We start from the raw sequence: 124,022 nt of genomic DNA on the forward strand, positions 1-124,022 counted from the left end.
GCTTGTGAAACACTCAGTGGCCCAGCAGCCCTCTGGACACTCCGCAGTCCCCACCCCTTAAATCACTACGAATGCTGTGAAGAGAGAAAATTTATCTCACACATTTGAGATCTAAATATTGAACAACTTCATACTCAATATCTAAATTCTGGCTTAGGCATTGCAGGCAAGCTAATAAATTTAATGCATATTTATTCAAAGTCTTAAAGTATCTAACAAATTTAGCAAGGGGTACCTTTCTGAGGATGCTAACTTTGGCATTTTTGAGAAGAAAATCACATTAGGAAATGAAGGGCTCTTAACTGAATGTGGATAGTTGAAATAAGGTTGAGAATATGAGTATCTAACGTTTGGTTATTTTTTTTCTTCTTTTTCTTTTGTGTTACCAAAAAATAAATCACATTTATTATAATGTGATTCATGTATTTAATATGCAAAGGTCAGTGGGTTTGGGTATATTTGATAAAGTTAACAGCCATTCCAATTACCAATCAATTTTGGAATATTTACATTTTCTAACTCACTCAATTTTGGCCATCTCTCAAATTCCTGCATACTCCCAGCCCCTTGGCCCCCCAGGCTGAACAATCACTCATCTACTTCTCCTTTAATTCTGACATGTTCTACAATTAGAATCTATACTTCCTGTAGCTGGTGTGTGTGTGTGTGTGTGTGTGTGTGTGTGTGTGTGTGTGTGTGTGTAAGAGAGAGGGAGAGACACAAAGAGAAAGACAGAGAGGTTTCTGTGGTTTAGCCTAATGTTATCCTACACGCTTGTCTCTAACAAGGATTCATAACTCCACATTTTATCCACTCCTCAGCTTGTGCACTTGTGAGATGTTTCCATTTTTTTCTGCTTTGGGGAATAACGTTGTCAAGAACATTGGAATATATTTTAATGTTTCCTTATTATCTCATTGCTCTTACATATACAGCCATGAGTAGAGGCTGTGTAGTAACTATTATAACCTTTAACAAACTGCTAGACTGTTTTCCAGCAGCTGTAGACACTATTTCATCTTCCTATCAGCAGAGTACAAGAGCTCTGATATTTCTACATATATTATTGTCCATCTGTATAACTCTAGCTAATTCACTGTGTAGGAAATGACACCTCAGGACTTGGGTTTCCTTTTCCTTGATAAACAGTGACATAGAACATTACTTTACCTGTTTATTATCAATTTGGAAATCTTTGGGGAAATATTGTATCAGATCCTTCCTCATTTTTTTTCGGGGTTGGGACTGGGTTATTTGTATCTTGCTGCTGTAAATGCTTGTGCATTTGCTCTTAAGTCCTTACAGCACCTCCATCTTGTTCTCATCTGCCACTAAAGCTTGGCAACTCAAGGAAATGAACAAGTGCTTACAAAATTACATCAGCAATAGACATATATCCCATGGGGGAATATCTGTTATCAGTTACATGTTAAAATCTATGAGAAATAACCACAAGAGGTCCTGTTAATACTCCCACCCTGTCTCCCACATAGAGGTGTTTCCATGATCTTCCTTCATGGATACACATCTATCTAACCCTCCCCCACTACTAAATGCTTTAACTGCTCACACCACAGATATACACCTATACTTGACATCAGCAGAAGGGAAGTGGGAAGTGACACAAAGTTGCAAAACCCAACCTACTGCATAACCCTGTCGCATCTGCTGTGTGGCCTGTGTCCGAGAACGTGCGGAGGGTGTCGGGGATTGACAACACAGAGACTCGTTCAACGATGCAAAGAAAACTTTAAGCAGGCCCCAAAAAGGCTCAAGAAAACTTCCTAAGAAAGGTTCCCTCCAGAGAAGCTTCTGCTCTCTCCTCTACCCTGGCTGGTTCTGCTCTGACACCAAAAACTGATCTGGGTGTGGCAGAAGAGGCGGCTAGTCTTTGGACAAGGTCGAGGTCAGGGCGGTTTCTGTGGGCAGGCCTTTTCCAGGAACTTATTGCCCCGGGCATTGTACTGTTTTTAGTAAACATGTGTTTAGTAAACATTGTCTTACAGCTGCCTACTCCCAGGCCGAAAGGGAAGTGGGTCTCTGCTCAAGGTCTGGTGTTCCCACATAACCCACAATGTAAAATAGAGATGAATAAAAGTTTAAAAATTACATTTATTAGTATACAAATGTATTTGTGTGTCTGTTTATTATATTTGAGGTATGTGTGAGGGCATGTGGGCACACTTGTGGAAATCAAAGGACAACTTTAATTATAAATGCTTAGCCAATATCTCAGCCTGTTATTAGCTATTCTTACATTTATATTACCCCATATCTCTTATCTATCTATGCTTTGCCATATGGCTCATCATTTGTTACCTCAATTTGTACATAATCCTGCTTCCTCTGCATCGGGCTCCTGACTCCTGACTCTGCCCCTCTTCCTCCCAGCATTCTCAAATGGGGTCTACCACCTAACCTTATCCTGGTTGGCTACTGGCCGCTGAGCTTCTTTATTAACCAATCACAGCAACAAATCTTCACACAGTGTAAAAGAATATTTCGTATTTTCCCTTTTTTTGCCTAATTAAAAAGGAAGGTTTTAACTTTAACATAGTAAAATTATATACAACAGAAATAATTATCAAGTAAGAACTACAGTTACAATCTCTAGTCCATTTGCATTTGGCAAAACTAGAGAAAATATTCTATTATCTATTTTATCTTTGTGACTACAAAGTTTTATACCTAATTTATCTTTTATTATAACTAAGGAAACTTTAACTATGCCATCTAGTCTTTAACTCCATCAAAGACCCCAGAAAGCTGAAATGTTACCTAACAACAAGGAAATCTGGCTACCTGGACAGTCACCTTAAGTTCTTCTGTAATGTAATGTTGGGGCACCCATCTTTGGCCTATAGGTCTAGTGTACCTACTTTTCTGAGAAGCAGGGAATTTTGAAGGACTAACCTACCTTGTGTTTCCAAAATCTGGCAGTCATTTCCTTTTGCATCCTATGGGTCCAGTTTGGAAGGTACACTGTCAGCAATTGAGGCAAGTGTTGTTTTTTGCCCAACTGGCTAGCCTTTACATAAGGAAGCAAACTCCATATGGAGTTTCTCTGATGCCTATTATCTGCTCTGAAGTAAATTGGTGCTATCAGGAGCAGATGTGTCTTTTTGTGATGAAAAGCCTTAGATTATTAAAGTAAATACCGTATTCTGTAGGTCTTTGAAGACCATCTATCTATCTAAACATAGGTGTATGACCTTGACAACCTGACTAATATGACTATCTGTTTGACTACTATAGATAACAAGTAATTTGTATTTCTTAATTATATATTACACACTTTTAAATGAGTTGCATGAACACATTACCTCAAAGAAGAATAGTAATATACATATGCAGCATAACAAGATTAATTTTAAATTTGATCAACATACCAAAATTCATATCAATGTGAAATATTTAGGACCGTTTTTTAATGATTCAAAAGTAGATTCAATAATCTACCCTTTTATCATATCATTTCTATTTCCCCTTTTTTCTTTTCAGAGTGAGATCCCTGAGATCTAATCTTTGTTTTGGTTTTTGACCATTATCAATAGCAACTTGTAACCACTCCCCCTTAAATGATAACAGACATTTATAATCAATATTTTGGGAATGTGGGAATCATTCTCTAGACTAATCCTGTTGTTTGGGGGCACTGGTAATATTTGGACCCTGAGAAAACTCAGGTTAATGGTTAAATAGTGGCTGTAGTATTCTGTGAGGCTGGATCATCTCAGTCGGCATCATTTTTATTGGTGTCTGGTTCCTTGTTCTAAAAATACCTAAACTTTTAAAGGTAATGCACATGCCTGTATTAATACAAGTATAGACTGTGCATTGTACACTTGTCAACCAAAGATGATTTTTTTGGTTTTATGTTTGATCAGGTAAAATATATGTTACATATTTTATAGTTTTTCTAGGTTGATATCTTTATGTCTGTAGTCAGGATTTCAGCAGGTCTTCTTTGATCAAACCTGTTTGTCTTTAATTTGGATATGAATCCATAGCCTCTCATTTACTGTGGAAATAAATAAAACCAGAACATCTTTCCTAAAATGACATATCTTTTGACTTCCTTTTGAAGTCAAGATATTTTTAAAATAGATAGGTTGGTTTAATTCAGCAGCCTTAATCGAGTGTCTATTAACAGTGAAAAATTTAAAGACAACACAATAACACATATGATCCAGACTCTTTGTGTATTTCCCATCTTTATGTGGCTTTTTTCTTTTATATTACTTACTCCCCTTTTCAAGAGCTTACTTTATTATTCTTAAGCTGTATTTTATATCTTTTTTTCTCTTTCCCAAGCCTATGAAAAATTTAAAACACACTGTGACCCATTTAGAGTTTTTTTTTCTGTCTGAATATATCTACTGTGTAACTGTATTGTTTTTAGATCAAATTAAACAGATGTTAAACTTGTATGTCAGATGATGCCAGATGTAGCTTAGCTTAGTGCATGGCAGGAGTATATGATGGCTGGCAGCTGGCTCTCTCTTCCCACAGGTAGCTGCTCGGATACATGTCTTGTTACTTCTGCCAGCATGAGACACATGAGACTAGGAAGCTGAGTTTGACTCTGTTTCTGTGCATTTAGAACTTTTAAAAAAAGTTTTCTCAGGATTTATATAGATATACATGACCCAGAACATTGGGCACCATTTATAGGCAGAAGTTTCTGTCCCTCAAGCTGCTCCCAAGTAACAACACAGAGGCTTAATATTAATTATAAATGCTCAGCCAATAGCTCAAGCTTGTTATTAGCTAACTCTTACATTTAAATTAACCCTATTTTCTATTTTGCAACACTGCTCATGGCTTGTTACCTCATTTTGTACACGTCCTCCTTTCTCGGAATCTCATGACTCCTGACTGTGCCCTTTTCCCTCCCAACTCTCCCACCTAACCTCATCCTGTTCAGCTAACTGGCCAGTAAGCTTCTTTGTTAAACCAATCACAATGATATATATTCACACAGTGTAAAGGGATTTCCACCAATCACATTGACAGGCTTGTCAGTAAGTACCTTTAGCTACTGAGTGATTTCACCAGTCAGGGATAAAGTTGCTAACATCAAAATTTGTATTTATGGTCAGTAATGCAAAAGGATGAGTTTGTAATTAGAATATAAAAGGGATTGCTGTGGAATAATCCCTCTGTATTACTCTCATTGGCTAGTAAAAAGCTGACAGACAGTAGCCAGGAAGTATAGGCAGGACAACCAGAAGCAGAAGGCTCTGGGGAGATTTTTTTCCAGAAACCTTTAACAGAGTTTTCCAAAAGTGAGTTTACTGACAATGACTCAGAGTAGCACTCAAAACTACAGAGATATTAGTAACCTATATTCATATACTGCTTCCAATAATTATGAGCTATTTGGTTTATGGTTTCTTTCAAACTATTGGCTGCTCTCAGTAAACGATCACATACAAACACACACACACACACACACGCACACACACAATTATGGGAAGGAGTGCATAATGGAAGATTAAATATATGTATTTACTTTAGGTTCCAATAGTTGATTACATGGGAAATCAAGGTATAGTAAGGTTGGTTCCATTGTTCTCTTAAAGGCAGGTTAAACTAAAATAAGCTGAGTACACAGGAGGATAACAGCAAAAGTACATAGTTTTAAATAATCTCAAGGCTTATTATTAACTTGGTGGCAAGGTTTGGAAAGAGGTATTTTCACAAAAACATAACACTACAACAATATATTCAATGACCATATTCGCCATAAGACATGCCTTCAATAAATGGAAAAAGCATGCAAGCATAACAGTATGTGCTTTTATGGACTCTTTCAACCCAAAATATCCATGGAGTTTATTGTAAGTTTTCCTCAAAGGGTGAGTGAAGAGTGATTGAGAGAGAGAAAAGGAATATGTTGATAGAGTGAGCACACACATATGACCTTCCACATTGATGGTTTTCCTGGCAGGAATTGGTAGATAGATCTGGAAGATCAAGAAAATTTTACAACCCAATTGCTGAACACAGTCAATGGCTGCAGTGAGCTTTCACTGCCTGAAGGAGTTTGGAGCTATGAGCCTAGAAACTGTTTTCTGCTCTGAGAATCCAGAAGCTAACTCTACAGTGAGAGGGCAAGCTGTGCTGCCTCTTTTCCACCATGGTAGTGCAATATAATGAAAATACCTTTCCCATCATAGAGACTGGACTTTTGCTGGACCTCACAGCAAGAGTTAATAATATACCTTGAGGTCGCTTAAGACTGAAGATTGCCACCCTACTGTGTACTCAGTCTATTTAACCTGCCTTTAAAAGAGCAATGTAACAAGCAACTTTACTTGTTTTGGATTTTTCATGTAGTCAACTTTTACAACCTAAACTAATACATAGTTGTAATTTTAAATTATGTGCTTTTCCCTGACCCTGACCAAAGGGTAATGTGTTGTGGGGTATTCACCAGATATGCCTGCTCAGACATGCATTTAAGCCAATAGGAAGTCTTCGTTAACTGGATGGGGACTACAGTGGGTGCTTGGGATCCCAGTGTAGCACTGAGTCTTTTTTAGGGTGAGCACAACAACTATGTGCTGGGTTTACATCAGTTAACAAGAACAGTTAGCCACAAGTGGAACTACAGAAGCCAAAAGGCAAGGTTAGTACATTAGAGACTTTCCCAGAACTACGCACGTTGATGGATTAGGTCCTTGCTATAGTTTTGGCAGGTGGTGCTGTCTACATGCTCAGTTTTACAGTCTGAATGGCACTTCCATGATGGAGTCAGTTGTGCTAAGGTCTGGAGCCCGATTACATTATGTATGTGTGTTATGATAATCATTTGCTGGCTGAAAGTGGTCTTATAAAATGAATATCTACCAAAAATCTTGAATAAAACACAAGATGTTACTTAATAAACAATGATTTTTTTCCATTCAGTTTGCTATCAGTTCAGTTGGGAAGCAGTTAGTAAAACCAGATAGTAAAATTCTGATAAAGATTTCTACAAAGTATTCCATTCCTTTCCCCCCATGTGATGTTTTCTGTGCTGTTCAATAAAAGAGAGAACAAAGTCCGTAGAAAGAAGACACAGACACAGGGACAGATTCACAAGACAACCTCCATGCAGGCAAGATTCAGACTTAGGCATCATACAGGAAGGACAAAAACCACAGGGAGCATGGCATAGGGAATTACATTCTAGGCTCTCTCTTGGTTAAATGCCACTAAGTGGAAGTACTTTGATTTCTTATTGTGGCACTGATACATTATTGGTGACTCTGAGTTTGTCATAAATGCATTCACATATCATTATTCCTGACTGATTAGACTACTTTTTCAAAGAACAAATATGTCTGTTAAAGTAAGCATGCATACAGCTCTCTGGGATTGCATAAAGACTCTGAACTGAAATATACAGTGTTTAGGGCTTATCAGGAACACACTTTTGCTATAGCTCCACACTCACTGGTATGTTGGTTTCTAGGATCTTGTATAGGTGAGGGATCCTAGAGTTTCCTGATCAACCAACTTTAGCTTACCTGACTCCTCTCCCACACAGAAGGCAAGGAAACTATATAGACTTCACCAGGAAACCAGGTACATCTGCTTGTTTTTTTTGAGACTGCCATGTCCACCCAACATTGATATGGCCCATCAGCAATAAGCTACCTCCTCTCTTGTTCTAGTCCAGGCCTTCCTTGCCTGTCGTTATAGAAATACAAGGGAAGAATTACAGATCTTTTCACCACAACACACCATACTCCAAGAAGTGTGATTGTGAAACACTAAGTAGGGTGGGTACTTTTTGGAGTAGATTCTTTTAGGAATGTCCTCTTAAAGTGTCCATTTCCTTTCTGTTCAGCTAAAACTTCATTCTGCAAGCTGACCATGTTGTGGTAGTTTGAATGAGAACCTCCCACCCCCTCACGCCCCATAGGCTCAGGTATTTGAACACTTGGTTCCCTGTTGATGGGACTATATGGGAAGGTGGCACAGTCTTGTTGGAGGAAGAGTACCATTGGGGGTGGGTTTTGGGAGTTAGCAATCTCAAGCATTTTCTAGTTACCCTGTTGCTTCAAAATTGCAACTGAGGTCATTGTGTGGTGACACAGTGAGAAGGAAGTTGCCTCAAGTCAGTAATTTAGCCCTTGCTGGAACCAGACTGAGTGACCAGAGAAGGGCCAGAGAGTACTCACCTGAGTTAAGAAAAGCACCAAAGAATTACAAATAGGAACAAATACCCTGGTCTCCAAAAGGAAAATTCAGTTCCAAGTTCCAGAAAGAGTTAGGGTGGCTTATCTTAGGTGAGGTGATACATAATTGTAGCTGTAACATGTATCTGGTTCTGACTCTCCATCTCATTAATGGAAACACAAAAGTAACTCACTTTTTCACATTGAATTTCTCATCAGGAAAGAAGTGCCTTTTTCATGTTGAAACATGAATACAATCTATTGGTTAGTGTTTAATTAAATGTCATTCAAGTTCTTATTTCAGGTTCTTGTGATTTTGGTCAGGATGTCACCAGAGTTACTAGGGTCAGAGACTGTGCCCTGGGAGTCCTAATAAGCTAGGCCACCACCCATCCCCAGTAGGGCAAGTAGGGATACTAATAGAAAGCCTCTTTAATCCCAGCACTCAGGAGACAGAGGCTGGTGGATCTCTGAGTTGGAGGCCAGCCTGATCTACAAAGTGAGTTCAGGACAGCCAGGGATACACAGAGAAACCCTGTCCAAAAACAAAAACAAGTATACAAAAAATACAAGTAATAGCAGGAAGAGGAAGGAGGAGAAGAAGGAAAAGAAGATGTAATAATTTAGACCACATTATAAAGAAGTACAGTGACACTCTCACTACATTCTGTGTTTGGGGTACTGACATGAAATTTAGGAATAAACAGAGGGTAAGGCATACGGATAATTAGACTTTCCTTTTCAGGTTGTGGTCCTGCCTGCTGGACTCCGGTCTCTTTGGGAAGGTAGCCTGACAATTTGTTAACTTGTATAAAATCTCATCTAGGGAGCTAAGTTCCTCTTGTGGCTGACACCAGGCTTTAACCTTTTCTGTTTCCCAGCATGAGCCTCTGGGAAATGCCAGTTCCATGAGATCCATTGGCTATAGTGGAGTCTAGTGTCTCTTTTGAAAGTCTTCATCCCTACCATGAATGTCACAAAGGTTTCTTGTGCTTCTAGGTTGATGTCTGCTCTGACAGAATTAGGTCCTCTCTACCACTGGACTATGTGTCAATAAGTCCTAGTGAGGGTCTAATGGATAGAGGCAAGGTTAGAATGCTGGTGTTGGTCCTGATGATTTTTAAATTCAGTGGGTAGCTACTTAATTACACCGAAGCATCTTCCCAGATCCCTAGTACTTTTGAAGACAGCACTTAGTCACCATTGACAAAGGCATGGTGCTGTCCCAAGTCTTCATCTTCTTCAACTGTTTTGGACTTCAGGGATGTTAGCAGCTGTTAAACCCTGGTTAGAATGGGAGTTAGCTCTGGTCCTCATTCCAAAGACTTTGGCAGTTTTCATCCCCTTTGAGGTCACAGCCCTGAACATTTGTAAAATACAAGAGTCTGATGTCTGATATCCCAAAATGTTTTTTATCTGTTCATAGAAACTATATTTGGGGGACCCTGTCAGGACTCCCTCTCACATGGGACTTCCCGATTTTTCTCAGATCTCAGACACAATTCTTCATCCCCTTAAAACACACATTATTTGTCATCTAAACAATTTCTGTACTCCAACCTTGCCCCCCTCACCCATTTAAGTCAAGGAGAGGCCCATTCTCTCTAACCCCATCTACCTCTTCCTCCCATATATATATCTCCTTTGAAGAATCTGGCCCTGACCTGAGTCCGGGCTCAGTCTACAGCTTATTTCGGTCTCGACTTGCAGCAGAGATTCCAAAAACAAATGGTAAAGAGCTCAGGACTTTTGTTTATCATTGCTGTTTATTATATTTATTACTATTTACTATACACTCCATGAGGGAGGGAAGGACCTTGCAGAAATGGAAACAACAACAACATGGAAAACGAGGCTGCATGGAAACCTCAAGCCTCAAGTTCTTTGAAGTGCTTCAGGGATTGTGAACACGCATCACGTACACTCGGTCTTCATTATGTCACTTCCAATGTATACATATTGGCATGGGCTTTTCAAATCTCAAAGACCAACCCCTGTCTTCCTCCAACAAGGCCACGCCTACTCCAGCAAGGCCACACCTCCTAATCCTCTTAATCCTTTCAAATAGTGCCACTTCAGGTGGGTGGCATTCTTATTCAAACCACCACAATGTGGTAAACTATCTCATTTAGAGGGGACAGTCATATCAATGGGTCACTCAGCATCATCATGTGGGGTGTTCTGCTGATGAGGCTCTGCTGTCCTGGCAGCTAAAGTGCCTGAAGGGGTAAATTCTTTAGGTGAAAAAACAAATTTCTCTCAAGGTTTGGCATTGACTAGAGTGGTTTAGAGGCTGTTCCAGTGAGATGAAAGAGGATCTTGTAAGAGCCAACAGTGGACAGTTTAGTGCACAGTATCTCCCTGAAAATCTGCAAAATGTTAAAAAAAAAAGTTTGTGTGTGTGTGTGTGTGTGTGTGTGTGTGTGTGTGTGTGTGCTCGCACACGCACGCATGATTTTCATGCCTCAGGCACTCACACAGAAGTCTGAAGACAACCTTCTGGAGTTGATTCTATCTGTGGAATCTAGAGACCCAACTCAGGTCACCAAGCCTATAAGGCAAGTTTCTCTACCCACTAAGCAATCTCAAGGACACAAGCTTAGTTACTCTTGCCTTAGTGTTTTCAGTTTTTAAAAGAGAAGAAGATTGATAGCTATAAATCAATACTGCTTGGCTAGTTAATGTGTCTACCTGCAGAGTTGAGTGGGAATCTGACCAAAAGTATTAAGTTAATAAGGAGACAGACATAACTAGCTTCATTATGTTTTCGTGTTCCTGTGATATAATACCCTGATATGGCAACTTAAGAAAGAGGTCATTTTGGTTCACTTGAAGGTACAAAACATCCTGGCAGTTAATACAAGAGCAGAAACTGCAGTCACAGTGCACTTCATTCAGGATGAAGGAGCAGTAATATTCATGCTAAACTCCTTTCCGTGTAGTCTAGGACCCAAGTCCTCCTTCTCAGCTGGTCTCCCCGCCTCAACAACCAACATAATCCCTCACAGGTGTACCCAGAGGTCCACCCCTCATAGGTGCCTGAAGAATTGTCTTCTCGGTAATCCCAGGTCTTGTCAAGGTCACAATACAGACCTCCAGACCTCTGTGGTTAGTTAGTGACAAGCTCCATTCTCTGATCTTCAGACAAGCTTTGTTTGTACAAGCAAGATATCACCACACTGTACTAATGTCAGCCTTGTATCCTATTTTCCTAACTCATCGGGCACCTGCAGGCCTAAGAGAAAAGTGGCAGATAGCCTTTCAGCAAAGCAATTGCTAAGTTCTTGTTATATGCCTATGTCTTTCCTACCCCTGCACCCCTCCCCAACTTTCTGAGATCTTGGAATTAAAACCAGTTTGCAAGCAGTTGGTTGTATTGTAAACTGATAAAAAAACTATGAATGTAACTTTGCTCATTTGTAAAACAAAATAAGTTATTTCATAGGATATTTAAAAGTAAACTGGAAATGCTGACAGAGTAGAGGGATTTTGATTGGGTTCATTTTCTCTTTTAGGTATAGAATTAAAAAGCAGGAAAATATCTCCACTGCAACATCTCAAATACTGGAGACTGCAGCAGTAGTTTAAGAAAGGCATTCCTGAGGGCAAGGAGAGACACGCACATGCAGCAGACAGAGAAAAAGATCCTCTACAAAACAGGTTGGACACTCAGGAATCGGAAAACTCCAGTCTCTTCTCAGGGACTGTTCTTAAGTTCCTGATTCCTCCCATAATTTAGAGTTGGTCAGTTTGAAGGAAGATAGTGTGGTCGATTGGCCCATAACTGTTGTGCAATCTGTCCTGGTCAGGCCTCAAATTTCTTGAGCCAACCTATCAACAAGGGCCTACTGAAGAGAGAAAAGCTTCCCAAGCTGTTGTTTTAAGCTACCAGGCTTTGTCTCAGGTTAGGAGGGTGAGGAAGAAGCTGGCCATCTTGGAAATTTGCCACCTTTATTACCTAGCCATTACCTCTCTCATTATCTGTCTGCCTACCAGGGGACCTGTTTAATTCCTAGTCTCTCAGAATTATATTTGAAGCCCTCAGCATGGCGCCTGAAACACAATTCAGGAAAACTATAGCTTGTCCATTCCTTTTTTTTTTTTTTTTTTTTTTTTTGGTTTTATGAGACAGGGTTTCTCTGTATTGTTTTGGAGGCTTTCCGTCCAGCCCGGCCTTGAACTCACAGAGATCCTCCTGCCTCTGCCTCCCGTGTGCTGGGATTAAAGGCGTGTGCCACCACCGCCCGGCCCTAGCTTGTCCATTTCTTAATTTTTAGTTTGATAAGGGTCTTGCTAAGTTGCCCTGGCTGGCTTTACACTTGTTCTGTATCCTAGGCAGGCCTTGAAGTTTCAACTCTCCTGCCTTAGTGTATTGAATAGCAGTGATAACAGGCCTTTATCACTAGACCTGATTCACAGCATTTTTGTCTGAAACTGTCACTATCTATCAGGAAATAGTCCAATATTCCCTTATAAATGGCTTAGACTATGATTATATCAATAAAATAAAGAACAAAAATTAATAAACATATTTAGGTTGAAACAGTGTTTGTGTTCCCAGCTTAATTCTGTACTCACCCTTAAGATATAGTTGAGGTAACTTTCCCTCCAAACAGCCATCACTTTTGGTGTCTGCCATAAAATATTATCAGTCTTGTCCTGAAACCCAAGGTGCTATGAAACAGCAAAATGACTCTTTCCATTGGAGTGAGTTTCTTTTCCATTTGTTAATTTGCTCCTATTAAGACATTTGAACTCACATCTGTATTCCCAACACCGGGAAACTGAAGCAGGGGGACTGTGATGAGTACACAGTTTGAAGCCATCCTGAATTAAATAGTTCTAGGCCAGCTTTAGTTAAAGAGTGAATTTGTCTTAAAAAAAAAAGTTGACAGTTGGCCAGTTTTTATTTCTGATAGACTCAGTTTCAGAAATAAACCAACAGAAAATATTGCTAAGAAACTCTTATGTGGAAGGTCCTGGGAATAGGCCTGACTGGGTGGGGGGTAGTCAGTCTTGTCATCAAACTGTATGTGGAAGGGTTTTTAAATCTGCTGAGTAACAGTGTCCAAGTGAATGATTAGCCAGGGGTGAGATCTTCAGCCACTCCCCAGCCAAAGATCTAACCTGGAGCTCCATGTAGGGTTTATCAGTACAAACATCCACAATTGCACAAGCCCAGTGTGAGGACCTGAGCAGAGCAGAGCCTGTTTCATGCTGTTCCTCTCCAGCAGCTCCCCTCTCCCTGGATAACTGCAGAGTCAAGCAACAAAACCCTTCTTGTTTGACTCCTTGTCTAACATTGTTTGAAATTACTAGTTAGCAATTTGAGCTGGGACTTTTTGCATATGTTTTAAAAATTATTTCCTATTCATTTGCTTCTGCTACGTAGTCCTAGCTGGTCCCCAACCTCAGAGTGCTGAGATTTACTGGCATGTACCATCATGCCTGGCTTGAATGTTTGTTTGTTTTCTTTCCCCTTCCCTAATGTTTTAATTTTATTAATTTATGCTGTTCGTTTTAGAAATGACAAGATTGGCGGGGTGTCTGTTCAGTCAGACTTTCATATAACCACACTTCAGTGCAGCTTACTTCTCTTGGGTTTCTTGAGAGTTTGTCTCAGAGAACATGTGTTGTAGTCAGGTGCTGACTTTGAGCACAGTATACAGTTATGAAGCTTTTGTATCTGCTTGTTGGCATACCATGATCAATCCATTTATTACTGATAGACCTTAATTACGATTTTCACAATTTTCTCTCTATAAGAAAAGAACCACTTCTTGTGCTGTGATTTCCAGCAGGGGTTGAGGGCCAAGGCATAGTTCTGGGTTCTTCTTAGAGACATCTGCTCTGATAGAGCCAAGATGCATGCTGGCACTGCAAAAATGAATTTCAGGAGACGTGATTGTAAGCAGAGTTAGAGTTTAACAAAAAGAGATTTCAACACAGATTTAAGTTCAGTTATAGCAGAGATGGGCAGGAGGATAGTTTACACCAAGTGTCTATATGGGATTACTAATAGGTTAGTGTGTAATTGAATTTATAGCTGTCACATACTTGACTTTGGTGGCTTCACTTCAGAAGTCAGGCTGGTTTCTCAGGGACTTAAGTGAGATGACAGGGCAGCTCCTGATTGTGTATGTAAGGCAGTACATTGGGTGGGATTACAGTTGATACGGTAAAACCATGGGTTATAAAGATTACACAAGTGTTTTTTTTTTTTTAACTGCAGGTGAAGTTTATAATCTTGTTTGTCGGCTTCCCAGAAAGTTGCAGATACATAGACAGGAAAGGATCAAGACCTAATGAAGGGTGTAGGTATTCAGGCCTTAAGCATGGATCATTGCTTATTTGAAACATCTCTATATAAAAGGAATATTGTCTCTACATAGGCCTCCTTCATGGCAAATACTGCTCTTTGAGCTGCAGTTGTTGACTTTTAGTTGTCAGATTTCAACTAGACACCAGGTGAGGGACTCCTTTGCCTTGGGTATCATTTTAACTTCCTATCTTTCTGTTTCTCCCCAGACCGTTTTACACAGCAGTGTCCTGTCAGTCTCTTCACTGTGGTCATTTTACTTTTAAAAACATGAAGAACACATTTAATAAATTATGGCTCTATTATTAAACTCTACCACCTTATAAAATGAACCATTGTTTCCTTTTATTCTCACTGTGAGCTCTTTCTCATCTATTTGGAGATCTCTATTGTGCAGCTCCTACATAAGAACAGACTGTCCCCTTACTTAGTTATTCCCTAAGCTGGGCAGGCAGGTGCTAGGCTTATTGTAGTTGCTGATGAGTTCATTGCAGAGTGCATGAGCCAACACGGTTTTTCTAGACCACTTTGATAATAGTCCAGTTCACTTAATTTCTTCTTCCCATGCTTCCTGCCTATGGGGATGTGAAATTTTGTGGATTTCCAGTTATTCAGAATGATTATCTGACAAATGGTGTTAATAATTTCTGAAAGAGATGGAAAATACGGACATAGCCAAAGATTAATAATCACCTAGGTCAAAGAAATCACCTAGTTAGCATCTAAGGTTGCATTCTTATTTAGGACTGCCATCTAGTGTCTACTAAAGCAAACAGCATGACTTATGCAGGAATATGGATGTTTTTGTTTTGTGTAGTTTATACATAGGAACTTAAAAGTATTATCTTGTTCAAGTTTTGTTCAATTGACATTTTCTCCCTTTGAGAAAGGATCCATCTTATTATGCATTCCAAACTGGTCTGCAGCTTTCAGGAATCTTCTTGCCTTAAACTTCCAGAGTCCTGGGATTACAAGCATGAGCCACCACTTCTCTCTCTCTCTCTCTCTCTCTCTCTCTCTCTCTCTCTCTCTCTCTCTCTCTCTCTCTCTCTCTCTCTCTCTCTCTTCCTCTATCTCTCTCTCTCTCTTCCTCCCTCCCTCCCCCCCCTCTCTGTCTCTCTCTCTCAATCTATGTTTTGATAAAATCTCAATGTATAATCTTGTCTGTCCTGGTAGACCAGGTTGGCCTGTGACTCACAGAGATTCACCTGCCTCAGCATCCCGAGTGCTGGCTTTAAAGGAGTATGCCACCACTCATGGCTTCAGTTGAAAAGTTTATACCTATTTAATGTCTATGCGATGCTTGAGGCATAAAAGTGCTAAGACTGCTGCACTGTCTTAGATAAGACTGAAATCTCACTCTTCTTTTCCTGAAGTGTTAAGGCTGGGACTATATGTGTAGCACTAGTAGGATGCTGTTAGCTGGGATGACCACGGTGCTGGAAATGCCTGTTTTGGGTAGTGTTCAGTTGGCTGTTCACGGGGTCTCATAACACTCACATCAGTTCTGACAGGGCTGGGGACTAGTTAGTATACAGGTGTTTATGTACAATATTTTAAAAATAAATTTTATTCTGTTTCTGTATGTACACATGAAAAATAACAAACATTGTAAATATGCCAGAGCTATGTGCACTGACTCACAAATCCCATAACAACTTATAAAAATGTGGTATTATTATTGCCATTTGTCAGATGATAAACTGAAGCATAGGCAGGTTAATTAACCTGTTCAAGGTTATAGAACCAGAAAACAGCAAAGCTAAATTTAACTCAGATAATTGAGTTATTATCCAGTGTAGATAGGCTTTTGACTAATATACAATGTTGCTTTGTTTTGTGAAATCATAAAGAAAACACAACTGCTGCTATTAACCATGAAAATTATATTTCATGTATTGACTGCTACAAATCTTAGATCAGTTAACTTGATAAGAATTTGGTCACATCAGAAGGTCTGTTTAATATTAGCAGATTGAGATTAATCATCGAATATATGCAGAGAGATGTAACATCATGATTCTTCTGAATTCACCATCCATACCCTCCTGACCTCAAATGTATGATCTTCCTGGAATGAGGAAGCAGGGACAGAGGGATCTTCCCTCTGTCTGAGGATCTTCACAAGCTTGCATGGTGGGCATGAAACAGGGGAACTGTTAAGGCAGACCCTTAAGTGGAGAGTGATAGCCTTGTGATATTTACTTCTCTACTGGTCCCCCACTGCATACCCACATTAGTTTACACCTGTGTAAACACATAGAGGCGCGCGCGCACACACACACACACACACATACACACACACACACACACACACGCACACACACACACACACAGCCCCTTCCTTACCATGTGTGATGGCTCAGCACCATCTCCTTTTATTAGCATAACACCTTTGGAATGCATCTAAGAAAAGAACAAGTAATCAGAAAGAGTGAAACAGCTTGTTGGACTTGATCTATTCTCATCCATCTCTCCAGATTCAGGAGAGGACTACCTTTCTCAGAATCATGCCCACAACAGAGGCTTTTCATATCTTTAGAGTCTAGTGTGAATAACTGTTAAATAGGAGTGGATGAATGAATCTACTACAAAGCTAGAAGAGGAACACTCATTATTTATTCCTTACTAAGTGGAAGTTGTTGCTTAGGAACTGGGCAGGGTCCCTAGCACAGGAATGGAGGAAGTGGAATTAAAACCAACCCTGGTTGCTTCGAAACTGTATCTCTCCAGCCTTGACAGCACCAGCAATGTAATCTCCACCCCCACAAGAAATCTTACACATTTTGGGTCAGCCTAGTATGGACTAAAGCATGAAGAACTTTCCAGCTGATATTGTATGGTTTCTTTACATACTCAATAGAAATCTGTAGTGTAGAATACATAGCATACCTGTGAATAGCATATAATGATAAATAACATTTAATTAAGTTTAAATCCTAAAGGATTATCAAATAAATCACAGCTTTCAACTATCAGATTACAATTTTAATACATCACTTCAATTCCTAAAATGGTACATACCACAGATTTAGTATATTAAGCGATTTTCAGAGGATTTACTAAATTATTGGAGTAGAAAAGGGCTTGAAATTTAAGAGCTTGAGGACCACCAGGTTAAGCTATTCTCCTTGTTTGTTTTCTTTTTGAGACAGGTTTCACATAGTACAGGCTGGCCTTGAACTCTGTCTTGAATTTCTGACCCTTCTGCCTGTCAATCTCCAGTGCTGGGCTGACAGGGTTATCCCCTTTGCTGGGCTTAAGCAGTTCTCCTATGTTGCAGTTTCACAGTTGGATATCTAATTCATTAAGGAAAAGGTTTAGGCAACTTATTAACCTCCTTTCTTATCTTTCTTTTTCTTTTGGACCTTTGCTTTCCTATCAAGAGTTCTTGCTCAGAAATGCTCGTCTGTGACTGTTCCAGCAGGTGCTTGGTCTTGAGAGGAGAAGCACTCAGCACTCCTTGCTTGATCTTTATCTTCATAACAGGTCCTATGCTTAAGTGAATGCCCAGAGACTGTCCAGTGCAGTGTCCACAGCATCCTGGTGGTACAGGATGACAAAATAATGTCTTAGTATACTTAGCACAGTCTGTATATCATATTTCCTACAAAACAAGCATTGTATGAGATAATATTCTGGTCAAGGTGATTATCTAATTTATGTCTGCCTCTTGTGTCTTCATTGTAAGGAGACTTAGAGAGGTATAAAAAAAAGTGTATTCTCGTGATTGACAAATCTGTATCTTTGGAAGGTGGGCTTGAGGTTTTGAAACTGTTTTAAAGTTTTCTGAAAAAAAAATATTGGAAGAAGGAGGAGGAGGTGGCGGTGTATCCCAGGGCTCAGTTGGCAATCCCAAATCCAAAACGTCAGGGGAAAGTTTTGCAGTGTGTCTCTCTTTTTGTAATTCTCTACTTGTATTTAATTCTTCCTTCCTTTATGCTTTACTACCATGGTGTATGTGGGTTTTTCCACTGCATTTGACGGTACATGAGGGAATAAAAGTTCAGTAAGTTAGGTCTTGGCTCTTCCGGTGCTCAGATATCTGGGGAAACCATTGTAGCAAAGGTTTGATCTTGTAACTGCTAGACATCTGCTGGAGAGATTGAGAAAATAGCAGAAACACTGCTTAATGTTAATTGTATAAATTATGAGCTGAAATGAGAAAACATAGTACAAGGCTCTAAATCTTCTGACATCACTTTTGCAGTTTTTCATAAGCTGCCCAAATTACCTCACAGTGCATCAGTTATCATTTTGAAGCAGACATGGCTGTGGCTTTTAGCAACATCCCTTGATAGTTAGGAAAAAGCAGGTTCTAATCATTCAAAGTTGGGATCTATACTAGTATCTGTCAGGGGATACCCAGTGGTTAACTATTAGTGGTTAAGTAGCTACCTCTAACAGCTGCTCCAATACCACTCTGTCATATTGGAGGGAGGAAACGGAAAAGAAAAAAATGTAAGCCTCCATTCCTTATGTCCTAACTACCCTCACCTTCCTATGAGTGTATCTTGCTGTTAAGCTTTTTCTGTTTCCAGCTCCTTACAGATTAGATAGTACATTATCTATATATTTAATTCTGCCCAGCATGGGAATACAGCCTGAACAGTATAACATGACAAAAGTTTAGCTATCTGTAACCTTCATCATACATACAAATATACAAGATTATATGACAATCACCACGATGTTTCATCAGTGTCCTCATTTCATGGGAAGGTCACATCCATAATCTGAACTTTTGTTTTGAGCTCATATTAACAAAAGTTTTCTTGCCTTCAAGCTCATTCAACGTATTTCAAAATCTAAGACTCCAAGAGACACTAAGTCTCAGGTTGCTTTAAAGTTGATGTCCCAGATTTTCCATTTTCCATTTTAGAGGTAGACTTCTGAAGATTCTGATTGGATGACCTTAGGGCATGCTGACTAATCAAGCACTAGCATATCATTTTTGAATAGTTAAAAATCTGACTCATATATAAATACCACATGTCACAGAATGGTTGAACTCATTAGTGAGTAAGCAACCTGGATGACAAATTTAGTTCAAAGAAGGATATAGTAAGATAAAGTGTGATTTACTCAGGCATGGAAAGAGCGTTGCACAGACTGCAAAGTTAGACATAAAACTTAGTATTGTACAATATAAACAATTTTCAGGGTTATCTTTTTTGCATATAACTAATTTTCAGTTATAACAGTTAAAACTTACTAATGAATTGCATTTAAAAAGGTATGATTTGACTGACACAGTTTGAAGGGTCATAATAAGTAAACAAATCACAGATTTAGATTTAAAAATAAGTTGCCAATTTACAGTGAAGAGAAGACAAGTAAGCACTGGGGAGCTAGATGGCACACAGCTATTTTCCCAGGGGAGAAGAACACTTATGAAAAAGGCATTCATTTGTTCATTCTGCACATAATCAGAGCAAGTAACATGTTCTTATTTCTGTTATTAAACCAGATTGGTATTTTGAAGCTACTTCAATAGTTTGTATACTTTTTAGAATGTCTTACAATTCCCATTCCAAAGTCCACACAGGATGGCCATTTTAAAGTGGCTCTACTGGTGGCAATTCATCCATCCCTAATCTCATTAGGCTGTTAATTCCCAAAGGACACAAGCCTAGTATGTGCTGCTTCCAAATGCTAAACAAATGTTACTAAGTGAAACCACAGGATCATTCTCAGTCTCAGAAAATATGCTTTGTTTCCCAAACATCCCTGAATTTAATTTGTATAACCTTGTGACTTTAACACACTTTAATGCTAACAACCTCACCACGTATTTTCTTGTAGACATGTACTTGGATAGATTTCTGATAGAATTAGGGGGACTTCTTTTGCTCCTAAATAAAGAATTGTTATTTTCTCTAACTAAAAATATTATAATTAATTGGTGCTTAAGGATAAAATATGAAGCTAAAGATCTTAAACGAACAAAGCAATTCGAATAGAATACAAATTGTCCTATTCAAAGGAGCTGAGAAGAGGTGACATAGAGCTGTTCACTATTTATCTTGTTTCTTATCTCTCAGTTAAAAATTCGCTAATTTTCTATTTCAAATCTTCACATTGATCAAATATAAGTCAAACGTAGACTTTAGTAAAGTCAGTGCCTTTATTTCGATCTGTACCTTACTGTCTCCAAATATAGAAGGCCCTCCTGTACTAAGACAAACTATTCCTAAATTAGAATTTCCAGGCTCAGAAATTCTGTGTTGCAGAAAAATAAGCAAACATTTTCTCCTTGCTATAAAACAGATCGTTCAGGGTCTAATTGACACTTTTTTGGGGGGAGATGACTCACGCAGGCTTATGGGGTTCTTTTCCCTCCTTATCATCTCTATTCTTCAGAGCTAGACCCCCTACTTTGCAAAACTCAGAGGGGAACCAAGAGCTTTAAAAATACAGCCCAATGTTTCCCCTTCAAAGAAGTGAAAGGGGTGCCCCGCCCCCACAAGTGAAAAGAATTGGACAGTGTCTTTAAATCAGATATTTAAGTCCTAAGACGCCCACCACATGGTATACCCTCAAGGCCTATGAAGCCCCTGTCAACCTGCCCAAACTGCTTTAGACTGGAAATCCCAGTCCTAGTCCACGGTTATGGTGGGTACGTCCTCAGAAGTCACCAAGGACTTGTGTTACTTCCCTCGCGAAGAAAGAGAATAATCGTGAAAATTTAGGCGGAAATCATTTCATTTTTGTTCCTAAATTAAGGGAAGCATGTGCCCTATAATCCCTGAGAAAGAGAACTTTCAGGGGCAAAGGAGCGACCAGGTAATTTAGAAGAAAAACAGAAAGTGGTCTCTATTTGCCTGGGACTTCCTTTGGAGTTGGGGGAGTTAGGGACTTCTATGTGCATTGTCTTTGGGAATGAGGAAAAAATAAACAGATATTCCGAAGCCTGAGGCTTCTCGGATCCTTTACTGACCAAACTCGAGATATTTGGAGCAAGACATTTTAATATTTTCTCCTTTTTGTGAAGTGTAACAAACACAAGTTGGGCGCAGCGCGGCTGCTCTGAGCTTGCCAGCCAGGCAGGCCGCCGGAGCACCAATCAGCGCGCGCCTGCGCTCTATATATACCGCAGACGGGCCCGCGCTACCCCATCTGAGTATTGCCACTAGTTCCTGAGTTGCAGATCCTCATCATGTCGGAGACTGCTCCTGCCGCCCCCGCTGCCGCTCCCCCTGCGGAGAAGGCGCCTGCTAAGAAGAAGGCTGCCAAGAAACCCGCAGGGGCTCGCCGCAAGGCGACCGGGCCCCCGGTGTCCGAGCTCATCACCAAGGCTGTGGCCGCCTCCAAGGAGCGCAGCGGCGTGTCCCTGGCCGCGCTCAAGAAGGCGCTGGCGGCCGCCGGCTACGATGTGGAGAAGAACAACAGCCGCATCAAGCTGGGGCTCAAGAGCCTGGTGAGCAAGGGCACCCTGGTGCAGACCAAGGGCACCGGCGCCTCCGGCTCCTTCAAGCTCAACAAGAAGGCGGCTTCCGGCGAGGCCAAGCCTAAAGCCAAGAAGGCAGGCGCGGCCAAGGCTAAGAAGCCCGCTGGAGCAAAGAAGCCCAAGAAGGCGACTGGTGCTGCCACACCCAAGAAAGCCGCCAAGAAAACCCCGAAAAAGGCTAAGAAGCCCGCGGCGGCTGCCGTCACCAAGAAAGTGGCTAAGAGTCCAAAGAAGGCTAAGGTTGCCAAGCCCAAGAAAGCCAAGACCGCTTCCAAGGCCGTGAAACCGAAGGCTGCCAAGCCCAAGGTTGCTAAGCCCAAGAAGGTTGCAGCCAAGAAGAAGTAGGCTGTCTCCCTTAAACCCAAAAGGCTCTTTTCAGAGCCACCACTTCCACTTAAAAGAGCTGTGACAATTGCTCTCTGCAGTGGCAGTTTTCCTGGGATGCAGTTCAGTCAGCGCTCTGCGGGGTGGGGTTCCCTATCACACTGGGTTGTGCTTGAGCTGGGCGGCCGAGGAGCTGCTAAGTGCTGTTACACCCTTCCACCGCTGTCAACAGCCAAGAGTAACCCTAGGTGCTAGTTAGTGCTGGACTTGCTAAGTGGTTTGAATGTTCCGCCCTGCTTGCGGGTTGGCTCACTCCCGCCCCACACCTCAGACCTCAATTTGATTGGGCTCCAGTCGGTGTTGCCTTCTCCCGAAGCTTTCATTTATTACGTAGAGAAACGCATCTTTCCTACCGTGTTGCGAAGCTTGGGAGGAAGTCGGGTGCTAGCGCCGACGAGTTGACTTCCTTAACTTAGAGACATTTAGCTGATTTTGAGGGAAGGAGCCACCCGCCCCGTTGTGTCGGACCTGGGACTGGTATTTCTCGTACTTTCGGTTCGGAATGTTCGGTCAAACTGCGTCACAACTTTGGTCAGCCATTTTGTGAGCGCGTGTGCGTGAGTGCGTACGTGTGTGTGTGTGTGTGTGTGTGTGTGTGTGTGTGTGTGTGTGTGTGTGTGTGGCCTTATTTTCACACAGGCTCTGATTTTAGATAGTCCTAGGGCTGATATTGCTTCAGCTTCCTGAAGTACATAAGTTCTAACGATCGGCCTTGCATAAATACTGAGGTTTCTTGCTATGCTTTGTGCAGTCCAAAATACTTAAGCAATGAGTAAATTACTATCTGTTGAAAACGCGTTGGTTGCTTCAAATAAAAGTCTTTAATTTTCATTCACTGTTGGGGACTCTTTTATACTCATAGCGTTTCTCCTAGGTAAGGTGATTGAGATTACGGTTTTTCATAAAGTCGGAACAGGTTTTGTTGAAGTCTGGGTCATTGCTGCTATTTTCCATAGTGGTGGGAAGCATGCCTTTTAGAAACCAGCAAGCATTTCCACAACAATGGATCCAGTGTTTATTTCAGTATCCCAAACGTTTATCACCCGGGAAAGCCAGGAGATCAAGAAAGGAAAATCTAGTTTTCTTCGTGTTTTTGAGTCCTAAGTTTAAATGAACAAACAGGTTTTTTAGTGCAAAGCATACCAAACAGACCCATACCCTCTACCCCACGCCCTCGGGATTATCTGTGAACTCTCGCAATTCTTCCCAGCTTTAGTTTCTCGTTTTCCATAAGCTAAATTCCTTGGCTAGACTTAATCTCAAATTTCTGTTTGGGTCTTTCTGGTAGTTTCTAAAGTAGGCAATCAGTCTTTATTCAGTGTGGAAGGTACTTAACACGTAGCAAGAATTCAAATATTGAATCGTAAACTGTTACCTTATAAATGACTTCAATAAGGGATAAGAAATAATTCCTTTCCACACCCCCTTAATAGTTAGTTATCCAGGGGACTAACTGAACATGCTGTCAGGTGTTCTACTACAGAAATGTGTCCCCTTGTTTTTACTTTTTATTTTGTGAAATAGGTCTCATTCTGTCTGTGGCCCAGACGACTGGCCTGAAACTTGGAATCTTCTTCCTGTCTCAGCCTCCTATAGCTGGGCTAACAGATCTTTGCCACCATGCCCAGTTATTTTCTTTTTCTCTTCCTTCCTTCCTTCCTTCCTTCCTTCCTTCCTTCCTTCCTTCCTTCCTTCCTTCCTTCTTTCTTTCCTTCCCTCCCTCCCTCCTTTTTTTTGGTGTTTAATATGTATTTTAATATGTTCTTTAGTATCCCATCACTCGGAAGAAAGCTTCTTGGCATTTTTATTAAGATTGTATTAAAAAGAATTGTGGAACTAGCAGGGTTTCTTATGGAACAACAAAAATAACAACAAAATGTTTTTCTTTCTGTTCAGGTATTTGTGTTATCTCCCTAGAAATTTACAGGGGAGGGCCTAAATGAAAGATGTGCAGGCTATATTTCCTCATCCCTCAGTGAAGTTTCCTAGTTCCTCCCTGAGCCATGTGAACTCCTGTCATGGGAAATACATCACTGACCTGAAATGAACAAGCTGTAGCAATCAGGGATGTAATTGTGGATGCTAAATATAGCAAAGGGTGAAGTGGCACATTTGTAAAGCCAACACTTAGGGAGGAGCATCTTGAGTTGTAGACCAAAACTAACTCAGCAAAATCTTATCTAGAAAACAAACAACAACTATGCTGGGTATGATGGCGCAAACCTTTAATCCCAGCGCTTGGGAGGCAGAGGCAGGTGGATCTCTGTGAGTTCATGGTCAGCCTGATCTGCATAGCGAATTCCAGAAAGGCCAGGACCATGTAGAGAGAGACTGTCAAAAACAAAGCAAACCAAACCAAACTAATGAAGGCATATACAAACCACCATAACAAAAATCAAAGTAACCTAACACCCAGACAACAAAAATGTTACTTCAACTCAAACCACAAATCGTGTTTAAAGACTGAGGCTGTGTGGAAGCAGCATGCTTTTCTGTAGTGAGGCCTTGAGTTCCATCACCAGTAAATAATTTATTAGTGATAGTATAACAACAGAGCTCAAAATAATGGCACTATTCAAACTATCCACTATAGTGCATCTTTTTCACATATTTTCAATTCTATACATTTACTTGATTTCTACATTCCAAGAGTTATATGGGAATCATCATCCCAAGAAAAGATAATTGCTTTTATAATTTTCACTCAATGCTTCTTTGGGTTTCAGTTTATTGAATTTGGATATGTAAAATTGATCTAAATATAGGAAATGTTGCATAAACATATTTTTGTAGAGTTTTTTCCTATTGTAAATTTCCCTGAGTTTTGGTATTAGGGCTTTGTGTATGCCAGACAAATGATCTTCTATTGAGCTACATATGAAGCCTGTGTCTGTACTTTTATATAGAACAATTTCCTTTGATTATTTGAGAGGTAAAAATTCTCTTACCCGTGGCATCTAACCCCCCATCTTTCTGTTTTTTGTTTTGTTTTTTAATTTTCTTTACTTTTTTTTCCCTTTTCCTCACAGCACAAGTGCTTCAATAGGTGATGGGCTTAGGTCTGACCAGCTGTTTATCTTAAGCCTAAAAGTTGGTCTGCTTAAGAAAAATTCTTTTCTCAGTTTATGTTTATTAAATTTTGAGTTATCTGGTGGCCTATGAACTGATAAAGCTCAGATGAACAGAAGAAAAAAAGTCAAGTTCATTCTTATTTTGTAAGGACAGCATTCACAGAAAATGAATGAAACTCAAAGATAAAGTTAGGCTGCGTAACTTCAAATGAATTATGGTAGCCCAGGAAAGCGGGTTCAAGTTTCAAAAGATGACAATCAAACTCTTTGACAGTCTTGTCCGAGTAAGGCCTCATGTCACTGCCCTCTCCACATCCAGAGTGGTAGGAATTGCTCTACTTGCCAAGTATAAGAATGGAGATTCCTTTACAAGGGAAATTCATTCTGATTTTAGGTTGGCTAGAGGAAAACAGGTTTTTCCTGCATCTGCTGATTTTCAGTTCAATGTAATCCTCATGCCAACAAGGCAAACATTGAGGTAACATTCTTTTTTCTTTCCAAGCTTATATCCATCTATAGCAATTAGATATAGTTTGTATTTGAAATCCCAGCTAGAGATGAACAAAAGCCATGAATGCAGGACTATACCATCAGAGGAGTTTGGAAGGGATCAGGGACTAGTGGCTGGTGGTAGCATCACTTATTAAGAGCTAGCATTTCCTGATCACTTATTTATAGTAACCTAAACACAGAATCTGTTTATTACACATTTATTTCACAACAGTCTTGGCATAGCACATTGGGGTGGGTGTTGTTATTACTCACATTTTAGAGATTAAGAATGGAGTCTTGGGCCGGGCGTTGGTGGCCCACACCTTTAATCCCAGCACCCGGGAGGCAGAGGCGGGCGGATCTCTGTGAGTTCAAGACCAGCCTGGTCTACAGAGCGAATTCCAGGACAGCCTCCAAAGCCACAGAGAAACCCTGTCTGGAAAAACCAAAAAAAAAAAAAAAAAAAAAAAGAATGGAGTCTTGGTAACATTAAGGATCCATGAGTCAATATCATTATTTTCTACATAGTAAAAATTTTCCATAAAACTATATGAAACATTTTATTAAAATTTTCTAATCTTGCGACCAGAACTACAAAGAAATATCTAAACTGTATTTTTATTTTAAGACTGTCAACCTAGGATAAATAAGTAATATAAAGATATTTTGTTAACTTTTTTTCATCTTTGTAATCTTGAATAAACTACATTTAAAGCACAATTTGAACTAGACTAGCTAAATTTCAAATGCTTGTCTGCCATTCAGTTCTGATAGTAAATAGTGTAGGGAAAAACATGTGCTCTGGGGTAGTATCTAACACTTTCTGAGGAAGCCATAATTCTGATGTGGCCCTGAAGTTTAGACAGAATCATTAATATCTTGTGTTTTGCTTCATGTCAGCTCTGACCAAGTTCAGAATTTAATCAAGTCCAGTCTATCACAGCTTCTCCTGTCTATCTGGAGGCAGCCTTATATCTGAAACAGAATCACCTTTGAAGAAAAAGAAGAAATTATATTTGATCATCCATTTTGATACAAACCTATTTAGCAGAAGCTATTAATTGTATTTGTTTGCTGTGAGACAGGCTGGTAATTTTTGTTGGTAGATAACATTAAAATCCCTTAGTCTGAAGTGGGAAAAAATGATTTGAAACCTAGTAATAGTTATAATAATCTAGTCTAACTACCTTTACATTTCTTTGTATGAGACAAGATGTCACTTTGTTGTCAATGCTGATTCATGTAACTTACTATGTAGGACAGCCAGGCCTCAAATTCCTTATCAACTTGCTTCAGCCTCATGATGAGGATAAGGATTCTTCTCAGTTCTTAATTCATACCAATGTCTTCTGGGGGTCTCTCTGATGATCCACTGTTTTAATTTTACTTTATCCCACAAGGACCACTTTCTTTTTAGAAAGATGTTATTCAACACTGAATAAGTCTATAAATTGCTTATAATGGACTTCATTGTTTTCACTATGTGCTTCTCCCCGCTTTTTCTGATAATGGCATCAACTTCCAAAGCATTCTAGAAAGCAGCTACACTCCTGGGCCAGAGTTTCAATGCATATGAGCTTCTGCAAAAATGAATGTAAACAGAACATAGGATGCAGGTGGGGAGGCAGGCCATGTATGATTTGAAAAAGCCAAAGCTTGGAGAGAAATTTTACCTGGAAGGTAATGAAAGCCAAGTGTCTGATCTCCAACTTCTAACGTCCTGGATGGTGTGGATGGTGTTTTAAGATTGTAGTCATTCTATGGTCATTTTGTTATAAAGTTATGAATATAAGTTTATTTTATTATGTATTAGCCATTTAGGCTTGGGTTCTTGTTTCATTTCTTTATATTTTTAATATTTGCATCATATGTAGTGAAGGTGTTCATTTTATGTTCACCTGATCATAATCTCAATTACAATTCAACTCATAACAATGTGGTGGCCCATGCCTTTAGTTCATTCCAGCACTCATCAGAGGCAGGCATATCTCAAGAGATCCAGGCCAGCTAGGTATACAGAGCAGTTCCTGAATAACCAGGGATGCAGAGAAAACCTGTCTCAAAAAACCTAAGAGAAAAGAAAGGAAACAACAAAAACAAACCAATTAACTTTCATGTGATTGTTAAAAGGTGATGAGTATTTTGGGTGACATTTACACTCATTTTGGGTTTAATGAGATGTTGTGTCCACAGATATGATTATATATTAGCAATAATTGTTGCCAGCATTCCTAATATGAGGCTTCAAGGGACACTATGCTGAGGATTCACTTAAACTCTTGGCAAGATCATGTAGTGTCATGAGTTCCAAGAATGAATATAGTGGAGTAATGAGAAACCCTGAACCAGAAGCTAGAATTAAAATACTTCAAAAACACTTCTGAGGGTGAAATTTGCGAAGATTCAGCTCAGTGTTACTAGACCTTAAGAATCCAGCAAAACCCAGAACACTAATGTAATAAAGTTATAGCTTGCACAAACCATACTTACCTTTACATACAAAGGTTAGAACGCATTCATTATGTACAGCACGATTACATGAAATTTTGGGTGGCTCTTAAAAGAGCCTTTTGCTTTTAAGTTTTGAGGTCGATAACACTATGCCCGCTCCCCACGGATGCGTCGGGCAAGCTGGATGTCCTTGGGCATGATGGTGACTCGCTTGGCGTGGATGGCGCACAGGTTGGTGTCCTCAAACAGACCCACCAGGTAGGCTTCGCTGGCCTCCTGCAGCGCCATGACGGCCGAGCTCTGGAAGCGCAGGTCGGTCTTGAAGTCCTGCGCGATCTCGCGCACCAGGCGCTGGAACGGCAGCTTGCGGATCAGCAGCTCGGTGGACTTCTGGTAGCGCCGGATCTCACGCAGGGCCACGGTGCCCGGTCGGTAGCGGTGGGGCTTCTTCACGCCGCCGGTGGCCGGGGCGCTCTTGCGGGCAGCCTTGGTGGCCAGCTGCTTCCGCGGGGCCTTGCCGCCGGTGGACTTGCGAGCGGTCTGCTTGGTACGAGCCATAGCTGTGGTAAACAACCAAGTGTTACACAGCAAGGAAAATCTTGCCCTTAAATAGACTCAGAATTATCCTGATTGGCCTCGTAACTATTCGAAAGTCCCGCGCCACAAATTCATTGGCTGAATAGTACTCTGAGTAATGAGCAACGTAAAGAGACCTGATTGGCCAAATCATTATGACACTCTCCTATTACTTATTTTAGGAATTTTTTTTAATGTAGCATTCGAAGAAGACTGAGCATCTTGCTCATTCTCCATTTTTCTGTGTCTTCTTGATCTTATTGTTTTGCCTCGGTACAATGTGTAACTACTTCGGAGTTAAGGTGAAATTATGATTCTGCAATCCTAACTTGGAGTATTGTTCTTAAAAGGGATAAGTTCCCTAGGGAATAGGGACATTGCTTTAGGAATTCAAATTTTTAGACATAAAACGTAAGAATACGTTAATTTCAAATTGGAGACAATAAGCTCGTGACATTTTACTTATGAATGCCAACATTTGTTTCTGCAACCATGGATTAAAAGGACACTAGATCTTTGTTGTCGGCTTGCTTTGTGAAAATGTGGGTAGCTCTTAAAAGAGGCTTTAGACAAATTGGCGCTACCTCCCCACTTTGGTGTTGGTTCTGGCAGCAGCACCGCCTGGATGTTGGGCAGGACACCGTCCTGTGCGATGGTCACGCGGCCCAGCAGCTTGAACTCCTTGTTGCGGATGGCCAGCTGAAGGTGGCACGGAGAGCACCATCTTGTAGTCGCTGGCGGCTTTGCCAGCCAGCTCAAGGATCTCGGCAGCCAGCTACTCCAGCACGGGCGCCAGTTACACCGGGGCGCCGGCACTCACAGGCTGGGAATACCTGCTATTGCGGAGAAGGCGGTACCACGGCCCACCTGGAACTGCAGGCCAGTCAGGGAGTTGGCCTTGTAACGAGTATTACTGCCTTGCTTGCCATGCTCAAAAGTTATGTAAGTTACATAAACTGAAAACCAACATTCAAATATGTTGTAGATTATGCTTAGTCACAAAAGAAAGCGGTCGCATTGGTCAAAATAAACTTGTTCTTACGTCCAATAGACAATAAGACTTTTAGATACCCTCATTTGCATGAGCTGTCTCGTTTGTTAAAAAATCCTATTGTTGTCCAATCACAAGTGAGTACTTTAACGGCTTCATTTGAATTTCAAGACTATAAATAAAACAACCCAGGTCTTTCCCTCTTCATTTTCCCATTTTAAGAGTGTTGTGTCGTATACCGCTGGTCTGAAAACGATGCCTGAGCCTTCGAAGTCCGCTCCAGCTCCTAAGAAAGGCTCAAAGAAAGCCATTACTAAAGCACAGAAGAAGGACGGCAAGAAGCGCAAGCGCAGCCGCAAGGAGAGCTACTCCGTGTACGTGTACAAGGTGCTGAAGCAGGTACACCCCGACACCGGCATCTCCTCCAAGGCCATGGGCATCATGAACTCGTTCGTCAACGACATCTTCGAGCGCATCGCTGGAGAGGCCTCTCGCCTGGCGCATTACAACAAGCGCTCGACCATCACGTCCCGGGAGATCCAGACGGCTGTGCGCCTGCTGCTGCCCGGGGAACTGGCCAAGCACGCTGTGTCCGAGGGCACCAAGGCCGTCACCAAGTATACTAGTTCCAAGTGAGCGTGCCCATCTCGCTCTTAAAACCCAAAGGCTCTTTTCAGAGCCACCTACTCCATCAAAACAGAGTTGTAATTGGTGTCTTTGCTGTGGGTGTCTCTTTAAGTTAGCCTTAATGTAATGTATCTTTGTCCGAAATTTAAGAGTGCGAGCTTTTATTGAATGGCTGATATAGTTTACAGTTTCCTTTAGGCTCCAGTTTCTGTTGCATTGCGATTTTACTGGGAACAGCAACTATGGACGTTTTGATTCAGTTCATAAACAGCCAGTTCAGCCCTTCGATAGAAAACAACTACAGCTGTTTAAATTAGAAATTTTTCTTGCATCCAGAAATTGTGGGGTTTGTACATCTAGGGTTTGAGCACTGATAGTAGCTGGAACTCACTAGAGCTAAGTATCTTTAGCCAATTTTCTTTGCTGAGAAGGACCTTTATGACAAATGGATTCCCAAAGTAATATCTAAAAGCTGGTTAATAGCTTTGGCTGGAAGAATTGAGCAGTCACCTGAGCAGGAAAAATGGACAATGTCAGATAAGGCAGAACTTATTGAAAAATAAGTCCGTCCCCCCCCACACACTGGCTTTGAGGTAATATGACAGATGAGGAAATAAATTTTCTGAAATGAGCAAATCATCGAAAATATTTCAAGATGTATTTTGGATCCACGATATTGGACTGACCCAAGGGTTTTCTTATTGGTTTAATGATTTCTTAAAAAAGAAAGCCAGACTCTGGAGTATGCTATGCAAATACTTGTCAGAATCTAACACTGGTGGCGCAATCCTTTAAACCCAGTGGTGGTGTGGTTCTTTAAATCCTGGAGACAGAGGCAGGCACATATCAAATTCTCTTGCTTTTTTTAAAAAAGGATTTATGGGTGTGTGTGTGTGTGAGTGTGAGTGCGCTGGAGTTACCTGTGGTTGTGATCTACTTCACATAGGTGCTGGGAACGAAACTCGGGTCCTTTGAAGGAGCAGCAAATGCTATTAGCCATCTCTTTGGCTCCTTCCCCCATCCCCTTTACTCATCCCAAATAGCTAAAAGTATGATTTCTTTTTTCCTTTTTATTGCCAGTGAATACAAAAATCATGTGTGCTTAAAAATTATGAAAGTGTGGAATGCTTGCCACACAAGCCTACTAAACCTGAGATAAAACCCTGGAACCAATAGAAAGGCAAAAGGAAAGAAGACTTTGAGGCCAACCTCGTCTACAGAGCAAGTTCCAGGACTGCCAGGGCTACACAGAGAAGTCCTGTATTGAAAACAGGAAATACACAGAAAGATGGGCAAGAGAAAGACAGAGACAGAGAGGAGACTGTTACTGCACATGGAATACTGTTGTTAAAATCTTTGTCTTAAAAATATTTTCATATCAGAATACACCTCCAACCCCAACACTGAGAAAAGACCTAAAATATAGTATGCAGTTAAAGAAACTAACCTCGAGGTGCCCTTTGGAGTGAGACACGGTTGTATTGTTTACCATTTTCTGAATGATCTCACAATGTAGGGATTATTTTCTAGATTGTTTTCTTGCCTTTTGCTAGCCCACATTTCCTCTTTATTTTTGGTCTTTTTTCACACAGAAAGACGTTATTAGTTGATGTTTTATTTCATATTATGCCATATTGGAAGAAACAATGACAGATTTTGGAAAATAAGGACAACAAAATAATTGGGAGAAATAGGGGGCAAAATGCATAAACAAGAGTCAAAGGATGCCCTCTTCTTCCTTAATTGCAAGTAGGAAGATGAAGGCTTCTCAATTCTGTCTTCAGCATCTTTCAGCAAAATTTTAAATTAAATAAGAAGTTGAAATCACTATGACATTGAAAGACCCCGGCCCAGCGCAAGCAGCTGAGGCTTATGGAAAATTCCTTTCCCCCACAGCTCAGCCGAATAGTCATTTTTTTTTGATCAGAAGGAAGCTCAGCTCAAGGTCTTTACAGCTGCATAGTCACTACTATCTCTGTCCAGATAGGGGCCCAGGTGTCTATGGTCTGCACAGCCAGCCCAGAAAGATTGGGCAGGCACAGAAACCTTTGTTCTTCAGATAGGGCCAAGGCCGAGAATTGAGTTCTGAGAGAAACCTTAATTGCCTCTCTGTCCAGATGAGAGAAACCTTAATTGCCTCTCTGTCCAGATGAGAGAAATCTCGTTCTGAGCCCCAGCCTCATTTAAATTACCCAATCAGGGTCCCGTAACTAGGCTTCTCGCTTCTGTACTGCGCTTTTTGCTATAAAAGAACCCCTGAGTCCCCAGCTCGGGGCTCTCAGTTCCCGAGACTGAGACGCCCCGGGTACCCGTGTATTATCAATAAAGCCTCTTGCTGTTTGCATCCAAGCTCGTGGCCTCGGTGTTCCTTGGGTTCGGGTCTCCCTCCCGTGAAAGTCCCCCCGCCTGGGGTCTTTCAACATGATATTTATGATCTTCTTGCTTCTCCCTGCCAAGTGTTGGGATTAGCTGGGATTGTAGGAATGTGTCATTAATACCTGTTAATATTGTTCTGGCATTCAAACCCGTGACTTCGTGTGTATTATGCAAGCATTCTTTTCACCCAGTTACATCTGGAGCCCACAATGGTGTTTGTTTGATTTTTGCTTGCTCAGTAGTTTTTGATCTTATGACTTAAATTATATGTGTGAATCAGGTGTTTTGTTTTTTTATAATTCCTGAAAATATGCCTCCTGTCCATTACGTAAAATACTCACAACTACCAATAATTTCAAATACAAACATGGCAGGCAAATTGAGACAGTTTTTCAAACAATAAAAGTATGCTTTGATACTTCTCTATGCAGTTATGGAAACCCACTATGGTGTATATTAAAGGTGTGATTTGTGGGTTCAATGATAAACATAACATATTTTCAATACCTATACCCCAGCTGCCTTCCTCCAAAGTACCATTTTGCTCTCCAATATGTGTGCATGATCAATTTCTAAATCTTTTCCAGTTGGCAATTATAAGTGGCAATATAATCTAATTCTAATCACTTTTATTCTAAAACAATACATTCCCCCCCTCTTTTTCTCTCTCTCTTTCTCTCTTTGGTTTTTAGAGATATGATTCCTCTATGGCTTTGGATGCTATCCTGGAACTGACTCTTGTAGAACTGGTAGGTCTCAAACTCACAGATCTGCCTGCCTCTACCTCCCAAGTGCAGGGATTAAAGGTGTATGCCACCACTGCCTAGCACAACAATACATTCCTATAATATTTCTTTTATTGTGATTTCATTATTCAACTTTTTCATTTTCTTCTTATATACTAAAATAATCCATGCTTCTCAAAAATACTCCAGTGTTATAAAATAATTTTGAAAATACCAGCCTAACACATAGATTTCTTGAACCCCCCTCTTAGTCATCTGAAGACAAACCCTACAAAAGAAGTTCAATTTAGATAAATCCCTTCTTTAAACCTGAAGTAGGGCAAGTTTATCAAAGAAATTCTACAAGTTAGCACTAGACATTGTTATCGTTAATTTAATATACTTGAAGAAAATATATGTATTAATCCCTTAAAAAAAAGCCTACCTGTTCTTTATTACATTTCCATGGTCTATAGAGAAAAAAAAAATCACAGAACCACCTAAATTAAACTGAGTTTTGGAGTAGGTATTTTTCTTTCCTGTGATGCTTCAAGACTTCTAATTTATATGTTTCCTGCTGTTCATTCATCTATAACTGTATTTCAGAAGCCTAATTTATCAGATCATGAGCCCTTAACACTCAGCAGCTGTAGATGCATAAGTAATGGTGTTATGCCCAGATCTCTGAACTCCAAAAATCCACCCCCAAGGAAGCACCACACTGAATGTAAAAAAGGTTTCTTTATTAAGAGTTGCCACTCAGACCCTGCCTGTTCGGGAACAAGCAGAGTACTCTTTTTGGCTGAGGAAGTTTTTAAGGGGAAAGTTCAAAGACTGGATGTCTTGAGGCCTATTTTAATTGTGTTTTCAGTAGAAAATTAAAGAAAAACACAACAACAACAACAAAATACAGAGTAGACAGTAAAGAAAGCGCCTTATGCAAATGAGGAACCCAAACTCTTAATTTCTATTGGGTAATATATATTAACCAATGAGAAAACATGGGCAGAATCCCTCCTGTTAGTATAAATATTTCTCGTTCCTTGCTTATCAGTTATTGTGTTTCCCTCTTTTGTTTTACTTCTTTATTCTCACTTAGATTTAGCTATGTCTGGACGCGGCAAACAGGGCGGTAAGGCTCGCGCCAAGGCCAAGACCCGCTCCTCCCGGGCTGGCCTGCAGTTCCCCGTGGGCCGCGTTCACCGCCTCCTTCGCAAGGGCAACTACGCGGAGCGGGTGGGCGCCGGCGCCCCGGTGTACTTGGCGGCCGTGCTGGAGTACCTGACGGCCGAGATCCTGGAACTGGCTGGCAACGCGGCCCGCGACAACAAGAAGACTCGCATCATCCCGCGCCACCTGCAGCTGGCCATCCGCAATGATGAGGAACTCAACAAGCTCTTGGGCCGCGTGACGATCGCTCAGGGCGGCGTCCTGCCCAACATCCAGGCGGTGCTGCTCCCCAAGAAGACCGAGAGCCACCACAAGGCCAAGGGAAAATAAGTTTTTGATCTTTGTCTTGGACTGCCCTGGTGGAAGTTACGCAAAACAAAGGCTCTTTTCAGAGCCACCCACTTTTTCTCGTAAAAGAGCTAATAACTTTCTCAGTTGTCCTACTATCCGTTCTCAACCTTAACTCTTTCTGTGTCGCTTGAGTGAAAGCCATCTTTTGGGCACAGTTTTGGCACTTGTGAGATACGTAACCCATCTTTTTTTGGGCACAGTTGGCACTGTTGTGAGATGTAACCCATCTTTTTTGGGCACAGTTGGCACTGTTGTGAGATGTAACCCATCTTTTTTTGGGCACCGTTTGGCACTGTTGTGAGATACGTTTATTAGTTTTTTCCAAGTGAGTCGACCCCAGGTTAACGACCGGTGTGTATACATGAACTAAAACAATCCCCTAGCACTTGAATATTAAAGTCGTCTTATCAAGCATGTGGAGATAAAACAGGACTAACGGCTACCTAGCGTTAAAGCACACTTCATAGTTTGGTGTTCCCCCTTAGTTTTCACTGACAGGAGTTTGCTCCGTGAGAAGCCTATGGTGCATACAAGATTTGATTTTTGGAACTGATAAACAGTACTTACCCACTTCTTCACAGTATCTGTCAATCCCACAAAAGCTTTTTTAATGTTACTATGCTCAAATGTATGATTACCCTGAGTCTATTTCGGTGCAAAATTTCTTTCCACAGCAGTTACAGTGGTGAAAATATAAAAGCGGAAGCGAAGGGGCGGAGGAGTGTAGTGGGCGGAGGAACCCAGAGGCGGAGAGGAGGCATGTTTATTCAACAACCTGAAAGCATATTTTAATTTTGATTCAGGAGTAGATACTGACCAATCCCGGGAAAGCGCGGGTCTATTTGAATGTTCTCGGGTCCAATAGCGGATAGTCTGATTGTATAAAAGAAGGAGAGCGGCTTGCGAAGTACCATAGTGTGTACTTCTTTCTCTACGTTACACTCATGGCCCGTACCAAGCAGACCGCTCGCAAGTCCACCGGTGGCAAAGCCCCGCGCAAGCAGCTGGCCACCAAGGCTGCCCGCAAGAGCGCCCCGGCCACCGGCGGCGTGAAGAAGCCCCACCGCTACCGACCGGGCACCGTGGCCCTGCGTGAGATCCGGCGCTACCAGAAGTCCACCGAGCTGCTGATCCGCAAGCTGCCGTTCCAGCGCCTGGTGCGCGAGATCGCGCAGGACTTCAAGACCGACCTGCGCTTCCAGAGCTCGGCCGTCATGGCGCTGCAGGAGGCCAGCGAGGCCTACCTGGTGGGTCTGTTTGAAGACACCAACCTGTGCGCCATCCACGCCAAGCGAGTCACCATCATGCCCAAGGACATCCAGCTGGCCCGCCGCATCCGCGGGGAAAGGGCCTAAAGGCTAGTGAGTGCGAACCTGAACACAAAGGCTCTTTTCAGAGCCACCCACGTTTTCGGCAAAAGCAGCTGTAATTAAGAATAGATTAGTGGTCACCAATTTATGGTCTTGCCTATACCGTGTGCTGATTTAAATTTCAAGTCTCTTAACTCCAGCGTTGAAGTGCCTTAACTTTCTAATGTTGTACTTTGGTGTATATCTTGTTGGTTGTGCCACTTTTGTCTCCCAGAACCTTAATCAGTGTTTAGTGGTGTTAACTCGTGCTGGGAAGTGATTAATTGGAAGTAGTGCCTCCAGTAAAATATGATGTAATATATCAAGTAATGGTTGTAAGTAAGTTTTGTACCATGTTTTTGAAACTATTAATACTACGGAGGCTTTTCCTTTAAATCATGAAAGTAAGCATTGTGTGGGTCTGAAGGGACAGGATCTCAAGTTTGAGCTTTGCTTGGGTTATAGGGTGAGTACAAAGATAGCCTTGGTAATCTAGTAGGACCGTGTCTCAATGGTTGAAATAGAGGTCAAAGCGAGACAGTACCTGTGTAGCCAGTGTAAAGCCTTAGATTCAATACCCAGGAAACACAAAAGAGGCAGAAAGTAAATGTGTACTTCCTAGTAGTTGACTTTTCCAGGAGCTATTAAAGACAGCTCTGCCTGGCAACTACTTGTCATCCAAGACAACAGGCTCCCACAAAGGCGCAGCATTTCAATATTTAGGTTTCAGCTGTGCTGACTTGGATGTCTCCTGCTTTACTTTTGTTTTTTGTATATCATCTCCATCTGTAAGAAACTAGCATTTTTGGGCTTGGTATTGACAGGCAATACTTACCTTTTTTTTTTCTGTAATAAGATGGCTCTTTTTTCTGGCTCCATAGTCCTAAAACCAAGGGTTAGAAATGGATTCTGAATTTAGTATTCATTTACGTGAGGCTTTAATAGGATTTCACAAAGATAAATTAATCAATAGATAAACTTGTTTAAAGAGAAGGGTCCTAGCAGCATAATGTAGCCATTTATGTGGGAAGCTTGCTCAGGCTCCAATGCTACCCTTGGTACCTATTGTATCATCTGAAAGGAATCATTTTCTCCATCTGAAAATGGGATCAACACCATCTCTCTTTCATGATTGTCAATGGGGTATATTTGAATGCCTGGTTTCAATTTTTCTGAACTGTATATTTTTATTTTCCTATTTACTTGGCATCACTTAGTTGCATACAGTCTCCTAAATTTATAAATAAAATATTATCATGGACTTAAAAATGAACAACGGAAGAAATTCAAGGTCTTTTAGGTTTGTTTTAGCAAGGGGAAGTATTGTCTAGTATCTCCCTATTCTCTCCCTAAAACAGGAGAAATGAAATATTCTTGTGCAGAAGACTGTAGATGAGATCATTGTGTAACAAACTATCAGTTACTAAATGCTAAGTGAATTTGGAAATTTGCTAAAACAATATTTAGCTTTCTTTAGAGTTTACTCATAACTTACTCTCCCACAATTGCCTCTCTCTACCTTCACTTGGAATAAAAACACTTTTAAGTTTTTATCATTTGTTTTGGTCTTCATTTGTGTATGGATTCTCGTTGCCTTGTCCTGTAAGTTATATAAAACATTTTTTCCCCAAATTCATTCTCAGGCCCAGATGCAGGTCCTCACAGTAAAGTTTTAAATTCCTCTATATATAATTGAACACATAGCATGCATTAGATACATTAGATATTGTTTGTTCCAAGATCTTCAGTAAACATCTGTCATCCAGGTACCCAGAGTGATATTAGGCACAGGATGAAAATTATAGCTAGTGCTCTTGAAGACAACAGTTAGTATGAGCGTTCAAGGCTTTTAAAGAAAAGGAAAGATTCAAGTTCAGGACCCACTCTTTAGATTTAAAAAGTTTAACAGTAAAGTCATATACAGTGGCATAAGCCACTAACCCAGCTCTGGGAGGTTGAGACCAGAAGACTACAAATTCCATCCATGGTTACATGGTGAGACTCTTTCTGGAAAAAATAAGGAAGAGAAGAAGGAGCAGAAGGAAATAGAAAATGGAAAGTGAATAGAAAGACAGAAGGATTTTTTTTTCTTGATCAGTAGAAGCAACTTCCTGAGTAAGAAGTATCTCAGCAAAATTAAGCATGTAGAAAAAAAGCAAATGAACTTCAGAAACTAGAAGCACACTGCATCTTGACTGCGGAAAAGTGGGGTATGATTTCCAATACACCTTGAGGAAAAGGACCAAAAGAACTTTTCAAACAATTTTTAAAATTTCACCCACAAAATACAAAACAGAATCTGCCATTATCATATATATTCACACATGTATATATGTATATGCAGTGATTAAAAGCAATCCTAATATACATGATAGTGATAGTATGTTGGAAGCAATTAGATGACATGAAAATACTTCTGTATTTAAAGTTTTAGGTGTGGTTACTATTGCTATGATAAAACATCATTACCAAAAGCAACTTGGGGAGGAAGGGTTTATTTTAACTTATACTGTCACATCTCTCCTCGTCATTGATAAAAATCAGGACAGGAACTTAGGCAGGAACCTGGAGGCAAAAGTTGGTGCAGAGAATAAGGAGGAGCACTGCTTATTAACTTGATCCTCTGGTTTGCTCAACCTGCTTTCTCGTGGAAGCCAGGACCACCAGCCCAGGGATGGCACCATCCACAATGAGCTGGGTCCTCTCCCATCAGTCACTAATTAAGAAAATGCCCTTCAGGCTTGCCTACAGACCTATCTTAATGAAGGCATTTGCTCAACTGAGGCTTCTTCCTCTATGATGACTCTAGCTTGTGTCAAGTTGCTGTAAAACTAGCCAGCAAATATTAACAAAGAATATGTTTATGTAGTACTTCTTTGGAACAATCTCATCTTAATGTATTATGCAATCCAGATGTCACAAAATACTGGTAGCATTATCAGACAAGTTTTATAGGCAAAAATGGAGAAGGGGAAAACTACCAGTTCACAAATCCATTAATTCATCCCTTTGAATGAGAACATACAAATCCCACCTCCATTCTCTTGGGAGTCCTGCTAGGGACTTCCAAATTAAATTAAGAGAATATAACCATCAAACATTTAGCAGCTTTACTGCTCTAATTAAAAAATCGCTGGGCTGTGGTGGCACACGCCTTTAATCCCAGCACTCAGGAGGCAGAGGAAGGCGAATCTCTGTGAGTTCGAGGCCAGGGTGGACCGACAGCCTCCAAAACAATACAGAGAAACCCTGTCTTATAAAAACCAAAAAAAAAAAAAAAATAGTAGCCAACACTTCGGAGGCAAAGACAGGCAAACCTAAGCCAGCTTGGTCTACAGAGCAAGTTCCAGAAACTCTCTCCAAAAACAAAAACAAGTGAACAAAATGATTAACCCAAAGCAGCTGTGAATCGATTATTATAAAGAATCAGGCAAAGAATAGCCAAGTGCAATGATTTGACAAAGCAAAGGGACTTGAGCTATGTGAACAAAGTATTTTAACAAGGTTTACTTGTACCAACTTTTCTCTGCCTCAGTTACTCCTAGTAACAAAAATGTTTTATTTTGTTCTTCTAGTGTCTTTCACATCGGAATTTTCACTTTTCTGCTCTTTTGACATGAGTTGTTATGATAAAGCTCCAGGGGAACCTCGGAAGATTCCACGGCAATCTAGTGTGACCCAGGTGGAGGGGTGAGCATGCCAGGCAAAGAAGAGCTTAGTTTATTTGTTTGTCTTCAAAAAGGGAAGGGGGTGAGTGCATAGAGAACAGAGTCAAGGAGACAGAGAAGACAGAAGAGAAAACTCCTGTCTGACCCAGGAGAACAGCAGGAAAGAGAGGGAAAGAGAAGAGAGCTAGGAAGAGAGGAGCCAGAGAGAGAATGTGTGTGTCTGTCTGTCTGTGTGTGTGTCTGTGTGTGTGTCTGTGTGTGTGTCTGTGTGTGTAGGGGGATCTTTCTTTTAAAGGGGTCCTTTGCCGGAGAGAGAATGTGTGTATGTGTGTGTGTGTGTGTGTGTGTGTCTGTGTGTGTGTGTCTGTGTGTGTAGGGGGATCTTTCTTTTAAAGGGGCCCTTGGAACGGCCATATTTACAGTGTTGTGTTCTTTGGTCTCCGCCCTACTGTGGGCGGAGCAAAAGGTGCGTTGGCAGTCTTGGTCCCCGCCCATTTGAGGTTCTCAACCAGGTCCGACAGGAGCCATAATAAGCCGCCGTCGACTGGGCTGTTCAGTTTGTTTAGCAGCTTAGGAATCTAATCATGTCTGGTCGTGGTAAGGGCGGAAAAGGCTTGGGAAAAGGCGGCGCCAAGCGCCACCGCAAAGTCCTCCGCGACAACATCCAGGGCATCACCAAGCCCGCCATCCGCCGCCTGGCCCGCCGTGGCGGAGTCAAGCGCATCTCCGGCCTTATCTACGAGGAGACCCGCGGGGTGCTGAAGGTGTTCCTGGAGAACGTGATCCGCGACGCGGTCACCTACACGGAGCACGCCAAGCGCAAGACCGTCACCGCCATGGACGTGGTCTACGCGCTCAAGCGCCAGGGCCGCACGCTCTACGGCTTCGGCGGTTAAGCCATTGTTGCGTATTCTCCATTTTCGCAAAAGGTCCTTTTCAGGACCACCACTTGATCCTCAAAAAGCTGTACATTGCCGTGTCTCTTGGCCATTCTGAACATAATCTGTCCTTGGGCAGCCCCCACTGCTTGGAAATTGAGCCATGTTTAGGGAAGTCAACCAGAAGAGGTTCTCCAGTGTTGGGAAAGTCCGTTAATTCAGAAGCAGCACCCCCCGCGCGCGCCCGTCTGAGGGTGAGTTCCAGGGCTACAGAGAAAGCCTGTCGCTAAATAAAACCAAAAAGCGGGTGGGGGCTGTGTGAAATAAGCACGTCTGACTCTCGAGGAGTTAAAAAGAATTGAATAAAAAGGAGTGATGATTACGTTGAGAAATCTGAGCTCATCTACATGCAGTTTACTGTTTTGTGAGTTCTGACCACCAGAAGATGAAAATAGTGGTACGAATATCACTGACATGTATGCGATATTTTTCTTGACAAATACTGACATTAAATCTATGTTAGTTACTACAGATAATGTATATAGACATGTTTGCAGGTTGTTTGTACAGAGCTTCAACATCTTCATATAGTCTTTGAAACTCCCTCTCCCATGAATTTTGACAGGCTAAATAACAAAACTAAATGAGACTATAACATAAAACATGTAGTGCAACATTATTTGTAAAGTGAATAGGTAGTTTCAGCAGAAGAAACAACCTATGATCTATATCCATTGTGAGATTTTACTACACTCTGACCAACATCTGTCATCCCAGAACTCCAGAAAGATCTCAGATTTGAGGCCAGCCTGTGCTCTGTGGTACATGGTGAGATTCAGAAATGAGATTGTATTGTATGTATTGTGTATTCTGCCTCAGTTCTTAGACCTTTTCATCATCCCTGGAACTACATCTTATCTACTAATGTGTTCTGAAAATACTTTATGCTCAATAGAACTGCATATCCTGGCTGGGAAGCCAGGTTCATCTTTTAGCAGCACCAAAATTTATAATAGAGGCAGCTTGTAGCTATATCTCAGCATAATGGTGGGATTATAATTTTTAAAAAGATTAAATCTACTCTCTGCACAGAATATTCTGCTAAATTACCATACTAGTCACGGTAAATAGTGTTGCCGTAAAAACACAGTTCTCACTTCAGAGTATGAGATAGTTTTCTTGGGACCCAAATATGAGTGTCCAAGAACTTCTTTAGGTTACCCCCAATTCTATGTTCCTGTGTGGAAGCAACTTCATGAAACTTTTATAGTAGCTAAGAAAGCCATTTTATATAAGGAACTTTTCAAATATATTGGTGGGAACATTACATAAGCAGTCACAACCAAAGAGAGAAATCTCAGCTATTGGTCTCAGGTGCTAATGACTCAGCCTTTTGGTTGGTAGAAACTAGACTTTTTAAATACACTTCAAGAAGTTTTTTTATGTTAGTCATAGGGTTAGGTCTAACACAGAGATTGGCAAGCAATAATTATTTTGGGGGCTAAAGATTACCTCTAATAAATTGTAATTGTGTTCTGAATGCAAAACATTCCACCCTCTCCACATTACTGAAGGTCCAGTCACTCAGCCTTTGAAGACTCAGCTTCTTTCCAGGAATTGTAATTCACGATTGTCCTTAATTCATATACCTACCTTATGAAAGAGACCTCTACTTGTTCCTCTGTCTGGTCTATTCCTGAAACCTTCCAGGAAGTGCCTATGAATTCTCTTCATTAGTTTAAAACGAAGCTATGCTGAATACTTCGTGTGCCCCCCCCCCCCATCAGCCCGCTAGAAATCCACGGTTGGAAAACCGGAATACCAAATCAGCGATAAACATTCAGACATAAGCTAACAGTGATAGGCTGAGGTTCGAATGTGTCCCTTATAAAAGTAATGCCTAAAATAAAAAGTTAAAGAAAAATATATAAACAAACACTAAAGAAACAAAACAAAAGGTGCTGCCAAGCTGGGTGTGGTGGTAAACAGTAATCCTGTCTAGGCAAGCCCAGGAGAAAACAGACTAGATAGAAATCAAGTGAGCTCACATCCCCTTTTAGTTGGGTTCTGAAACTTTTACGGTTTGAACCCGAAATTGTAGCAGTTTACTTCCCAAAATTGCATACATCCAAGCACAAATAACCGTAGTACAGGTCATTCAAACACACCTGGCTTTACTAACCGCCGACATGGTGTGGGTGTAAATGGCGACCATGAAATGGGAGCTATATTTACACAACAGTAAACATTTCTCCGACATCAGGACTCCCCAGTTCATTAAAAACTATGCAGTCAAAGCCCATTCCTCCTCAATTCTGGCTCCCCTCAAGGAACCAAGAAGCTGTTTGGCTGCCCAAACTTCTGCAAGACGCTTCTAATCAGTACCTTTGAGATCTCCCTATCCAATCCACCGAATGTACACGAAGAAAACTAAAGCACATTGTATTTCCATTTACAAGTGGCTAATATTTATGCTTCCCCCAACCTTCGTTTTCTGGGATGTAATAAAATACAAAAAGCATGGCTCAGCATTACAACACTTTTCCAAGAGTAGATGGGCGGCCCTGAGAAGGGCCTTTGGTTATGAGAACAAAAGAATGAAAAGCCTTTAGCCGCCGAAGCCGTAGAGCGTGCGGCCCTGGCGCTTGAGCGCGTAGACCACGTCCATGGCGGTGACGGTCTTGCGCTTGGCGTGCTCCGTGTAGGTGACCGCGTCGCGGATCACGTTCTCCAGGAACACCTTCAGCACCCCGCGGGTCTCCTCGTAGATGAGGCCGGAGATGCGCTTGACTCCGCCACGGCGGGCCAGGCGGCGGATGGCGGGCTTGGTGATGCCCTGGATGTTGTCGCGGAGGACTTTGCGGTGGCGCTTGGCGCCGCCCTTGCCAAGACCCTTTCCGCCCTTACCACGGCCAGACATGACTACAGAGACTGAGAGAGCTAAAAGGAAAATGAAGGAAACCTGAGAGTGGGTCCTTATATAGTTGCTTCGCCTTAGTTAGTCCCCACCCAAACAGAACGCAAATACCGAAAACCCGCGAGCGGGAAAGTGACGTCCCAAACCCCGCCCTTAGCTTTCTCCACAGAGCCGAAAGCCCGCCGGCGGGAAAGTGACGACACAAACCCCGCCCTAAGCCCTCTCCACAGAGCCGAAAGCCCGCCGGCGGGAAAGTGACGACACAAACCCCGCCCTAAGCCCTCTCCACAGAGCCGAAAGCCCGCCGGCGGGAAAGTGGCGACACAAACCCCGCCCTAAGCCCTCTCCACAGAGGCAAAGCCCACCGGCGGGAAAGTGACGACACAAACCCCGCCCTAAGCCCTCTTCACAGAGCCAAAGCCCGCCGGCGGGAAAGTGACGACACAAACCCCGCCCTTAGCTTCCACAGAGCCAAAGCCCGCCGGCGGGAAATGACGACACAAACCCCCGCCCTTAGCCCTCACCACGTAGCCAAAGCCCGCCGGCGGGAAAGTGAGGAGGCAGATTTGCCCAAGACAACCGAAAACCCGCCGGCGGGAAAACTGGCACCAGTCGCGCCCCTTGAGTGTTACCCCATTACTTTGAGAATCAGCGTAAAACGTGTATTGAAACTATCTAAGGGGATTTTTCTTTAAAACCGTCAGAATAAAATGGTACAACCGCACTCTCCAATGGGGCTACCGGCATGGGCAATGGAATCAACTATGAAATGTCAAAAAACTATTGTTTTAAATTCGAATCGGAAGCCGAACGTGGGCTTGAGAAGCAGACTAAGTACAGTTCACAGCCTTTTTACGAAGTTGTGGGTGGCTCTGAAAAGAGCCTTTGGTCAACGTTTCAAAATCTAAATTACGCTCTCTCCCCGCGGATGCGGCGGGCCAGCTGGATGTCCTTGGGCATGATGGTGACTCGCTTGGCGTGGATGGCGCACAGGTTGGTGTCCTCAAACAGACCCACCAGGTAGGCCTCACAGGCCTCCTGCAGCGCCATGACGGCCGAGCTCTGGAAGCGCAGGTCGGTCTTGAAGTCCTGGGCGATCTCGCGCACCAGGCGCTGGAACGGCAGCTTGCGGATCAGCAGCTCGGTGGACTTCTGGTAGCGCCGGATCTCGCGCAGCGCCACGGTGCCGGGCCGGTAGCGGTGAGGCTTCTTCACGCCGCCGGTGGCCGGGGCGCTCTTGCGGGCAGCCTTGGTGGCCAGCTGCTTGCGCGGGGCTTTGCCGCCGGTGGACTTGCGAGCGGTCTGCTTTGTACGAGCCATAGTAGACAGCAGTTATACCCAAAGCTTGGTTACTTAAGACACAGCTCAGGAAGGACGCGGTCTTTGCTGCCCACAGAGCCAGTATTTATAGCGTACAAAAAATAGTGATTGGGTGAAACCACGCTTCACCTGTGACGTTTACGATTCTAATTGGCTGAAGAACTGCAATTGCATTTTCCCTGTTATACTGGAGCAGCCTTTTTCACGCGTGTGTTTTAAATAAAATGAAATAAAATTGTGGTGACTGTCAACTGTTCCAGAACATCTGCCGGTCAAGACATAGACACTGCGTTGCTGTCACTGAAGAATCGAGAACAAACTTGATGTGTCGAGTATTGAAATGCTTAATGAAACTCTGTATTGGATGATGGTAGGCCAGATTCTACGTTTTGATTGGTTTACTTGTTTTCCTTAACAGCCACTAAAAAAGCAGATCTTGAATCCCTTATTTGCATGAAGCGTCTCCCTTCCGATTCTTAAGGTACAATTTAAACAATGGACAGAAACATGGCATTAAGATAGTACAAAAATCTGACTCAGGTTATTTTGCACATTTCTCCATTAAATAGCTGAATTTGCTTAAATCCTTTGAGTTGTTGCACTGAAACGTAAATATTTTCAAGCATTCTTGGCCAGAAATCACCCTTCCAACTTTTTCTTATAAGACAATAATATAACTGGTCATAATGATTCTATTGTTTTGTATTTTCTTTGAAAGAAATTAGACAAGTCTTTCCCCCATAGCTATTTCGGACTTGTTGGGATGACAAGTAGTGTCTTGGCTTTGCTTTCCCGACCAACAATGGGTGCTTTGTCAGTATTTTACTGAATAACCATATGTTAATAGCACTATCGGTTCGAAACGTGAAATCAGTATAGCAAAAGCTTTTTAACGCCCTAAAAAGCTTTTTTCCTTAACTAAAACAAAATATAAAGTAACGTTACAAAGCTCTTCAGTACAGAAGCTCGTAAACAAGGTCTACAGCCTGCTTTTCTGATCCTCTAACCATGGAACATTCCGATATCTACAAGCGATCTCTAACACCTCTACAAACTGCTTGGGTTTAGATTGACTAATTTACACACACCCTTCACCAGGTGAGCTACTTTTTGATAGACATCTACCGTCTGTGGTGTCCCTGCTGTGCTTGAAATTCCCACCTCAAGCAGGCAGCGAGAGACTTGGGAGCGCCTCTGTGCACAGAGACGCAGTATGATTATAGGTCCCTGGAGTCCTGGACTCCAGGACTACTTTGGAGCAAAGATCTTGCAAACGCATCGGAGCTCGAGGGGGCGTGGCTTCCAGAGTTCAAGGGGCGGGCTTTAGCGTGCACCAATCACAGCGCGGCCCTGCTCTATAAATACGCCGCGCGGAGCCCTTGTCTCTCTACTTCTATTCTTCGTTTTGGAATTCGCTGTCCTGTCTTCTGCAGCAACCATGTCGGAGACCCCTCCAGTCGCTCAAGCTTCTTCCGCGGCTCCAGAGAAGCCTGCGGCTGCAAAGAAAACTAAGAAGCCCGCGAAGGCAGCGGCACCTCGTAAGAAGCCCGCTGGGCCCTCGGTGTCCGAGCTCATTGTGCAGGCTGTCTCCTCTTCCAAGGAGCGCAGCGGCGTGTCCCTGGCCGCGCTCAAGAAGTCTCTGGCGGCCGCCGGCTACGATGTGGAGAAGAACAACAGCCGCATCAAGCTGGGGCTCAAGAGCCTGGTGAGCAAGGGCACCCTGGTGCAGACCAAGGGCACCGGCGCCTCCGGCTCCTTCAAGCTCAACAAGAAGGCAGAGGCGAAGTCTAGCACCACTAAGGTGTCAGTGAAGGCGAAGGCATCGGGGGCGTCGAAAAAACCCAAGAAGACCGCTGGGGCTGCAGCCAAGAAGACTGTGAAGACACCGAAGAAGCCCAAGAAGCCTGCCGTCTCGAAGAAGCCTTCCAAGAGCCCAAAAAAGCCGAAGGTGGTGAAGCCCAAGAAGGTAGCCAAAAGCCCCGCCAAAGCGAAGGCGGTGAAGCCCAAGGCTGCCAAGGCGAAGGTGACAAAGCCGAAGACCGCAGCTAAGCCCAAGAAGCCGGCGCCCAAGAAGAAGTGAACAGTTCGGTTGGAGGCTTTTTTCCAGTAACCCAACGGCTCTTTTCAGAGCCACCTACATAACTCAAAGAGCTTGGCACTCATCTCACTTTTATTTGGTACAAGCCATGTTTAGTTTCGAGTAGACATTGTATGTGGCAGCTGGGGGCTTTTCCCCACCAAACCTATCAGTGACAGGCTATGGTTGGTCTGTCTAGCTCTGACTACACTTTACTGCATAGTTAAGTAACATTCCCAAGTAACTGAAAATAACCTTAGCTGGGTGGAGTTAAAAGACGAAATGGTAGCCCAGGGAGGAACTGCTCTGTTTCCAGGTGTGGTCGATAAGTTAACCTTCCTGATGGTGTGTTAGTACGGTTGGCACGCACTTCTCCAAGGTAAGTCCCCTGTGCTGCCAACATGAGGCTGGGAACGCAGGTCCTCAAGGTGGGTGATGTGTGCTGTAGCACTGAGGAAATGGGACATGGTCCGGACTAGATTAAGAACAATTGGGTTTTTTTCAAGCCTCAGAAGGTTGGGTTCTTTACAGGAACGCTGAGCGCTTGGAAGTTTGATTTTGTGAGGGAATGCTTGGTTCTTGAGCTCTTAGGGCAGAGTTGTTCCTTCTATGTAGTACTGGAAATGTCACTGGCAGGTCTTTAAGCCTGCCATAGATTTTGCTACCCATTTGTGATCTTGAACTGAGTCAGCTGCCTCCCAGGTACCCTTCTCTCCTCCCCAAGTCTTTGACTGGACTCCCCTACTCAATCCTTTGAGTTCAGTTTTAAAAAAAATAACTATTGATGTGGATTGTTTGTACATTTGTGCCTGGGGATTAGAGAACAACTTGAAATTGGTTCTGTTCCACAAATTTGGGTTCAGGGGATTAGCGCAAATCATCAGGCTTGGTGGCAAGTGCCTTTTACCATCTGAGCCATCTTTCCAACTCTGAACTTAGCTTTTTGGATTTATTTTGTTTTTGTTCTTTTCCTTTTTTTTTTTTTTTGCACTTGGCCCTAAACAATAATTGCTTTGTCTTTCAGTTAGGGTTAATATAGTGAAAAGTGACATATGCACACTTGGGTGTCTTGTTTTTCTTCAACAACATTTTAGAAAATCAATTAGTAAGGTCACAGACCTTTTATCTCAAGCACATGGGAAGCTGAAGATAAAGGATCCTGAATTCAGGGCAGCCTAGGCTACAAAGCCAGAGGCTGCCTTAAAACAAGTTAAGGGAGGATTTGGTTGGGTGTGTTTGTCTTGTTTTTAACCAAAAAAAGTCTTTCACGTGAAGTATTCTGATCTATCCATTTGTTAATATGTTGGTAAACACTAAACTGAACATGATGCAACAAATAGGATTCCATACTTCTAATTATAAAGTATATTTTACATTTTTAGTAAAAGAACATCTCAGCTTCCAGAAGAGTGTCATTTTCCACTTCCCTTCCTCTGTGTGGGCTCATTAATTTCTGCAGAGTCTAAAGGATGTAGAATAATTTCAGTTATCTTAACTCAAACTATCTTGATCACTAGCATCTACTTTGTTGGCTATTTTAATATTCCATCTGGGAATTTCTTGCTTGTATTTCTTGCTCATTTTTTTTCCCAGTGGTCTCTCTTTTTGTTCCATTATGGTTTTGTTTGCTTGCTTGTTTTAGATGTATGCTTATTTTTATGTTAGTGTTTTTCTCACATGTATGTGTGTGTACTGTACATGCCCTGGAAGTAGAGTTAACAGATGATTATGAGCCACCATGTGGGTATGGGGAACAAACCACCAAGAGGTTGTTCTCTACAAGAACAAGTGTTCTTAACCACTGAGCCATCTCTACCCTTGCATCTATTATATTTTTTAGTATAGTAGAAAATTTTTTTTCACCATCAGCATTGCACAGTGTTCTATCTTTGATCTTCTTTATTTTCTGTGGCATTTTTTAAATTTTCATATTAAATTTAATGTTTTGAATATTGTATATAAATGTTTTAGTGTGTTAAATATGCATATGTCTTTAATGGCTTCTGGGTTTCAGGTTTTGATTAAGAAATTACACCTTAGTACCTTTTAGATTTTTAAGAATGTTGCTTTTTAAGACATTTTTAGGCTCATCTGGGTGAGTCTGGTACACACATCTAGTTAAGAGGCTGAGGAAATATGATTCCAAATTTATGTACTGCCTGGACTAGAGAATGGGGTTTTTTGAGACCATCATGAGCAAATTAGCAAGATCCTACCTCAAAATAGGAAGTTGAAAGGATGGAGGGCTGGAAAAAAAAAAAAGGCTTAGCATGTAGCCCAACATTAGAACATTTGCCTAGCATGTGACCCTGGGTTTAATTCCCAGTATTGCCAAAAGAAAAGAAAAATAGTTTCTAATTCATAAATCATATATTTATTGTTGTTTTGGTTAGCTGTTCCAAAACCATTTGTTAAGTAATCCATTCATTCCTTTCACTGGGCTAACATAACTTTTTTATTTCTAAACTTCTTACATAATAGGATCTACGGTCTATTTTTGAATCTACTGTTCTCTCCAATAAACTAGATATTTCTGCTGTGATTGGAACATTTCTCATGGCCTTTTATTTTTTGTTACCTCATTGCTAAGAGGCAAGAAGCATATTGATTTCTTGTATCCAGCTAAATTGCCAATTTTTAAAGTTCCACTATATTTTACTCTTAAAAATAGCATGTGGAGTTTTTCATAGTTGACAGCAAAATAAATAAATCCACCTTTTACAAATTCCAATATGAATCCCATGCATTTTTATGCTGCTTTTGCTACAAAAATACAAGGTATTGATTTTAGCAGGCATTTTAATTCCTGGTTTTAATTTACATTGTATTAGATGCTGGTTAGCATATTTCTTATTAACTTTTTAGTATATGCATTTTAAGTAGTTCCATTTCATTCTCATTTGACTCAAATTGTTTGGATAGTTAATAGATTTTCTTTGTATAGTGATATGATTTTAATTTGTTGAGTACTTTCTTTAAATGTTAGGCCCTCAAACATAGAGTGACAGGAAGACTTAGAAGCAGAAGAAAGAGATGAAGTTGAGAGAGGGCAAATCACAGTTCTGTGAGTCTGCAGCCTGGGAAATTATCAAGTAGAATCCTGGACTCACCAGCTGAGTCAAATGCTGTTGATAGACTAATGTGAGTCAGAGTTCCTTAGTTCTGCTGCTCGGAATCATTCTGTGGCTTTAATAACAGCTTGTGTGAAGATGAAGTTATAAATTTGAATCTTTGATATATGTGTTTTTAAAGCTAGGAGTTTGGGTCAGGCCATCAAGGTAGTGACTGAGGTAGTATGGAGAGAGAAAGAGGAGACACACACACACACAGAGAGAGAGAGAGAGAGAGAGAGAGAGAGAGAGAGAGAGAGAGAGAGAGAGAGAGAGAGAGAGAGATCTGATTCCTTAATCATTCAATGTCAAAAGGTGAGGGAGATCTGGCATTGAACACTTGTCACACGTAATTATGAATATATAAGTCTATATATTTGGAAGCTTCCGTTTGTTTACTTTAAAGTAAAAGTTTAAAGTAATCTGATTTCTTTATTTGTTTTAGTGGGTTGAGACCAGGGTAGCTCAGTATGCAGCTGAGTATGATCTTGAATGCCTCCTGCCTCCACCTCCAAAATACCATGATTGCAAAGACATGTCCTACTGTGCCTGGCTAAAGTAGGGTTTTTCTACTGAAGATCCCAGCCTGGTAGGAAAGTAATAAAACAAAACATGTTGTAGCATGTCCCATCACAGAGGAGAGAATGTCTTCCTGAAATATAGTATATATTTTAGACATTTATGTTGTTAGCTGTGTGATGTATCATTTTCACCAATATTTCATATTGTTGATCGTTGTGAAATATTCTGAAAGTCAGAGGTTGAGATGTGACCATGGTCTTCCACTCTGTGTTGGGCCTAAGAAAGGCAGGGATACGAGGCCCAGTGTAATCTCCTGAGTCTGACTTGAGTTTGGTGACTTGTCTCTGACCTGTAACCTCCATGTGGGGGTGACTCAGGCAGACCTGATGTAAGGTTGCCCCCTGCCTAGCTACCTGCCTGCTTGGTGGAATACTATTGGCCCTTACTCTTCATGTCACCTTACCCTATCCTACGATTCCCATCCCCTACCTCAGTCCTATATAAGTTCCTGAAGCCTCCTGTGAAGGTTAGAGAAGAACTTGTGGGAATCAGTTCTGTGAAGGTTGGAGAAGAACTTGTGGGAATCAGTTCTGGGGGTGGGGTGGGGGCTTGGGGAGAGCATGACTAAAAGCAGGTCAGACATCCTTTCTGGCTGAGCCAATCTTCTTAGGGATCCAAATTCTATCTTTTACTACTTGCTGGATTTTCAGCTTTTTGACAAGGTACAATGTAATATAAATTAGAAGACACTAATCTACACATAACACATGGCTAGAGAGATGGTGAGATACAACAGAAGTAAAGATATTGTTGCAAGCCTAAGATCTGAGTGTGATCCCTGTGACCCACACTGCAGGAGAATTCAGCTCTCACAAGTCCTCTGACTCAACATGTGTGCCATGACATGCTCACATCCACACACATACACCCCACCCTCCCCAACACAAAATAAATGTAATTTATCAATTTTAGAAAGAAAAGTTAGATTAAGACAGAAATATTATCAGTTAACTATGTTTAATAAAATGCAATTCACTATAGCATTCTCTATGTGTATGTTCCGTTGTTTTAACTAGTTAACCAATCACAAACATTTTTAAATTTTAGCAAAAGCTACATGGTCATTGTTAAGTATGACTTATGATAGATCCCCAGAGATAGGATTTCTGTGAAAAAAATTGGTAAAAAATAACAATAAATTACAGGTTTTCATGAAGTCATTATATAATTTTTTTGAAATACAAATATTGAAGGACAAAATGCTGACAGACCTTAACTCCCATTGACATAGCTTTTTAAAATTTAATTATAGTAGGTAACATTATTTAAAAAATCCAAACTATGTGGAAAGGTAGAAATACACTGAGCTTTATACTTCTGTCCTGGCCATAGTTTATATACATACAAATAAAAAATGTGTACAAATGTTTTGTTTTCTTCCCATCCTTTCATAGGGATAATATAATACATTCTGTACTATCTGCCCCTGGACTGAATCTGTAAAAGGAAACAGTTCTTTTGCTGTCAGTGATATGTGGCATACCTTATGCGAAGTAATAAGACTTTATTCTGGCATGTATCTATCTATAGATGAATGTGTATATGTAAGAAATTAGTCCTTCCTTTATACAAAAGATGCAAACTACATTTCTTTTTTCAAGATAGTCACCTGTTTTTCAGAATTGCCTGTAATGAACTTTGCTATGTTGCCTGTGATGAATGGTTTGATGTCCACTTGACACAAGCTATAATCATCTGAGAGGAGACAAACTCAATTGACAAAATGTCTCCATAAAGCTGGCCTTCCTACATTAGTGATTGATGGGTGAAAGTCCAGCTCATTGTAGGTGGTGCCATCCCTGGTCTGGTGGTAATGGGTTCTTTAAGAAAGCAGGCTGAGGTCGGACAGTGGTGGCACACCCTTTAATCCCAACACTTGGAAGGCAGAGACAGATAGATATCTGTGAGTTTGAGACTAGCCTGGTGTACAAGAGCTAGTTCCAGGACAGCCTCCAAAGCCACAGAGAAACCCTGTCTCAGAAGAAAGGAAGGAAGGAAGGAAGGAAGGAAGGAAGGAAGGAAGGAAGGAAGGAAGGAAAGAAAAAAGGAAAGAAAAAAGGAAGGAAAGAAAGCAAGCAGGCTGAGCAAGACAGGGGTAGCAATCACTAACTAAGAAAATGGCTTACAGGGTTACCTGCTTATACCCCCATCTTCTGAAGGCATTTTCTCAACTGAGATTCCCTCATCTACGATGACTGTAGCTTCTGTTGAGCTGACATAAAACTAGTCAGCATCTATAGAATAGAGGACCAAATAAGGCAGAGACTCTGCTTTTCACTGTTCATTCTCAATGCCCACACTGAAGCCGAACTCACAGCCAGTGCTTAATAAGGCAGAGCCCTCGAATGTAAAAGGAGGTATTTGGAAACTCTGTTAGTGTTAATGATAAATTCTTAAGTCTTTGCTATAAGTACTCCTCCTGACATTCATCTTGTGTAAGTTATCAAAGGTGCTGGGAATGAAACCATCTGACTCCCTAACTGGCAGCTGTTGGACTCTTTCTTATTATACTGGCTGCCTTGGGGAAAAAGAATATCAGTAAAACATATACCCAGACTACATTTATGCCAACACCAACTAACTTAGATGTTCCATAGATCCTTAGACAACCATACATACACAAAGCACCCTGGCTCCTGAAGGCACAGCCTCAGCCAGAGTTATTAAAAATGGTCCAACAAGAATCTTTGCCATCTCTAGCTTGTATGACCTCTGAATGACTTTACAACTGTTCCCACCTACCTGCTCATAAACTTGGTCAGGTGGCTATGTAAGCCAAGTAGGGCTGAGGAGGAATCAGCTTTGAGTTCAGAAGTGAGCTGCTAGTTTTATGTCAGTTTGTGTAGTAGCCCCACGTTGAGGGGTCATCTGTAGTTACTGTCTTTGTGGGGCTTCAGTTGGATCCAGCCAACTTGCCCAGTTTATACCTGAGATGGGGAGTGTGGATGGAGAAGCAGCAGGTAAAGATGGGCAGCCCAGTGAATACTGAACACCCCAAGTTTATTCTTCAATATTCTAATATACCCAAACCAAAAAGGGGGAAAGGCAAGAGGCTTCTTTATCAAGATACAAGGGACAAATAGACTTACTTCCTTGATTTTCCAAATATTCAGTAGACTAAATCTCTTGTTATCTGACCTTGTGGGTTAAGCATAACCACACCTTAGACCGAGTCTCTTGTTATTTAAAGACTTCTACACCTAAGAGCAATCATCCTACTGCCACACCTTAGACCTTTAGGTCTTATGACTTTAGCCTTGGATAGTTTTGAACTTGTTGACCTTAAGCCAAGATGAAGAAAAGCCATTTTTATAGAACCTCAACAAATTTGACTCACAAACTAGTTATCTGAAAGGAGAGAACCTCAATTGAGAAACTCCCCCCATAAGATTTGGCTGTAAGGCATTTTTCCTAATTGGTGATTGTTGTGGGAGGGCCTAGCTCGTTGTGAGAGGTACCATCCCTGGGCTGGTGGTCCTGGGTTCTATTAAGAAAGCAGACTGAACAAGCCAGGAGCAGCGAGTCAGTAAACCGCACCCCTCCATGGCCTCTGCATCAGCTCTTGTCTCCAGGTTCTTGCCCCATTTGAGTTCCTGTCCTGACTTCCTTCATATCATGATGAGCAATGATATGAAAGTGTAAGTCAAATAAACCCTTTTTCCCCCAACTTACTTTTTAGTCATAGTGTTTCATTGTAGCAATAGAAACCCTAACTAAGACAAGAAGGAAAAGGAAAGCAGCTGTGCCAAACATACAATGACACCAGAAACAAATATATTTCTGTCAGTTTACCTGGCAAGTGCTGTTAGCTTTTGCTGCCATGATACAAGGTCTAGCATTTATCCCTAGACTGGGGCCTTGGCATATTGAGACTATCATGCCAATATAATGCATTATGGGTCTAGAGAGATGGCTCGGTTGGTGAAATGCTTGGCTTGAAAGGGTGAGGGCCCAAGTTCAATTCTCAACACTTAAGCACAGAAACATCTATGGCGACACTTGTAACTGGTTCCCTCCTTCTGCAGAGGGTATAAGCTTGTAGATCTCACTGGGTTTTATGATATTCTCTTTTCTTTCATGCAATATTCTTTAATATGAACAAATTTTAGATAACTGTCCCCTGTTAATGTACCTGATGTAAGCTTATTTCATAGACAGGTTATAGAATGCTTAGAGGGTAGAGGCATATATCTTCACAACCCTACATGTTTCTCTTACGAACTTGGGTTGTGTCAATGTTCCCAGGCCTTCTTGCTGCCATGCTCTCTGTCATGATGATCATGGACTCTAACTCCTTGAAACTGTAAGTCCCCAACAAACTCTTTCTTGTACAAGTTGCTTGGTCATGGTCTCTTCATATCAATAGAAACATAACTGAGACAGAAGGGTTAAATGGCTAATGATTCAATTTAAGATGGCACAGAAAGCAGTAGCAGGAGGAAGGAAGGGATCATGTTTAATGTACAAATCTATAACATATATCTGGAAGAGTTGAAGGGATATAAAAGCCATTATTTTTCTCTGGTTACATTTTCTTTGGGTTAGCATGATTTCTGGCTCCAAACATCTTAACAAGAAATTAACTCATGATCATATCCTTGCAGAACCTGTTGTTTTAAATTGTGAATTGGCAGCAAAAAAGGTCTTAAATCTCCTTGCAGCTCATTGGTTAGCTCCTGAGTTGAGGGTTCTCTGGATTATTCGATTGGGCTCCCTATGTCTGATCCAGCTAATGGAGAAGACCCTGATTCTGTGTGCCTCACAGGCCCTGGGCCTCTCCCTCTACTAACTGAGGCACTCCCTCCCATCAACCTCCAGGAGGTTGACCATAGGGCCATGGCCACTTCAGAACAAAATCAGAAGAGATACTGTGAGAGGGAGATGCTTAGTGTATCTGACATACCATGGGAAGGCTGGAGGTTCAAATCTTTTCCCTGTTGTTGGGGGCCATGGTGGTATACAACTGTAATTTCAGCACTTGGAAGGTGATGCAGAAGGATCAGAAGTTCAAGGTCATCCTCAGCTATTTAGTTTGGGGGTGGCAAGAGAGAGGGAAAGAAGATATATGTTTTTCAATAACTCAATAATTTGATGCTAAAATTCATTGATTTCATTAAAATGCCTAGCACTTCCTTCCTGCACTTCTTAATGGGAACCCAGGATCACAGTTCCAGCAGAGACTAGAGGAAAAGGTTCCCTAGTCCACTGTCTCCCCGTTGATCAAGAAATCAGCGGAGATCTGGCTGTCCCATAGCAAGATGTGAGGGGCATGTTTAGCTCTCACTGTTTTCAATAGACCCAGAATGTGCAGTGCACTACAGGACGGACCTAGGAGTGGTTCCTACACAGCAGAAGCACCTGGAAAGTGGCTAACATCTATCAATTAGGGAATCAAATAGGAATAACACCTTAACTGATTAAAGAACATAAACATAAAAAATGTTTACAGGAAGATCCTACCACTAATGTTACTAGAATTAAATAGACTGAGGTCTGTGGGATAAGAACTGTGCCAGGGAGAGCAGTCTGACCCAATAACAGACCTTCTGGGTATTATTTTGTTTATGTTTCTCCAATAGTCGCACCTGTTGTCCCTGTCTAACATTCCTGCTGTGCCTTGTCTATATGTCTGGTCTTCTCCATGCCTCACCCATGCCATGCAATTATAGGAGAAGGGATTGTCACAAATAACTAAGGACAGGAGTTCTAAGGAAAGATACTCCTTTTTCTGTTTAACTAAATGTGTACAAAATAATACCCACTAATTCTGCATACTTATGAGGTGTTCCCAGGCTGGATATATGAAAAGCTTAGGTGGGATGGAGTTGGAGAGAGTTCCTATCACAGTCTTCCAATATGTATTTCTTGAATTCTTTTCAGAATTCATAAAGTTGACTTACACAAGTTCATGCCTCCCTTGAGATAGACAAAACATGAACAATAGTACATTTCTAATCTTGTCAGTATTAACAAAAACAATAGTTATCTTAAAATTCTTCCTCTCTGAACACAAAGGCTGTGTAGTATGTTGAGAATTATTCAATATTCCAATGTATTTGAAGGGGTTATTTTAATATATTGAAATCTACTTCTTTGAAATGTGGTAGTCCATTTGGGGTATACCAAAGGGTTTTATAAACAGCTTTGACTCTGGTGTCCTGAAGGAAAAATAAACAAGGGCAATAGCAAGAACAATGGTTGAGTTAATGCTCTTTTGAGTTCTTGTTCTTTTATTCAGTTAAGATACTGTCATTCATTCATTTCTCACACAGGAGGTTGATGGATACCAAGTAAAGAGGAAAGATAAAAACTTTTGACCTTGGGGTCACCTTATCATCACCCTAAAGAGCACTGGAAATCAAAATCCAAAGCCCATAAAAGGGAAGAAGAAAAGATCCAATTGTCACTATTATTTTGCTTTTCTTTCACTGAAGCTGACCATGTATTGTATTTTTAGTCTTTCTATCAATGAAATCAATGCACATTTATTGAAGGTTTATTAAAAGCATTGGAATAACAGTGAAGAAAAGCATTCAAATTTCTTCTTTATGGGATTTATGCATTTTCTGTGCTACTTAAACTGTGTGGACTTTACCTGTTCCCTTGATCATTTCTGGCAGGCAGGAACAAAGGACACTCTTCATAAACCTGGGGAAAGGGGCCTCAAGTATAACAAGTCTTTTTCTGTCCTGCCAGCCAGCTCCCAAATAATGACATGGAGACTTCTTATTAATTGGGAAAACTTAGCCTTTAATTAGGCTTGTCTCAACTAGCTCTTATAACTTAAATTAACTCATTTATCTACATTCTGTTACATAGCATTACCTCTCTTTCATCTTGCACTTCCTGTTTCCTCTGCATCTGGCTGGGCACTCTGATCTTCTTTTTCCCAGAGCCTTCTCTGTTCCTGGAAGTCCCACCTGACCTCTCTCTGCCTAGCTATTGGCCATTCAGCTCTTTATTAAACCAATCACAGAAATACATTTTTACACAGTGCATAAACATACTACAACATCATAGTATCCAAGAAGGAAGCCTTGGGGAGGGTAGAGATGTGTGAGCCAGTGGTTACATTGTAAAAGGACACAACCCCAGCCTCATAGTCTAGGAAAACTCCCACAAGCTGGCCTTCTCACTCAGACAAAGGGGAGTAGGAGTGGAAGTGGGAGCTACAAGGCCATCCTCTTCACATATCTTGATGGTCCAGAATTTCAGCTCAGGCTTCTTCTTGTCAAAGTCCCTCGGCACATCCTCCATATAGACTCCTACATCCCAAGTGCTTGCATTCTCAACAGATACTTTTTAAGTAATATCTTCCTGAAGTAAATTCCTTACTGCCTAGGACACAGGGTAAAGTATAAAACATCTTGGCAGAAGCCTCAAGCTTCTTGTGACATTATCTGTAAATCATTTGTCTTTGATCTTTAGACATAATTGGGTCACAATGGGCTGTGCTGGAGTCCAGAGTCACACTGACTGTAAAACAACCACAACCAGTCTTTTGAGGGATGAAAACACAATACTTTACATAGAAAAAAGTCTGTGTTCAAATCTGGGCATGATCTGAACATTTAAACCCTAGCTATGCAAATTATACCTAAAATAACTATAAAGGGGAAATATTTATGCCTATTGTAGACAACAATGAGGAGAGTTAAATGAGTTAATATTTGTCTGAGATATTGTACATGCCTAATAAGCAGTGATAGCCATACCATCAACCCCAACATCTGTATCACCAGCATCTTGGGTCATTCAGATCTGCCCCAAACCCTCCTGAATTCAGAAATTTTAGGATTGCTGACATTGATCATGGAGTACAAAGAAACCCTTCGCCTCTTTGTTCATATCTTATAAAACACTGTCTCAAAAACCAAAAACCAAACACAAACAGAATGCACACACCCCCACAGTGACACCCTCAGCCCCCTTTTACCAGCTTCCTTGAACCATTGTCCATGTTTATTACTTAAGCATGCAGAAAAGGTATTTGTATGCTTTTGCCATTAACCTGAGTTACAAATGTGGTCAGGCCTTTTTTGAATATGATGATTCATTTCCCTCCTTTCTATAATAATTCTATCTCAGTAAAATCACTTGCTTGGATTTTGGAATAGAGAGACTGAGGCTGAATCATGCTGTATGTGACATCCTCACCTCCAGCCTTTTCTCTATAAAGCAACGGACACACTGGCTTGTAGGTATCTATGACTTGACTGTCTCAACAGTCGTGTCTGTGTTCCCTGTTCTGTATCATTGAGTCTGGTCATTGAAATGTATTTGTATCCTGCAGAGGAGTGGTAAAGAGGAAAGGTAACACCGTAGCAGGGCAGAGAAACAGCTGCCTGGCTTGGGGAAATGTAATGTCAGTGAACTGTGACAACCTCCCCTTTGCACCACTACCACCGGAGCAGTTACAAATCAATAATCTACCTCAAAATGCCAATGATATCACACAGCTTTAGAAGTCTTTCGAGTCCCAAGAGGGTTGGAAGAAAAAGTAACTAGATCTCACATCGGAGCATTTGCTGACCTTCTGCACTCCTCCTGCTGGGTCACAAGAGCGTTTTGAGCTTTGTCACTAATTTGTTCCTTGTGTTAAATACTTTACATTGTGTTCTTTTTGTCCTCTCCTTTCTTTAGGGATAAGAGGAGTCAAAGGACAGGAGACACTCCATTGGCTATCTACCTGCCTCCCACAGTGCTTTCAATTGTGAAGTGATTCCTAGGGTTTCTGGACATGACAACTGCTCAGCAGGGTAGTACTAGATCCATGCCAGTCTTGAGATGCCAGTGTGTGTACTCTGGAGGGAAGGTTGTTACACGTGACTAATATGCAGTGTGGGGCAGTTGCTGAGTGGAGATCTCCAGATTACATACGCCTCTCCCCACAGCTTTGAAAAGGCTCCTCTCACATCTGAATCTGCTTTTACTTCTCACATGACACGAGCAATCTCAGAAAGCACGGGTGGGTGAAGCCTAGGCTGGGCTGCTGAGATCTTTGAAGAAGCATGGAAGCCCATTTGCCAGGAATGTGGTATTTCTCTGCAGAGAAGGCCCAATTGTATCCCAGAAAGCTTCTGAAGAAATCCTTTGTGGCTCTGTGCTCTGTGTCTTGGTTTTAAGAGAAATGCAGCCTTGCACCCTGTTTTTCAGTTCAGTTGAATTTCTGTTTTAATTCCTCTCTCTCTCTCTCTCTCTCTCTCTCTCTCTCTCTCTCTCTCTCTCTCTGTCTCTCTCTGTCTCTCTCTGTCTCTCTCTGTCTCTCTCTCTCTCTCTCTCTCTGTCTCTCTCGTGTGTGTGTGTGTGTGTGTGTGTGTGTGTGTGTGTGTGTGTGTGTGTGTGTGTGTGTGTTTAGAACTGGGATTGGTCTCAGAAGCAGCTGCCACAGGACAGGAAGCAAAAAGTGTTGCTATTAAACACCCTTCCACTCCCTCTGGTCATGTCCTCATGGGGCATATCAGAACTGTGGTTCTCACTGAGGTCTGGCCTCCTTCCCACTTTCTCTATATCCTAGGCTCTGACATGACACTTCCTGAGTTCTTATCACCTAAACTTCTGGCAACAGCTTTCTGACACAGAGAAGAGATATAAACCCCCTAGTTTGCTGCTCCCTGTACCGCTCTCTCCTCTTCAGGCATCTTTCCAGTTCTCTTGGCACAAGAATAAAACCAATCTTTGGTCAGGTTTGGTGGTATGTACATCTAATGCGAGTACCGAGAAGTAAAGACAAACATATTAACTACCTCCCAAATCAGACTGATAAACAGAGTTTGGATTTTTGTTTGTTTGGTTGGTTGGTTTGTTTTGACAGTCAGGGCAAGGTCTCAAACAGACAAAAAGTCTAGTTGCCCTAGTTATATTTGTCATTTTCCTGTTTGTGTCTTCACTGAGATTTTATTATCAAGATGCCTTGTGGTCTTTGGGAGTAGGGATTTAGGAAGATTCAAATTTGATAATCTGACTGGAATCTTCCATTGGCCATCTAAGTATTCCCAACAGTTACAAAGTTTGAAGTCTATTCTGTTAGGTATTACACAGTGACACCTGCTTGCTTCCTGGTCCCATTTGAGTACTTAAGGCAGTGCCTATCTTTAAAGCTATGTTTTCTTGTAGATAAAAGACAAATGAAATTTGTTTCTTGGTCTATTCAACCAGCCTTTGCTTATGTTGTCTAGATCCTCTGCTTTATCTTTGATCTTCCCCTTGATTCCTGCTTGTAAGGCTTTTGTTTGGGTTTTCTAGTAGGGTTATTGGGTTTTTCAGTTCCATCTTCATTTCAGTTTGAGTCTTCTTAAATGTTTCTATCTCTTTATTGAATTCTGTTTTCAAACCCTGGGTTGTCTTTGTCAATTCCATCAGCGATATGTCTGTGTACTCTTGAGCGCCACTCAGGCTTTTATTCTCTCCAAGTCTTGCTCTTTAAGTTCATTGAGCTGTTTCTTCATTTTTCTTTTAACCCCTTTAATTCTATGATAAGGTTCATGATTGTTCTTTTAAATTCTGTGTCTAGAGGTTCAGTTAGGAAAATTTCATTGGCAAACATTTATCCATGAACAGTGAGATTTTGGGGGGTGGGGAGTTACAGCCTTGATGTTCCATGTTATCTGCAATTTTGCAATGTGATCTGGGTATGTGAAATTTTTTTTGTTAGGTCTGTGTATGATACAGGCAGATGAAAGAATGTGTGTGTTGGGTTAGGCCTAGAGGTTGGATATAGTTTAGATGAAATGAAGTCAAATGGACACACGGACTGAGCTGGTATGCAGGATATGTCCTGGTCCAATCCTGGATTTGGGGGATAGATCTGGGTATCGAGGAGTGTATGTGAAGGGACAGCTTAGGCAGACCTACCAGTCTAGACCATGGAGAAGGATGTGCAGGATCTATCTGAGTGGAGAAGCCAGATGTGATGTGGGAGGAGCCTATGGGTCAGGGGCAGACAGGGCCTTTCCTGGTAGAAGCTTAGAGGGTGATTGTGACAAAGGTAGGGCTGGCCAGACTAGGCTAGGACACTGGGTATGGGATGCATGCAGGGCTAGAGCTGGGAGGTCAGTGAAGATACATAGAGGGGACAATCAGGCAACTAATCCATCTCTAATCCAAAATATGGTTGGGTAGAGAGGTTGAATATCCCAACAGTTGTAAATAATGACAGCTATGGCACTATTCCTGAGCTCATTAGAATGGGAAAATTTTTTACACTCTGTAGCTAAGTTCAGCTTCTGAGAAGAAGTAGTCTTGCCTCTGCCTTTCTCAGCACATGGCACAAGAGAACACTGGACAAAAATGGACTATTCTGTGTCTGGGTTATCATGTCATCACCAGCTTCGTGTAACAATTAGGAAAATGGACTGTGTCCAATAAGACTGGACTTTAAAATGATTACACTTTTATTAGGTTGAATGTAAATGGCCAAAGGGGATAGTAGCTATTATGTAAATACCATGGTCATTTTTGCATCCTCTCGATTCCAATCTGTTTCTCTTTTCTAGAGACTTCAAACCTCCAAAAGCAGTAGCTGCCAGTGACTGCACTTGAGTTTAGGTGAGCTATACATCTAGCATTGTGAAAATTATTTCTTCACTTTTATTTGCTTTATTTGGAAACTTCTCAGGAAAAGTCATGGGCTTAAACTTTAGCACACTAAAGATGATAGAAGTCTCTTCTTGCTCCAACTGCAAAGAACTAATGTCTCACCCAGTGAGTATAAACTGTGGACATAGCTATTGCAAATCCTGCATACAGAGCTACTATAACAAAGTCATCCCAAAGACAGAACTGAAGATAATGCTGGACTGTCCTTTGTGTAGGAGTCCATTTAGTTTAGAGAACCTCCAGCCCAACAAGGAGCTGGAAAACATAATTGATGTCATCAAGGAGATGGAAGGGAAAGATGATGATATGCTGTGTGAGGATCATGATGAGAAGCTTGATCTCTTTTGTGAAGATGAGGGTCAGCTCCTCTGCTGACGCTATAATTGGCAGGCTCAGCACAAAGGTCACTCTGTGGCTCTTGTGGAAGATAAGTACCAGGGCTATAAGGTGAGTATAATGGTTGGGGACCCCTAAAAGTGTCCATTCTCTTATGAGAATTGCTGTGTAACAAGGACTCAAGTTCAGATCCCAGGACCCACATAAAAGCCTATCATCGTCATCATCATTACCCACCAAGATTGTAGGAGAGACTCTACCCAAGCAAAGCCATACCATAGGAGCTTCCTGATTATCATGGCCAAGCCAAGCAGTCCTGTGGAGGAAAGGGAGGTGATTACACAGGAAAGAAAGCCAAAGCCCAGACCCTTCCCACCACTTCCAATTCTAAATCCTAGGCCAAGTGGTACGTACTATGGAGGACTGTTCATTTGGAAAGTGAAGGGCCAGAGACACTGAGGAGATCTGGTGCTGTAAAATAAAAACATCAAGGGGACTTTTTAAATAATCTTCATAATAAAGAGTGTGAGAGGGCAGGCTCAAACAAAATTCCTGAAGAATCAAAGATCTGAAAATAAATGCTTGTGGTATTTATGTGGAGGGAGGATGGCCTAGGTCCTCTCTGAGAGCACAGGGCCTTCTCCTCTGACTTGTGGAGAGACAGGGTCAGTCCTTTTGTTTTTTGATTTTTGTTGTTGTTTTGTTTTTCTGAGACAGGATCTCTCTACATAGCCCTTGGCTATCAGGAACTTATTATGTAGACCAGGCTGGCTTTGAGCTCTCCCTGCTTCTGTCTCCCAGTGCTGTGATGATCAAAGGCATATACCACCACACCTGACTGCTGTCTTGATCCTAGTCCATTCTTGTGACTTGCAGGAAGACATACTAGGTGTGGGTTCCTCATGTTCTCTTCCATGAAGCACAGTCTCATAAAAGGCCTCAGGTCTTTCCTAAGGATTAGATCAGTGCCAACTGCCACTCAGCACACAGGGCTCTTCTTTAGCCTCCCATGAACAACTGAAATGCAGAGATGGCTATTTGGAGAATTATTCCACTGAGTAGTAAGAAAAGGAGCAAAACAGGATGACAGTGACCAGTCACAGAGGCAGACTGACAGGGTGGAGCTTTAACCTGGGCACTGAGCAGATAGATAACTGTGCTAATTTGCTTAAAGTTTTCCCATCTTGTTATTTCTATCTGTAAACAGATGTGATAGCATTGAAGTCCTCAGCACAGCACATATGCCGTGGGTTGTATTTTTTAATAGATATTATTACACTATATAAAGTTTAGAACAGCATGTGACTATAGCAAAGGCAATAGTGTGTTTTTTCTAAATCAGCCACAGACTCTTTCTGTGAGATCCCTTGGAAATTAATGCAAACACATCTGTGGAATTTACAGAGGATTGAAGTCAACTATTTTGTCTTTGATCCTTACTGGCAGTTTCTGGTAGCCTCAAATTGCTCTCAGTAAAAATATGAGAAACCACATTGGAAATTAACCTAAGAATGGGAGAGAAGCTTGACAAGGACACTAATTCCTTGAAGTTGGTTTCTTGGTGCCATCCTCCAGACCCCTCTTTTCTCCAAACTCTACTTACTCTTGAAATTCCCAGTTATGGCTCCTGAGGCGAGTTACTTGACCCCTTTCTAAGCCTCATTCCCCATAGCACAGCAACAAAGTTAAGAATCCTACCAACTGTGAGGATTGCTAAGGCACTCAGTAAGTTACCATATATGCAACTTTCAGCATGCCCTCTGAGAGATTTGTTAAAAGTTCAGTAGCTATTCACTGTGATTTTACCATGTTTTAGAGTACTGAGATGCATATTAAGTGTTTAGTGGAAAATCAATTTGAGGATGAGGGAATGTAGCTAGGTTGACAGTGTGCTTTCTCAGCTTGCACAAAGCCCTGAGTTCAATGTTCACCAATGCTGCATAAAGCAGGGTATGGTGGTGCATGTATGTTCCATGTGCTCAGACAGTGAAGGCAGGAAGTTCAAGACCATCTTTGGCTGCTCAGTGAGATCAAGATCTTTTGGGCCATATCAAACCCTGCTTTAAAATGAAAACAAGATTGATATGAATCTATTTTTCCATTAGGAAAAGCTTGACAATACTGTGACAAAACCGAATGAGCTCCAAAAAGATCACAAATTTCAGATATATCTCATGACAGATGAAATAAATACCTGGAAGGTAAGAATCTAAGTTCGTTGATTTTTGTTGTTGTTGTTGTTGTTGTGAGTCGAGGCATAGAGGAAGCCCGGGAGAAACACAGGATGGCTCGTTGTCACTGATACAGAGGAAACCCAAAGAACACAGTACTGTTTTCATAGCCTAGTTGTTCACATCCATGAAATTTTGTCACCAAGTCCTCCCATTTGGATGGGATTTCTGATAATCCAGTCAGAAGCTAAACTGGCTTCTCAGTTTCCTCGGACTTAGCCTCCTTTCTAAGATATGAACTTGTTACCACCATACTTAGGTGTACCATACCAATATCTACCCCTTGTCTCATACCCATTTTACCTAGTATGTGGTCCAGATTTTCATTCTTTAAAATATTTTATTTTATTTAAAAAATTAAGTGTGTGTGTGTGTATGTGTGTGTGAGTTCAGGTACCCAAGGATGTCAGAAGAGGACTTCAGATCTCCTGGAGTTACTGTGACAGGTAACTATGAACCACCTTGGTCCTGGGAACCAAAATCAAGTCCTCTGTAAGAGCAGTGCTCCCTCTTAACTGTAGAGCCATCTCTCCAGCCTCAAGACTTTCATCTTTAATACTCAATAATACTGATTTACTCTGTGGCACACTTTGTTTCACATTTTAAATGCATTAACCTGGTACTCTAGTGTCCGTGTTGTGAGAGAGGTGGAACCTGGAAGAATGGAGCCTAAAAACGAAGTGGACTAAAGTCTCATGCAATAGCCAATTTTATTTAGAGCATCAGACAGTTTATATTTTAATTTATTTATATTAAATTTAATAATTATATAATAGTTTTATATAATTTATATTATATTTTGCCAGTTTATATTTGTGTTTATCCCTACATAATGCAACCTTTTTGGTTGCCTGGATATTTTTGTCCACCCTCTACTCTCTTGACTCTCTTGCTCTCCACAAGATCCATCACATGGATCATGTTCATTCTGGACTCTCCTAGATGTCTCTGCCTCTTGTTATACAGTTTCTCATATCCACATTAAACCTTCTTCTGTACTGTATCTAGGGGCAGACATGCCCTTCCCTTTTTATCTGTTTTTTTTTCATTAAGTAATGGATATTATATATAATTCCAGAAAGAAGGTATTTCAGACATGTAGGCAGTCTCCACAATCAGCCATGGAAATGTCTGAAGCCCTATGATCTGCAGCTGTGGTCTGCCCCAACCCATGGGACATTCAACGTGGGGACTGGGAGACACCTAGGAGAAAGATGGGGGACAGGATATACGAGAAAGGATGACAACACAGGAATCTGATCAAGGTGACAACCTTTATTTCATCCCAAAGGGATTTATATGGGGGAAGGGAGGAGGGAGAGGAATGGGGGGGTGTATTGCAGCTGCAAGGAAGCTGGCAGGGCAAGAGGTCAGTGGGAGGGGCGGGTCCTCCTGTGTCCTCTGGTAACCTGTCTTTCACAATCTACCCTCTATTGTCCAAGCCTACGCCCTAGTGGTTTGGTAATTTACACTAGGCAGATAAGCCATAAGTCTGTTTTCTCGGAACTTGCTTCCTATCTTAAGAGTGGTATTTCTGCAATGTAGCCTGGAGTCACGCCTTCCCTATGAGGGAAGGGTGATGGTGCTATGGCTAAATTATGGTGGAGGCCTCTGACAGTGGTCTGCAGGTTTCACAGCAATAACCCCGTGTCTCAGAAATCACATAGGTTTCCTTTTCTGCCCTCATGTTACTCAACCTGGAGTGCTTGCTGAATTCTCTCAAAGACTGGTTTCTGGCCTGGTGAGGTCAAGAGCTGAATTCTGACAATCATAGCAAGTGAGAAAGTTGATGCCTGAGTGAGTGGTGGAACACTGTCCATGGATGATGCTGTTTAAGAAGAATTCTGAGTACTTGTAAGATAACACTAAGCATTTGTGAGAGTCTTGTGACCTTAGCACTCCACACAGGATTGTTCCTGGAATGTATTTTCCTGCCCCTCCCAGGTGTAGTAAATAGGAGTGGGTTTATTTCAGATTTCCCATTATCTTATAATTGTTATTCAGATAGTGTTTCCAGGCATGCCTTGTCATTGTGATTGTATATAACTTGAATCCACATGAACATTTCTCATATGACCTTTTTTCTGGGTTGCAGAAGTTTAGGGTAAGGGCGGATACGCCAGCCAAAAGGACCCTGTAACAGGTAGAGATTGAGGGATGCTAGAAGAACCTGGAGGCCAGGTCCACTTTGATATGTTAAATAGGCACCCCAGTTAGCCAATTACCCTGGGTTTGAGACTTAACAATTACTCTCTAGTCAGTTTCCACAGCTAGTGCCATTTCGTCCCTCAGCTTCCTTTACATACCCATGTATAACTTGAACTTCCTGAATATGTTTTCCTTTACTTCCCTTCTTTCTGGATTGTGGGAAATGAAGGAAACCAATTGTATCTACGATACATGGAAAACCTCATCTGTATCAAGGCTAAAGCTGTGCTTGTCTCCTACATACAATGTCCATTCATCTTAAATCAATGACCTTTCTATCACAGCATGGTAGTCAGTGAAGCAGCTTCAGAGAGCATTCATGGACATTTCAAGTCTCAACTTCAAAGTGAAAGTCAAAATGGCTGGGGACCATTACCCTGGGCTTCTGGGTAATGGTCCCCAGCCCTATCAAAACCCAGCCACACTAGTACCTCCTTTTCCAGGAATCGAGATGTTTCCTGTACCAGTGTAGTTGTCTTACAATTCTTCTTAGTGATATTCTTCACAGCTTGCAAGGAATTCCATCTGCCTCAAGGATACCTTTTCAGTCATCAGATACAAATTTGTGTTTCCCCTTACAACTGGTAAAGTATTTGAACAATGCCCTGCTTCTGTAATTCAAATTTCCAGAGTTCCCACCCCACCTTTCTCCCATATCGTGGTTGAACCAGAAGAAAAAGTAATCAGGAATTAAATTAATTAAGGAATTAGGGATAATATCTCCACCAACCTCTGAGTGCCAGGTAGGAACTTAAAGCATTCTTTCAGCTTGAGTGGCTCATTGGGAACTTACCTCAGTGTAGCTGATCCTCCTTTCTTTTGGGGGTGGGGGGGGGGGAGGCTTGGTGATGGTGATATGTCCGTAGCATTAGATTTGCCTTGGTTAACTATTTGCCATGGTTCACTATACAGCTGAGGACATTAGAGCTTTTTGTGACTGCTGTTGTATAACCATCACCATATTCATCTCCAGAACATTTTTCTAAGTTTCAAACTGAAACAGGAACCGCCATTCTCCTGTCTCCCAATGCCTGATAACCACTGTGATCTGTGTCTATGAAATTTACCGCAGCCAGTGATTTGAGTAAAAGAATTGTAAAAGTATTATTCCCCAAGTTTTGTACTTATTTCAATTAGCATGATGTCAAGTTTCCTCCTTGTTGAGTTTTCTATATCACATTTTGTTTATCCAGTTGGTGGTTAATTCAAAGATGGTTGTGTTCCCATGTTTTAATCAGTTTTCATTGACTCTAGGCTGCCATAGAGGATCGGACGCAAAGAATCCAGTCTAGCTTTAATAATCTCCAGAGTTTTCTACGTGAAGAAGAGAAGTCTTACTTTTGGAGGTTGGAGAATGAAGAAGAACAGGTGCGGGGGAGACTGAAGGGCTATGAGGCCAATCTAAAGCAGAAGTATGAGAAAATTGAAAGCCAAATTCAAGAACTGGAGGAAAACTGTCAGGGCTCACCCAGGAAAATACTACAGGTAAAGGTGTGGGCTAGGAGTTTGGAAACAAGGCATTTGATTCTCATAGTGAGAAGACAATGGTAAGGGAATATGGAAATTGGTGAGGTCCATGACTTCACTAATACTGAGTAGTTGGCTGAGTTTCCAGTACTAGGCATGGTTTCCCTGTTGTTGAATGGGTCTTAAGTCCAATTAGAGAGCTGTTGGTTACTACCAAGGTGTATGTGCCACTACTACACCCTATGGTCATTGTGCAATGTTGGTCATTGTTTTGGTTCAGAGGCATCATAGCTGGTTGTTGGTTGCTTCCTTCCTTTGTAAGCTTGCATGACACCTTCTGGTACTGTGCAAGCTAGTCCTTAGGGAGGAGGCAGTCAGGTCAGTTGCAGACCAGGGCCTCTGATCGCTGTGTCTGAAGTTCATGGTGCCTTCAACAATAGGGACTTACCTTGCACCTGTGGGGAACAACAAAGGGCAACAGCAATAGGCTGCATGCTTTGGAAATCTTTTGGCCTACCCTGACCAATAACTCAAGAGAGCTTCTCATGTCTGGAATTGTGGGTTTTATTAGACTATTCTGACTTTTGAAGGAAACATTGTCAACAGAGATGAGAAAAGTTCACTCAGACTATGTATCTATACTTCTACACAGAATTACTTATATTACAGGGTTTTTTAATTAAAGATAATTAATGGTATGACTCCTTTTGACTTTTGTAAGACCTCTTTACTGTCATTTTGCCATCCTCCCTTCCTCTTCTGGATCTACCTCCCTCATCCCTCCCCAAAGAGCCCCTTTTCCCTTTTCCCCAATCAGATCACTTATGCACAGCTATTCCCCTCTCTATTCAAACATCCAAGAAATGGTCCGTTTTAAATTTTCTGGTTTCTACAGTTGCTCCAGGATATTACTCACATCTGAAGATCTGGTTGCTCACTTGGTTTTGAGGAGCTGTCACACTCTTGCTTCTTAGCATGTTTATTATATAGCATGTTTTTCATACTATGCACAGCTCTGTACAGACCTATCTAGGTCCTGCTTTTCTTATATTAGCTATGTCTTTGCAAACAACACCAGTCTCTCAGTTTCTCCCTGTGAAGTAAATGGGGGAAGGAAGGTCCATCCACTCTGAATGTGGGCAGCATCATGCCATGGGCTGGAGGTTTTTGTTTTTGTTTTTGTTTTTCGAGGCAGGGTTTCTCTGTATTGTTTTGGAGCCTGTCCTGGAACTCGTTCAGTAGGGTACCCACAGGACAGATGTCAGCACAAGCCGCCGAGTTGTTTGCTTGCTTGATGGCTTTCCAAATGTTTGAGGGAGAGCCCTTTAATTTATATACTGATAGTGTTTATGTTGCCAACATTGTTAGACCTTTAGAAACTTCTCCATATGTTCTTCCAACCTCCCAGGTTCGTTCCTTATTAGTTCAGCTCCAACATCTTATTTGGCAGCGCATCCACCCTGCTTATGTGGGATTTATTCGTGCACATACTAACCTTCCAGGACCCCTTGCCCAGGGCAATGAAATTGCTGACTCCTTGACCCGCCCTAGGGTCTTATTTACTCAGGAGCAGCTGGCCCACCAGCTCCATGAGAGGTATCATCTAAATGCCCGCTCCATTAAATTTCACACTGGGTGCCCCTTATCCATAGCTACACAGATTACCTCTCAGTGCCCTGATTGTGCCCCTTATCATAATTCTCCCAATGAGGGGGTAAATCCCCGGGGCCTCAGGGCCAACCATCTCTGGCAAATGGATGTCACTCACCTGCCACAGGCAGGGAAATTAAAATATATGCATGTCTCTGTGGATACGTATTCTAAACTGATTTTTGCTTCTCTCCACTCAGGAGAGAAGGAAGATTAAAGATATTATTTCTCATTGCCTGCAGGCCTTTGCCTACATGGGCGTACCCGATGCCCTAAAAACGGACAATGGCCCTGCCTATGCCAGCAATCGCTTTGCTGCCTTTTGCAGGGAACATCACATTGTCCATTCTTTTGGTATTCCTCACAACCCCACGGGACAGGCTATTGTGGAGCGCACCCATGCCACTCTCAAACAGTATTTTAAGAAAATAAAAAAGGGGGAGTATGTTACCTCCCCCAATATTCAGTTATCCACCATACTTTACATTTTAAATTTTTTGACCATAGACCATAATAATTTGTCTGCTATGGAGAGACATTGGAACAAACCCTCCCAGTCCTTGGGATGGGTCAGATGGAAGGACTTAATTACAGGAAAATGGCAGCCACCCACCCCCCTATTAGCTAGGGTCCGAGGGGCTGTTTGTGTTTTCCCTCCAGGAAGTGAGAAGCCCATTTGGGTCCCCGAACGGTGCATCAGGCATGTCAACCCCAATACTACTCCGGATACTAGGAATGCTCACCATGATAAAGATGATCCAACCATTGCTGAACACTCAGGTAAGGGAAATATGGGCGTTGGTGAGTATTCCCCCCCATGTTGATGCCAGTTAGTCATTCCAGCTCCCTGTTCATCAAATTTTAAAACACCAATAATACATTGGGAGCGGCTGCCGCCAATGAGATTAAAAAGTCAGAAACTAGACATTCTGAGTTTCCCCCTCCTAAGCCTGATACCAGGGTCAAGAAGTAGGGAAACCCAAGAGATTGCCAGCGGCATACGCCTTTAATACCAGCGGCATACGCCTTTAATCCCAACACGCCTTTATGAGGGAACATCCTGGGTTGAAAGTTGGATTAAAATGGGTGAATAGCCGGGCGTTGGCAGCACACGCCTTTAATCCCAGTACTCGGGAGACACAGGCAGGCAGATCTCTTGAGTTCAAGGCCAGCCTGGTTTACAGAGCAAGTTCCAAGACAGCCTCCAAATAATACAGAGAAAAAAAAAATTGGTAACAAGCTGGGCTGTGGTGGCACACGCCTTTAATCCCAGCACTTGGGAGGCAGAGGCAGGCAGATCTCTGTGAGTTCGAGGCCAGGCTGGACTGACAGCCTCAAACAATACAGAGAAACCCTGACTTAAAAAAAAAAATGGGTGAAAAAAAATTTGTAACAGTAAAGAGGTACTGGTATTAAGTAAAGAAAAAGAAAAGACAAAGGTATATACAATGGAAAAATTTTGTTTACATTTAAGTTCTATTTTGTGAGTCATCTCTAAAAACTTTTGGCCAAAAGCTTGGCCTCTCTACCTTGCATCTACAGTTACAAGGAGTAGGTACAGCTGTACCCCATGACTGTAGCTCAAATGGAGGAATGATAGAGAACATACAGGACTTTTTAACCTCTTAGTTCAAGGATTGGCTGGAGTTGTTCTTTTACATAGATTTCAATTAAGGAAGCTTCATTGCAACAGACTAATCATGACCTAGGGAAAAAGGATGACTGAAAGATGCATGTATGTTCTGAATGTATGGTGTGGCCACACCGGTATGTATGAAATGTGATTGTGAATGCATGAGTGTGAACTGCTTATATGATTAAAAGGATACTTAAATCCCTTCAAAAATAGTTAAGAAGCTACCTAGATTGCTTTAAATATAGACAAAAGGAACATCCAGCCAGTCTGTTAATGTTTTAACAGAAAAATTTAAGATGCAAATGAGGCCTTGTCAGCTAGTGAGAGCTCTACAGGTTAGATTGGGAAAGACTGCTCACAGACTTCAAATAATTTTCAAAAGTTATTTGGACACATTATAGTTTACAATCTTTGAGTGATTTTCAGAAGTTTTTGGGAAATATTTAATGGATATGTCCTTTTTAATGGGCATCTACAAATAATCTAAGTAGTAATCCCAATTTACCTAGATAGTTAACCAAGGAGGGTAGACAAATCCTTCTACTGTTATGGTCCAGCTTCAACAGTTCAAAAAAAATTTTTTTAGAAAATAAAAAAGGGGGAATAATGTCCCCAGTCCCCATATGACTCATCAAATAATACACTCCTCATTTAAAAATTTTATAATGTGAATGCCAGTGAGCTTCAGACAGATTCTGGCATGATGGAACTTGAGCAACCATTGCTCAGGTCAAATGGAGACATCCATGCACTAAACAGTGGAGAAGACCCTAATTTGGGGTCGAGGGCATGTTTGTGTTTTCTTGTAGGAAAAGAATAAAAGCTTCGACATGGAGCAGAGAAAAACTGGACCTGAGACCATGGGAGCCTACCTAAGCCAGTTTGAGTGAGATCTCCTAAATCAGTGTTCCTGACCCTTGCTGTCATCGAATCTAGAGCCCAAGAAAGAAAGAAAACAGTCGGTTCGAGATTTCCAGTTTCTCAACAGACCTGCTGCATCAACCTTCCGGACCCATGAGTTTTCATCATGAAGCCAATAGAGAAAAAAGGACCCATTTAAAACCTTTGGACATTCGTATGGACTGTGATGAGGGGCAAAAGCCTCTTTTCAGTAATTGAACAGGACATGGTCACTTGAAATATCAGACTTGATGGTTCCTGTTTCTGGAATCACGACTAGGCCAGTGTATTTTTCTAGAGAGATGCAACTTGTCCTAATGCGACAAAAAGGAGACTTTGACTCAAGTCGCATAATCAGCTGACGTTAAATCAACAAACTGCATCACCACAGGAACAAATTGGTGCTCTGTGGATAGTGCAACAAGCCTATTGTTCATATTTTTCATAATGCTACATGTGTAACATCAATGATTGTACCTAATGTATCTGTGCAAGTGCACTTTCTAAATGCTTTCCTGAGCAGATCTTGGAACAATTGTAAACTTCATCAAATTGTAAATGTAAATCACATGCGGGTTACCCTTGTAACAGAATGTAAATCACGTGTGGGTTACCCTTGTAACAGACGAAGGCTGGTAGAATGTTATGGCCCAGATCTGGTGATGGGTACGGTGATGGAGAGGCGCTATGTCAATGGGGGTCCTGGAAATGGTGGCAGTGGCGGTAGGCATTCTGGCTTTATGCCGGGCTCAAACGTGCCTTGTTCCAGAGGCAAGAGATCCGTAACCAAGTATTGCTTAGCCTAGCCCATGGCAATCCCGATAGCCATGAAGGTTGGTTACAGATGATTTAAAGTTGGGGTGCTCTGATGACGGGCCACCTGTGGGGAAGACCCCTCCCGCCTAAGACAGGGGTTCAAGGTCCCCCAAGGACGGGAAAGGGAGGGTGACCCTACTTGACCTAAGCCAGGAGTGCCTCATTTAAAAATAAAAAGGGGTGAATTGTGGGAACACCAGACCTTGAGCAGAGACCCACTTCCCCTTCTGCCTGGGAGTAGGCAGCTGTAAGACAATGTATACTAAAAACAATACAATGCCTGAGGGCATTAAGTTCCTGGAAAAGGCCTGCCCGCAGAAACCACCCTGAGCTCGACCTTGTCCAGAGACTAACCGCCTCTTCTGCCACGCCCAGATCAGTTTCTAGGGTCAGAGCAGAACCAGCCAGGAGAGAAGAGAGAGCAGAAGCTTCTCTGGTGGGAGCCTTTCTTGGGAAGTTTTCTTGAACCTTTTTGGAGCCTGCTTAAAGTTTTCTTTACATCGTTGAACGAGTCTCTGTGTTGTCAATCCCCGACACCCTCCGCACGTTCTCGGACACAGGCCGCGCAGCAGACGCGACAAAAGCCTATCCTCCAACTAGGTCATTTCTACCAACTGGGGATCAAATATTTCAATATATGAATCTATGGGGGCCATTCTCACTCAAACACCACACACAGTAACTAATCGATATGTAGTATGCTGGAAATGATTTTAGGGAATGGGGTGGTTCGAAAGAAAATAATTCCCAAAGGGAGTGATGACACTATTAGGAAGTGTGACTTTACCAGAGTAGGTATGGCCTTGTTGGAGGTAGTGTGTCATTGTGGGGGTGAGCTTTGAGGTTTTTCTATGATCAGGATACTGCCCAGTTTGTCAGTCGACTTCTTGTTGCCTGCAAGACGTAGGACTTTCAGCTATTTCTCCCTCATTATATCTGCCTACACGCTTCCATGTTCCCTACCACAATGGTAATGGACTGATTCTATGAAACTGTAAATGAACCATGACAATAAAATGCTTTCACTTATAAGGGTTGTTGTGGCCATGATGTCTCTCCACAGCAAGAAAAACCCTAACTAAGACAGGGACTCTTCTCAGATAATGAATGCACATGTTAGATACAAGACAAAATGAAGTGCTACTGATCCCAGTGAATAAGCTTCCTGCTCAGTACTGTTGCTCAGTGCTTGCTACGTCCTATAGCTTCTTGTCCATGATAACAATATTCAAAACCCTTTGTCAATAAAAGTTTGGGAAAGTTACTTGTTTTGTTTCGGCTGGAGATTATTTTACTTGTGCTTTCTGCTTATTTGTGTTTTCTTTTCTTTTATTTTGAGATAGTGTTCGTGTAAAGGGTTCCTTTATGCTCTATGATCAATGTCAGAAATCCTAAAAGTTCCAAATTCAGCAGGGTTTGAGGCATAATAGAACCAGAATGACATAAATAGTTCTGATCCTTGGCATCTCTGAATGACCCAAGATGTTGGGGTTGATGGTATTGTTGCCACTGCTTAATAGGCATGTACCATAGACAAACATTAACTTATTTAACTCTCCTTGTTGATGTCTACAATAGGCATAATGACCTTCCCTTTATAGGTATTTTATTTTAGTTTACATAGCTAGGGCTTAAATGTTCAAATTATGCCCAGATTTGAGCACAGATTCTTTGTAAAGTATTGTGTTTTCAGCTCACAAAAGACTGGTTGTGGTTGTCTTACATTCAGTGTGACTCTGGACCCCAGCACAGCTCATCGTGACCTAACTCTGTCTAAAGATCAAAGACAAGTGATTTACAGACAATGTCACAAGAAGTTTGAAGCTTCTGCTAAGAGATTTGGCAGTGAAAAATTTACTTTAGGAAGAGATTACTTCGAAGTATCTGTTGAGAATGCAAGCACTTGGGATGTGGGAGTCTTTATAGAGGATGTGCTGAGGGACTTTGACAAGAAGAAGCCTGAGCTGGAATTCTGGACCATCAAGATGTGTGAAGAGAATGGCCTTGTAGCTCCCACTTCCACTCCTACTCCCCTTTGTCTGAGTGAGAAGGCCAGCTTGTGGGAGTTTTCCTAGACTATGAGGCTGGGGTTGTGTCCTTTTACAATGTAACCACTGGCTCACACATCTCCACCCTCCCCAAGGCTTCCTTCGGATTCTCTGAGGCCCTTTTTCCAGGTTTATGGAAATTCTCCTTTGTTCCTGACTGCCAGAAATGATCAAGGGAAGAGGTAAAAATCCCCACTGTTTAAGTAACACAGAAAATGCATAAGTCCCATAAGGCAGGAACTTGAATGCTTATCTTCACTGCTATTCCAATGCTTTCAGTGAACCTTCAATAAATGTGCATTGAATTGATTTTTAGAAATGCTAAAAATACCATACGTGGTCAGCTTCTCCTTCCCTTTTGTGTAGTGGTTTCTCAGCCTTCCTAATGCTGTGACCCTTTAATACAGTTCTTCATGTTGTGGTGGCCCTCAACTATAAAATTATTTTTGTTGCTACTTTATATCTGTGATGTTGGTACTATTATGAATCATAATAGAAAATTTTGGAGACATAGGCTTGCAAAAGTAGTGACATTTTGAGAACCACTGCCTTTTGTGGATTCAGGACTTTGATCTTCAATTCTCTTTAGAGTTGTGATAAAATGATTCCAGGATCAAAATTTTGAGTCTTTACATTGTTATTTCTGATGTGCACCAAACTCTTGTGTTAGAGATGAACTAATGGCAGTGTCTTTCTACTAACTAAAAGAACAATAACTAAAAATAACATCAACTTAACTATTGCTCTTGCTGTTACTGTTGTTTATTTTTTCTGAAAGGACATAAGAATGAAAGTTGTATGTGTAAGACCTTTTGGTAAACCCTAACTAGACTACCACATTACAAAGATGCAAATTTCAACATACTAAAATAACTTGAAATATTGAATGATTCTAAACATACTGCACATATGTATATACACACACATATATATATGCATATATCATGGTTGTTGATATCCATGTTTCATTTCTACTCTGGAAAAGAAGCATGGGAACTGAAAAAATATTCTATACCATTTTTTTCTACAATTACCAATATACTTTGTGAGAACTTTTGAGTATATATTTTTCAGTTTCCTAGAAAATTTCATAACCATGTATCTCAATTTTTTATTTCATCCTTCTTTCATAGTTTATATAATCTATACCTGAGGCACACAACCTCAAGCTTCACCATGCTGTTAGCTAATATACTGACCAGTAGATGGCACTCTTGTTTTTTTTCTGGTGGCTCTGGTCATGCAGCTTTGCCTTTAATAAAACATAAATACTTCTTGGACCAAGATCAAATAAATGGAAAATTCATCTTATTCTTACAATTTATTTAAATAATTTAATCTAACAATATTTTTGGTGTTTCTCATTGTTTTTGCTTTTCATTTTTATTCAAGACAGGGTCTCACTGTGTAACTCTAGCTGGCCTAGAACTAGTTTTGTAGACCAGGCTGGCTGTGAACGCCATTGGCCTGACTCTGCCTCCTGGGTGCTAGGAGTAAAGTCATACACAACACACCTGGCAATAATATTAGGTTTTATTCAAATCAACATTTTTTTCTTTCTCTTAGATAAAGTCTGACTCTGTCCTAGGCTGTCCCGGAATTTACTGTGTAACTCAGGCTGGCTGCAAATAGATGGAAGTCCTCCTGCCTCAACCTCCTAAGTACTGAGTGCTGAGATTATAGGTATGAGCTACCATGCACAACTGTGATTTATTGACTGGTTAATTGATTTAGTTTTTAGAGACAGGATATCATGTAATCCATGCAAACCTCAAACTCACTATGGAGTAGAGAATGACCTTGAACTTTTGATTCTTTTGCATCTACCTCTTGAGTGCTAGAAATAAGTAGGCACCACCATACCCAATTTATGTGAATCTGGTGGCCAAGTAGGGGCTTCATATATCCTAGGCAGACATTCTACCAACTAAATTATAATACATCCTTAGGTCCCTTGGTAGCTTTAATTGGTACCTCATAAGAGCCTTGAATCTTATTAATTATTAAGTTTTATTAATTTATTTTAATTTAGCAAATAATCAACCTCATTAGATTCAGATTTCAACATCCTATTTGATTCCTTGGCAGCTTAGCTCTCAAAGTTTTTGCAGTATCATACAGATTTCTTCTGTGTGAATCATTCAGTAACCATTTAGGGTCCTTAGTGGCATTCTACCCATAGTGCATTTCTCAATGACTGTGGTATGCCATTTAGGGTGAGAGTTGGGCTTCAGACAGCTCACCATGCACAAATGGTAGAAGTAAAGATAATCCCAATGTGTGTGAGTGACTTTCTTTCTTCTTTCCGTCCTTCTTTTCTTTCTTTCTTTCTTTCTTCCTTCCGTCCTTCCTTCCTTTCTTTCTTTCTTCCTTCCGTCCTTCCTTTCTTTCTTCCATCCTTCCTTTCTTTCTTCCTTCCTTCCTTTCTTCCTTCCTTTCTTTCTTTTTTTTCTCTCTCTCTTTCTAGTGAGAAGAAAGTTCATCTCAAGGGGAACTGTCATGTCAAATTGTGTGTTGAATGTCCATTCCTTTCTTTTTTTAAGATAGTGATGGGCTTTTCCAATTATATATGGATTCTTGGATTTAAAAAGTGACATAAATCATGAAAAAGAAAAGAGTGGAAATTTCTCTTTTCCTTCAGCTTAGTCCAGGGGAACTTGTCTCCTTCCCAGGGCTGCTTAGAGCAAACAGGGAGCAGAGGGAATGCTCACCTGGAGGAACTATTACCCCTCCTGTGGGCATTGCCCTTAGATGGCAGGGAGGGCCTGGATGAGAGACCCAGCCCCTCCCACCTCCACACAAGGACCAACCTTGACTGTGAACAGGAGTCAAGCAACAAAACAAGCAAGTGTTCATTCTCCTGGGGGGGACAGGTGGAGGGTGTTTTTGTTTTGTTGTTGCTGCTGTTGTGGTGGCGGTGGTGTGTGTGTGTGTGTGTGTGTGTGTGTGTGTGTGTGTATGTGTGTTTGTGTGTAGTTTCTCTAGGCCACCTGGTAGAGCCAAAAGGATTCAAGTTCCCAACAGGAGGGGGCACAGGTCTTAAGCCAGGTGGAGAAAGGGTCTCACACTAGATAAAGCCACCAGAGGGTTTGACTAAGGTTTAGGATGTATCTTCTTACCTCAAATAATCTAATCATGATCACAGATGTGGTCAGCTTCTTGGGTTTTAGTTGATTCCAAATGTAGTCAAGTTGACAACCAGATTAGCTATCATACCGCAGCTGCAGAGGACCTGGGCTCAGTTTCTAACATCGCTCCGGTTTCAGGAGGATCCAATGCCCTCTTCTTTCCTCCTGCTCCTGCAATACATGGTACACATGAACTCATGAGCACACACTTGTACACCCAATAAATAAACAGATAGGTAAATAAATAAAAATCTTCTTGAAAAAAAATTAGAAGTGAGAGCCCCTGTCTTCAAAAACAAGGTAGATGACATTTTGAAGGACAAAACCTGATGTTGACCTCTGACCTCCCATTTATGCTTATGTGCAAAGGCATGCATATGTACCTGTATACACACACACGCACACACACACACACATACCCAGAGAGAGAGAGAGAGAGAGAGAGAGAGAGAGAGAGAGAGAGAAAGAGAGAGAGAGTACGGTGCTCCAGGCCACAAGAGCCTTTTGTTTGTGCACTATTCCGGAGTAGGGGCTTTTTTCGAATTCTTCCAGTAGCTGCGGAGCACAAGTGTGTACTTACCTAACAGACACATACCACGGTGCCAGGTCATGGAAAAAACAGAAAACATTTTTCCAAGTTCCATGGACACTCAACAGTCTGAGAATTATTTAACAGTTAAGTAGACTCATTCAAATACAAAATGTACATCTCTAAAGGAGTTTGAAGTTGGCTTTAAAGGAAAGAAGATAGAGACTTGTAAAAGAACTATGTGTATGCCAGGGTTTTTCCAACTGTACACTTACATCTCTCTGTGGTTAAAGCTGACATCAGAGGGAAAAACCAAAAGTGAGCAAGGGTCATATGAAGGTTTCTTGCAGGAGTAGGACAGGATTGGCTTGATGCTATTACATCATTTAATCTGGTCGTCACACAGAGATAAAAGCACTCTCACGTATTCCGGGTACTTCCTGTGAGCCACACTCTTCTGCTTATCGATGGCAAGATTCTTTTGAAGACTAAGAACTCAACAGGTAAATTGCAAGATAAGGGAGGGGCACCAACACCCAACCACGGGTCCCAACCAGGTCCCAGTCTACACCAGATCACAGGTCCCAACCTGGTTCTACAGCATGGCATGGAAGAGGCCTTTGCTCAAGCCCCAAGGGAGCTTTCTAGTAGAGTAAGTGGCTGAGGTAGGGCTGTGTGCCCCCAAAAGAGCCTTCCTAGAAGACTGACAGGTTGTCCATTAAGAAAACAATGGGAGGGAATGTTGTTGCTTTGAAGGAATGTGCGGGTGAATGTGCTGCCTGTTTGTTTGCCAGACTCTGTATATCATAGTAGAGACCCTCTTTTCCAGGGTCATTATATAGAACCTTCTTTAAGGAGCTAGATTGAGCAGGATAAAGTAGGTTCCAAACTCACTTTCACTCCTGAAACATGTCCCACCTGTGGCCTAGGGCTGAGCTACTGGCCCTTACATTGATTTCTTTGGACACAAAAGGTCCAGTTAAGGCCTGAGACTTTTTCATAAGCTTAGAATAAGAAAATGGTGTTGGCATCTTGAAGAGAGGAAAGAAGGGAGGGGGTTGGCAGGGAAGGAGGGAAGAAGGGAAGCAAGAAAGAAAGGAAGAGGAAGGCACCTCTCCTTGATCATGAGTAGGTATATCTCATTTGCTGAGGCTGCTAGGTGAGTTAGCATTGGGCAAGGACACCCTGAGGCTCAAGGACCACTGGGACTGCAGGAGCCACCTGAGTAGAAGCTGCCACATTGGCAGGAGGAGGGGGAGCTCCAGCCTGAAGCCCCAGGCACCCAGGCAGCCTTGCATGTGGGGAGGCCAGGGCTCCACTTCCCCCCAGTGCAGAGTGGCCCCTGGGATGCTGCTGTTCATTCCTGTGGGAGGGCCCTTTAGCTTCACTGCTTGAGCAGGAGGCTGGAGATGGAGGCTATGCTGAATCCTTTCTACTGGAGCTCCCAGCTGTATAAAATGAAGATGTGACCACTCCAAGGTATGGTTGAGGGGATGGATTTTAATGTGGATATGAGAGGGAGTACAGCCAGAGGCATCAAGAAGAGACCAGAGCTTGGAGAGAAAGTAACACACTGAGCGTGGTCAGCAGAGTGAACTGGGCCATAAGAAGGGGGAGTGGTGGAGACAAGATGAAGAGGACCAAGAGAGGAAGACCAAAGAGAGGACCAAGAGCATGTGCCTGAAATGGCAGTTATATAGGAATGAGAAGCTAGGGAAGGGAAGCCCAGAAGCTAGAGAAATTTAGGGTAGGGTGCCCAGTGAGAAGAACCATGAGTACAGAGAGAGCCTGGAGGCCAGTGTGGGCTTTGGTATGCTGATAGGCACAACAGATAACCATTTGTCCCTTCTTACAGTGATAAGGAATGGCTCCTTTGGTAGACTGTTGAAAATGGGTGCCAGAATTTGGGGAGCAGAGTGTCCTTTGGACCTGACCCCAGCTTGCTTCCTTTAACTGATAGCCTTTCTGTTCTTGGGGCTTCTTTGTCCTATGCCTGTGGTCTGCCTTTGTTTCTACCCCCACCAAGTCTGGATAGTATTGTTTTTGTTTTTATTTTCAGTTATAAGGACACAGACAAAGTAAGGAAAAAATCAACCCGATGGCACCACATTTTGAATTCCTTAGAAGTCTGTTTTTTATGGTTTTCTATTTAACTGATTCAAGGTTACATATACAAGTTTAAAAGGGCCAAGGAGAAAAAAAATATTTTAGAGGGAGGTCTTACAGCATGAATTTTAATTGGCCTTAATAATAAAAACCCAAAGTCGGATATCAGGGTGAAAGCTAAAAAGTCAGAGAAATAAAAGAACCAACCACAAGAAAGACCTCTTACCTCTACTGAATCCTCAAACCAAATGGGCGATCCTGTCTCTAGGAATCCTCAGACTGACTGCTACAAGGTCTGAACTGTAAGGGAGCCTCATTGAATCATATTATTATTCTTTGTAAGAGCAAGTGTTACTCGAGGGGGCTCTTTGGCAGGCAAGGGACAAACATGCCTAGGAAGGAAGTTTATTGAGAAAAATGAAGGGAGGGAAGGGAGTAAGGGAAGGGAAGAGAGAAGAGAGGAGAGAGAGAGAGAGAGAGAGAGAGAGAGAGAGAGAGAGAGAGAGAGAGAGAGAGAGAGAGAGAGAGTGGGCAGAGCTTGTCTCTTAAAGGGACCTTTACACCTGCATACAGAGCCAGAGGAATAATGCACTGTGCCAGGTTCCCAAGAGGCAGGGCCGGATTTGCTTGGATGTTAAAGCACTTCTTAAGCTCTTTAGGTGTTCTTCACACACACATACACACACACACAGGCTAAGGATCTGTAGGTCGCTGGATTCGGTTCCAAGGAGATGTTAATATGACAGAGTCGACTTCTGCCATAGAACCAATCATCAGGCTGAACTATGGGCACTCATTTAAACACTAAGTTACAGGTGTCATCCACCACACCTGTGTAAAGCAAGGAGCACTGCCGGAGGAGGGAGAGACCTGTGTATATCCATCCAGACCAGCCTCTGACTCACCATGTAGAGACAACAGACACTAGTTAGTTCTTCAGCCTTGCTCCCGCTAATGAGTCTATGCTAACAATTCTATGCATGGCTAAAGCTTGAGGAATTCTACAGGGGACATTTGGAGACAGGAGTCACCATGCCCCCTCCTGTCTTTGGATTCATGGTGATATTAACCATAATGCTTCTACAGGGATAGCCACGGTGGCTCCCCAGGACTAGATTCTAACACGAAACATTTTGTTAACTGTGTTGTATCTGCAAATAATAGGTTATGACTGGCTATGCATCCAAATAAAGTTGGTTCTTGTAGATGATAAAAAAATGTTTTCCTAAAATCCAATAGAGCCTTATGACTACTAACTGCTGAAAAAGGGTGGGGTTGTTTGGATTATGTGCCATTCTGAGTAAAAGGTGCTGATATGTTACCAAAGCAGGAGTAATCCAAATTGTGGTAAAAGCAACAATAACAACAAATACATAGCCAACAGAAGGGAGGTCCTGGAGAATTCCTCAAATTTTTGGAGCAGCTACTGTACTTGGAAAGCTTGGCTAGTCTCTGACAGGACCCCTTCTGGTCATTCTAGGAACATTATCAGACCCTGGTTTTTGAACTGTTTGGCCCAGTTTGTCACCTCTTAGATAGAGGCCTCTGTAAAGCTACAAATGGTTATGACCTTGGAGTCAAATTATCAATGGTAAAACAAGAGGACCCTGAATGTTCAATTCCCTACACAGATTTTTTTTTTGAGAGCTGGACGACTCATTTTTAATTTGCTGACAGGCCCAGCCAGCAGACTCAGTGAGTGACGGAGAGACTGGGTCCTGATCTAGTTACAGCACTGAAGGCTCTAACAGCATCATTTTGTGTCTCTTTTGTAATTGGTAGGTTTGTTCTCTTTTTTTATTGAAAATATTTTTTCATACAATATATTCTAATAATTATTTTCTCTTCCTCATTTCCTCCCAGATTTTCCCTACCACCCCACCCATCCAATTCCATGCCTTCTTTCTCAATTTCTTTAGAAAATAAATAGGCTAATAAAGACAAAAATAAATACAAATGAAAACAGGACAAACAAACAGAAAAAGAACAACAACACACACATAAAACCCATAAAACACAAAATCAGAGACCTCAATAGACTAGCAAGTGACCAATCAGATAAAAAATGACCAAACAAAGTAACATGAGATTAAAAAGAAAACCTATAAAAATAACATTTGTGTTGGCTGTCTACTGCTGACCCTGGGGTCTACCCTAGGTGTGGTTTATATATTCAGTGAAACTCCATTGGAGAAAACTAGTATTTCCTTTACAAGTAATTGCCAATTGGAGACAGCTTCTTGGTTAGGGATGGGAGCATATGTCCACTTCCCATCTTAGCACTGGGATCTTCTCTGGCTTGAACCTGTGCATCCCTTTGCATGCTGCCACAGTCTTTGTGAGTTCATGTGTCTGTCCTATTGTCTCTGGAAGACACTTTTCCCTTGGTGCCATCCATTTCTTTGGCTTTAAGAGTCTTTCTGCCTCCCCTTCTTCTTAGCTCCCTGAGTCTTGTGGGAGGGATTTAATGAAAACATATCATTTATGACTGAGTACTCCAATGACTCTCTGTACATTTTCCTATATTAGTTGTGAGTCTCTGTTAGTTCCCAACTACTCTAAGATGAAATTTCTATAATGGTGACTGACTGAGGCACTGATCTATGTCTATAACTGATTGTCATTATAAATTCTTTTATTGCTTTGTTTCTTTAGCCGAACAATAGGATTTTGTTATCCTCTAGGCCTATAGCTTATCTAGACTCAGGTTCTTGGCCACATGAGCAGTGTTAGGAATGGGTTCCATCTCATAGAGTAGGAGAAAAATATGGTCAGATAGATGTTTACTCCCACAACTTTTTTGCCACAATTGCACAAGAATATCGTGCAAGCAAGTCATTATTGTAGTTTGTATGTTTTGTAGCTAGGTTGGTGTTTACCTTTCTCCTCTGGTAGCATACAGAATGTCTTTCAGTATTCCAAACACTAGTCTGTAGGGTGAAGGCTCTAGGTAGGCACTAGCTTCATTTCTCTATCTTCAATAAGATGTATATGTGTTGTCTTCCACAATAGGACCTCACCATCAGTTTTTAGGGAGCAACCTTGGAAATAGCCTGAATTATTTGTATGTCTCCATGAAACCTTTTTAAGTGTCAAAAACTCATTAAATATAATCTATTTCTGGCAAAGGAAGTTTCTATTGGTGGCAAAAAATGACTAGTTAGGGCATTGCCTTCCCCATTATTTGGTGACTCCATTTAGATTTTTTTCATATATGTATGTATCTTAAGAAGCTTCTACAGGCCAGGCGGTGGTGGCGCATGCCTTTAATCCCAGCACTCGGGAGGCAGAGGCAGGTGGATCTCTGTGAGTTCGAGGCCAGGCTGGACCGACAGCCTCCAAAACATTACAGAGAAACCCCGTCTCATAAAACCAAAAAAAAACAAAAAAACAAAAAAAAAGAAGAAGAAGAAGAAGCTTCTACAATAGTTTTCATTTGACATTTGACATTTGATCCCTTAAATGGCCCTTAGTGTAAGTTGTCTCTTCCCATATTCCCTCCATTGCCCCCCCTTCTCTTCCCTTCTCTGTTTAATCATCCTATTTTAGTCTTGCTTCTGTCTCTCCATAACTGTATATTCTATTTCCCATTCCTTGGGAGAGACTTTCCTCCTCCCTAATCCCTTACTCTGTACATAACCTGGGTAGTTATATGGATTCTGTCATGCCTAGCAAAAGTTTAAAAGCTAGCATTCACATGTAAGTGAATACATACAGCATTTGTCTTTTGGAGCCTGTTACCTCTCTCAGGATGATTTTTTTTTAGCACCATTCATTTACCTGCAAATCTCATGATCTCAGTTTTAAATAGCTGAATAATATTCTATTGTGTAAATGCACCACATTTTCATTATCCATTCCTCTGTTGATGGACACTTAGGCTGTCTCCAGTTTCTGGGTGTTATGAATAGAACAACAATGAGCATGCATGAGCAAGTGTCTCTGTAGTAGGATATAGAGTCCTTTGCATTTATGCCCAGGAGTGGTATCACTGAATCTTGAGATAGATATACTCCCAGCTTCCTGAAGAACCACCACATTGATTTCTATAATGGCTGTACAAGTTTTTACTCTTACCAGCAGTGGATAAGTGTTCCCCTTCCCTCACATCATCACCAGCATGAGATGTCATTTGTTTTATTGATCTTGGCTATTATGACTGGTGTAAGATGAAATCTCAGAGAAGTTTTGATTTTCATTTCCCTGATGATGAAGGATGTTTTTCAGCCATTTGTGACAAAAAATTTTAAACTGGAGCTGTATTTTAATTGCTCTAACCAAAAAGAATGACACAATAGAAACTTGATGTAAACTTGATGCTATAACAGATTTACTAATAAACTCTCTTAGGACATAATAAGTTATATAAAGCAGAATTTAACTAAAGAATGCCCCTCCAATATGACTGGGAGATGAGTATACACTAACCAGGCCTGTTAGAAACTACAAGAAAGAAAATTGTGTGTCATTATTGAAGTTTAGGATTGTTATGGTGGCTGAGGAAAAATAATGCTTGTTTATCAAGACTGACACCCCACTTAGGCACCATCCCCTTAATAAAGGGAGAAAAGCCTGACTTACAACTAACCATGAGACTCATCTCCATATCAAAGAACATGCCTCTAATGGGCATCTCAGGGGAATCAGTTCCACCAGGTGGGCAAGATGAGCCTGGGTAACAACTATACCAAAAAGAACAGCACTGGTATACTTCAGAAATAATTCTGGCAATTTCTTTATTGTGGAACTCTCCCACCTGTCCAGATGCCTCCTGTCTCTGTTTAAATTGTTCAAAGTGTAAACTGGCGCCAAGACCTAAGGGACATTTAAGGATAACAGTGTATGTGGACCATGTAAGTTCAAAGCCTATATAAGCTGGTAAACTTTTCTGTTTGAGACTGATTCCCTTTTGTGATTAGCCAGAATCATTGCATGTATTATTAAGGAGCCTTTTCCTTTATTAATTTGCCAATGGAGTGATTTCTCACTGGGAAGGCATATGAACTCTGTAACAGTGTCTGATAGATACCATTGAGCATATCTCAAAGTGAAGCGTAAGCATGACTGAGAAATCAGCCATGAGAGTCACAAAATTAAACCTGATGCTTGCTCCTGAGCAAAGACTAACCTCACCCAAGTAAGGATGAGGACAAAGCAAAGGAAAATGTTACAAAGGTTCCACACAGGCATTTCATTCTGTGAGTGAGAAAATGAGTTTGTCACTTGGAAGGGCTAATAAATTGAGATAACTATAGACCAAGATTTCTAAGGCTTTAAGAAATCACCAAAAACTACCTCAAATTCACAAAGACATTCCAGGGGGGTCTATTATCAAGAAAGCATTGATCATTTCTAAAACTTCAGAGTACAAGAACTTTGGATGCAGCCTCTCCATCCCTATGATCTAGCCTGCATCACACTGGAAATTCCATGAGTGATTGTATCTGATCACTCTAGGCAAGAACATCTTACTCAGTTTTCCCCAGACTCATACCTTAAGTTCTTCCCTCAACTTCTTAGGTCCCAAATGTCAAGAAGAGACAAGAAAAAACCAATCCAGGGTGAGGTCCACTAATCAAAAAGCAGCTCTCTGATTTGAATGCCATGGCAACGAGAGACAGTTAAAAGCTGTCATGGAGAAATAACACAAGGAAAAAGCTCTTTGTTCAGGCAACATAAGGATCAATGGAGGGATAGTACAACAAAGTGAGATCGAGTAAAAGAGAAGCCAGAGTCACCTGTGTCTGCTGCCCAGGACATGGGACACACTTGATTTAAGAAAGCAATGTGCTTGGTTCCACAAAATTTCTGGCTACTATTCTTTCAACTGTTTCTCTTCTGTGCTTGTGGACACACCCATCAGCAGTGTGCAAAGTTTTCTGTCTATTGCCTCTGACTCTAAGATTCCATCCCATTAGTCTATACTTTGCTGAGTATATTCTTCCAATTACTCCTCCATTGCCCTAAGACAGCACTCTTTACCCACTGAGTCATCTCACCAGTCTTTATAGTCATTTTTTTTGCTTAGTTTTCTAACTGAAGGAAGAAAATTACTAGGTCCCAAAGTGATTAGTAATCTACCTCATGTAATCATGTACACACACACACACACACACACACACACACACACACACACACACGGGTCTTTGGGAGAAAACATTTAGAAAACTATTAGACCCTTTATATGCATGCTCTATTTCCTTTACTTATTTAAAACTACATTGCATTAGCCCAAACAGGGGCACATGCTTGTAATTCTATCACTCTAGATGCTGAAGCAAGAGGATCACCACTTTGAAAACAGGTTGGTGTACATAACAAACAAGATTCAAAAAACCCATATTTATATAGGTAAAAGCATCAAATCCACATGATAGATGTGACTCATCCCTCCTTTGCTGGGGTGAGGGCCTCAAGGTTTCTCTCTTACACATGTCACTTATTCTGTCTCCTTTGGGAACCTTAGGCCATATGGATCATGCCCTTCTGTTTCCTTTCTTTTAACCCAATAGCCACCAAATTGTTTATTGGGGGGTATTTATTCAGTAAGGAAGGGTTACTATTTTGTAATATTAAGGTTTTTCATCTAAGAACATAGTATTTGCTTCTTGTCTTAGTTACTTTTCTATGCTCTGATAAAACAGTTGACCAAGGCAAACAGAAAAAAAACCGGTTTATTTGTGCTTACCATCCCAGAGGTTATGGTCTATAATGATGGCGTCAGCATAGCAGCAAGCAACAGATATGGTCAATAGAGTCGGAAGCCGAGAGCTCAAGTCTCGCACTCAGGCACAAAACAGAGAGTTCACTGGGAATGACATAAGGATCTGATACTCAAACCTGGCCCTCAGTGACATACTTTCTCCAGTAAGGCCACACTTCCTAAACCTCCTCAAACAGCACCACCAACTGAGGACCAGGCATTCAAATTGTTGAGTCATACTGTTCTTGTTCAAGAAATTCTTGAAAATTTTACAGTTTTGTTGCAGGAAACATTACAACATTTTTCTATTTTTATTCTGGAAAACCTATTTCTAGTACTGGGAACAAGCAATCAATATCATGTTTTGAGTCAGTTAACCAAATTCCCTTGATAGTTTTGCAGTTTAATCCCTAGTCATGAGGAATCCTCAGTCATGAGGAACCATACCAACCTTCCATGCTTTGATCATTCTGGATGGCCCTTCCCTCGTGGTATTTATTCATGCAGCCTATGAAACCAGTCACAGCCCCGCCTCCTCCGAGAAGCCTTCCTTTGACACTTCCCATGTTGGCAGGGGTCCTTGTTTGCTCTTTCCCGCTACCTTGTGCAAGATTGTGTGGCTTATGATCATTCCCTTTCATCCTGTGTACAGCCCTACTCAGTGAACTTTGGGCTCTGTAGATCACAGGGCAGGCATTAAACAAATTTATAGTCTCAAAAAGTAGGCATCATGTTGGGAACATACCAAATTGAAAAAGAACTGAAAAGCATTGCAGTTAAATAGCTTTAACTGAGGACATCTGTCAACGATCCAGAGAAACCTACATTTTTAAGACTTTACCAATTCTCTTCAATCACTATTGGTATTTATGAATGTTACAGATGTAATAAAGTCAACTCTTTTTCTAGTATTAGGGACTAAATTGCGGCATCCTGAAAGCTAGGCAAATACTCTACTACCAAGCTATGTCAATAGATTTCTCTATGTAGCTCAGTCAAGCCTTGAACTCATAATCCTCCTGCTCAGCCTCCTAAAAACTAAATTGTCTAAATGTGACTCATACTGAGTTTATCTTGGGAAAATCACAGTGTGGGTAAGGAATTTGAGCCAGCTCTAAAAACCTTGATTTTTTTTCATTATGAGTGTAACTCAAGAAATCATTCATCCTATAAACTGCTGTTTACTGAGCACAGACTGTCTTATCCTATTCGGGCTGCTATAGCATGCCTCTGTAGGGAGCTCTGTCTCACAGACACTTTGATTTTGTCCTGGGGAAACACATTTTGGATTATTGACTTCTACAACTGAGGGGATAAGCATAAATTGTTTTAAACATCCTAAGTTTGTAAGAGATTGAATACAGTACTAACAGAAAAAATATGAAGCTGGAAAGATGGTGTTGTGTAGCAATGTTTTGCCAGATGAACATTCATTTTGAGGGAAACTCCCTAAGATCACAGAGAAATGAGACATTTGGTACAGCAGGGGCCCACCTTAAACTCAGGAAGTAAACAACTGAAAGGCTTCAGGAAGTCCCTGAAACTTACCAGATACATCAGGACCCACCCTTTCCAAGCATGCACACACGCACACGCACACACACACATAATATGTATATTCAGACAAGCTAAACAGCCTAGAAGAATCTCAGGCCAGCTGAGACACCTGTCAGTGAACTCCAGATTTCTAGTTTCTGTGAGTTGTTAGCCATGCCGGGGTTAGCCTCTGGTAGTGCAGCTCTTATAAGAAACCCCCTCACCTATACTCCTGTAAGTAGCCCAACAAAGCTCAGTTATTTGCCAAGTTGGGCTTTGATGGTCTCCTTGGTTTGTTGTTTGTTCCCTATCTGGATGAGCAGATCTTTGTTCATGTCTCTCGCTGGAAGAAGTGTCACACAATAAATGGCTCAGTGATTAAAAGCACATGCTGCTGGAGGACCTGAGTTTGGTTTCCATAGCATTCATGAGAACAGGGGTCACAGGTACCTGTAACTTCAGCTCCAGGGGTTTCCAGGCCTCTCATACATCATACCAACATAATACATACATAAATGAAGATAAAGTTAGTATAGTTTGAAAATAAATTGTTAAATAATGGAAAAGAAAAAGAAAACACTCAGACCACTCAGACTGGCTAAGGGGTTGTGTAGTATAGGCTCTTTGGAGGACTTTGACGACAGGACTGGGGTCAGAAGCTCAGCTGGGGTGACTTAAAGCAGAGAGAGCAGATCCTCACCTTGTTTTAGGCAGGTCAAGAAGCAAACTAGAAAAATCTACTAAGATCCATATCCCAAAACCTAAAAGTCACAAAACAAACTCTGGAGCAGGATCCGTAAAGCACATTAGGTGGATGCAAAGAAATACAAGGTCGGGAAGAGGAACTTCTCAGAGCCACAGTTCACTTTGATTCACTGTGGACACCAGAGACAGGAGGACAGTCTAGCTGATTGACTTACTCCATTGGCAGGAACATTTCATTAAGGCCATCTACCTGTTAGCAAATAGATTTCATCTCATTTGTTCAAGAACTCGGCATTGTGAGCATTTCAAGCCTAGTTTCTCAACACAGAAGCCAGTTCTAACAGGTGGAGTGCTTTGTCTGTGGATGCTGAAAACACTTCTGCTTCCCTTACACACCACTCAGTTAAATGGCTTGTTGACTGAATGGCTGTGTGCGCAGTTCAAAACAGAAAAACATAGTGACATCTTTGAGATACTCACTAGGTCAGTGAGAACTTGAAAGGAAAGTTAAAAATTAAGCGGCCAAGCCAAATGCAGACTCCCTGTCCTGAGAGCACAGGGAGCAAACCTGGCGGGGGTCCCATTCCCATGTAACTTATTATGTTTCCCTGTGGAGAGAAGGAGAGACAGGAACACCCTCTTTCCCCAAGCTAGCTTTCTAGTCTAGGGCTTCAAATACTAGTTTAATGGTGAAGGTAAGTGCTTTTCTTCTTTTAAATAGGATGCTAATTACTAAACTATCAGAGATGCATTTATTAATTTTACAAGCACTCAAAAACATACCAACTGCAGCCTGAGGATCTCCATTTGGAAATGGTGCCTGGTTCCAAAGTGAAGAAGAGGCTTTCTTACAAAATAACCATCCAATCAAGAACCTGAGGCTTGAGAGGTCACTGGTATCAAGGGCTACAGTGGTCAGTGGTCACTAGCCAGAAGAACGTGTGAGTATTCACTGTGGTTTGTAGATGAGTTCAATTAGCTTTGAATGTAAGATGAAACCATGAAAAATGCGCTGGCGAGGTTTAGCTTTGGGACTGGGGTTAGTCTTTTCCGGTTTCAAGAAACTTGATCTTGGCTCTCGAGAAAACGAGACTGACGGAAGTCTGAGTAAGATGGAAATCCAGAGAACTTGAATGTTCCAGAAGGCTTGCTGCCTTTGTACAGTTAAGAGGTCCCCAGAAAGACTGTGGTGGGTGCCTGTTGTTTACGAGTGGGAGCCATAGCGGAAAGGGTTCAGTGAGGATGCCCCGCTCATCCTAAAGGGAGGGAAACCTGACTGGAAAGCACTGCTCCGGACTGGGAAGTGGAACCGAATGAGGCCACTCCTGAGCTGTCAGGCCCTGTGGACAGCGCTACAGTTGAAGTGTGCTTGACTTTTTTTGGCATAACCCGACTTCTAAAATTTTCCAACTTTGGCCCTAGGACTTTTTTTTCTTTTTGCCATGGTTTAACTTATAAATGCATTGTTTGTGTGATGTAATAAAACATGGAATAGCTTATTTTATTTCAGTTCCTCGGAAAAGTAGAGAGCAGACGAGGACCTCATTTTGTCTAACACTCCGGGGATTGTTTTCCCCACATTCTTTGAGGTATGTGACAAGATAAGCACCCTCTTCATCCATGCTGTAGATTCCACGGCAGAAGAACCCATGTTTTAAAAAGTTTAAAACCAACTATTTTATCAGAATGTGTTTATTTGCTAAATGCCCATATTTATGGATCTGAGATGGTCTAACATGGTCTGAGTGGGGCATAGTGGCTGTTACTGCTGTTGTTAATACCAGTGACATTTGACAGTGCAGAACTCCTTGTGGTGATCCAGGCACACCTCACATTTTGTGTTCTCACAAATAGTCCCATGAAGTAATATCGCCCCCTCTTTCCCTCTGAGACAATTAAGGCTCTAAGATTTTATGAAACTTGCTATGGTTTGCAGAGTGGGAACTCAGGCTCTGAACTGCTGGCTCCTGATATTTGAACAATATGCAACATTTGCTCTGAGTAAACCAGGAGACTGGACTAACAAAATTATGCAAGACAAGCACTTAGGGAAAATCAAAGAGTGTTAGAAACACTGTTGCAACAAAATAATGGGTTCCAGACTAAGAAGAATAGGATGAAGTCCCTTATGCAACCATAATGTCTACATTCTCATTCCCTCTCAAATAAAACCCTATATGTATGATCATATGTCTGTATTTTCCTTTCCCTCTGAATAGAACCTATACTGTCATAAACCTTTTTAAACATAAATTTCACTTCATCGTTTCTAGGTCTCCTTGAAACGTTGTTACTAGGATTCACTATCATTTCCTGAATGGGAAGATCTTTGAAAATTTCCATGGTATCAATTGTTTACAGTTAGACTCAGAATGACCAGACTGTCTTTATCAATCACACTGATGACTTGTGACTTTGTGAACTCTAGTGATTGTTTCAGAAGCATAGTTTTCATGATTATGTCACAGAAATACTACCTTTTGGAATGGCCAGTTTTTGTATTTGTCTTATGAAAAGGAAACACCGGCAACAACAAAGCAACAGAAAACTATTGGGACAAAATTCAAAGTAATACTTGCAGGCAGTATAAGTCTTGTGACACCACCTGCAGTCTTGGAATGTAGCTCAGAGTGCTTGACTGGCACACATGAGGTTCTAGAGGCAATCCCTGGGGGAAACAAAAGGCTGTTAAAACCATTCATTCCTTTTAGGCTTTAGACTGAAACCATGGTCAGAACAGGTCTATAATACAGTTCCACTAACAGAAAAGTCAAGAGACAATTGGATTGTTTTTCTTTAATATTCAAATCGAAGTTCAACTTAAACTTTTTATCATCAAATGTCCCTTGGGAATACATGATCAAAACTTAGAATACTTCAGAATGAGGCTGGTCATGGTTTTTTAAGCTTAAGCTTAAAATGTTAAGAAAATAAAAGGAGGCTCTATTATAGATAGAAACCCAAGTGGTCTGACCTTTCAGAGACTAGGTGCTGACTCTAGGAACTGTAAGGATGAGGCAACATTTCAATCTTCCCCACATGCTTCCTCACCAGTAAAGTGTACCTTTAGCAGAAGACCAGTGTCTGTAGACAGAGTTTCTGTCCCGCCCGGTCATACAGGACATCCCCCATCAGATGTCTTTTCTTCTAGAGCTGCATGTAGAACAGTGGGATGAATCCTGGTATCATCCAGATATTAGTGAGACTTAGAAGCCTTTCAGGTCGGAACAGGCAGCCAGTGTCAGCCCTGTATTCATCTGTTCTTCACATCAGTTAAGCGTAGATGTAGGTATATTGTAATAAAATAAAGTTTCAATTAATTCCAGCTCTCAGGAGGCTCAAATAGGAGGATCAGAAGTTCAAAATCAGCCTGGTTTACTCTGTCTCCAAAAAAAAAAAGAAAGGAAAAAATTAACAAGAATATTTCAAAATTGAGAAGTCTAATAGTTATTTGTAAGTGAACTCAGCTCCTTCTAGGTAGGGAGATAAGGAAGTAGGGAGGTAGAGACAGGAGAACCAGACGCTTCCTGGCCAGCCAGCCTAGCCCAGTCTGCAGGCCTAGGTCCTGGTGACACACCCTAACTAAAAAACAAAACAAACAAACAAAAAAAAACACAAGATGTACAGCTCTTGAGGAATAACATGTGAGTCTGACCTCTGGCCTCCTCATGCACCCTCACACACATGTATGCAACCTGAACATACATGAACATACACATTTGAACATGCATATTAAACATCATAAATATGAGAAGTAACGTTAAGTTGACTCCCAGAGTCTGACCCTTGGGAACATTCATGGTTCCACTTGTGTAAATTTTTCTCTGTATGTGGGTTACACATTATCCTGTTTACACTTTCTGAATATAAGCATTTCTCTGATATTTGCCTCAATAGATCTAAAAGCATTGTTTTAACACAGTCCATGGCAAGAAGTCCTCAAAACTGACTGTCCAGACCCCTACAATTTGATTACTGTGTCTCTCTTAGGGTTCTACTTGTTTCCTAGCTTCTCTGGAGGTGCAGATTGTAGGTTGGTAATCCTTTGCTCTATGTCTAATATCCACTTATGAGTGAGTACATACTATGTTTGTCTTTCTGTGACTGGGTTACCTCACTCAGGATGGTTTCTTTCAGTTCCATCCATTTGCCTTCAAATTTCAAGATTTCATTGTTTTCTTCCCACTGAGTAGTACTCCATTGTGTAAATGTACCACATTTTCTTTATCCATTCTTCTGTTGAGGGGCACCTAGGTTGCTTCCAGGTTCTGGCTATTATGAATAATGCTTCTATGAACATAGTTGAACAGATGTTCTTGTTGTATGAATGTGCATCCTTTGGGTATATGCCTAAGAGTGGAATTGCTGGATCTTGAGGTAGACTGATTCCATTTTCCTGAGAAACCACCACACTGATTTCCAAAGTGGCTGTACAAGTTTGCACCCCACCAGTAATGGAGGAGTGTTCTCCTTTTTCTATATCCTCTTGAGCATAAACTGTCGTTGATGTTTTTTATTTTAGCCATTCTCACAGGTGTAAGAGTTGTTTTGATTTGCATTTCCCAGATGGCTAAGGATGTTAAGCAATTTCTTAAGTGTCTTTCGGCCATTTTAGATTTCTCTATTGAGAATTCTCTATTTAGTTCTGTACCCCACTTTTTAATTGGATCCTTTGGTGTTTTGGAGCCTTGCTTCTTGAGTTCTTTGTATATTTTGGAAATCAGCCCTCTGTCAGATGTGGGGTTGGTGAAGATCTTTTTCCATTCTGTGGGCTGCCGTTTAGTCTTGTTGAATGTGTCCATTGCCTTACAGAAGCTTCTCAGTTTCACGAGGTCCCATTTATTGTCAATCTCTGTCTGTGCTACTGGTAAAGGAAGTGGTTTCCTGTACCAATTCATTCAAGGGTATCTCCTAGTGTGTAACCAATATTTTGCTGTTATAAAAAATACTGCAATAAATATTGTTGGATAAAATTTTTCATCTATGTCTTCTATCATGGTCCTCTGTCCTAAGGTCACAGATTGTGAAAATCTTTAAGAGTGTGGGAATATCTCTTTAAATTTGGGTTCAGAAAGTATAGTATCCTGAATTCTGAAACATAAATATGATGTACGTGGTTTTAACAGTCATTGAAGATACAGTCTAAAATGGATATAATGTGCAAAATCCTTAGAATGTAGATACTTCCCTAAAAGAAGCAAATGAATATATCCCTCCCAAAGATATATAAATACTGAGATAAGCATATCTATATTTGGGGTCATAATTTTATTTGCTTTTCAATGTAGCTAAATTCATTTATGATTTCAGCAGAAGGCCTCATTTACTATAATTTATAAATGTTTCAAAGGTATTGTTGGCTCAGTTAAATGCTCATTTTATATGTAGTAAAGAATATTTTAATCATGGAAGGGAAGTCAAGGCCTCAGGAGCTTGAAGCAGCTGCTCATATTACATCTGTTCTCTGTCAGAAGAAGGGAATAAAACATGCATGCTAGTGCTCAACTTTCTTTGCAGTCCAGGGTTCCCTGCCTAGGGAATGATGCCACCCCTATTGGATGAAACTTCTCATCTTAGTTACATAATCAAGATAATTTCATTCAAGGGTACTCATAGGTCCATCTTTCCATTTCCAGGTGATTCTAGATTCTTCCAAGTTGATAATTAGCACTGATTGTCAGAACTTGTGAAGGTCATGCAGCATCTTCAAAAAGATGTCATAGAACGCCATGCTTGTACATAGGGAACAGAAAAATGGTCAGGATGAGAGTAAAGGCTGTTCTTGAGCTCAGCTGTCATATTTTTATGGTCGGCTATAAGTCACAATGTTTCCTAGCATTGCATGGTCCCCTGTGATTTGAAAAAGCCTTTGCAGCTTCTTTCTTTAAGTTTTATAGCACCATTCAGAAAGCAAAATTACTAAACAGATGCAAAAACCGGTGGTTAGAGAATTTAAACACTTTTCCCTAAGGATGTACAGTTAGATTCCCTCATAATAACACAGTTCACTGAAAGCATAGTCAGAATCTATGAGAGTCAGAATGTGGAAGTCATAAAGATGCCCACCTCTTCCTGATCCTCAGAAGAGGCAGCATTAGCAGGAGGGGGCTATGTGTCATTTCTTGCATGATGTTCTTCTCATAGGTCAAAGTCTGTCGTGGTGACAGCGATTTGGGATAGAGGGGAACTCCACCACAGAGTACACACCATTCCCCAGAGAAGCAAAATGGATGAGAAGCCAACAACCAGGAAAGGTAAGGCCACTGCCCTCGTTCGCAGGTCATTAGAAAGGACTGAGTGCCTGGCTCCAACTTCTTCACCCTTACCTGTCATCCTCTTCCTGCTTTTTCATTTATTGCTCCTCTGAATGCTCTTAGTGAACTTCTAATCCTATTTCAGTCTCCTGAGGGCTGGACTAATAGAAAGAGACTCAGCCTCAATCCCCAAATGTCACCTGCTGTTTTATTGTTAGGAGACATCATGGATTAATCTGGCAGAAATGGAACCAAAAGATCAATAAACCTTGTATCTAAGGAATGCAATGAGTTTTGAAGAAGTGATTTTAAAGCAAACTGCTACTTATGCACAGATCCCTGTGGAACACATTTGTCAAGTGGCTGGCCCCTTCTTCTGAGCTTGGAAACTCAAACTGATTGATATTGAAATAATTCATTTTCAGGAAACTAGTTCTACCCCTCAGGCTACTTGGAGATTTCTTCCGTTTATTTTTCTGTTTCTTTACAGATCCTGTTTGTGTCCCACAATTCAGTTTTCCAAATATACAGGGGTGAAAAAGTCTAACCCATCAGTCACATGGAAATCCTTCTAACATTGGTCCATTACATTATTTTATTGGGAATAGATATAAAATATCAGTACAACCATTATACATGCATAGAAATATCGGAAGTATGTTGGATGCATAAATATATACACGTGTGTTACACATACAATGAATACTACTCTGTATCATTTTAACGATAAGTTTAGTAAAGCCGTTTCTACATATTTGTTTGAAAGTCCGAAGAGCCATGAAGCCAGGCTATGGTAATACACAGGGGAAAAGGAGTCAATAGAGTGTTCAGAGGACTGTGAAACATCAGTTCTCAGCTGGGCACGGCGATCAACAGCTGCGGTCCCAGATCGTCAGGAGTTTGAGGTGAGGGTCTTGCTTGAGCCTAGGGGTTCCAGACTAGCTTAGGCAACAAAACAAGACCTTGTCTCAATGAAAAGAAGAAGAAAACTGGGATAGTGAGGGAGAGAGTTCAGAATGGGAAAGGAGAAGAACCTTGTTTCTCTGACAATTCAAAGGAGAATCCTCAGACAGGGAAGTAGTGTCTCTGAAAGACAGCTGCCAATGTATAATCTCACAAAGCTCTGTGAGAAAAGAATGTGCTAAATGGGATGTTGATTTGCAATGCAGAGTCAACATTCGTGGCTGACTCTGCCTTGTTTCCTCTAGTCTCTTATTTTGGAGCAATGTAGCATGACGCCCTTGCATTAAAGTTTTTCCTTTGCTCATCATCTATCTCCATTCCTCTAAAAGAAGACCATATTTGCAAGATCCCAAACTCATCATATGCTTTGTAACAAAGCTAACAAAATAGTATGGCAATGGAGTTTGGAGGTGAAAGGTGGTCATCGGGATTAGCTAGGCCTGAAGACAACTGGTCTGTAGTTCTGGCATCATGGAAGCCTGAGGCAGATGATACTGCAAGTTTAAGGCCTTCCTGGGCTACAAAGTAAATTCAAATTCATTCTGAGCAACTTAATGAGAACAGTCTCAAAAGCATTCTGAAAAGGACTGGGGTGAAGCTCTGTGGTGGACTGCTTGCCTGGTAAGCATATGCAAAGCTGGGATTTAATCTCCAGTACGCAAAGGGAGAGGGGGAGCAAAGAAAGAAAGAAGGGAAAAGAGAATGAAAAACAAAAACTAAACAAAATGAAACAAAAGCAAGACACTTGTATTGAGGTGTGTGATCTGGAGTTCTTCCAGATTTAACTGTGGAAGAAATGGAAAAGAGCAGTGTCCTTTAGGGTGCTCACTGTGTAACTCTCTACTGCCTAGATTCAGGTTTCTGCTCATTGCGCTATGGGCTGGCTCTCATCATGCACTTCTCCAACTTCACCATGATAACGCAACGTGTGAGTCTGAGCATTGCCATCATTGCCATGGTGAACAGTACACAGCATCAGGACCCAGATAACACATCCACTGAGGGGCCTTTGACAGACCCCCTCAGTAACCAGAGCAGAAGCATCAAGGACTTTGGCACACGGGTGAGTATGATGGAGAGAAGGCTATCTGCTGAGTGAAAGCACCAGTGACAAGAAGGAAGAACAGGAAAGAAGGCTTGGTCTTAACTCTGCTGAGTATAGAAGTCAACTGTAAACCGAAAAGAGCTGGATGATTTTTGAGGCATTACTTAAGGCTGTGATAGTAATAATCATTCTTTAAAGTAATATTATGGACAAGTTGTAAGAAAATGTTAGCAATTTAAAATCTATTTGGGCATCTTCAGAGAAAAAGTAGTTACTGTCTAGGGGAACTCTTCTGGGTTATCCAATTCTATTTGAGTACCCTCTGCCTTCATCATTTTTAGCTACTTACAGTTCTTCAAATTCTATACGATGAATAGAAATACTTATGATTCTAGTCCTGTGGAGACTTAGTCTCTACTCTTCCCCAGTCATCAGCCCCTCCCCCCACTGTGGCTGAAAAAGGCAGCTTGTCATCTATTTAAATTCCACCCCAGCTTTTCTGTTCAACTTAGATGTGTGTGGTGCTTTTCATTCTCATTTTCACAAGCTACCACATTTTAACCAATTCTGTCATTAACCAATCAGTTAAATGAAACCCTCATAACATGCTCATCACGCTTGTTTAAGAATCATAAAGATACCCTATTTTTGCAAGCATCCTTTATCCTCTCATTTCCTACACATTCCTAATGTCATCCCTATAATTTATTATTTATGATTGCATTATATTTCACCTACTCATTCACACTCCTGTGCTTGGGAACTCAAGGCACCTTCAAGTTAACTGACATGTATCAGGGTATGCTGTGCTCCACCAGACCTGGTCCTCCTTCTCAGCACACTCCAATCCATAAATGGCCATGAAAAGTCTCTGCTCTGAGCCAGTCACTATCAGTATGGAAACAGCTCAGATCCCCGATGCCACAAACTTAGTTTTCTTTTTATCCAATAGGAATGCATTTTCCTTGTTCTCTTTACACATATCACAGGCATTCTTCAAAAGATGGCTAACATTGTTCCCTCTCTTGGATCTTCCCAAACTGTTTTCTCTTCCTCAAATTGTCTGTTCTGTTTATGTCCATCCTCAAATGTTAATTCTAACATGAATCTGAGTTATAATAATTCTTTTTCCTTGTTTATTTTTTGAGACAGAACCCCTCTATATAGCCCTGGCTAACCTGGTACTTGTTAGATAGACCAGACTGGCCTCAAACTCACAGAAATCTGCCTGCCTCTGCCTCCCTAGGACTGGGATTAAAAGCATGTTCCACCAACACCCAGCTGGTAAGAGTTATCTTAAGTGAATAAAGTATTTCTTGTTTTACATTCTTTGGTGATACAATTTACAATGTGATTCCAGATCTAGATATCTAGAAACTATCAAAATTATGTGTTGAGTTATGTCAGAGAATTTATTGATTCATGGTGTACGTCTTGTAACTTGGCTCTTCTGGGCACACCATACAAAACTAGATCTTTTTTTTCAATCAGGCATTAATTTTGATAAGAAATCAGTAAAGTTGTGTTTACTTTATTCAATGAGAGCCAATGGCACTCAAGTTTTTGTTTGTTTGTTTTATTTTGGTTTGTTTTTTGTTTTTTTGTTTGTTTGTTTGTTGATGCAGGGTTTCTCTGTGGCTTTGGAGGCTGTCCTGGAATTAGCTCTTGTAGACCAAGCTAGTCTCGAACTCACAGAGATCCGCCTGCCTCTGCCTCCCTAGTGCTGGAATTAAAGGCATGCGCCACCACTGCCCAGCTCTCACTCATGTTTTAAAAGAGGTTCTTTAACAATGATGCCACCCTGCCTTCGTTAGTTACTGTTTTCATCCTCTCATCGATGCAATTGTTCATATTTTTCTTCAAGATTTATTTATTTTTATTTTCTGTGTATGAACACCTGCCAGTATGTACATATGTCCTCTACATATGTGCCTGGTGTCCACAGAAGCCAAAAAAAAATCAGATCCACTGGAGATTAAGTTACACTCGTGAGCTACCATGTGGACTCTGAGAACCAAATCTGAGTCCTCTATAAGAGTAGCATGTACTCTTAACATTTAAGGCATCTCTTCAGCCTCACAATTACGTATCTTTATATCTTGTGTTTGAAATTTTCTCTTTTTATGGGAAACAAATTAGGGACAGAGTTGTTTTACTTGTAAAACAAACAAATAAAAATGATAAGTTAGGTAAAAATTTGAGAGAAAATAAACCTAAACTAAATTATAATAGGATCTCTTGAATATTGAACAACTGTGAGTGTAAAGTAGATTTTCAAATCAGAACTTAGTAAAAGAGGATTCACCTATTTGCTGTTTTTCTTCCTTTCCAGGCTGCTGTTTATCAGTGGAGCACAGAGACTCAGGGCATCATCTTTAGCTCCATCAGCTATGGAATCATACTGACGCTAATACCAAGTGGATATTTAGCAGGGATATTTGGAGCAAAACACATACTTGGTGCTGGTTTGCTCATCTCATCCCTACTCACATTGTTTACTCCAATGGCTGCTGAATTTGGAGTGATTTTGGTCATTGCCATTCGAACAGTCCAGGGGATGGCCCAGGTATCCAGATGTTTTCTCAAACTGAGTGGGATACAGATTTCCAAAAGAACAAAGATTTTAATGACTTTTGTTACAGGGAATGGCATGGACCGGTCAGTTTACAATTTGGGCAAAGTGGGCTCCTCCACTTGAACGGAGCAAGCTCACCAGCATTGCTGGCTCAGGTGAGGATGCATAGCAAACTAAGGTATTTAGATTTGGTCACACTGGTATTGAGGAGTCATTAAAGAATCATGGCAATGCATCCCTACTATTCATTAATACAGTTATAATATTTTGAGGGGAGACCAGAGCAGCTTGCAAACCTGAAAACACATGTTTGCTTCTCCAGCAGTGTTGTCACTACTTCCTCTATTTCAAGATTCTCCCAGCTAATCTTTCTTCTCTAGCTGGATGCCTTCTCTTTCCATCAATGCTAATTTGCCTTTTGTTCTTCTGAGGCAATTGTTTAGTCTTCCATTACTATTGATTTGACTTTATTCCTGTTGCACATTATATAATTTTATTATCACACATTCAATATCACTCTTCAAATTGAAGACATATGACTATATCATGATACCAATTTAGTGGCAGCAAAGCCTAGAATGTAAAACATGAAAATGGACAGAGAAGATCAAATAGGGTTGCAGAAAATGAAATGGAATGGAATGGAATACCTTTGGATTGTTCTCAGATTGCACAGGTGACCATTACTTCATGAAACATTTCTGTATATGTGGTTGTATGTGCAAGTGTTTATCTACACTAGGTATATGTAGTATAGCTATGTAAAATGCATTTCCTACTATGAAATGCATAGTCTGTAAATAGATAGCTGTAATTGTTTGGTTTTCTTTATTTTGGTTATTTCTTGAGACAAGGTTTTAGTAGATAGCAATAGCTGGTACTCTTGATGTAGCCCAGAGTGGCCTCAAATTCATGTTATAACTATTTCCTGAGACTCATGATTGCTGAGATTGCAGGCATGTGCCACCATGCCTGGCTGTTGCTACTGCAGTGTAGACCCCAAGGTCCAATTGTAATTGAGTTGGAATACATTTGTGAGAGTGAATTTTGTTCATTATTTTTTCACCAGTTAAGCCAGAATATCCTTGAAGGCAGGGACTACACCTCTTTAATTTTGGTAAGTTGTACTTGCAGAGAGTTTCTATGACAAACTGAGTAGTTAGAGTTGGTCACATTGCTGTTAAGGAGTCACTGAGGTAAACTGTTGCTTTTTTTTCAGTGCGTGTCATTTCACATGATGTTGGAAGAATCTAGAGAACAGGATGAATCCTCTCATCACCCAGTAATTCCAAATCAGTTACCTCACAGTGTCCACAATCTAGCCATTGCTATTTCTGTTAAGTGACTTTTCTGTGTCTTCTCTTCAGGGGCTGCATTTGGGTCCTTCATCATCCTCTGTGTAGGGGGATTAATCACACAAGCATTGGGCTGGCCTTTTGTCTTCTATATCTTTGGTGAGTCACTGTCTCCTAAATCACAATTTAAATTTAAATCATGTTTCCACTGAAAAGTCATTGATTTTTAAGACATACATCACTTTCACCATGAAAAGTGTTGAAAATATTGTGGATGGTAACTTTCTTATTATAGTTCACGTATCTTGGTCTCACACCTTCCCAGTGGTATGGACAATTCACATGCACAGGGCAGACAAGATCACTCTTCACATTCCAGCTTATAAGAAATCAGTTATAGTGCCTGTCCTGCTTGCCACACACACCTCCCCAATATCTCTACACCATGTATGAAGTGCCTGGCCTTGTGACTCTGTACAGTTAAGACGTCAAAGCTGGTTGAGTGCATCTTCAGTGAGTCTCCACATTTTGTAGTAACTGGTACCTTCTTCCACAATGTCTTTAGCCTGTTCTCTACCAAGTGAATCGTGCAAAGCTTAATCCAGATGTTCTTTCCTTCATGGGACCTTCTGTGGCTTACCCATCAGGTCCAGCCATTCTTCCCTCTGTGATCTTCCTGGTTACTTCCTTATTTAGCTTCTAATGTATTTCTCATCTCCCCACTAAACTGTGACATGCTTACACCAAATAGTTCATTATATAGTGTTTTCCAGATTACTTTGGTGATCATAGCATCTGATATTTAGCTTAATAGATTAATCTAATAATATGGGAGGGATTTAAAGAACATTAGTCACCAAACTCTTTTAACATAGAATATTTTTGAAATAACAAAAATCCCAATAAGTAGACAACTTTCTACAGTTTATTCTTTTGTTTTAGCCCAATGGTATTGCTAAACATGTTCCTGGAATGAGGTCTATTCTTACTAACAATGTGAATCCCAGTCATTTTGTTTCACATATGTTAGCCAGGTGTGGAGAGCTTCTCCTCCTGGGATTCCACAAGGGATTTGTAGTTTGAATACAAATTGCAATCTGTTGCAGACATACTAGAAATATTTCTCCGCAATGACTGACTTTGTGGCCAGTAGTCTCATGGATGCATATTACTTTTTCCAAAGCAAGACAATGATATGTGTGCTAAGAAGTTACCATTAAGACCACATGAGTATAAACAATAGATCCCTAAGTCTCAGCTGCGCTGTGATTTATTCATTCTCACAGTGTCTCCAAGATTCTGACACCTAAGAAGATTCAGTAGAAGAGTTTTGCAGACTGCAAAAGAAGATATGAAAATTTAGGTTTTTATGGTGGAATAATCCCAAGTTGATATACATGTTAGAAATGATGTGATATTTCAGGGGGAACTACCTGAACATTTTCATCCCTCCTTCCCAGGTAGCATTGGCTGTGTCTGCTGTGTCCTGTGGTTCACAGTGATTTATGATGACCCCATGAATCACCCATGCATAAGTGGGAAGGAAAAGGAACATATCACATCCTCACTGGCTCAGCAGGTACACTGCACCCTCTCCTTCCACTCATGGGCCATGCAGAGGTCTGCAGAGCACTGTTTCTAGGGAGAACTATCATAATGCCGATATTGATTAATGCTTTTTTCAGTCTAGTTCTCCCAGAAGATCCATCCCCATCAAGGCTATGGTCAGATGCCTGCCACTGTGGGCCATTTTCATGGGGTTTTTCAGTCATTTCTGGCTATGCACCATAATCATTACATACCTACCGACATACATCAGTACGGTGCTCCACGTTAACATCAGAGATGTGAGTACATTCCTCTTCTATTACGGTGACATTAATGACTGTCAGCCTTTGTTGTCCATTATATTCCAGTGTATAGAATCATTTAACCTCCACAATGACGGTGACAGAGGCAGTGCCATGATTCCATACCACAGCAGTGGAATTGGGACACTCAGGTGATATAATTTGCCTTGGGTTTTGTGGCTATTGCACAGTGGAGCTGCTATGTATCTGGGCTCTTAATAACCGTGGTCTTCCACCACTCACAGGGGTCCAGAAGTTTTCCCCAGAAAGTGACATAGCTTTTCTTAGGAGTTGGTTCTCTTACCTAAGACAATGCTTTCCCAGTGTAACAAAGGTTCTGGTTTCCCTCAAACAGCTTGGAGTGGTGGAGGTTAGTGTGATAAATGCTGGTGCCTTGCACTGCTAAGATCGGTCTGTGTGATAAATGCTGGTGCCTTGCATTGCTCTGTGATATTCTGTGTCCATTTCCTTCTTTCAGAGTGGGGTTCTGTCCTCCCTGCCTTTTATTGCTGCCTCAAGCTGTACAGTTTTAGGAGGTCAGATGGCAGATTTCCTTCTGTCCAGGAATCTTCTCAGCTTAATCACAGTTCGAAAACTCTTTTCATCCCTGGGTAAGAATAGGTGTGTGGATTCTAACCACCCCCATCCCACATGGAGTTTGAGAAGCCATTTGACTGTGTCCTCATTCTCCAGGGCTCCTTCTTCCATCGCTCTGTGCTGTGGCCCTGCCTTTTGTGACTTCCAGTTACATAACAACCATTGTTTTGCTGATTCTCATTCCTGGGACCAGCAATTTGTGTGACTCCGGGTTCATCATCAATACCCTAGATGTTGCCCCCAGGTAAGGGCTTGTAACTTACCTTCATCAAACCACCCAAGTGCTGGCAGATCTCACCTGTCAATGTCAATGTGCAAAGCCTGTCTGTTGTTGAAGTATACTAAATCAACGCTAAGTGACATATAACTAGAAACGTTGGTTCACAGCCATGACCACATGTCTCATTCCTGACTAGTTGAAAGTTTTTTCAAGTTTCCCCGATAAGAGATTAGACTGTGTGCTTTGGGAAAAGGCCACAGACATCTGTTTTGGAAATTTTCAGGGTGTTTATCCTATCAGCCACCACAAATGGGCTACTCACCGTGAACAAGACCTATGCTAACACATTCTCATAAATCAATATATGTAATTGTCACAAATACATTAGGTAGATCCTATTATGACCCTCTAATTCAGGGAGAGGAGACAAACTGTATACAAAGGTATACAAGACATGTCCATGACCACACAGGAGTAGAGGCAGGATCTAAAGGTGGAGTGTAGGTTCGAGGTCAGAATCCTGCCTGTTATGCAAACTGCCTTCTGCACTCAGCACTGTGATGAAAGCACTCAGTTCCCACAGAGACTAATTCTCTGGTTATTCTAGCTATTGATTCAGTGGACAGATAATTTCAAAGTTGGTGAACAGATGTCCCTTTGGATGTCTTTAGGAATAAACACTTCACTAGACCAAGTGACCTTGCCATTAGAATGTGTTTCATGAAAGTTTAAGTGCTGCAGGTGTCATATATGGTTGCTACATAAAATCATCTCCTCCTCTACAGATACGCAAGTTTCCTCATGGGCATCTCAAGGGGATTTGGGCTTACTGCAGGAATCATCTCTTCCACTACCACCGGATTCCTCATCAGTCAGGTTGGGCATGTTATTGAACATCTGCAAGTGGCAGGTATTGCTTTAGGTGTTGAAAATATACACTGTGCTCTCAAAGATGGTATGGCTGACTGGGGGAAGCAAGCATGGATTTGAGCACTCAGTTCATGAAGACCTCTAAATCAGACTCTGGTGCACCATGCTTCCCAGTAAAAGAAAAATGGAAGCTGAATTTTACAAGAGGGATGGGTATTCATTTTGTGAAAATGAGCTGTTTGGGTGCAAATGACAGTTTTTCTATGAATTCCAGGAGGTGAGAAGATTGAGATGGGGCTGGAGTAATAGCTAAGCAATTAAAGACTAGGCTCACAACCAAATAGACAAGAGAGAGGTCTTCATTATGATTAGAGTGATGGAGACATGTCAAGAATTAATAAGTGATGAAGACAGAAGGAAGAGGGAGATCAATTATAGACAGTTTTTAACATCATAAAAGGGAAAAGTAAGTATCCCAGGGTCAGTTTAAGTACATTAAGCTGTAGATGGAAGAGAATGGCAGGGAGAGTTCCGGGAGCATGGGGTGGGAGGTTTGCCTGCAGGTGTGCACTAGTGAGCAAGAGGGAAGACAGGAAAGAAGAATAGGGCTAGGATAGAAGAGTGTCAAAGCAAATCTTTGCTTTGTAATTTGTACAGCGAAGTAACCTAGATTCCAGACTGACTTCTTAGTAAATTTATAAGAATTCACTATGATGATAATGCCAGCAATGAACTATGACTGGCATGACAGGAGGGTTTTTCAAACAGGCCAAGTGTAACTCACACTACATTGAATAGTCCTACTTAGGAGTTGAACTGATGGAATTAAACAGCCAAAAAACTAAACAAAACAAGGAGGGAAGATCTCCTTATTTAATCACAACTGTAAAGCATCATTTTCATAATTGTTGAAACCAAGATTTCTGGGAAAAAATGTTGATATTGTTTAATTTGTCTTTGTTTGAAGAAATAGTTACTACATAATAGGACCCAATGTGTTTTTTAGAGTCATTTGGTTCCCAACAGTTTTATGACCCCCCTGCCTTGGCTAACAAGATGCTAAGTGTGTTCTGTAATTTTGCCCCCTAAATTATTTGTGATTAGTACTGAAATGTCAAAGTAGAGAATTTATAGTATTGGTGGCAAAGGAATTTATATTATTATTAATTATTGTGTATTTCTGTGTTCAGGATTCTGAATCAGGATGGAGGAATGTGTTTTTCTTGTCTGCTGCTGTCAACATGTTTGGTCTGATTTTTTACCTTATATTTGGACAAGCAGAAATCCAGAACTGGGCCAAAGAAAGAACTCTCACCCGCTTCTGAGGATATAGAGTTGCAGACCCAAATGAAGTACTGACCCTTAACTTCCTAACATATTTTGCTTATCGCCATCCTTTCTTCATACTCATGACTGTAGACACAGCACTTCTCTATTCTGGCTAAGTGCTAGCTTTTCCCAAAGAACTTCAAAAACATATGTCCAAGCTACATTTCCAAGTGAGTTAGTCTGGGGGAATCTAGGTGCCACTACATTTTGGACTCCCCAGGATTTTTTTTCCAACATGCAACTGTGGTTGAAAATTGATAAATTTGAAGTCAATTCTAGTTGCCTTTGAATTTTCCTCTTTGGAGAGTACTAGATGAAATAAAAATCTATCTGAAAAATATGATATATACCTTCATGGGGACTGCTATGAACACAGAGAAGATCTTCTAGGAATTGTATCGATGAGCTATAAAACTCAGCACAGGACAGAATTTAAACCTATAACCAAGAATTAACTTTGTTCTTTTTATTATACTCCAGGAAACATAGGTGTTTATGTGTTTAAATGCTGTTAAAATAAACATGCTAACATTAAACAAAGTGCATTAAAACTACCTAGAATAGGGTTGATTCTAAAGATGGAACAATATTTTTAAATCCTACCTAATTTTTGGTTATTACCAGAAAACAATTCAATGAATGAGACTAAAATGGAAGAGAGATAACAAAATTGGAATGCTTAGCACATGAGAAGAGAGAGTTTAGTCACATGGTAAAAATATGAGGAGGAAGCAGAAACACCTTTAAGTTAATGTGTAACTTCCACCAAGGAAGAAATTATTAAGGCTAAAGTGAGCCGGAGAGAAACATGGGAAGAAATTGCCCAAGCGAAGTTCATCCTGAGGGTAGAGAGAGTCCATGTGATCTTCATATTTTCCCAAATAATCATTTTCAACTACAGTAGTAATTGATTTTATATCTTAACATACCAAGTTACCTCCATACAGATGCTTCAATCTGGTTTTGCCTCAGTTTTCCTAGAAAAATGGTATTTTAAAAACTATGGTCAGAATTCTAAAACAACCACAGCACTAGAACCTTCGATGAACTCATCCAGGGAAGATAATCTGCTAATCAGGTCAGGCTTAGACCAAGAGGTAACTTTAAGCAAATGTAAGGATAACAGTTGGTGTCAGGTCCTGAGGGCGATGCTGAGATGATAACACATTGGTTCTGCTTTCTGAGACTCCCAAACTATCAAACTCGTGGTCCTCTCTCCTCACTCTCCTGAGTGCCAAGATGGCCATGTGTGCTCTCAGGCCTAGTTACTCACTTGCTTTTCTGAAACCAGGGAAAGTGGATGTCAGAGTATGTGGGAACCTATAAGTGACTCAGTTTCTACCTGGAGTCTATTCTGACTTATAAGACTTTAGAGTTCAAGTTTGCTTGTTTCAGTTTCCTTGAGAGCCATGAGAAAGTTCTGATTAAGCCCATGGGAAAGAGCGTATTAACTACTTCACAAGCTTCTGATGCCAGCCAAAAGGCATGTAGAGATAGGGAATGAAGCTACTTGCTGCTAGCAAGACTCACTTTATAGATAGTAAACCTGGCTGTTCCTCTATTCAAGGACGGTGCAGGGAGCTGGTTAATTGACTATGCTGCTCTTTGTTTTGCTTTGTTCTAGTCTGTATATATGCAAGCTCTAAATTAAACCCTGTCCGCTGTGCTGAAAGGCATGGACTGGGCAGTCCTCCTGAATCTGTCTCTGTTTCTTTTATCTGCCTTTTCCCAGTCCTCACGCCCCTACTCAGCTAACCTAGCTGACTTGTCGGAGCAGACTCCGACAGGAGGACAGCTTAAATGTTCCTACTTGGGAACCATCCACCATCTTTGTTTTTGTTTTGAGACAGAATCCCTCATTGTTTTAGCAGTCACAAAGTAGAACAGCCTGCAAGCTTCTGCCTCCCCAGCATTGGGATGATGAGCCATGCCACCATGCACAGCAATATTTATATGAATTCGAGGGTACCTAACTCCCGATGCTTACCCAGCAAGTATTTTACTATCTCTCCAGTGTCCCTGCCTCTTTTGATATGTGACTCCATCTCCAGAAACACAGTCTAGTCTTAACAGTGAATTATTTTCAGTGGGCCCACATATAATTGATAGGGGATGTCCTTCTGTATATATGTTTATTGGTTGATGAATAAAACACTGATTGGTCAGTAGCCAGGCAGGAAGTATAAGTGGGGCTACCAGATAGGGAGAATTCTTGGAAGAAGAGGGAGACGCCATGCTGCCGAAGGAGTAACATGCTGGATTATGGGTAAGCCACAGCCTCATGGCAATACATAGTTTAATAGAAATGGGTTAATAATTAGGAGAGAGCTAGTCAGTAATAAGCCTAAGACATTGGCCAAACAGTTTATATTTAATATAAGTCTCTGTGTGCTTATTTGGGGCTAAACAGCTGTGGGACCAAGAGGAACAGAAACTCCATCTACATGTAATACTATCACCTGGGGAACCATCAGAAAGCAAACATGCCATGAATGTAAGGAGGAAGACACAGAGGAGTCGAGAGGCTGGATGCCACAAAGATCAGTGCACAACATCATCACCTATAACTGCCATCACTCTGGCATGTGAAAATTCTCATTCGTGAACGACTGTTTAGACAGTGTAGATAGTGACATACATGGAACTGGGTACATGAAATTTGAATGTCAATGAATCTTTGACCTCACACTCAGAGAAATTATTTAAAACATGTCCAAGGGGCTCAAGATATTGGCATAGAATATTACTTATAACTCTGGTACAACAAAATCAAGAAACTTTTTCCTCTTGAGCAAATCTGATCATCATTATTCACATATTTCTCTGAAGTTGTTACCAGGTTTTGCACTGGCTTCCTTTTGATCAGAACTGCCATGTTGCACTGTGCATGTGCGGTACACAGGAGAGATAGCATGCAGTCAACTACCACTTCTTGTTACCATGTTCTTTCCTGGAATTAAGGAAATGCCAGCACATCTGTCACAAGGTCTCAATAAACACAACAAGGACATTTGGAAAGGGGTTACATTGTTTCTGTACCTGGCTCCACTAAGTTCTTTTCGTTTCCAGGTTACTGCTGCCTGGGAGGGAGCCCCACACCTTTAGAAAGCCCTGTGGATTTGGCTGGCGTCTTAACTGCTGAACGCTGCATACTGGACTTTCTCTGCTGCCACCTGATTTGTTTTCTTTGTGGGACTTGGCACTGATTCTGACAGGACTGCTAACTCAGCAATCCAAGGTCATTGCCCTGTTGCTTCATGGGTAGGATGTCATCATGCTTACCATCCTCCCTCTTCCTTTAGATGTGGATATCAACATTCCTCCTCTCAGGAATTGTAGCTTTCTATCTTCATGTCTTGTCGATGTACCTCTAACTCCTATATATAGACTAGTTTCATTTGTGGTTTTCCATATGCCCAGAAAAATATACATACTCAAATACTTTGTAAGCATCGAACCAGAGGACCTTTCCTTTGGTCATAATGTATAACCCTCATCACCAAGCCAACACTTGTGGTGATATCTTTCTTGTACAAATAAAGCTTGTCTGAAGATCAGAGGATGGAGGTTGCCACTAGCTAACCATAGAGGTCAGGAGGTCTGTACAGACAAACAGGAAGTGAGATGGTTGGGCATAGAGAGGACATAATCAGGAAGAAACAGGAACTCACTCTCTTTTCTGCTGGGAAGGTAATGAGGTAAAGGTAGCTTTGGCTTGCTCCTTCTTCTCTCTGATCTTTCAACATTTCCCTTTATATCCAACTCCGTGTTTTTATTTTTTAGACCAATTAAGAACTCCACTTACAAACACTCCTTAATACATCTTTGCATCATACTTGTTTTTCTACCTGGAAAACAGTTAAGTGCTGTTGAAAATCCTTTGAAATGTTCCCAGACAGAATCACTCACCCAGTATCATATTTTCACCTTTTATCTTAAAACCCTGTACCTTTCTTTGTTCTACCTGAATGTAATCTCTCTGAAAGTAGTAGAATAAGAGGAAATAACCAAAATGAGCATACCAAAAGAAATAAAAGTAGCAATAGACCCATCAGTGTTGCATAAGGAGTGAATAGAAGCTAGATACTAAAGGCTGAAGCGACTGTCAGTGAACCACCACATGCCAGTGGAATGGCTCAGTGGGTAAAGCACTTGGTGCCCAAGCTTGATGACCTGAGTTCTATTCCCATAACCCATGTAAAGGTGGAAAAAGAGTACTGACTGCACAAAGTTACCCTCTGACCTACACATGCAAACTGTGGCATGTACATGCCACACCCCACATTAATAATAAATAAAAATTGCAAAAATCTTAATACATGAAGTTAGACAGGAAGCAGAGCCGAGCTGTAAACCTCAAGGGCAGTCATTCTCTCCACTCTTCTCTTCTTGCTACTGAACCTCACCTTCTGAAAGTCCTACAATCTCCCAAAACAGTACCCTCATCTGGGGACCAAGTTTTTCAAACACATGAGGCTGTATGTAATGGTATGAGATGACATGGGATGATGTTTCAATCAGAATCTTCTAGAATATTCTCTTCTCCCACTTTCATAAGACTTGATGTCTTCAAGACAGGAAGTGCTGTGTTATCCAGTGTCCAGTACTAAGATGAGTTAGAAAGGTAGCAGCCACTGACCCTTGGTCACTATCTATGAAACAGATACTTGTGAATTTTGGAGGTTGCTTTTCCCATTTTTGTATAATCTGTCCTGAGGGGTATGAAAAATTGAAGTCCTACCCTAACACAAATGTATGTGTACAAATATAGATGTATCATATTCAGGATCATTCAGTATGCAGAGCAACTTGGGAGAGAAAATAAACCTTATGAGAATCTTTTCTTTTGAGAATACAAAATAATGAGTTTCTTATGACATCTTCATTTGTGTATATCATTATACTTTTAGATATGAGTGTCTTCATTTTGAAGAAGTGATTGGGATAAATATGTTGGGGCTTATGTAGATGGAAATTTCTGTCCTGCCCTGTCCCACAGTTGTTTAGTCCCAAATAAACACACAGAGGTTTATATTAATTATAAACTGTTTGACTGGTGTCTCAACCTTCTTATTGGTTAGCTCTCCTTTAATTATTAACCAATTTCTATTAATGTGTGTATCTCTACATAGTCTTGGCTTATTGGAGAATGCCCAGGTCTCTAGCTTCCTCAGTAGCTATATGGTGTCCCTTGACTCCATCTACTATTTTTCTCTGTCCCTGTTTGGATTTCACACCTGACTAAATCCTGCTTGTCCATTGGCCAAAACAGCTTTATTAATCAACCAATTAAGAGAAACATATATTCACAATATCTAAACATTCCCCATCAGGGCTGTGCCTCTTTCTTTCTTTTTATGTTTTGAAGGTCTTGATTTTTATTCCAGTCTGGCCTTTAACTGATTATCCTACTGCATCTACCTTCAGAATGAGGAGATTGTAGACATGTGCTTCCATGCCCAATCTCAATTTTAGCTTTGTATTTGATATTTAATTCTTTGATTTATTTTGAGCTCTTTTTGTTTGTGTGGTACCAAAGTTCAAACCCAAGGACTCTACATAGCTGCTAAGCAAGTGCTCTGGCACTAAATGATATCACCATTAGCAGCTCTCATTGCTACTAGTTATACTTCAACAACAACAACAAAACTACATGAAACCAGCAAATAACTGGCCAGTCTTGGCATCTTTATATTTACATGTTTGTAAAACAACACTTCCTCTCTATTTAGAAATAATTTTTTAAAAAAGCTAAAACTCATTTTCATGACTAGAACCAAAGCCAATGAGGGAACTACACAACTCATTGTTTAAAACTCTGAGTTAAGTGTCCAGTAAATACTTTGGATTCAAGAAAACAAATACTTAGAGGACTTTCCCACAGAAGCTGTGGAGGCTCAAACTGTGCAAAACTCAGAGGAAGAGTTGGAGTGAAAAGAAGAAATATCCAGATGGACTGAAAGGAGGCACGGGTGGGCTAGCATGTAAGGGGAAGTGTAGGTCAGCATGTGACATTACTTGTAACTAAATATGGAGTACACCAAAAAAGGAAAACAAAAATTTGAGAGTTTAATATCTATCAGTCTGAACTAAAGATGATGGTAACTACTTAGAACTTAAAATGTTGCCTTGGGACAGCAGCCATGCAGCTGACTCAGTGAGCAAGGCATTTGCTATGTATGTCTGATATCTGCATTCAGAGACTTAGAACCAACATAAAAGCTGGACATGGAGGCACACATATCTTTCATCCTAGCACATCTATAACAAGACAGAAGATAGAGCCAATAGAATTCAGGTCACAGAGCTGGGCACAAGCAGCAGTCAACAGCAAAAGATCCTGTCTAAACAAGGTGGCAGGAAAGGACAGACGCCCACATTGTCCTTTGACTTCTACATACCTATCATGGCATGGAGACACCTGTACTCACTCACTCACACACCTACACATGCATGCATGCACTCACAGGCACACAAATATTGCCTTGGGATACCCATCTTATTGCCTAGATGTGGGCTCTGAAAACAGTTCTGTTCTTAAGAACGTGCCTGTCTCCCAGTGTCTTCACATGTGGCCAAGAAAATAACAAAGGAGAGACTTGCACAAATATGGAGCCAAGGGGCCATGGGATATAGTGAACCACATGTGGAACTATTAGAGGGTTCACAACTGCAAACTAATCAAGGACTGTTCTTCAGTTTTGGGGAAAATCTTTTGCCACATCTGCCCATAGGAATTTCAGAATCTTCTCAGACCAGGGACTATTCTGTTTCCTATTTTTATAGTTACTTTGTTTCTGTTCCACTGTTGGACAGTGAGTCATTGAGTAGAGCAGAAGTGAGATAGACATGATTTATTGATTTTCAAAGCAAAAGGTTCTGAAGTCAGCCTGAGGTAGAGATTTCTATGGGATTCTGCACCTCAGTTCTGATGCACTTGTTCTGATGTGACTTGGGACTATTTTTCCCTTGGGGTCCAGGGAGGTTTACCTAGTGAATATATTTTGTGTGTAGTAAAGAACATGAAATAAATACTTGTGATAGGAATTTCAGACAGTGGTGAATGGTGCATTTTACAAATATCTCTGACCTTCCCTGTGTGATGTTGGTACTTCCCCACCTAACACAGCATCAGTCTTTCTTACATGACTTCCCTTGGCCAAATAAATGAGTCACAGTTCATGAGTCACCCAGTTATTTTATCTTCTCCCCATAAGGCTATGACTTAAGTTTCAAATAGCCCATCTCCTATCAACAAAGGTCGTGAGGGAGGTGACACAGAGCAGGCCATAGCCAATCTCAAAGGACCACACGGTATGAGGGAGATATGTGAGCCCCTGAAACTGTCCATCTCCTATGTTCCTCTATATGCAGCCTTTGGACTTTCCTCATAGTCAATGGATGCATACATACACTCTCCAAGCAGGGAAGTACTTACATTTTCTTGACTAAATAATTACCTCAAGATGCCACTAATTGCAATGGAGACTTGAAATTTTAATTTCTCTTCTGGAGGTTTTTATTTTGTTTTATTTCTGAGAAGATGTCAATAAGTGAAGTAGGGGCTTCGTCTTAATTACTTTACAAATGCTGTGACAAAATACCATAACCAAGGCACCTAAAGAAGAAAGGATTTATTGGCACTTACAGTTTCAGAGGGTGAGCCCATGACCATCATAGTAGGGAGCATAACAGTCAGCAGACAGGCATGGCAAACTGGAGCAGTAGCTGAGAGTTTACACCCTTTTCTACAAGTAGGAGGTAGAGCAAGAGAGCTAACTGAGAATGCCTTAAGAATTTGAAACCTCAAAGGCCACTTCCGGTGACTCACCTCCTCCAACAGGCCCTACCTCCTACTCCTTCCCAAATAGTTTCAACAGTTGGGGATCAAGCATTCAAACAGATGAGCCTATGGCACCCATTCTCACCCAAACCACCACAGGCTTTAAAAACAGACTTGGTTAAACCCACAAGTAATGTGAACCACGTATGTGACCCTTATAAATAATCTGTATAGTACATGCCTCAGACTCCTTGAAACACCATTCAGACTGCATTACGATTAGATTGTGTGTGTGTGTGTGTGTGTGTGTGTGTGTGTGTGTGTATGTGTGTGAAACCTCATATAAGGGTATGTGCTGAGGCCTAATCAATGGCCAGATCTTCCTTAATCTCTCTGCCTTATGTTTTGAGACAGAGTCTGTTAGCTGAACTAGCTGGCAGAGAGCCATGGGTCCTCCTGTTTCAGTGACCACTCCTGGTATTGGGATTGCAGGCATATTCCACTGCATCTGATCTTCCGCATGGATGCTGTGGATGAAAATGTGGATCTTACTGCTTGCACAGCAAGCTCTTTACCCAGTAGACCATTCCCCAAAAGCCTCAGACTGCATTACTTTTGTTGCCTTTAGGATTTCACATGGACTATTTTAGATTTTTATCATAGTAACAGATTACTTTGGTAAGGAAGGTTATCTACTATGAACAAGTAAACTCTAAACTCACAGTGATTTAGGAAAGTGAATGCTTGTTTCTTCCTGGCATTATTTCCTGGTTAGAAAGTATATCTAGATATGCATCCAGGATCTGATGCTGGTGGTTCATTAGGGGCAAAGTGACTTCAAAGAAAGAAGCTCAGTAACCCAAAGAGAAAAATGGATACCTTAGCATTGAAAGCTATTCTGCAATCAATATCTCATTAAGAACACTGCCTGAAAGTTACCTATCACCTCTGTTCCTCCATCTCCTCATATGTCACATCAGATGCAGATGTTAGAAGACATAATCAATGAGTTAATATATGGATAGTACTGTGAATTGAACCTTCACTGTTTCCAATGGTACAATGTTATGTTGATTTCTCTCTTTGCTGTTAAAATGCAATGTAACCATCCTTGCATATATTACAGTACACATTTGTACAAGTGATACTTCAAGTGAAAAATTAAAGTTTTGAACTTCTGTCAAACTGCTATATACTGAGAATGATAAAAATTTATATATACATCAAGAATGGTCTGTTTCAATGATTATTTGTCTGCATACTTTTAAAAAGATTTTAATTTTTATTTATGTATTTGTGCATTGTGAGTATGTGTGTGTGTGTGTGTGTGTGTGTGTGTGCGTGCGCGCAGGGGTTGCACGCATGAGCATGCACTCAGGTGCATAAAGGTGTCCTCAGAAGCCAGGAGAGGGTTTTCTATTCCCTGGAATTGGAGTTATATGTATCTGTGAATCAACATTGGGTCCTGGGAACCAAACTACAGTCCTCTGCAAAAGCGACAAGCTAAAATGCTGATTCGTCTGCCCAGTCCTGTTGCTATAAAGCTTTGAAATGTTTGACATCATAATGATGAAAATAAGCTTGCTGTTTTCCCTTACTATACATTAAATTAAATATATTTCTGAGTGGCAGACTTTCTGTGTCTTTAAGTGTGCATTTTTGTGTTTGTTCCACCTTCATCCTTGAACTACTTAATTGTGCAGAGAATTGAAAAGTGTTTTGAATTATAATGTTTGGAATATTATTCTATAGTTCTGGCTTCTTCTGCTGCTGAAGGTGAGAGTCACAAAGGTAATTCATGGTACACATTAAAAGAGAAAATATCCACATGCGTCTTAGCAATTGCTAAATGCATGTGTAATAACAATTTCAAATGAATAAAATTATTTATTTTTAATTAGATCCTGCTGGTAACATGGGAGCAATAGATGTGAAATAGAACTATTATATATGGTAAAATAAAACCTGTGATAATCATTATGGGTTTTTAAAAAATAGTTTGACTATTAAATAATGCACTTTGATGTGACTTACCTAAGGAAAAGAGCACAGGAAAATACCCATACAGTGTATGTAGCAGATTGACTCCGTCATAGCACCCAGGAAACTTCCCAGGTCTGCACATGAACAAGCCACATCCACATGAGCTCCCCGACATCAGGGTGCCCCTTAGTGCTCCCTGGAGCAGAGGGGCAGGCTTATGACATTCAGACTAAGGGAAGGCACTGTGAAAGGCACAGGAGCAGGGCAGTGTGTCTCTACCGCCTCTGGTTTCTCAGGGACTCCTGAACCTACATGGTGTCTTTTATTATAGGAAATCTCTGTTCCTCCTGTGACACAAACCAAACAAGGATGCGACTTTAAACTGGTCTTGACTTGATCTGTTTTCGATAAAAGCAGTGAAATATGTTATGAGCTGAATTTTTATGTTTTCCTTACACATCCATGCTGTAATCCGAGATCCCAAAACATCTGAGCTACAGTTCTAATCCCCCAAATACACAGTACAGTCCTAAACTCAAAACATCCATGCCACAGTCCTAATTCCCCAAATATTCATGCCATAGTCCCAAGCCCCAAACAGCCATGCTAATGTCCAAGTCCCTAAAACATTCATGGTACACTCTTAACTCAGAAAGCATTCTTGTAACAATCCTAACCCTAAAACATTCATGGTACACTCTTAACTCAGAAAGCACTCTTGTAACAATCCTAACCCTAAAACATTCATGGTACACTCTTAACTCAGAAAGCATTCTTGTAACAATCCTAACCCTAAAACATTCATGGTACACTCTTAACTCAGAAAGCATTCTTGTAACAATCCTAACCCTAAAACATTCATGGTACATTCTTAACTCAGAAAGCATTCTTGTAACAATCCTAACCCCCAAATATTCATGCTATGGTTCTGACCTCTCCAGATTTGAGTCTCAGCACTGCATAGACCAGGTGGGTGCTGCATGCCTGTAGTTCCAGCACGTGGGAGGTAGAGGCAGGAGGATTGTCACCCCCGGCTTCATGAAGAGTTGAAAAACATGAGACCCCGAGATAACAAGGAGAAGAGTTAATTGGAAGATTTATGGCCAACAAAGTGTAGGCAGAAAGGCACATTAATTAGGTACCTTTAAAATCTAAGGTGGGAACCAAACATGGTGGTTCAAGCTTATAACCTCTGAAGGTGGAGAGCAGAAAAATCCTGAGTTCAAGGTCAGCCTGAGCTACATCCAGAAAGATGTCTCTAGAAAAAAGAAAGGAAAAGAAAAAGATCTTTGGTATATAATATTTGAATCCTGAAGAAAGGAACTCTCCGGCTGAGAGTGTAGACGTGACGACATAGTTAGCCAGGAGGGTACCGTAGATCATTGCATTCAAATGTAGTCTCAAAAATAATGCTAACATCTCACTGGAACATACAGAAAAAGCAAGGTGTCTGACTGTTTTTTTGTTTGTTTTTGTTTTTCCTGGGATGTAGCCAATTAAAACAAAACAAAAAATAAAATAAAAAACCAGATCGCCAGTTTCAGCTTCAACATTAGAGGGTGCTGTGTGTGCGATGTGTGGGCAGGCGCGCCAAGTTTCAGCTTCAACATTAGAGGGCGCTATGCGCGCACAGACGCGCCAAGACCTAAGTCTGCATTTCGTGGTGACCAGCTTGCACTAGCGGCTCCTCTGCAAAGGCAATACTGTGGGCGCCTGTGCTCCAGTGTACCTGGAGGCTGTGCTAGAGTGCAGTGTGTCCTGTCCAAAATCCAAATGGTGTTGCTGCTCAAGGAGACCGAGAGTCACTGCCAGATAAAAAAGGCCAACTGCGAACCTACTGTTTAGGAAGAGTGTACCCCAAGACCCCGCTGGGAACGTACCAGAGGTTCACAGACACTGTGTCACAGGACTACAGCCAACACCCCTCTTCCATTCCTTTCAGTAGTTACCATGACAGTCTTTTAGCTTGGTCTGTTTTCTGCAACATAAGTACTGGTTGTTTCCTGAAACTTAAACATTGCATTTTCATGTATGCTGGGTTTTGTGCAAGACAGTTTGGCGTGACTGCCTATAAAGCACTTTAAGGCTTAGATTCTTTATTGGCAGTCAAGTTACAACAAATTTTTAAAAAACTGCTAATAAATTTCTTTCTCCAAGTCTAAAAGATGTGTCTAATATTTTGTATTCAATGTGTTGAGTCAGTACTTCGCCTTTAAACACTTTAATGTAAGCCGGTGTTATGCACCAATTAACTGTCAGTTCCCTCCAAGGTTTTGCCCAGGCGAATGAAAAGGTATGCTTTCTAGAATTGGAAAAAAAATTGCAAAATAATTCTTACTGTGTGGGATAAACAGCAATATATTCCTTTCTACTTTAGCTAACCCATTTGTGATTTATTTACTTAATTATTTATTGCTTTTTTCTTTGATAGAATCTCAACATATAACTCTGACCTTTAACTCACTGTGTAGTTCACTGGCTTCAAAACTCAGAGATCTACCTGCCTGTCTCTGCCTCCTTCTTAGATTAAATGCATAGGACACCGTGTCTGGCCTGTTTATTTGTTTATAGCATTCTTTATGAGAGTGATAACTTACAGTGTACTATGACGAGGAGAATAGCCAAGAAGAAGACTAGACTGCACCATAGCCCAGCCATTGGTTCCAGAAGCGAAGAGCATTCAGAGCCAAGTCAATAGGAGTTGGAATTTCTCAGACTTAAAAACTTAGAACTTGAGTATAGCTGCTTCCCCTTTGTGAAAAAATGAGATTCCAGAAGTGGCAGCAGCGCTGTTTATGTTCTCTTTAGAATGAAGGGAAGTAGAAATAGACAGTAAAAATTCGAGTCTGGAGGCTTAATACTGTGTTGGGAAAGGAATTGTAGGCCTCATCTCTTGTCTCCTGGTCTCCAGAACCACGTTTATGTGTGTAGTCTGTCCTGTGCCCTCACACACCCCCATCTTTGCCTTTTCACTTAAGACATTTTGCATCGACCTGTATGACTTTAGGATTGACTTGAGTGGGGCAATGGGAAATCAAGAAAGCACAGACACACATACAGAAAGGCTGGGGTCTCTGATGGAGATGTGCCAGCAGTGCTGAAACTCAGCTCGTCTATTACATACAGTTGAAGGAAGCAGGGTGACCTAATCTTGCTAGGGTCTCTAGGGAACTATCCCTGCTACCGTCATCAGGGAGGGGAATGCTGTGACTGTCACTTTCTACACACACTGTAGAGCTACAAAGATGGACTGTGCATCAACATCAGGACCCAAAGCAGAGGAAGGGCTTATGATTCCCCTGCTAGATAAGCCCTTGCCATTCACATGTGTCTGAGACACTGGGGTTATTGACATGATGCTGGTGTCAGGGATGTTCATTCGTGTATGGGCATGCTCACCCCCCAAAATGTTTAATCCGCATTTATAAGCACAGATCTGACAAGTAGAAGCCACAACCAATAAACACCATAAAAACATAACCTTGGAGTATAGAGGCCAGTAAATATGTCCAGTCCCTAATCCTTCTTACTGGCTGTCCACAACAGAGATCAGTGACACCCTTTGTCCTGACTTAGCAGTAAGGAAGAAAAAAGGTCTAGATAGATAAGGCGAGTATCAACACATACTGATCCAAACCAAGACCTTTAAGGAACCAAATCAATCCCTGAGGCAAACTTCTCATCCTCATAAAGGTAGCATAGTACAAAGGTGAAGATCAGAAGCATAAGGAAGGGAGAAAGAAGGATGATGGGGAGGGGTGGAGATGGAGGTATGGGGAAGGGTGGAGAGTGATAAAGAAATGGAGGAGGACTATGTGGTGTTACACCCCTTTAATCTCAGTGCTAGGGAAGCAGAGGCAGGCAGATCTGTGTGGGTTCAAGGACAGCATCAATTGCACAGTGTGTTTCAGTGCTGTCCCCCCAAAACAATTTAGAGGAGAAGGGGGATGGAGGAGGAAGAAGAATTATCCTTTCCAGTTTTCTTTAAGTACTGAACTGAAATCTACCTATATTGTAAGGAACTAACACTGGGAATACGAAAATTGTCTCCTGGTCTGGGGTGATAGCTCAGTAGATAGAATCTTTGCTGTGCAAGCATGAGAACCTGAAACTTCTGTGAAAATTTAAGGCATAGTGTTCTGTGTTTGTAACCCCAGCCCTAGAAACGGTGACATGCATGAATCCCTGAGGTTTGCTGTCAACCAACTTAGCCTACTAGGCAAGTTCCAGGCCAGTGAGAGGGCTTGTCTCAAAAACAAGTGGACAGTACATCCTGGATAGTTTTTTTAATCAAATAATGATTTTTTTATTCTTTTTTTAAAATTTAGATAAGAAACAAGGTTGCTTCACAAGTCAGTTCCAGGTCCCTCTCCTTTTCCCTCCCCTCCTCCCGTGCCCTCCTCCCATCCCCCCCCCCGTTATCCCCTCATTCCCCCAGGGAGGGTGAGGCCCTCCATGGGGGTGTCCATAGTCTGTCATTTCATATAGGGCAGGGCCTAGACCCTTCCCCAAGAGTTCAGGCTGAGAGTGCACCTCACATTGTTCTATGGGAGTCCAAAGTCCGTGTGTATACTTGGGATGGGTACTGGTCTGCTGCCCAAGGCTCAATAGATTACCTAGGCCTCCTCACTGACACCCAGATTCAGAGGGTCTTGATCAGTCCCATGCTGGATTCCCAGGCTGATGCCTGGGATTCAAGAGTTAACCTTTGTCTGGTCAGCTGTTTCTGGGGGTTAAACCAGCCCAGTCTTAATCCCTTTGATCATCAGTCCTCCCTCTCTGATACTGGCTTTCTTGATAGTTTTATGTCAACTTGGCACAAGCTAGAGTCATTCAGGAAGAAATACCCTCAATTGAAAAAGCACCTCCAGGCTGGAGAGATAGTTTAGTGGTTAAGAACACTGGTTGCTCTTCCAGAGGACTCTGGTTCAGTTTCCAGCACTATAGCTGCCTATAACTCGATTTCCAGGGGATCTGGGACTCTGCAGACACTGCATAGACATATATACAGGCAAAATGCGGATTTACATAAAATAAAAAGTTTTCAAAAGAAGTGCCTCCGTAAGATTTACCTGTAGTGCATTTTCTTAACTACTGGTTGGTTTGGGAGGGCCCAGCTCACTGTGGGCAGGCAGTTCCAGGATGCTATGAGAAAGCAATCCGAACAAGAACCATGGGGAACAAGACAGTAAGCAGTGCTCTTCCATGGCCTCTGCTTCAGTTCCGATCCCAGGTTCCTGCCATGCCCAAGTTCCTGCCCTGACTTCGATAGACTATTGCCTAGAAGCATAGCAAAATAAGCCCTTTCCTCTCCAGGTTTCTTTTGTTAATGGTGTTTTATTACAGCAATAGAAACCCTAGCTAAGACACAATGCTTGAGGAATATAATTCAAGACTGACCTCTGACACCCCCCCACACACAGACACTCCAAATAATAGCAGAACACCCAGATTCAACATGCTAGCATCCTTTTCCTCCATCAAGCAGCACAGCCCATCTTTAGCCTTAAGTGTCAGGAAGGTCACTGCTTCACACCTAAGTAATAGTTGACATGTAAATTGTGACATATATGTGTCTACTCAACAGCTCAGGCTCCCAAAATCAGTTAATAAGGTCAACTCAATAGGCTCAAGAATAGAACACCAAAATTAACAGAAAAGGTATGCTCACAAATGAAAAAGAATTAACATAATTTTAAAATTTATGAAATATTCCGAAAGAGTGGACACATCTTTAATTCTATTGAGTGGCAGAGGCCTCTGTGAGTTTGAGGCAAGCCTGGTAAACATAGTATGCTCCAGGATAGCTGGTGACACACAATGAGACTCTGTCTCAAAATAAATAAATAATAAGACTTATTAATCCCATCAAAATATTTAGTGATATGTTTAAAACAAGTAGTTTCATATATACAAGTACACACATATACATACAGATAACACTAATTGGATTCATTAAGATATAAAAAATAAAAGAGACATGATACTGGGAGGGAGACATATTAGGGGGTAGGTTCAAGGGGGGCTGGAAGTGGGGAATGGTTGGTGAATATGATTGTAGTGCACTGTATACATGAATGAAGTTCTCAAAGGAGGGACAGAGGAAAGGAAGAGAAAGGGAGTCTTATTGGACAGTTATGAAATCTTTTTACATTATACATACCAACTTGGTTTTGTTTACTAATCTATCTGGAAACACTTAGCCACTCCACGTGTAAGTGCACCCCCAATTGTCCATTATCTCCAAAACTGTCTGATTTTACAGCTTTAGCTGAATGTTCCTTGGTTACTGAGATATTTTGCATTGAAACTGTAAAGTGCACCAGAAGACTGCAAAGTTTCATAAGAGAGGTGAGGAGTGTTTTCAGCGTGGAAATCCAGCATAAGATTGAACACATTGAGTGCATAACAGAAAATGCAAACAGCATGTTGCTCAGTTTGTAGGAAGAAGAGATGGCCTCCCACTATGAGCAGTGTGGCAACTGGTAAATGACCAGATGATATTAGATTTGTGACCCATGTCCACAATCCCACTGGTCATGGAGAACAAGGGGCAAAATAAGAGTTTAACTGGATCATGGAGGCAAAAGCTTTTACCAGAAATCC

At 41.3% G+C, this 124,022-nt stretch overlaps 10 protein-coding genes and 2 long non-coding RNA genes across 17 annotated transcripts; 8 read left to right on the forward strand and 4 right to left on the reverse strand.

Moving 5' to 3' along the window:
* Positions 1-17,456: 17,456 nt before the first annotated feature.
* Positions 17,457-22,914, reverse strand: LOC121143571. The gene is made up of 2 exons (XR_005880795.1): positions 22,678-22,914; positions 17,457-18,583 (listed from the first exon to the last, which is right to left on the reverse strand). It is a non-coding gene; the product is annotated as an uncharacterized LOC121143571 (long non-coding RNA).
* Positions 21,622-23,155, forward strand: H1-2 (H1.2 linker histone, cluster member). The gene has a single exon (XM_005066464.4). It carries the CDS (start codon positions 21,650-21,652, stop codon positions 22,283-22,285), a length of 636 nt encoding a protein of 211 aa, XP_005066521.2. The 5' UTR covers positions 21,622-21,649; the 3' UTR covers positions 22,286-23,155.
* A 5,276-nt stretch (positions 23,156-28,431) lies between these two features.
* Positions 28,432-28,903, reverse strand: LOC110340247 (histone H3). The gene has a single exon (XM_021225072.2). It carries the CDS (start codon positions 28,894-28,896, stop codon positions 28,486-28,488), a length of 411 nt encoding a protein of 136 aa, XP_021080731.2. The 5' UTR covers positions 28,897-28,903; the 3' UTR covers positions 28,432-28,485.
* Positions 28,904-29,199: 296 nt separating this feature from the next.
* LOC101827298 (histone H2B type 1-B) lies at positions 29,200-30,591 on the forward strand. The gene is made up of 2 exons (XM_040755678.1): positions 29,200-29,216; positions 30,128-30,591. Exon 2 carries the CDS (start codon positions 30,161-30,163, stop codon positions 30,539-30,541), a length of 381 nt encoding a protein of 126 aa, XP_040611612.1. The 5' UTR covers positions 29,200-29,216; positions 30,128-30,160; the 3' UTR covers positions 30,542-30,591.
* A 4,108-nt stretch (positions 30,592-34,699) lies between these two features.
* LOC121143558 (histone H2A type 1-E) lies at positions 34,700-35,203 on the forward strand. The gene has a single exon (XM_040755685.1). The coding sequence runs from the start codon at positions 34,741-34,743 to the stop codon at positions 35,131-35,133; it is 393 nt and encodes a 130-aa protein (XP_040611619.1). The 5' UTR covers positions 34,700-34,740; the 3' UTR covers positions 35,134-35,203.
* Positions 35,204-36,052: 849 nt separating this feature from the next.
* LOC101827561 (histone H3) lies at positions 36,053-38,054 on the forward strand. The gene has a single exon (XM_021225073.2). The coding sequence runs from the start codon at positions 36,099-36,101 to the stop codon at positions 36,507-36,509; it is 411 nt and encodes a 136-aa protein (XP_021080732.2). The 5' UTR covers positions 36,053-36,098; the 3' UTR covers positions 36,510-38,054.
* Positions 38,055-40,721: 2,667 nt separating this feature from the next.
* LOC101830493 (histone H4) lies at positions 40,722-41,580 on the forward strand. Its single transcript, XM_021225079.2, has one exon. The coding sequence runs from the start codon at positions 40,756-40,758 to the stop codon at positions 41,065-41,067; it is 312 nt and encodes a 103-aa protein (XP_021080738.1). The 5' UTR covers positions 40,722-40,755; the 3' UTR covers positions 41,068-41,580.
* Positions 41,581-43,206: 1,626 nt separating this feature from the next.
* Positions 43,207-45,356, reverse strand: LOC101827820 (histone H3.1). Its single transcript, XM_040755703.1, has 2 exons — positions 44,956-45,356; positions 43,207-43,989 (listed from the first exon to the last, which is right to left on the reverse strand). The coding sequence occupies exons 1-2, from the start codon at positions 45,284-45,286 to the stop codon at positions 43,658-43,660; spliced, it is 663 nt and encodes a 220-aa protein (XP_040611637.1). The 5' UTR covers positions 45,287-45,356; the 3' UTR covers positions 43,207-43,657.
* A 1,315-nt stretch (positions 45,357-46,671) lies between these two features.
* Positions 46,672-49,313, forward strand: H1-1 (H1.1 linker histone, cluster member). Its single transcript, XM_005066469.4, has one exon. It carries the CDS (start codon positions 46,725-46,727, stop codon positions 47,364-47,366), a length of 642 nt encoding a protein of 213 aa, XP_005066526.1. The 5' UTR covers positions 46,672-46,724; the 3' UTR covers positions 47,367-49,313.
* A 13,367-nt stretch (positions 49,314-62,680) lies between these two features.
* Trim38 (tripartite motif containing 38) lies at positions 62,681-76,131 on the forward strand. The gene is given in 6 exon segments (XM_040756199.1): positions 62,681-63,100; positions 65,095-65,190; positions 68,683-68,978; positions 75,627-75,946; positions 75,949-76,048; positions 76,050-76,131. Coding segments are annotated over 6 exon segments (1,314 nt in total).
* A 1,805-nt stretch (positions 76,132-77,936) lies between these two features.
* On the reverse strand, positions 77,937-82,162 carry LOC110340201. Of its 2 annotated transcripts, XR_005880804.1 has the most exons (4): positions 81,935-82,162; positions 79,878-79,895; positions 79,065-79,244; positions 77,937-78,521 (listed from the first exon to the last, which is right to left on the reverse strand). It is a non-coding gene; the product is annotated as an uncharacterized LOC110340201 (long non-coding RNA). The 2 variants fall into 2 exon arrangements; XR_005880805.1 differs by lacking the exon at positions 79,878-79,895.
* On the forward strand, positions 79,961-112,688 carry Slc17a2 (solute carrier family 17 member 2). Of its 5 annotated transcripts, none has more exons than XM_013110641.3 (14): positions 79,961-80,105; positions 91,374-91,593; positions 96,797-96,906; positions 98,721-98,932; positions 101,247-101,480; positions 101,557-101,644; positions 102,857-102,943; positions 104,245-104,363; positions 104,470-104,631; positions 105,113-105,245; positions 105,328-105,475; positions 106,237-106,327; positions 107,512-107,673; positions 110,720-112,688. In XM_013110641.3, exons 3-13 carry the CDS (start codon positions 96,879-96,881, stop codon positions 107,644-107,646), a joined length of 1,437 nt encoding a protein of 478 aa, XP_012966095.1. In that variant the 5' UTR covers positions 79,961-80,105; positions 91,374-91,593; positions 96,797-96,878; the 3' UTR covers positions 107,647-107,673; positions 110,720-112,688. The 5 variants fall into 5 exon arrangements, with proteins under 5 accessions (XP_012966095.1, XP_012966093.1, XP_021080725.1 ...); XM_013110639.3 differs by lacking the exon at positions 110,720-112,688 and adding an exon at positions 92,163-92,241 and having other exon boundaries at positions 107,512-109,348; XM_021225066.2 differs by lacking the exon at positions 110,720-112,688 and having other exon boundaries at positions 107,512-109,348.
* The last annotated feature ends 11,334 nt before the right edge of the window (positions 112,689-124,022 follow it).

Source organism: Mesocricetus auratus, unplaced genomic scaffold (assembly GCF_017639785.1).
Source record: "Mesocricetus auratus isolate SY011 unplaced genomic scaffold, BCM_Maur_2.0 Super-Scaffold_100013, whole genome shotgun sequence".
In the NCBI taxonomy this organism is placed as follows: domain Eukaryota; kingdom Metazoa; phylum Chordata; class Mammalia; order Rodentia; family Cricetidae; genus Mesocricetus; species Mesocricetus auratus.

Coding starts and splice junctions, on each gene's coding strand:
- LOC101830493 (XM_021225079.2), top strand. CDS start 40,756: ATGTCTGGTCGTGGTAAGGGCGGAAAAGGCTTGGGAAAAGGCGGCGCC.
- H1-1 (XM_005066469.4), top strand. CDS start 46,725: ATGTCGGAGACCCCTCCAGTCGCTCAAGCTTCTTCCGCGGCTCCAGAG.
- H1-2 (XM_005066464.4), top strand. CDS start 21,650: ATGTCGGAGACTGCTCCTGCCGCCCCCGCTGCCGCTCCCCCTGCGGAG.
- LOC121143558 (XM_040755685.1), top strand. CDS start 34,741: ATGTCTGGACGCGGCAAACAGGGCGGTAAGGCTCGCGCCAAGGCCAAG.
- LOC101827561 (XM_021225073.2), top strand. CDS start 36,099: ATGGCCCGTACCAAGCAGACCGCTCGCAAGTCCACCGGTGGCAAAGCC.
- LOC101827820 (XM_040755703.1), bottom strand. CDS start 45,286: ATGGCTCGTACAAAGCAGACCGCTCGCAAGTCCACCGGCGGCAAAGCC. Junction 43,990..44,955: donor GTTTGAGGACACCAACCTGT/GCGCCATCCACG, acceptor TTTTCCTTTTAG/CTCTCTCAGTCTCTGTAGTC.
- Slc17a2 (XM_013110641.3), top strand. CDS start 96,879: ATGGATGAGAAGCCAACAACCAGGAAAG. Junction 98,933..101,246: donor TCAAGGACTTTGGCACACGG/GTGAGTATGATG, acceptor CTTCCTTTCCAG/GCTGCTGTTTATCAGTGGAG. Junction 105,476..106,236: donor ACCCTAGATGTTGCCCCCAG/GTAAGGGCTTGT, acceptor CCTCCTCTACAG/ATACGCAAGTTTCCTCATGG.
- LOC110340247 (XM_021225072.2), bottom strand. CDS start 28,896: ATGGCTCGTACCAAGCAGACCGCTCGCAAGTCCACCGGCGGCAAGGCC.
- LOC101827298 (XM_040755678.1), top strand. CDS start 30,161: ATGCCTGAGCCTTCGAAGTCCGCTCCAGCTCCTAAGAAAGGCTCAAAG.